The 128,473-nt window shown below is 41.2% G+C and overlaps 3 protein-coding genes across 3 annotated transcripts; 1 reads left to right on the top strand and 2 right to left on the bottom strand.

Moving 5' to 3' along the window:
* Nucleotides 1–11,809: 11,809 nt before the first annotated feature.
* On the bottom strand, nucleotides 11,810–54,990 carry GLP2R (glucagon like peptide 2 receptor). The gene is made up of 13 exons (XM_059828339.1): nucleotides 54,886–54,990; nucleotides 48,274–48,382; nucleotides 42,371–42,475; nucleotides 39,747–39,872; nucleotides 37,170–37,272; nucleotides 36,768–36,924; nucleotides 35,680–35,839; nucleotides 30,212–30,272; nucleotides 28,871–28,940; nucleotides 22,712–22,800; nucleotides 20,958–21,096; nucleotides 14,336–14,377; nucleotides 11,810–12,148 (listed from the first exon to the last, which is right to left on the bottom strand). Exons 1-13 carry the CDS (start codon nucleotides 54,988–54,990, stop codon nucleotides 11,810–11,812), a joined length of 1,605 nt encoding a protein of 534 aa, XP_059684322.1.
* A 4,023-nt stretch (nucleotides 54,991–59,013) lies between these two features.
* On the top strand, nucleotides 59,014–72,018 carry GSG1L2 (GSG1 like 2). The gene is made up of 5 exons (XM_009810074.2): nucleotides 59,014–59,329; nucleotides 60,877–60,924; nucleotides 63,332–63,484; nucleotides 66,777–66,888; nucleotides 71,763–72,018. Exons 1-5 carry the CDS (start codon nucleotides 59,020–59,022, stop codon nucleotides 72,016–72,018), a joined length of 879 nt encoding a protein of 292 aa, XP_009808376.1. The 5' UTR covers nucleotides 59,014–59,019.
* A 6,712-nt stretch (nucleotides 72,019–78,730) lies between these two features.
* On the bottom strand, nucleotides 78,731–88,371 carry DHRS7C (dehydrogenase/reductase 7C). Its single transcript, XM_009810073.2, has 7 exons — nucleotides 88,255–88,371; nucleotides 87,632–87,787; nucleotides 83,539–83,651; nucleotides 81,917–82,127; nucleotides 81,250–81,342; nucleotides 79,574–79,729; nucleotides 78,731–79,055 (listed from the first exon to the last, which is right to left on the bottom strand). Exons 2-7 carry the CDS (start codon nucleotides 87,783–87,785, stop codon nucleotides 78,847–78,849), a joined length of 936 nt encoding a protein of 311 aa, XP_009808375.1. The 5' UTR covers nucleotides 87,786–87,787; nucleotides 88,255–88,371; the 3' UTR covers nucleotides 78,731–78,846.
* Nucleotides 88,372–128,473: the final 40,102 nt, after the last annotated feature.

Below are 128,473 nucleotides of genomic sequence, written 5' to 3'. Positions count from 1 at the left end.
AAGTCTATTTAAAAGGGAGGAAAGTTGCTGGATAGAGCTGCGGTTAATGTGGAAACGTGGGAGTCAGGTCAGAACACCCTCTTCGCTGCCCACAATTCTCAGGAATCTTTGGTGTAGGCTCACATTATCATGAAAATGCCTGCAAATGTGTTACAGCTGTATGCTTAAGAATATAATTAACTGTCTGTTTGCTGTGATGCTTACATATATTGAAGGAAGATGTGTAGTCAATGCCTTTTTTTGTCCTTTGTTGCTTTATGCTTTTCCTCAGTCATCTTTATTGCCAAAACAAATTCATTTCTTACCTCCCAAGTCTACGAAAAGTAAAAATTTTGGTTAGGCCAAAGGTTTGAGCCCCTGGTGAACCCTGCTCAGGGACATTCTTCCCCAACAGTGGCAGCACTGTATTTAAACAGCACTTGACAGATTTTTTTTTCTCCCATAAGCTGATTTTGGAACTCATATAAACTTCCTGTAAGATTATGTAGAAAACAGCTGCACAGCACAGTGATGTACGATATGAAGCATCTCCTTCTGCTTCCCACTAATCTGCACCTCTCCAGGTTAATTTGTTGTCTTAGTTCTTGCATAGGAAGAGACAGCTACTCGCCTTCTGTAGTCAACCCACAATCTGACTTGCTATTGTGTTCCTTCCCTCCTACCCCAATAATTTGTTTTTCAGGGTCACCAGTTCTCATCCCAAAATTCTCCTCTTGTGTGCCTGACCTAGCTCTGCTTTGTCCTCTCCAGGTGGGACGAACAGAACTACACCAGGTATTTAAGATGTAGGCCCCTGAGGATAACATAATGCTGAGTGGCTATGTCTTTCCTAATAATGCGTAGCACTTTTTTATTTATGTTGCTTTTTCTCCTGACAGTTCCTGTGCTCTGCAATTCCTTGCTTCAGAGTTAATAGAAACTTCAGCTAATGACTATAAGAAAACAGTGCTTTGAATTTGTTGCATAGAAATTGTTCTGCAATGCTTACAGATACTATTATCTAAAACAGTAACATTGAAATTTGGAGAAAGATCTGTATCTTCTAAAATCTTAAAAGAAAACAAAAAAAAAAAAAAAAAAACCCAAGAAAACGTCTACTGACTTGGTCCAGGAAAGAAGGCTTAGAGAAGCAGTTTTGGCACAAGCTAGTAGTAAAAGCAAGGTGGTTACAACAGTGAAGTAAGACACTAAATCCTCTCTACCATCCATGTGTGAAGCTATCAGAGAAGTAACCACTGAAGTGTTGACTCTAGGCAATGGCTCCAGCACAATGATGCTCTTGTCAGAGTAAATGCTCTCCTTGTACCGCTATTGCCTCTGCTGGTTTTGGTCTGTATCTTTTTAACCATTACGCCTACCTGTTGCTCTCCCAACAAAGACATTACTCCACCTTACCCTCTGAACTACCCTTGGCCACAGGCAATCATTTCTTCACCATTTCTTCAGGCCCCTCAGTTCCTACCTCGACCATGCACACTCCTCTATTTCATTGTCTCATTTTAGAGTCAACCCCTTCACATTCTGCAACTCTGCCTCCAGTAAGTGATTCTCCTTTTGGCCTCCATATTTCTTCCTGCTTTCTCTCCCACCATACGTCACTTAGTGTCATCGAATGGCATCTTCTCATCCAGCCAACTCTCCAGCCATCTCTTCTCCCACCTGAATTGCTGATGCAATTCATGATGGTTATGCCCTGATTTCCTTGAGCTGCCGTCTCCCTCTCCACTCTGCACCCTTTCCCTCTAAATGCTTTTTTATCCTGCAACATCCATTCTTGTTCCTGGGAGAGTTCAAGTCCATAAAACCTCTCCACAAATCCACTTTCTTAATTTCCACCAGACTTTATCAGCCTTATCTACAACTGCTGCTGTTTTTATGCTGGCTTTCACTCCAGCCCTTATAGGACTGCCCTTCTTTGTGCAGAGCTGCACCAGCAGCCCCAGGCAGAACAGTATGCTTTCCTGGACACCTCAGGTGCTGGGTTCTCCACATGTAATATGCTCCAGGGGGCATAATATTCTGACCATACCCAGGTTAGCAGATAAATGGACAGATATAGAGATAGACAGCTAGACAGATCAGTCAATGATTGATCAATTGATCTCCTCTGTTACCTTTTTCAAATAAAGTTCAACAAAATCCACCCGTCTCCTTCCCTGATCTCTTGTCTTTCCTGTTTCCTTCCTCTGTCACATTGAACTCTTGTCTCCTCAAAGAGGTGGAGATTTTTCTTTTGCTTGTTTTTCATTTGTTCTCTTCCACTCTCCCTGACATTGAGGCACATCAGCTCCATTCTTTCTTCCTCCTCCCTGTTACTTTGGCTTTTGCTTCTGCTCTTTATTGCTTCCAAATGTCACATGACTTAAAAAAAGAGAAAAAAAACCCTGCACCCCAAAGCTGCTTCACTCAAAGTACATTCTTCTTCACATGGAGCTCCAGCCTCATTCTTCCAGCCATAGACTAAAACATAATGATGGTTTCGATTACCAGAATCTTACCTCCTGCTCACCCCTAGACCTCTGTCTCTCCCATGAATTTTACCTGGACCTCATCTTTGCTCTGTGCTTCTATCTGGAAGCTGCTGACTGCCTGTTTCTTGATCACAACTGGTCCTGATCTCTTGTGGCTCTTTGCTCTCTCTGCTCACTGCCTTACATTTAGTCTCTCTCATCTGTAATATCTCTATTTTCCTCTGTCAGCTTTCACAGGTTCCTCTTACACCTTATCTCCCTCTTTCTATTATTTCTTCTGCTCAGACTGTTCCATTTCTGCATTTTATTAGTGGCTCATTCCCTATCCCTTTCCTCTGTTGGTCTGTCATTAGGCAACCTCTTGCATAGTTCACCATCGCATTAATACAGAAAAGTCTCGACAATGAAGCTGTCCCTTCTAGACCCATGTTACTACTGACAACACTGTCCTTGCACACCCCTCATTACTCATCCCATTGACTCAAGACCTTTGTCTGTCCTGTATTTGTACAGCTCAATACGTTGCTCTGTGGTTTGCAGCGGCAGTGGACCACATCTGAGCTTCTCACTGCCTGCCCCACACACCTGATTGTCCAAGGAGCATAATCAAGAGATGCTGTTTCAGGTTGCAAGGCTCCTTGTACTGCAAAAGGTGTCAAGAAGGGGCCTCCCAGAGGTTACAAAGGCTGCCTCAGTACTGAGGGGTCAATGTGCTGTAGCACATCCTAAGGTCCTTGACTTTCAGGCCTCTCCAGACCCCTAGACTGGATTCTTGGCTGGAGAACACCATGATTCCCTTTCAACTCAGAGAACAGGGCTTCCTTCTGCTTAAGCAAGTGTGGGAGGAGTTGAGATGACTGATGTATGGCCAGGTGTCTCCTTAGAATCATGGAATTATTTAGGTTGGAAAAGACCCTTAAGATCATGGAGTCCAACTGTAAACCTAACACTACCAAGTCCACCACTAAACCATGTCCCTAAGCGCCTCATCCACATGTCTTTTAAATACCTCCAAGGATGGTGACTCAACCACTTCCCTAGGCAGCCTGGTCCAGTGCTGGATAACCCTTTTGGTGAAGAAATTTTTCCTAATATCCAATCTAAACCTCCCCTGGTGCAACTTGACGCCATTTCCTCTAGTCCTATAACTTTCTACTTGGGAAAAGAGACCAACACCCGCCTAGTTTCAGGTAGTTGTAGAGAGCGATAAGGTCTCCCCTCAGCCTCCACTTCTCCAGACTAAAAACCCAGTTCCCTCAGCCGCTCCTCATCAGACTTATTCTCTAGACCCTTCACCAGCTTCGTTCGTCTTCTTTGGATGCCCTGCAGCATCCCAATGTCCTTTCTTGTAGTGAGGGGCCCAAAACTGAACACAGTATTCGAGGTGCAGCCTCACCAGCGCCGAGTACAGAGGCACGATCACCTCCCTACTCCTGCTGGCCACACTATTTCTGATACAGGCCAGGATGCCATTGGCCTTCTTGGCCACCTGGGCACACTGCTGGCTCATATTCAGCCGGCTGTCAATCAACACCCCCAGGTCCTTTTCCACCAGGCAACTTTCCAGCCACTTGTTCCCAAGCCTGTAGCGTTGCATGGGGTTGTTGTGACCCAAGTGCAGGACCCGGCACTTGGCCTTGCTGAACCTCATACAATTGGCCTCGGCCCATTGATCCAGCCTGTCCAGATCCCTCTGCAGAGCCTTTCTACCCTCAAGGAGATCAATACTCCCACCCAACTTGGTGTCATCTGCAAACTTACTGAGGGTGCACCCAATCCCCTTGTCCAGATCATTGATAAAGATATTAAACACAACTGGCCCCAATACTGACCCACCAACTGGACTTAACTCCATTCACCACAACCCTTTGGGCCCGGCCATCCAGCCGGTTTTTAACCCAGCGAAGACTGTACCTACCCACCCAGGCCATGAGCAGTCAGTTTCTCCAGGAGAATGCTGTGGGAAACAGTGTTCAAGGCTTTACTAAAGTCCAGGTAGTCAACATCCACAGCTTTTCCCTCATCCACTGAGTGGGTCATGTGGTCATAGAAGGAGATCAGGTTAGTCAAGCAGGACCTGTCTTTCACCCATGCTGATGGCCTGATCACCTGGTGCTCCTGTATGTGCCATGTGATGGCACTCAGAATGATCTGCTCCATAACCTCCGCCGGCACCGAGGTCAGACTGACAGGCCTGTAGTTCTCCAGATCCTCCTTCCATCCCTTTTTGTAGGAGGGCATCACATTTGCTAATGTCCAGTCTGCTGAGACCTCCCTGGTTAGCCAGGACTGCTGCTAGATGATGGAAAGTGGCTTGGTGAGCACTTCTGTCAGCTCCCTCAGTACCCTCGGGTAGATCCCATCTTTGATACACCTAGTGCTCTCCAGACTCTTCAGGAGTCTGCACACCTCTGCAGGTTCATGCTCTGCTTCCAAACATTGACCTAGGTGTCCTGGAGACATCCAACAGAATTCTGGCACTAGGCACAGGCATGCGCCTGAGCAATTCCTAACTCACAGCATGGCATTGGAGGTGCCTTCACCCAACAGGGCTTCAAAGCACAGAGTGCCCTTTCAGTGCACAAGTTTGCCCTTGGGCTGTAGAGAGGGAGAGGTGGGAAGCCACATCTCTTACTGTGAGTTTCAAAGCAACTACAATGCATCTTAATGTGTTGACTAAGAGGAGAATTAAGGCAGTTACTCTTTGTGATTTTTTTTCTGTGGCAGAATTTTGAGTTCAGTGATACTCAAAAGTCCGAAAATGGGGGAAAATCATTTAGGCTACACAACTCCTTGGTGCTCCTTCCCATCCTATACAGCTATTCTAGGGATCAGAGCTAAGGGTCTTGCTTTGCAGTGTTCAGAGCATGCAGCTGCCAATAGACCTGTTGAGACACCTCTCAGATTTTCGTTTGTCTATCTCCCCAAATCCTTAAAGCTTAAGGCTTTACGTACATTAGTTATTCCTTATAAGGTACAAATAAAAAGACTTGTGCTATGTCCTTCCTGCTGCCTTACTGCTCCCCATAGCTGTAACCCTGAGCCATTACCAACACATGTCCCCTTTCCTGCCTTTAAGGATGCTGCTGGAAGAATGTTAATACAAATGCAACAAACCACCTAAAGCAGGGAATTGGTCTGGAAATAACGAGATTTAGAGAAAAAATAATTTATAAATCAAAGTATTATATTTTTGCCTGTCTATGGACTTTTATATTTATTGTCTGAGTCTTTGACATTTTGGATTTAAGTAATAAATAACAAAGATTACCCCATTACTCCCTTGCTTTGAACACGCAGTCATTACCCTCACCTTTGTTTCACGAAGGGGAAATTGAAATACATGGAGCTGACACGAGTTTTCCAAAGCTACTCAGCAAGGTAGAAGTTTTCTTGTGTAAAATTTAAACAACCTGAGTTCCAGTCCTCTGTTCATCATGTCCCTGAAATTCAAATGTGAGTGTGCTTAAACCACATACCAGCAGCTCTAAGTGGAAATGCCATTTGCCTCCTCTCACCCCTAAACTCTGGCTACCTGCTGGAGATGGCGTTGTGAGACAAAGGAGGCTGGAAAAAGCTGAAGAATCAGCCCTAGTGCAATTTTTTTTGTTGCTTTCTTTAGTTCTAGTGGGTGTTTAGCACCTTCTTTGTTAAGCCTCACTGTCTATCTGAAGAGAGGACTCTGCAGTAGGGCAGACTGCTATCCCAAAGCATTACAGAGAGCCAGACCTAAGCACCAGCCCTTAAACACAAAGGAGGAGAGAGGAAGCCAGATGCACTTGGTCAGCCTCCTCATCTCTGCTGTTGATGTGGCCCATGTGGTTTCTGTGCTTAGGGGTACACATCACATGGAGTCAGCTCTCCACATTCAAGCAGGCCCAAACTCCCTGAAAATCATGCCATTTTCTGGCAGTCATATGGTCCTCCAGGCAGGGAAACTGTGACACTGTGAAGAAAGGACCCATGTAGAACATGGTAGAATCAAGCCTGATTTTGGCATCTGAGTAGACAGACATGGCGCGCTGGGTAGACAGGACGCTCACTTAGCCCCAGGGGGACTTGGACACATGTGTGGAAGAGGGTAGCCTCTGTGAGAGGGTGAACAGCCCAGGACAGCTGCTCGGCAGTGTCTGCAGAGATGCTGCTGAGCTTAAAATCAGAGCTGACTCCAGAGAAGGCAAAGAAACAAGCTGAACAGCAAACAGGGAGAGCAGTGAGAATTTGGCTGTGATGGGAGAGGGAATAATCATTACAATGTGATGATCATGATACAGAAGGAAACTGAGCCTTCAAGCCTTTGAGGCCTGGTTATGTGGCAGCTCCAATTTAATTTCCTGGAGCTAATTGCAATGACAGTTTTCAAGAACCTGCTTCTCACTTTAGTTCTGTGTGTCTCCAGGAATGACTGCAAAGATACCTAAACACAACATGACATTTAGCACAGCAGAGGGTTTGTGAGATTTGGAATGGCAGGCTGAAAAGAAATAATTAAAAATCCAGAATTGTGGTTGCTATGAAAGCTGAAAAAGATGATGCCAGTAAAATATTCTTGATTTAAAAAAAAAAAAAGTACTAATGTCATGAAGAATTTTACAGATCACAGAGTTCCTCTTACTGGGAGCTGAGACTGATGGGAAGAAGTAAGAAAATTCCAGAAGCAAATGAAAGGAAGAAGCTGTATCCTGAAAGGCAGGACAGTTCCTACAAAAGTGAGGCACGTACGCAGCCTGCCTAACAACCTGGTACCCTGGCCAAATAATAAGCCAATATAGCAATCGTAGATAGGAATGCTGGGGTAGCTAGGAAAGTGAGAAGTGCTATGGGAGACCCAAAGATGGTGACAGCTGGTGAACTGCAGACACTACAGGTCCCTAAATGCAGCTTCTGCCATCAGGCTGTTGTGCAAGTGCCAGTAGAGAAGCTTTGACTGTTGCAATGGGGACTGTCAGCAACATGAGATGCTGGTGCTAGAGGGATATCAGAGAAGTGGACCAAAAGACAACAGCTTGCCAAACACAGATGTAGTCAAGCGGGAGTGCAGGTGAAGAAGCTGACATCAGCCTGGGGAGACGGGATTATGCCCAGGAAGTTGTGGCCTACAGCCTCCTGAGGAGATATGTCATGGTTTGGCATTTCTCACCCTGCTGCTGTCCCACACACTCAAGGTTGTCTTCAATTTCCACTGAAGACTGAGCACTCACAAAGATCAATACTGCTGAAGAAGGTGTATGCCTGCTGGTAGGACTTCTCCCTCCAGTTCTGGTATCAGGCACAGGTGTATGGGATGTCCAAATAGACCCAGAGGTGCAGCATCACCTTTTTCATCTCCTGTACTTGAGGCTGGAGGTGTAGGGATACCGTTACTATGCCATAGTTTGGTCAGTAGCTAAGATAGACCTCCTCCTATCCCAACCTCAACATCCTAGAGGGAAGATGACTGTAGTTTAAGAACAAGTTGTCATAGGATGCTTTGTTCATTTATTTTATTAAAGTTGTCTTTTCTCTCTTTAAAAAAAAAGTGATAGTTATATTATTTCATTTTTGCACTGGAACAAGGCAGAACATAAGCACTGGAGTGTCTCCTAGACATCCAACATTCCCAAGCTTGTCTTTTTCATAGGATTCAATGAGGTGGCACATGTGTGACTCTTTGCCTTATTCACTTCTATTTGGTGCCTTGGGAAGTGAGCACATCAAACATGACAGAACTGGTACATGTCTCTTAATCTATCACATTTATTCCATATTTAAAAAAATACAAACCAGTATTATTGATTCCAAGGTATAACTGACAGAGAGCTCTCCAGACTAGAGTGTTTGTGCTTTACTATATGAGCCTTTGAGGCACAGACCCTGGTATGTAGAAGCAATATATTTAAACAAAGAATGTAAGTACACATTTATAATTAGCGTATAGTTGACATCTCTGGCCATAGAAGGAGCCGTTGTGTCTGGAAGGTTGTGCTTTATGTGTAGTAAAACATAAAAATTTATAGCATGTCTCACAGCAGATTATTAAGATTGCGTAAGCCTTATTCATACAAATCAGATCAGTTATCACACTACATCTAATGGGAAAGCTCTGTGGAACCCCACAAGCTATTTTGGGCTTGAAATTAAATTTTTTGTCATACGAGTTTCGATGGAAAGCAAAATCCTGGGCAAAGACAACTTCAAAGCTGTGGGATTCAGGTTTTAGTATGGGTTTTCTCTGATGTCCTGAGTAAGAATATCCCACCTTGTCTGTCTTAATGGACTGATGCAGCAGAGACCAAACTCGCCAGGGCCATGGGAGGATGGGCTCTCTCACTGAGAGGGAAGAAGCCTTCAGCTCACACCAGTCTTTCTTATAAGGCAAAGGCAGTGGAAATCTGGGTAGTAAAGGTGAGCAATTGATTGATAAAGAGAAAAATCCTGTTACTAGGTCTACACAAGCATAAAACACTGGGCAAACATTAAAGTTTTTGTTGTCTGATAATTAATCTACATGCAAATTGGATAAGTAATTTACACAAAATATCACTTGCAAACAAGCACCAATTTGGGTCGATCTGTCTCCTCCACCTCTTGTTTCATCACAGCAACATCATATTTCTTGTCCTTTCTCCCAATTGTTTCTGTCTCTCCAGTCTGTGCACTCGCAGGAACCCTGGCAAGTCGTCTGGCTTCTGTCTCACATCCCAGGGACCTGCTGCAGCTTTTCTTATCAGCTCCTCCAGCTGCAGTGTCCCTCCTGCAGTCCTGGGGCTCCGCAAGGGCGGAAGCAAAATCCCAGGAGGATACCTAGCTGTAGACCTTCACCCTCCTAGGAGGAGAGTCAGCTATTTTTACTGACTCTACTAACATGTTTGAATTGTTGAGTCTGCTGCTGTCTTCTAGACTGCTTAATATTTTATTTAGAACTGAGGAACTCATAATATTTCTGTAAAGATACATTGTGTGTGTGGCCATCCAGGTTTAACAGCTTCTGTACTTTAGTGATGTAATAAATAATGCTATATTTTTATGATGAAACTTGCTGATTTATCTACTTACAAACATTCTTTCTGAAGGAATCCACGTGAGGATTGTTTTTATCAGGCCTCCAGGGTCTGCTTATATAAAAAAAGTTGTTTTTTATAAACTGAAAGAGGCAAAAAGACCATACACATAACAGAGAGGGAAAAATGCACCTAGCAGGGACTGTTGTTGAGAGCAGAGAAAACTGGTTTCTTGACCATTTGAAAAACTTTAAACTGCAATTAAAAAGTAAACTATTTTACTAAGATACTGTAAAATCTTAAAATTTTCACATTTTTAGCACCGAAGAAAAACGTATTCTAAATCACTTCAAGCTTTTTAATGTCTAAACAACAGCTCTAGAAGAAATCAGTCTTTTTTAAATTGGAGAAGACACTGTCAGCAATTATGTAGTGTCTGGCGCTTGTAATGGGTGATGGAGAAATCCACTGCAGTAAAATGCTATATAAGCAGAGTGCACATTCTGGTAAAAAGCCTTTTAAAACTACAGAAATATTTTTAAATGGATCGAATATTTACATTTTATTAATACTTTACTGAAATATACAACCTTGTATTGATTAAATAGGTTAAGTTCTTAACACTGATAGAACTGTAAAAGAAATGCTTTTTGAAAAGTACCAGAAATGTGATAGCTCAAATCTGTTCTTGACCTAGTGCTAGTCAATGAATTCATCTGTTCTTTGCAAGAAAACAGTGTATCATAACTGGTAAAACTTACACGTCTAAACATTTGTAGACTGATACATAATTTTTAAAAGTTATATAAGCTGCATAAAATTAGTCTGCTCAAACAACACATTGAAGATATAGGCAACCTATCTCACAAAAGTGCCATTTGCAGTTGTAAAACTGGCAGCAGGGGTCTAAGGACAAAACCACCCCACAGGGAGATGTAGAAGCAGGGAAAGCCAGAAGGGCAGACACAGTGTTGGCACTTGGTGAAGAGAAGATGAATGAATAGAGCCCAAGAGCAGCCTTGAAAATTATTTATCTGACATACAGTGTTTTCACAGAATCACAGACTGGTTGAGATTGGAAGGGACCTCTGGAGGTCACCTGGGCCAACCCCCCTGCTCAAGCAGCAGCACCTAGAGCCAGTTGCCCAGGATATGTTTTATTACATTTGCAGGCATTTAGGTTAAAATAGAGTGCTTGCCAGTAAAGTACAGGAAAAATTCATAACAAATGCTATGTAACTAGCTGCAGGCTAGATAGTTAGTGTGTGCCGGGGGTATACGTTTATATTGTAGACAAATATCACCTGCTAATCTTTCTGTTGCCTTTTTCTTTTTTGCTTTCAGTATGCCAATTGGTTCATGTTCGCAAGTTTGGAAACTGGCTCATAGAATATTAACAAACTTAATTGAATTTCTTAGGTCTCTGGGTGAGCTGTATGTGACAATTAAAAATTTGTCATGGTTCTTGTTAAATCCTGGATGAAGGAGTTGACAATATTCTTTTGGTGCTGTCACAATCCCATGTCATTATCCATTTCGGGTCCCCTGGGAGGAACATGGAAGCAGCACTTACCACTGGTCTATTTTGCCATTTGGGCCACAGGTAGGGCAAACCTACAGATGCATCAAAATATGGGGCTTGTGTGAAAAAATAGTGAAAACAAAAATGAGCAAACAAAAATTGTATCAAAGCATTTCATTTAGGCACTTTCAAAAGAAAACATTTTGATCTTTCATTTCATAATGACATTTCCAGCACTAAACTTTAAGTGAAGATGCTCAAAAATGCAAGCAAAAACTTGTTTCTTCCTAGGCTTTTTTTTTTTTTTTTTTTTTAATATATATAAATCCTTTCATTTTGCTTAAACAAAATGTGTCTGGTTTGGCCTGAAACTGCTTTTTGAGATGGGGGATTATTTTGGTCTGTGGAGAGAAGACTCTTCTACACATGTATCTCTATTTATGAAACACACCTATGAAAGAGAAAAACTCTATTACGTGAGTAGAATGGCAGTCAAGCATGAATGAAGCTGTGGAGACACAATGTGTGTGTCCAGAGTCTACTCATTTCCAGAGTACATCTTGCTCTCTGGTGTACAGCTCTTTCAGCATCTGTTATCTTCCAGATGGGTCTAGCCAAAGCATTTTTTGATCCAGCAAACCTCTTCTACCCCAGTCATGCAGGTTAGCAACATTCAGATCAACATTTTTTCTCAGATTAAGAAAACTGGGACAATTGGGATATTAACTGCTTCCTCATTGCATTGCACATCCCAGAGATCCATACAGTCTGGAGGTGAGAGCAGATCTTTCAAAATACTGTGGCTGTTGGAAGGAGCTGTCCTAGTGGACAGCTTTCTAAATCTCGCTTTCTTCGAAGACTTCCTCAGTTGTCTCCGCAGTGGTGATTTCTCCTTCGCTGCTGTCTGACATGCTTGCCCGTGGATGAGACGGGAGAGCACAGCCTGGCTCTGGGCTGAGATCTGTCCTCTGCTTCACTAGCACTTGCTGGAGCTGCATGCCCCAGGACTCTCTTGCCTCCAGGCACAAGTGGTGTTTGCTGCTGAGGTGCTGGTTTTTTCGTTTCTGTGAACATTTCCTGAGGTATTTTATGTTTTCCCCAAGAAAGCAGAGTTTACAGCCAAAGGGATCTACCAGTAGGAAGCGGGACCACTGCTTCTGGAGCTCTGCTTTCACCTGGGGGGAGAAGAAAACAGTCTGTTCACAGTGATGTCTTGTTCCCACCTGGCAGTCCACCAACCCAAATGCTAGTTCTAAAAGGAGAGGGGCTGAGGAAGCGCTGAGCTTCCTGCCCCTTTGGGGTGCACCTCGCACCTGGCGAGGTCCTTGTAGGGTAGAAATGGACTTGTTTGCTAAGTCAGTCTTATGAGGCCACCCTCTTCACTCTAACTTAGGAAAGCTTTTCCTAGCCCCTGAGTCTCTGATACACTCTGATCCTAATGCATGAGTGGGGGAGAGCTTAAGTGACTTTCATATTTACAGCCTGATGAAGTGAGGAGGAGGAAAGCCCATGGGCTGTGGACATGAGAACCACGTAGCTTTGCCGGAGTGTTGTGCTTGGATATCTGGTTTGTTTCATTAGAGCTTTTTATCTGGCTTCCTGCCTTAAATCTTCAGCACTGAGTGTCCCACTGCCTGCATCACCCGAGCCAGTGCTGCAGATGGAGGGCAGGCTCCAGGCCCCTACAGACGAGCAGGACATGCCCTTGCTCTAACCAGCAGGCTCTTTGGCCTGAGAACTCAGCTGGACCAGGAGGTAGAATGCCAGAAGAGAAACTTTTAACTGCTGATGAGAGATGCTAGCAGTTCCATGCCCTGCACAAATGTTAGACAAGTACTCCTGCATTGCAGGGAAGTGCCAACTCTCTTTTTTATTTAAGTAGTTTCAAAATTGCTCCAGGCTTCCTTGTTAAATATTAGGAACATATGGCCTACCTTTTGTATAAAGGTGTCCAAATGTGTGTAAAGGTGTATAAGAAGGTGTCCAAATTCATGTACCTGTGTCAGTGTAGTGTGTACCATGCCAGCTGGCTGTGCCAGGCTCTTAAGTGCTACTGACGCTGGATAGGTGTCTGTTTATTGCAAGTAGTGGAGGTCTGCACCCAGACCAAATATAAGGGAAGTACAGACAGTGAGATTCAACTTAGAAAACATCTAAAATCAAGTGAGATTAATTCCACAGACCATGCAGCATCATTTTCTGAGGTAGCTTGTAGCAAGTCACTGTGATAAGGCAAAGGCAGCATGCAGCTGTGACGGTGGTGAAGGCACTGGGTTGTATGGGCAGGAGCAGAGCCAGTAGATCAAGAGAAGTGATTGTTCTTTACTCAGTAACTGTTGGACTACCACTGAATACTGCATCTAATTTTGGGCCCCCAGTACAAGAATTATGTTGATAAGCTTGAACTTATCAGCAGAGATCAGGGCTGGAGCACTTGCCCTATGAGGAGAGGCTGAGTGGATGGGGCTCATTCATGCTGAAGGCCTAAATACTGCCTATGAAGAGATGATGGAGGAGATGGAGTCAGGCACCCTACAGAGGTGTTTGGTGGGTACACAAGAGACAGTGATCATAAATTGGAATAAATAGGGGAAGTTCTAACAGAATATATGGAAAACATGTTTCCTCCTGAATACAGAGAAGCACTGGAACAGAGGACCACGGAGGTGGTGGAACCTCTGTCTTTGGGAGGGGGTTTCAAAGCTCAGCTGGACAAAACCCTGAGCAACCTGGTGTGAATTCAGTCTTCACCCCGTATTGGGCAGGAGGTTAGCTTTCTCTGCTGTCATCTCCTTGCATAAGAGTCATCACCGATCTGCCTAAATCCTGGCATGGAGCAAATTGAAACCCCAGCTGTCCCCTGAGGCATAGCAGGAGACAACTTCAGACAAGGAATCCCTTCGCATCAAGTTTAGGGATGTCCTGAGCAGTGCATGCATGAAATTTTTTTTTCAACATGTTGCTGCCTAAGATATTAAAGTACCCCAAATTTGGTCACTTCACATGGACTTTAGGGGTAACCTAAGAGAGGGTTTAGCCTGGCCAAACATGAAGTCTCGGATTCCAGCTGATTAAAGGAGTGTGGTTTAAGCGGCTGACCATAAGACTCTACTGATATTTCAGACACCCCAGGATATCCATAGCTCCACACTGCTATAGCCACTTAGGCTTCAGAGGAAATACTTTGTGTTTGAGTCCCAAACCTGTGAGAGGTTCTCTTCATGCAAAACAATTATACCAGTTCAAAAGAATGCATGCATGCTCTCGAATACGCAGAGATACTCAGTGTGTTCATCCTTCTTGGTGTCATTAATATACTTTACTAATCAACTAAAACCTTTTCTCATAGCATTGTCTCTTACCTCTCCGTTAGCAAAGCAATATAAAACTGCTACAAAAAAACCCTGTAAGAGAAAGAGAGTAAGAGGAAAAAGTTAGAGTGTACAGGAAATACCTGAAGTTTTAGTTTAAAGATGACATTAGCATTAAAGCCATAAGTATAAACAATACTTCTTAATTTTCAAAAAGGAAACTAGTTGCCTGTGTTTACTTATTATTGAAGTACCCATTAACTTGTTTTCGTATGGTGCCTTAGCAAATGTAGGGCACATTTGGTGCAGATGCTGAAGAACAGAGACTATACAACCCAGTTTGATCTTCCATGTTATCTTCATTTTGCTACCGCATAATATGTCTTTTTCAAATTACTGCTGTTATACTGTGACTGCTGCTATTTCTAAACATGGCAAAACAAAAAAATGCAGCTTGGGGTCTCATATTATGCACGTACTTGTTTGAATTTGTGAATGAGACTACTGAGAGAGATCTCATTTAGGTGCTTTTTAAGAATTAGTGATATATTAAGTGATTAGTGCTAGTTTAAGCCTCAAGTGTAATAAGTGTTATGGCTATTTTGAAATGCCATTTTTTCTTTGAAATTGATTTAAATAATCAACTTTTTAAAAAAATTAAATCCTAGAGATAAAACTTGTCTTAAACCAACCCCAAAATTACTCTTTCCATTTTCCTCCTCTCTGTCTGTATTTCATCTCAGATCAAAACAGCTTACATGCATGCATCTCAGCCTAACAGTCTGGCACAGATATGCAGATTTATTACCATTGCTTCAGGAAATGCACTTCTTTTGGTTTGTCTAAACACATCTGTGACACAAGTTCTGATGAAGAGAATAAATACTGTTGACTCTCAGCCCCAAGGCGAAGTTCATATCTCAAGTAAAAAGGTGCCATAACCATATATAATACAGCTGACATAATTCAATTGTTTTCACACTCATACTTTTCCAGAAAGGTTTCTGTTTTTCTCAGAGAAAAACTTAAAAAGAAATTCACATACACAGCAGCTTTGATATTTTTTATTATACCTGGCATTAACCAATAGCGTTTTGAGCCTACTGGAATAAACTGTCCAGGGAAGTGGTGGAGTCACCATCCCTGGAGGTGTTCAAGGAATGTGTGGTCGAGGCATTGTGGGACATGGTTTAATGGGCATGGTGGTGTTTGTTGGTTGATGGTTGGACTTGATGATCTTAGAGGTCTTTTCTAACCTTAGTGATTCTGTGATTCTGTGATTCTGTGTGAATCCTGAAAGGTCTGGAGCCATTAATTCCTTAAGCATATGCACAGTAAGTATGAAAAAGAACAGTTTATCTGGCACACCACTGGAAATGGGGTCAGGAGAAATAGTAATCACAGTTGCTTTCTCCATTTACTTTATTTCTACTATATTTCATGTTTCACCTGGGTTATGGTAGCAAGATATAGGTAATTTTGACATGTCATTTATCAATGTAACTTTTAAATAATCCTCTGCATCTGAATTAATTCACAGAAATAAGCAAAAAAAAAATCACAAAATATTGTGATCATTAGCATTTATAATAGATGATTTTTTACTATGGGGATAAATTTTAGAATAGTAGTTATAGAAGACTCAGAAACCATGGAGAGAGGTTCTGATGGATAAATAAAAATTTAATAGCTTAAAAAGCAGCTTTTTATGCAGAACTGCTTCTGTACCTAGAGATAGTTCTCTTTTTTGGGTAGAAAGCCTATGAAAATGTCTCTACTGGATGGTTTTTTTGTGTTCTGAGCATGAGCTCTAAATTTGGCCTCACAGGCACCACAAGCAGAAATACGATCTAAACTACATGGTGCTGTTGAGTTCTGTGACTGCTAAGTCTGATGATACCCACTGCCAGAAATGTAGAAACTCACCAGATTAGGAGAGGACTTTGTGAATACTAGTGGCACCTCTGTGTTGAATGTAAGTTTGTAAATCCCTATGTGAATTTAGCTCATTGCTGCTGCAAGATCAAAACATGCAGTGACAGGCAGAAGCACTGTAAAATCATACCAGAAGGTGGAAAATTCAGTTGATTATTCATGTTTGATATTAATTTTATATCCTGATTTCTTTAATGCTTCTTCTTATTAATTATTTTTGCAATACATGGAACTTCATACTTAGAAATCTTTCCCATATGCCATGACTTCTAAGGCATAAAGTTTTTAAATTATTGTTGTGAGGGAAAAGAAGAATCAGAAACTCAGAAGAAATGTTCATTAGCATAAAACCAATAGGAAAGGACAGATGTCTGTGTAAGTCTCACAATTGTTCTTCAGTTCTATTGACAATGGCAACATGATAAATTACTCATTAAATAACTGGGTTTTATCCACCAGAAACCAGTATTTTTTCCTGTGGCTAATGGTTTGCATGCACCAGTGGAGCCAAGATGTTTAGATAACTCCACTTTCTAAAGCAAAGAAGCATCATGTCTACAGCAGAACTCGTATTTAGAATTTAATATTGTGCTCCTTGAAAATGTTTGAGTTAAAACCTCCAGATGAGATCCCAAAGGTAATTGTTTTTCTATAACAAAACAGTTTAACTGCTTTTTAAAACTACTGAGAAGATTTACAGACTAAACAAATGTAATTGTGTACAGTTTATGTGCTTTTTTGCTAATCCCTTCACAAATAATGCTGTAGCTAAAAAAGAGAATCTGCAATAAACAGTCTAATATCTTTGGGTATTTTGAAAAGAAGTTTTGCTTCTAAAGCGTGCCATGTAGCTGAGCGCGTGCATGTTCCTCTAAAAGGAATGAAGTTTGTGTTTTCTAGTAGGGATGAGTAAGCTATCTTCTATATCAGATTTCTTTGTACAAGCCAGTAAATAAAATTTTTACTTAAAATTATTCTGTGTTTCTTAAAATAACATCTAGTCACTGCAAACTCTCCAAGTAAGGATATGTCTAACCGATGAACATGTACTTCAACACTGTGTCAGCAGGCTCCCTGAGGGTGGTGGCTCTGCATGAACTCCCTTCTGCCTGCCTGGATATTTTTCCCCTCAAGCTGTAGTGGAAATTTTTCACTAGAGCCTCAATAACAGTATCAAAGCACTGATGCATATATATGCCAGAGCACTGGTGCATACATACAGGTTAAAAACAAGGATCATTATAAATTGTGGAAAAAGTGCAATAATGTTTTGATGACTTCATGTCTCAGACTGTAGAAGAGGGCAGACATATGTCAAAGCAGCAAGCCAGTGAGTAGTAAAGATTTCTAGCCAGAGATATTGCTGGGTACCTCATTAAAGAAAGGAGACCTGGGAGCTGCTGTCCTGTCTCACCAAGACGGTCAAGGCAGGAGGATAAGGGTAAAGAACAACTTTGCTAAGTAAAACGGGAGTACCGCCTAAAAAAGTCATTACTCAGTAACTCTGCAGAACACAGATTGAAGCAGACAGCAGTGCTTTGTGCCTGCAGAATGACTGGCATGTCCAGTTCTTAGCCTTTGTAAACTGGAGAGTAAATAGTTACAGTGAAACACATGTATACCTGTGCATAAGCGGGTATCAGAGAATCACCATTTAGTTTCAAAAACAGCTCGCTGTGGAATTTGAACTATTTAGGATTGACCACTGTAACGGCATGTGGGTCCTTACACCTTCATGCTTGCAGCCAAGATACAAGGGCGCAGAGCTGCCAGAGCTACATTCTCATTCCTTCACTACCTCAAGTTTCTGCCTACTTACACGCTCTGAAGGCAGGGTGACTGAAGAGCAGTCAAGTGCATGAACATCTCTAAAACGCTCCGTTGACTGTATAGGTGAGAAACTTCTTTTCCACCTGCAGATGTTAGTCCGTCTATGTGTTCCACTGATGTGAGAGCTCTGACAAATTTTCTCTTAGCTCTAGAAGTTTGTTCATGAGTACAGGACTTTTTGTGAATAGGAGGCCGTAGTGTCAGTTTGCAGATATGGTGAATGAATACATATCTCAGGGAAATGGAGCCCAAACTTTGAATGAGGACAGACATTCCCATAGTTATGATTTTTGGGGGGATAGAAAAGCTTGATACACAGACATTTCAAATGGAGCATTACAGGAATGAACCTTGTTTGTTATTCTTTTGCCTGAAGAATTGTTGGTACTTCCTGAAATGCCTAGTTCTTTCAGAAAACAGCAAGAAAGCTCTTTCTCTGCTCAGGAAGGTTAAATTGCTACTTGATTTACCCTGTGTGCCTTCTGAGAGAACTGGATATATGGCAACGCCATTAAAAAGAGACTATCTCAAAATCTTAGTCAGAATTTATGAATGGCATCCAAGAAGGACTTGAACTTTATGGATTCTTCTTTTATAGTTATTTGTAACCAAAATGGGAAGAGTGCTCCTGTTGGTCAAGCTGAAATGATTATTAGGAGGAAAAACAGCCAGATTTAAATCTCAGGAAGCATGGGAGGAAAATCTAGAGGTGATCTTTTTATTGCTGGGAGAAAATAGCAAAAGTCCTTTAACCAGTAGGAACATGGCAAATATAAGCATTTAAGGGTTAGGAAACTATATTCAGCAGGGAGTTAAATTCTGTGACCCAAGGTTGAATAGTCAGGCCTACACAAGTGCAATTTTTCTCAAGTGTCAAGTTAAGTGCTAAGCTCCTGTATATAGTGAATGGGGTGGAGGATGGGGCACTGGGCACCTACACTGGGACTCACAATAGCCCAGTAACTGGAAGCTGGGATGCAAAGCAACCAAGAAAAAAATGACAAAGCAGAAAATGCAACTGCTTCGGTTATTCCTTGCATGGACTTAGACACCTGTGTTAAGGATCCAGCTATAGTCAGTGGGCCAATGAGCTTTTCTTCAAAGGAGAAGAAGCTGGCTGTTGTGATAGATCCCATATTTTGCTCAATAACCTGGAAGTACGAGAAATACCTAGTGCCTCACCACAGGCACAGCCATGCCCTAGAGTAGTCACCCACCTACCAGCCTCTCTGGGTGGAGGCACATCTACACCTTCTTTTGAATCAAGGCAGGTTAATATCGATTACTGCCATGTCTCACGAGGCCGTGAGTGGAAGTAAAGAATGAGTATGGCAAGTGCTGAGATGTTCTGCTCCTTGCTCCTGTGATTACTTTAATTTTCTCTTACCTTTTTAAATCTATACCTATTTAATGTAAATGGTATCAACACTCAGGGGCAAGTGCTGAGGCCTCAAATTGTCCCTTTCCCAGCTAGCTGCTCTAACCACTAAGCCACAGATTCAGATTCTCTTTCACACTCCTTCCTCTCAGTTCATTTTGCATCTTTGGTTGCTGGCCTACACAGCTTTGTTTGGGCAGGAGGAAACAATGCTGCACAAGACTTATTGGGCATGTTCCTGGAACAGGTTAAATCATCTCCTAGCAGAGGCTGTGTTGTCTCCATTTCCCAGAGGAGTGCACTAATCAGGGGTCTAGTGTGCAAAAGTGGAAATTTACTGGTGCCTGTTCACTGAATTCATGGTGCGTTTCTATGTTTCACTTCTGATGCATTAAGTGCTTTGCTAAATTTATACTTAAACCCATGAACGAGATAGAAGCCCCAAACGGAGGTCCTCAAAAGGGCATCTCAGATGACATCTTCAATTCCTATATGTGAACTATGGAGGCCTGAAGTATATAGGTGCCTGAAGTAGGTAGGTGTGGTTTTGACATAAAAAATGTTTTTTTCTCTAGGCTTGCATAGAAGTACCTCTGTTACAACTTCTGAACAGCACACAACTGAGGTGAGTCATGGTCCTGACAAGGTTCTGGTACAAGATGTGTCTTCAATGCACTTGCTTGAGAGCATTAGTCTGGTAAGCATAGCCAAAGCATGGCTTCTAGGCTGGAACCACACACAAAGCAGTTCCTGCTTATCCTTCACATGCTTCTCCTCAGAGCAAAAATTTTAACTCTGCTCGTTGTTCTCACAGTATTCAGATCCACATCTCCTTTCATCAAACTGCCCCAAATGCCATGTAGTCTACATTCAACTCCTTTTGGAATAAGTCCTAAAAGGTAAGAACTGCCCCACAGGCCCACTGTGTCAGTGATGTGTCACTCATGAACTGACTGCCCCCAACTACCCAAGCTAAAGTGAAGCTGATCCTTGTATTTCCTGGTACAAAGAGTCTTGACTGGTTTTTGTTTGTACAGTGGCATGACAGCAAGGTCATTGTGGTGTGTTTGAAGTACACTGGACATGTACTATGCACTGAAAATGATGAGTCCAGAACCAACTCTCTCCTCAGTGTGACTGCAAAGTCAACAGATCACCTGAAATTCTTGTTAAAAAAAGCCATCCAGTGCTTTTTAGGAATTAACTTACATGAAATGTATTTTAAATAGACCACTTTAATCCTGTTTTCAGAACAAGGATCTGTGATGAACTGTCACACATTACCAGAGAACACAGGACACACTGGTTCTGAAGATGTCAGACTCCTTTTTTGGTCTTTGGGACTACTATATTTTGAATATGCAGTTTGTGAATTTTTTATCTTGCCACTGTAGCACTGTATTTAGAGACATCATGGGTTGGAGCATAATATTAAATAAGAATACTGTATATCTGTGGTATCTATAAGTGAGCAACATATATATGTGGAACTATGATCCCTAAAAACAGTACTTGCAAAACAGTACTTACATGAAATGAGCTCATTGTCAGCTGAATGAAAAGTTTTATATGCCTTGAAAGTCCTTCCACCTGTTCATCAGTGATGAAGATAAATACAAATTCATGGATCCCCAACAATGGAATCAGCACAAGTGTAGATCTTGCCAATCTTGAAAAGAAAATGTTTGATTATAGTATTTTTTCAACATCCTTGATGCAAAAATAAAAAATTCAGCTACAAAGACATTATTCCAGAAATATTGCCTCAATATTCTGAATCTGGAATGGTATTAGTAATTCTGTGATTTTGAGGACAAATTCCCAGATACAAATTTTGGAGCACACTATCATAAAAGTTTCTACAGGAGGGAATCTTAGCTTTGGTCTTAAGGTGAAAAATTAGGGACAAGAAATTGAACAGGAAGGCCACTATCATCAAATTTATGCTGCTAGGTAACAGAAAAATATTTACATAGCTAAATATGAGTGATCTGTTTACAGGGTTCTTAGACCTTCCTGTCTCTGCTGAAATCTCTATGAAGCTGCATAGAAAGTTTGTGCGGTACTGTCAGCAGTCATCACTTTTTTTAAAAAATGCAACCAGAATAATTTTTATGGAAGAGAATCTTCTTTAACAAGTCTGGGAATGTGTTTGATTGGATGAAAGAAGAGACCTCAAAAGAAAATGAGTTCTGAGGAAGAATTGCAATGTGAGGAATAGCTTGAATCTTTGAAAGTTTAGCAAAATTATAAGCAGTAGAAAAGAGAATATAACGCAAAACATTAGGCAATGTTAAATACAGGCACTGCTGTCTGTGACTATCATCACAACAATCTTTCTGTAGCAATCTGGAGAATATAGCTGAGATCTTTTGGACCTTGAATGTTGAAGGAAAATGAAAATACGCTTCTTGCTATGAATTTAATACTGGAATTTAATAGGAAGTTAGCAGTGGAATTTCCATCCCTCCTGCCCCTGCCCATTCCTGTTAGACAATAAAATAATTCATCTTAGTAAGGCAGGAGTGTAGTAGCAGACAGGGATTCACAATGCTTTGATTAAAGATACTAAAAACTGGACAGAACTGGGATGTGGAAAGCAGTTAACAAATCCTCAGGTTTCCATCAATTTAAGTGCAGTTTTCACTGCATCCTTAGTTCCTTGCAGAGCAGCCTGCCCTTGCTGTTCCCACAAAGTGGGAAGATGTTTGTGCAAAGTCCAACTTGAGGACTTTACATAAGACATAATGTACCACTGAGACTCTGGCCAAAAGAGCCCACACCAGGGCCTGCAAGAGTGCAGGCTAAGGATAATATTCTCATTTGTGTTTACAAGAAAACTAGGGACATTCTTGAGTCAACAGTGTCTGCGTCTGTGAAAAAAGGTAGATCAGAAATGTTAATGTCACTTAGGAATGTCCCACAAACCTTCTACACCTCCTTTTCTTTTGAGGGCCTTTTGTCACACTCAAGGAAAAAATGTGTCACAACAACAGAGGCCACAGGTGTACAGTGAGGATACCTGAGAGCAGAGATCTTACTGCATTGCAAAGTCCTTGAGAAAATGCCCATAATAATCATCACAGAGGCACTGACCTGCCTCTCAGATAAGAAAATGTTTGTGGAGCCTTTTACCCCAGATGGCTTTCCTATATCATACTCTGAATATCTGTTACAGCTGGTGATGGTAGGTAAATGTATAATCTGCAAGGGCAAACTGGAAACCTTCTGATGTTGTGAGAAAAAAAAAAAGGGCTGGGACTTCTTTGTTATGTATTGCGTACCTGTATTTGTAGTCGTGAAAGCTCATTTGCTGAGCTTTTAGTTTGGAAATCAGCATCCTGAGAATTTTTAAGAAGATGCCAAAGTTAACCTTGAAAGAAAATACATACGGTTACTTACAATAAATGCTATGACACTACTCATCTAGCTATTAAAGAAATGTAAAATTGATATTAAACACTTGTAAAACCTGTCACTGAATAACAGAAATGCAGTTGTGATCAGGTCGGAACAGAAATGGGTTATTAAGACAGCTGCAGCAGAGAGCACAGGGCAGCAGTGACAGACTCTGTTGGTATCAACTCTCTCCAAATGAGGCAGTTAACAGAGTTTATATACCTTTAGGTCATACAACTGTTCACCAGGATGTGGTAAAAACCAGCAGTGATTGCAGTTCTTCAGATAAAGAGGCTCTAGACAGCCAGGAATCCCTGGTATTCTTTTATGAATGATTCACTCCTTTGTTAATTAGATTGTGCTGACTTGGCCAAGATCAATTGCAAATATTTCTTTTCTAATGAGGCCTGCATATACCTATAAGGCATCAACTATTTCACTTCCACAAACCAAAAGCTCTATGCAAATACATTATTAAGGTTGCAAAGTTGAGAAATCTAGCATTGCCTTATTCAGTCTGATTTATGTATGTGTTATGATACATGATCTCCCAGTACAAAATTTACATTTTAATTTTAACACAGAACCCTGCTTCCTCATTTTTGGGATGGACAATTATTCAGGACTACTTTTCTTGTCTTCTTTTGATGTGTAGGTATTACTGCTGGAACCCTAGTTCTTGTTCTGTGTAAAGAATTGAACACTTTTCACACTGTTCTCCCCAAATGTGAACAGATGTATCTTTAAAACATCACAGGGTGATAAGTGGATATTATTCTCTTTTTTTTTAAAAAAAAAAAGACAACTAAAGCATAAATAGATGGGGGTCCAAAGTGTAGGATCTCACCAGTTAGAGGTGCTTTGGTTTGATTTTGCAGAGAAATTAGCATCAACATTATGTTACTGATAGCTGCAACTGGAAGAGCTCAACCCTTACCCCATAGGCTGTTTGGACATTCAGAAAGCAAAAGCCAGTAGTAGCCACTTGTGATATTTTGCCTAGCATTGTGTATGAACTTAGGGGCAGAGACAGAGTTGGAAAGCAATTTTCTGAGGCAGCGTTGAACTACCTTAAGCTCAGGATCATCCTTCTTCCTCCTCTTGTAATTCACACATCTCTATTACTAAAGTGCATGTCTTGCAGACTGTGCTCTCCTGTTTTATTCTGCAGCAATAGTTCATCTTGTGGGCATCTCTTTGGACAAGTTAGGAGAGATATAGATGTGTACATGTACAAGAGGGGGTGAGTTACCTTTAAATGGATGAGTCTACTTCTGGTCTTTCCTAACCTTTAGAATTTGACTTCTCCTTTTACTATAATTTTTGGGGTTTACAAAGAATTCATCATAGTCAACACTGTAAGGTTCTTCAAAAGTAGAGCTAGCGATCATTTTCCATCCAAACTTACTTTTGTCTGGAAAATTGGGTTTATTCTAAAAATGGTTTTCCGTTATGAACTTCTGCTTTTCACAGAAAACACTAAAACTTCATGGAAAATGACTGCCATAAGATTGAAATATTTTTACTCTCAATGTTTCATAGAAAAGACAGAATTTTCACTAGAACATGGAAGCAAAATCACAAAATCACAGAATGGTTAAGGTTGGTAAGGACCTCTGGAGGTCATCTTGTCCAACCCTCCTGCTCAAGCAGGGCCACCTAGAGCAGGGTTTTCCAGGACGATGTCCACATATGGCTTTTGAATATCTCCAAGGATGGAGACTCCACAACATCTCCAGCCAACCTGTGCCAGTGCTTGGTCACCCTCACAGTGAAAAAACATTTCCTGATATTCAGAGGATACCTCTTGTTGCAGTTTCTGCCCTTTGCCTCTGGTCCTGTCACTGGGCACCACTGAAAAGAACCTGGCTTCATCCTCTTTGCACCTCCTCTTCAGGTATTTATATACCTTGGTGAGATGCCCCTGAGCTTTCTCTTCTCTAGGCTGAACACTCTCAGCCTTTCCTCATGGGATAGATGTTCCAGTCTCTTAATCATCCTTATGGCCCTTTGCTGGTGTCTCCCCAGTATGTCCATGTTTCTCTTGTACTGGGGAGCCCAGAACTGGACACAGCACTCTAGGTGTGGTCTCATCAGTGCTGAGCAGAAGGGAAGGATCACCTCCCTCGACCTGCTGGCAATGTTTTGCCTATGGCAGCCCAGGATAACATTCACCTTCTTTGTCCCATAAGGGCACATTGTTGGCTCATGGTCAACTTGGTGTCTGCGAGGACCACCATGTCCTTTTCTGCAAAGCCACTTTCCAGCTGGGCAGACCCCAGCATATAGTGGTGCATGGGGTTGTACCTCCGCAGCTGCAGGACTTTGCACTGCTCCATGTTGAACTTCGTGAGGTTCCTGTCAACTCATTTCTCCAGCCTGGAAAGGTCCCTCTGGATGGCAGCACAACCCTCTGGCATCTCAGTCACTCCTTCCAGTTTGGTGTCATCTGCAAACTTGCTGAGGGTACAGTCTGCCCCATTGTCCAGATCATCAGTGAAGATGTTCAATAGGATTGGACCCAGTACTGGGTACACTGCTACTTTCTGGCCTCTAGTTAGACTTTGTGCCACCTCCTGGGCCTGGCCATTCAACCAGTTTTCAAACCACCTCACTGTCTGCTCATCCAACCCATACATTGAATTGGTCATTACAATGGCTATGCCATGGTCCTTGCATCAGCGCTTTTGAAGGTCTCGGCAGGGTGATCCTATCAAAAGTACTGATATTATAAAAATTAGCTCCTACCCCACATTAAAAAAGTAAAACTATTTAGCAGCAACTTGGGATTATAGCTAGAAACAGTCATTTCAATATAAAATCTAAAACACTAGCTATGTGCAAGAATTCTAATACTTTATTTCTTACCTAATGTGGGACAAAAAAACCAAAATGGCACATGGAGTTTTTAAGATCAGTGTTAAGAACTACATCTGTCCTAGTCTCTTCCGGTTTTCCACCCCCATACTCAGATAATGACTTCCTTTCTGAAGTACTCTGAAATTTCTGGATGGCAATAATATATATAAAAGTGAGGTGCCATCATTCTTTTCCAGGCTGACTATAAATGAATAGAGTTGCTCAGGAAATAGCAACATACAAGCCAGCATGGTGCTTTCCCTATGATTCTTTTCATTTTATTTTAAACAAAACAAGACTGTGGAATAAGGTCCAATACTATCAAAAAAAAGGAAATACTAACTTTGCATTTCTGATGTTTCACAAGAAAAAGATTAGGAACGTTTGGCCTGTACACCAACTTATGCACTATGAAGACAAGGTCCAGCTGCAGTACCTGGCTGTTATAATCCATGCACAACCACCATTAGGAAGTGCTGACACCCATTTTGCCATTGGATTTTAGATAAGTTTGCTGAATTATATTAAAGAACAGGATATTGAGAACATCCTGTCTGGTTATTACATGATCTGGCCCTGGGTTTCTAACCCTTTCATTTCTGCCCACTGTGTATTTGTCTTGCCTTCATACTCTGTCTGTCCCTCTATGCAATTTATCTTGCTGAGCATCCTCTTAATTCCTCTTCACCACTCTTTGCTCCTTCTTCCCCATTTCTAGTCACATTTCATGTTCCATTCTCCTGCAGTCTGATATCATCCCTTTTGCTTAACCTTTCAATTTCGGTTCTCATTGATTCCTTTCCTGCCTCTCCCATGGTATCAGTGGTGGAGTGATGCCGACATTGATCAAGCCACAGAAGTTGAACCCCACGTTCAACTCCACTGCTGCCACCATCATGTACACTGGCAAACCAGATTCTGTGCTATCAGGTCTGCACATATGTTTCCTGTTTGCCTTAAAAGTAATTTCCAAGTAAGGGTCACTCAGTGTGATTCTGAGGAACAGTCACAGACAGAATGTCCTACAACCTAACAGCAACAGGATGTCTTAGTGACATTTATTCAGAAAGTTTATGGCTCCTTCTAAAATGAGCACTGGTATCAAAATATACAGGTAAGAAGTAATGGGCGAAGATACGTGAGTTCTGTCACCACTTCAAGGACTCAATACTACAAAACTCAACAGACAGGCAATTAGGTTTAAGAAAGTCACCCCAGGAAGAAGCTGAGCCTGGTCCTCTATACACATTTTTGGGAAGTGAAACAGCTTCAGTTGTCCTCTAGCTGCTGCTTGTTCTTCTGTAAGAAGATGTCCATAAAGTCTGATAGTGCTGTATCTTTTACGCTTTTTCTGTATTTTCTAATACTTAATGACTATAAGCACTGGTAATGATCAGAGGCTACATGCTTAGAATAAATTAAACTACCGGGGCTATCTGAATCTGTGAAGTAGCACCAAAGCAGAAGATCCCAAAATGTAATATAAAAAAGCAGGGATTAAAAATTATGTTAGAGGAATAACATATATGTGTATCTATGTATTTATGTGTAAATCTTTTTGTCAACTTTAGTTAGATGGATTTTTGAACAAAAGTTTATCCCTTCTGCCACTCTATGTCCACCTTGATATTTCTGTGCATTGGTCTGTAGTAGGAAACTATATCTTAGTTTTTCTGAAATATCGAAGGACAAAAATGGCACTAATTACAATGAAAAATGAAGGGAAAAAAACCCAGGAGAAAGTATTTCCCCCTAGTTTTGGGTGATGATGACAGGAGCTCTACAAGTAGTGACATGAATATCTGAATTAAGGTTAGAAAGTTATCTTTAGAAATTTCTTTATATCTAGTTTGAACTTTGTATGTTATAGCTCTTGTCTATTTTCTACCTTCCTTTTGCTGTACCCTCCTGGCCCCATATGCCCCCATTGTAATTGCTGCTGAAGACAGCAACTGGATCCCCTCTTAGCCTTCTCTTCTTAAGTCTGAACAAACCCAGTTTCCGTCTTTCTTAATGCTCTCTTGTGGCTTTTGCCTCCTCTCATGTCTCAGGCATTTTTGCTTTCTTTTCTGTCTCTTCTTTCTACTGCAATTTTTTTTTTTGATAGAGGGTCCTTCATTGTCCTTCTAATTATTATCTTTTTTTGATGGCTGTTAAGTGTGTTTCTCTATTTCACAGCTCAGTCCCAACTATGCCCACTTTCTCTCTCACACAGTTCTCTCCAACTTAGCAGAAGCAAAACAAAGTCCGTTATTTCTTCTCTAAAATTTTAATTTCCACATCTTTTCTCCAGTGTGACAGAAACCAATACCCTCCTTTCCAATTGACACATTGAATGCATCAATGCCTCAATATTACACTTTGAGCAGTCCTTCTTTTATTCCCCGTACACATTTGTATCAGTAAAGTACCTCTCTACAACATTTGCTATCTGTCTGGCTAACCAAATCACTTATTCCTCTAATCCTTTTATGCCTTGCTGACTTCGTGACAATATAAGGTATTCTGGACACACACCAAAGTCCCATCTATCAAAGTTCTGTGTTCATAATCATGTCCTCATGAGTTGTTTTGATCATGCTGTTTCCATTGCTTCATTATCACCGCATTTCAGGTATACAGTTTTTTGCATTTGTTTAAGAAAAAAAATCATAACTCAGTCTTGTCATGCTATGCTTCATATTTTTCATTAGGTGAATGTTTTCTCCCCATGATCATCAGTACTTCTGTTGCTACTTCTCTGCATCCTTGCTATCGTAAGATCTTCCTCTATAGAGAATTTGGAGCTTTCTAGTGGTACTCACCACATGGTAGCACTCTCCTAAGTAAACTTCTCACTGAGAAAATGAGGTTAAAAATATGAAAAGTAAAAAATACGAGAAGTAAAAAATACGAGAATTAAAAAATATGAGAAGCAAAAGGCTCCATCTTTGATATAAGTGGAGCTGTGCAGAATTCACTGCACAGATGAACAGCAGTGTTTTGAGAGGTTGACATTCAAATCTTCGTTGTTTGTAGATAGACAGAAAGGAAGCTATGCACATCCATGCACAGTAAGAAACCTCATTTACAATTTTTTCTGTCTCATCTTTTCTAATCCAAGAATTGGATTATACTTGGAGAAAGGGTCACAGAAGACAATCACATTTGTGCATGATATTAGGAACAGAAGAAATAATTCTTACTGCAACAGAAAACAACATTGGTCCTCGGATAATCCACCAGATTCCCATGTGTTCATTTGTTCCCCAGCACCTGAAGAATAATTTGAAGTATAATTACATTATTTTCATAGAAAAAAATTAGAAAGCTTACATTACCTATGTATATATTTCAAAAGGAAGTTGACAAAGCTCAACTTTTTCAGGTGGCACTCAGGAGAAATGGAGTAAAACTAGGAAGAGTCTCACCAACAACTATAATTGTATTTATTCTGAAGATCTTTCCACCAGAATGCTGAGAGGGGTTTCCCTACACTTCAGACTTCAGAACTATGTGGCAAACTCAGTCTTTGGATCCACACAACAACTCTATATGGCACCAAACCTTTATAATGGAATTCATCCTGATCAAATTTATCTATCTGAAACTGGAAATGGTTAAACTATGAATTGTGACCATGGTTCTTGACCTGCTAAAAGGTATGCATACTGTTTCCTTGAAGCTGTCTCCTTTTCTCCTGATCTAACCTTCTAATTTGTCCTATGCACATGTTTCTTTTGCTAATTACCCCGAAATTCTGTAGGATCTTGGCTTGTTTTTTACAGTCTATATAAGATCTAACTCTATGAGACTGTCATTGTGATTTGGATCGTGATGTTGTTGCTTAATAACTATGTTGGTGTCCCAAACAAAACTTTCTAGGAACCGTGAATAAAAAAGGGGAACAAAAGAAATCATACATAAACCCCAAAGTCTATGTGATACCATTACCAGCTTCACTGAAGACCAGAAGAAAGACTTCCAGAAGACCAGACGTTTTCCAAAGTGGAAAACTGATGCTTACTAGTGCAAATTACTCTTACTGATTCATTCACTGAATACTGAACACATTCATTTAATATCAGCTTTTAGTGAATATCAGTTTTTGTCATTATCATCCATAACAAATATTTTTTTTTTCAAAATGGCATTGAATACTAATTAAGCTTGAAACGTAGATGGTCTCCAAGGAAAGCACTGGTCTCCTTTTCTTAGTAAGATGCTGTCTGTGAAGATGTTTGTGCTGACAATTTGCTTCATGTACATGGATGAACATTGGATGATGCAATAGCTTTCATTTCAGGAACAGTGAATGTCCATTCTACTTCTTGATCTACGCATAAGTAAATCTGAGAATTCCTAGAAGTAGTTTAATGTAAAAGTACTAAAATAAGCCTAGAAAATGTAACAAGTATTAATAGGTGCTGTATAATCTTAATATAATCTAATAGTCGATACTTGTGTCAACTACTGCCAAGGGCTTCCAGAAAAATTAAGCAAACAGAAAGCCAGTATTCTAAGGCACATTTTATTTAGTAACCTACCCTGTGTTCTCCAGTTTTGATCTGCTTATTCCCCAAGGGCCCACAAACAGGATAGGAACAACTGAAAAGAAAAGGAGTCAATTACAGCCAAGCTTGCAGAATGGTTCATACAGAACACAGATATGTTACAGTAGTGCGTAGTGCAGAGACATATGCTTTTCAGTCTTCTATTTAGAATTGTACAAAAATCAACCTGATCTTGGCTTTCCCCATTTGTAGTTCAAATACAAAATGAAATTTCATTATATAGTTGAATCTTGCATTTTCAGACTGATATGTACATATATATATACACATATACACTGCTGACCTCTCCAAATCTTCTAAATTCCTGACCCTGAGAATTCAAAATAATTTGTACTTAAGGCCTCACAAACTACCTAAGGCACCAGTTGTTAACATTTTTTATTTGTTGAACCTTAAAAAGTTTTCAGTGGAGGCATGGAACTCTGTCTAATTAATTAAAACAACTGACAAAAGCTTGTTTTCCTGGCTTACCTTTCCTGGACCATGGTCCCCATTCCCCTATTGTTGTCCCCCCTCCTGGAAAGGAGACTGCAGACTGAAAAAAAACCCCTGAAATGAAGGATTACTGCACTGTTCCAGTGGTCTACAAATGTGCAGGCACAAGCTTCAATCACAAGCACAAGGCACATTGATCTACCAAAGGTGGGTGTTCAACTGGATCCTCAGCCCAATGACTCACAGGAGATTTTCTGGTGGATGTGGCAGAAAGGAAAGATGTGGGTCACTGGGGCCAGAACAGGATCTATTCAGGATTCTGGGACACTAGCTAAGGTCATGGGGAGAGCTGGAGTGTGGCAATACAGAGAAAGGGCCAGAAGGAAACTACTCTCAGAGATAATAGAACTTTGAGGGGGTAAAATGGAGAAAGAGATAGAAAGGGTCTCGCTTGGGTGGGAGATGGCATTGGTGCAACAAGTGGGTCTGAGAAAACAATCAGGGCATGGGCCACTTGGGAAGGGAGCTACGCGTCCAGGGGAATATGAGGTTGTCCCGTGGGGAAAGATAATACCCAGTTGGATGAGGTGATGTTATCAAGTGCGGTTCCTGGTCAGGAGCTGAGTGTGTCTCAGTAGGTGCAAGCATGGTTTGCCCCTGCTGGCTCAGCAGCAGCAGTACTACAAATGTCTGTAAGATAGGTGCCAGATGTCCCATCTTAGTAGTAATTCTAATAAATATAAATAAGAAATTAAGCTAAGAAATAAGAAATTAAGGAAAGGCCTTTAGGAAATCAGTGAATGTGATACAGGTATGAGAGCAATGGAGGGGGACCGATAGGGAGATGACCATTATTATTTATACTCTTACAGTAGTGAGCAAATTTCTTAACAGACTTGTCCTATTGCAGTTTGAACAAGGAATAAAATGATTAGTCCCTGTTCCAATGAGCTGGTGATCAAAGCAATAAATGGATTTAGAGAGGTGGGAAGAGTGAGGAAGCAATGAGACAACACTAACCAATGTGAAAGACAGTGGTCTTGGTGTGTCAGCAGCCTGTATGCTAATACAGCCATATAAATATAGCACAAAGGGTCTTTAAAGATGAATGTGAGAGGGAACAGAGAAATCAAGGCATGGATGGTGAGAATGATCCTCTAAAGTGTAAGGTGCAGCAGAGGAGAAAGCCCAGAGGCTTGACAATGGACAATTAAGTGTGGTGTTATGTTTTGACAGAAACTTTTAATAGATAAGGAAGGATGGGAATGAGTGTGAAAGTGAAGGAAAGTAGTTAATGTCTGATGAGGAAGAAGCAAAAGAGGAAAAGGAGAGATGCCAAAAATGGGAAAACATGTTCAAAACAGCAAGCCAGAAAACAGCAACATAGTGGATGAATACAGGTAAAGCCAGAGAAAAGGATGCTGTAGGAAATAAGACAATTTCCAATGTGACTATATATATAGATGCATGAAAGGATTAAGGTAATATCCCATTTCTCTTAAACATTGAAATAATTCACTCTTCAAAGGTACTTGTCTTCTTCCTTTGGTCCTAGAGAGAATCTTGATATTAGTTACCTAAATTTAATCTTATTAGATAAAATGAATTCCCTTCTCCATCAGGTAGACTAAACTAAAGATTTAAGTACTACCTGATTCTAAGAACCCACAGGAAGTCTGATATGAAAACACCACACAGAGCACTCAATGAACACAGCATAAATCATACTGGGGGAGCAGAGGAGCGACAGAATATGGGAGACAGCATGAGGATGAAAAAAAATAAGAATTCTGTTTTAATCATATGGAGCTTGACTTCGTAGTTAGATAATGAGGAAAGTTTTAAATTTTTTAATATTAACTACTTGATTTCCCTGTAGACATAAGGAAATTCATCGGGAATACTTGGGACTCATCACTGACTGTGCAGAGAAGGGTATAGGAATGTATTTTATCTTCTTTTTTAATCAAGATCCTTTCCCTGAGAAATTAGACTTGTTTTGGGACAAGACCAATTTTCTGAGACAATTCTAACCAGCAAATTTATATCTAGGTACCAAAATACAATATTTCAATATTCCAGTTTCTGTTTTGTGCTTGTCCTGACAAAACATTATCCTCCACAGAGATGTCGTAATATGAACCAAGATTTAGTCACCAAATCTGAGCTGTAATGTACTGCTGTATATGTACATGTCCTTCCCAGCTTAAATGTGTGAGTGGATTTGGTGAAAAAAAGATTTCATATGTGGGATTTCACATCTGCCTCGGAACGTGGAAGAACTGCATTTGAGTATCTAGTGTTGACTTTGAGGTACCGTGTTCTAAATAATCTATGACTAGTTTGTTTAGGCTTTCCTTATCTCTTCATCATAGGTATTAAATACCGATTTCCATCAATTTGTTTACTATGTTAACTTAATGAAGTTAAACTTCAACTTAACTTTAAGATCAATACTTCTGCTTCAGATGTGAAAAAAAACGGTTTTTTCCAAGTATACAATAAAACATGCCTTTCCCGGTTGTACGTGCTTCCTCAATTAAAAGCCATGGTATTTCCTGGAGCTCCTTTCTGATCTGATGTCAAAATGTCAGGTTATGCTGTACAAGAAAGTAGTTTTGATTTGAACAATAGTTCAACCTTTTTGTTTTAAACATGAGAAATGAAACTTTCCCAAGGTTACATCACTTACTTTGAATGTATGGACTGACATTTCTGAAAACATGTGTGTTCCCATTGCAAACACCTCTGTTTAATACTTGTTCTGTACTCTCAGCTCTTTCCATGTTACTAAATTATTGTCATGTTGATCACTAGTGAAGGCTCTGCATCTATCGTCAGGGCCTCAGAACTCCCCAGTTTCTCACAAGCCTAGACTAAAACAACCTGAATTTCTTAACTTCTGGAGATATGCTAGTTTTCATCTGGTCTGTAAAGAACTAAGAGGTGTGAGATGCTGAATAGTTTGTTAGAATTCTTCTATTGTTAGAGGAAGCTAAATAAAATCTTATTTTGGATTTAAAACTGCAAAACAAGAATAAAAGAGCATAGGTGTTCTTTTTGTTAACAAAAGGAAAAAAAAATGGCACAATGTCAAGTATGAATTTTACATTCACTTGTAACTAACTGATTTAATACTCCAAAATTAAATGTGCCACTGCCAAAATTATCAGGTCTGAGTACTTTTTTATTGATCTCTGATAACGAGATTACACAATGCACAAAGTGAAGCAATCTTCAGAACAATGCATACAATACGATCATCTCATGTGTATTTAAAACCTGCTTCAAATGCTACGAGAGACAAAAGTCAGATGTCTTTTAATCTTTCCAGTAGTAGTAAACACAAGTCATTTCTATAAAAGAGAGTTAAGTTTTCTGTGTTCTTTAATGGATCTTTATTCTTTCAGACCAGATAGTTTTGACCTAAATTATCTTGTATACTTCAACAGGGTTTTATATCATGCTTTTAAAACTTTTTTGCTCAGGTGTCCCCCTGTGTGGTATTTTAAATGCTGAAGTCCTGTTTTGGATCTTGCTTTAAGCATTGGCATTTTTTGACAGCAATGATTCTTTGTTAATAAATTAATACAGTCATATTAGAAAAGCATGAAAAGGTCTTATCTAAAATTCAATTAATTCTAGGACTTTCTCCAGTAGGTCATTTTTTTAGATCCTATCCTGTTCCCATTTCAAAATTCAAGAGGTAAGGTAGATGTCAAAGCGAAGTTAAATAAACTGTCTTCATTACCTGTGATTGTTACAGAGACAGCCTAGTACAACTTTTAGACAACTGAAACTGAATGAGAGGAATTACTGTCAAATTGACAGGGAGTTTGCCACAGCCTTGATAACAATAACCAAAAATTTCCTTTAAACATGTAGATGTTGTGGCATTGCAACTGTAATGATTGTAATTTCAATCTTAGCTGCCATTTGCTTCAGCTGTTTATGTTTGAGTTTAAACACCTCTTTAAAATCAAACCTCTTTATCCTCAGTAGATAATTTTAGCAAGCAGTACAGCACAGCAAATATGGAGTAATTTATTTACAACTACGTAATCATCCACCACAATCAAATCCCTCTAAAAAATCACTTTCCCTTTTTTATTAAGTGGGCTATACACTACAGTCCTACTGTCCTGGATACACACTTTTACATTTGACTACATAGTTCAATAGACATAGACATGGTGATAGTGAACCAGCTTGTAAAACCATACATTGATAAAAATTTTACAGTGAGAAGTTCTTATGGCCATCCATCCTATCGTCCTCCTTAACTCAGGCCACTGGATTTCAATCAATAACTCTCGCAACAAACCTGCATATTGCCTAAGAGTACATTTTTTATCTTCATTTAAAACCTTTAAAGGCCTGAAAGTTGTACAGGTAGTTTTTTGATGATTATTGGGAATTGGGAAAACTTGATTTTTCTCCTTTGTCCAGGCAAGATACAGAATTATGCTCTTTGAGTAAACAGCAAACGTAATTGTCAGATTACAAAACATAATTTACACAAAACTGTTCAAATGCTTGTAACTAACTTTACATTGTGTTTATTCCATGAAAAATGCCTGAAATATAAGACCTCTAACTTAAAGCACACTGTAGAACCTTAAGATGAACTAGGAAGGTGAACATATAAAAGAAAATTGTTAATGTTTAGACATCTTTGCTATGCAGGTGCTCTATTACAAAGGAAAATGAAGTTGCTGATGGTACTATAATATTCAGTGATGACAGAAAATACAGCCAAATATAGTCAAATTTGTTCTTGTTCTGTCCACTAGGCTACCGTTTTCTTCTGAAAGAATTCACCCATTTCCTGAATCTGCAGGTCAAACTGAACTGCAACAAATGTATCACTGCTGGTATACCTTATTGACAAGCGCTGACTTCAAAACAAAAAAGAGTTCAGACTTTCTTTCTTCATTACAAAGTATCCACCACTGACTCAAAAAAGTACCACAGAATCAAGAACTTGGAAATTGTTAGGTACTTACCCCATCCTATCACAACATACGTTTGTAGCAGTCGTCTTTCAGAGAGTACAACAGTTATCAATAACGTATGCAGATAAATTCCTTCTACTAATAGCCAAAAATAATTTGCCCCAATAAAGTAATGCATGAAAAACTGGGCAGTCCTGCAAATGATTACAATCTGTAGAAATGAGAGACCGGGAATCATTGTTAATACATAAAAGCTCTGACAAATCCTGGTTTTCTTGTTACTTCAGCAACCATTTTAAAACTAGCCCATGTTTGTGATACAACTGTGGTTCAGTCACATATTTCACAAGACTCTCCTTGCTGCTTGGGAGAGGCTGGAGGGGAATGCAACAATTTAAAGGCTTTGTCAGAGAGTTTGAGTGGAGGTGAAAAGTAGGAAAATACAATGACAGTGTAGGCTGGGGTATGTGTTCTTTGTCATGATCTGCATATCAGAATTTTTACTGATGAGCTATTAAAATAATAGTCACCATCAACATCCTGCAGGTAATTTTGCTTATTGACATGGGCAAACTATATTCATACAACATCATACAAGTGTAATTTCTCTGCAGTGGTTGCGAATGGGAGCTGTTGTTATTCCATTATCTAAAAAAGTGTAAGAAAATTAGCACATTTTCTTAGTACAGAAAAACCTTTAAACTATTTTTTCTCTCTTAGTGTTCTTTCACAGCAAATACATTGTTTGAGAACTTTGTCTTAAAAGCAATGTTTGTGTGCATTGCACTGTGCTATGCATACCAAGACTGAATAAATATAGTGTTACGTAAGTGCCAAATGAATGTGTAGATTTCTTCCTAAAAACTACAGGTGTAAGCTGTTTTGCTTAATTGCATGTTTCTAAATATAACTATAGATTAATTTATTGTTTCTATACAAGGCTTCATATAAAACCAATCTAAAATATATAAAATCAGAATTTTCTTGATCACCCAAAGCTTTATCAGCAAAATTTCAGCATTCAAAGCTCAACTAACAAACACGTCAAAACTTGCTGCCGTATGGCAAACTTCCTAAACTGTAACTGTTATGGCCACTAGCAGCACACGTTGACTACTAGCAGTGAACTAACAAGTTACCTCAGGACTGAGGTATACTATCCATCCAGTTTCATCATTTGGTTTTTTGGAGTAAATCTTGTAGTATACAGTGTCTTTTATAAGAACTGCTGTGGCGCGCAAGATGAAAGATGCAAATAAATTCATATGGATGTAGTTTCTTGTGCAGTGAAGTTTTCTGTGGGAGAAAAAAAATAATGTATGAATCCTCTGGAATATATTTAATTTGCAGAAATAAAAAAAATACTGTTGTATTGATATTGTTGTCATCAATGGATTTTGCTTAGGAATTGCTTTTATAATGCTTATTAGGAAAATGCAAGTTATTTATATCAGAAGCTAAGCAATAAATTCAAGTACCTGAAAATTAAAACTTGCATACTGGGGTCTGTACCTTTAAAATGCATGTAAATTTGTACTAACCTGAGTAAAGAAAGTATAAGGAGAGCTAATACAAGTGAGATGAGAGAAAAATAATATCCTATAGTGTACAACAGCTGTAATGTGGTAAGTAATTTATGTTCTTCTTCCTAGGAACAAAGAAGAAAAATGTGTTACACAGACAGGCAGGTGGGCAGAGCACGAACACAGCTCAGAAACTTGAGTCCAACTTCTTTGTGTTGCAAGGTAGCCAGGGGAAGTTTCTGATGCCTGCCCCCTGCGCTGCCTCATGAAATCGTTGCATGACAAAGACACTTGAAGACAGCCTTTGTTTCTTTTTAAATTTGAAGGTATTCATGGTCTCATTTCCGGATAGCTCCTGCATAAACACCATTTGTAGTCTGATTTACAGCTAGTCATTTCCATGATTATATGCACAAAATGGATCCTGGTGTTTTAATAACTGCAGAGATCAACTCTCCACCTGTACACACAAGTGTTATTACTCCATGTGTGGCCTGGGGACACAGTTACAGATCAGTTGTGGCTGTACAGTTTTGAGAGTCAGCTCTGTATAGAGTCATTGAAATAGATGGATTCTGCCATGAGTTCAAAGAAAAAAACCAAAATTATTAAATTAGAGTTGTCTAGAATGTCTTTAAATGATGAATAAGACCTCAGAGGAGGAAGGGGGGCACTCATACTTTCTTTCCACTTTGCTTCATTTAACATTTCTTCTTGCTAAGTTTTTCCATTTAGCTGCTTATGTCTACCTCTGATCTCTTCATATTGCTTTTCTAGCTCAAGAAAAGCTTCTCTGCAAAGGGGACACAGAGATACAGCATATGTGACTTTCATAATCCAAATTTGGCCTGCAAAGATTTTCTTGGAACCTGTGTCTTTTCCTCAGTGATTTTGCTGTTTTCTTTGTGAATTGCCCTACTGCTCAGCACCAGGGATTTTAGCACTGTCTTCCTGCCAGGAGCTGTCTCTAATCAATGTATGCTAATGAGTACTCTCTGGATAGCAGGGGTGAGCTGTGCCTGCTGGCAGAAGCTCTCTTGGAGAGGGTGAAAGTGCCCAGGGACAGCAGTGTGTGTGCAGGAGATTCCCATAGTACAGCCATTAGTCACTCTGCTCCATGAAAACATTCAAACAGGCATGAACCTAATAAAAAGCATGAGTTATCATCTTGGCTGTGACAATTTTGCAACACCAAAGCAAATGAAATCAAGCTGATTACTCCAATGTGTGCGGATGCTAGCTCTGGGTTATTCCTAACATCTTGGGGCTTTCCACTAAATATAACAAACAGGTACAAAAAGCACATTTGGTGTTGGTAGGAAAGCCGGGTAAAGCTTTCAGGCAAATTGTCTGCTGTCACACAAGTTGAATTAATGTGTCTCCCACCCACAAGCTGGAGATCCAGAATGGTCAACAAACCATGGAAAACTCTCAGAGTGCTTACGACTATTTATCACACTTGTATAAATAAATTGTAATTTTGGGAGTTCATGTACTCACTATATAAAGAGTTTAGTAAAAACTTGGTAGTGCATGGGGATCCTGAATTAATAGTGTTTAATAAAGTAATCAATAAAGTAATGTTACTCAATAAACTAATAAACAGTAACAGTGCTTACGCAATAAAGTACTAAAAAGTAAAAAATAATCAACAGTAACAGTGCTTACCTAGGAGACTTAATTTTGACATCAGCTAAGCTGAACTCTATGGCAAAGGAAGTCACAAGAAGCTGAAACCAGATAAGCTGCATGCTTTACTGTTATCGGAAACTCTGCTGCATTCGTTGCAAGTCATTGCTGAGTTGTGTAAGCATGCAACAAGATCAGACCCCCGTTTCACTGCTTGAACTGTCCTTTACCTTAAACCTAACTCGGGTGGTGGAAGTGAGCATGCTCGGCTGTAAACTGCCTTCTTGCAGAGAACAGGAGCCAGGCTTCTTTGCAGATGCAGAGTGAGAGTGTGATTCCCAGCTTCACAAACCAGAGCTGATCAGTAATTGTTTTCATTTTATCTTCAGTACAAAGAGCTGAGCACTGTCGAGGTGGGAGTATCTAGTTTGCTCTTTATTCAGCTTGGGAGAGCCATTCCCCCCTGCTGACGAAGCCCAACGCTTGGTCTACACGCTGTATCAGACCGGGAAGGATGGCATTTCCATTATGATGAATCCTCCAGTCTGTGGCAAGCTAAATTTGAAAGAACTAGTTAATGGCTCATTAAATGCTAAAAGGCTCAGGAAGCGGCAGGAAATGAAGCTGTCTGGCCTTGGCAGACTGCAGCGATTTGGGGATGACGATGGGATGCTTTGAACTTAAGTCATTTGCTTGTCAAATTGCAGTCTTTTTAAATTTTATTAGGAGAAATTCAGCATATGTGAACACTGGACTGTGAACATAAAATAATTTGTGGCATCTAAAGCAGGAATCCCCCTCCTTAATCTTTCCTCCATAGCTGCTTCTAAATAACATAACAGGTTTCCATTTGGTAATCTAAATGAAATCTGAACATCTTTTGCAGGTATTCAATGGAAATGTTTTATCAGTTACTCAAGAATGGATTAAGAAGATTAAAGTATTAAACCATAGTATAAAACATACTTACTTTTTTTTTTAAATTATTTTTCTCAGAACATTCTGAACTATCACGCCAAATGTCTGTGGAATTTTCCTTCGTTTGCCAAGTCCCTTCATCCAAGCAGACTCTGTATACATTTCCTACACTTCCTGAAAGTAAACAGAGGTTTAGTCTGAAAGGTCAAAATAAAGTTTTCATTTTTCATACACGCTTTAAAGTTTTCTCCCTTACACTGCAGCAATAGACAGAACCCCATGCTCACTCAAAAAAGGAGTAGAAAACCACTTTTCTTTCATGTTTCACAATATATTTTTCATAGTTACATAGGACAAAGTAGGAAGGTAATGTAGCAGAAATAAATTCCCAGAATGTAGCTTGTATTTACAAAAAATAGATAGTTATTACATCCAAAAGAAAAGCCTACATCTCACTTTATTCCTTTTTCCTCATAAGTTCCATCAAGCATGGGTAGCACATTGCCCAGACTGTGCAGTCAAAGTTGTAGGAGGAAGAGTATGGTTTGGTTAGGGAGTGATCTTTCTCTGAAACACCTGTGGCTGCTGTTTTATTTACGTGCTTTGGGGTCTGATCAGCAGGTGGTACGAACTGGTGAAGCTTTCTTAGCTTTCACTGACTTGTCCTAGTTAATACTAGTTAAGAATTTGCCCATAACATCAGAAGAATGCTATGGGGACCCTGGTTGATGTTTGTTTGATGTTGTCCTCAACAGCTGTCTTCCATTTATTTCTAGTCAGACCTGAGCTTTTTAATTTAGTTTTTAATTAGAAAGTGTTTAAGGGTTGCAGCAACAAGCAGACTATCTCGTTTCACTCAGGATAACTGGAACTGAGAGAACGGCATTGGGAGCAGAGTTCACTGTGATGGAGCAGGAGCTCTGTGTGGAGACTAGACACTGAAAAAGATATGAAATGTGATCAGAAATATCATTTCTAGACTATCCTAATTTTTCAGTGTTCAGGCTTGGCAATGATGACAAACCACAATGAATTTACCTCAAGCTTCCAAGCATTTCTTGTCCAAGTCCATTGGTGTCCCAGAACAGACACAGCTATGCCTTGGAAATGGGACCAGCAATGGAAATGGGGACCACAAGCAACCCTAACCCCAGTCCTGCAAAATCTCTAGGACAAACAGACAGCTGGGCTGTCTCTAATGCTTCTTTTCCTAAGGTGCTGTGGCATGGATGAGAATGCCAGATGATGCTGTAACACAGCAGCCCCATTGTGTTCCCCACTGTGAACACAATTAAAAGCTTCATAACCTGGTGAAAAGTTTTACATCTTGCTTTTGTAGAAATTTAGACAGAAAAAGAGAAAAAAAGTCTCCATTACATGAAAGGAAGGAAGATGCTTTTACATTTATTATGAAGAGCTGAATTTGTTCTAAATGGTTGGCAGAAGCAGTTGTTTGGGAGACTAGACAGTCGTTGGGCCTCTTTCTGTTCAGCAGCACAAAAAAGTCCAAATGATGACATTACACAACAAACCATGTGTGGGGTGGGCTGGAGAAAGCTACCATAAGGATCCCGTAGTAGTCTCCCATAAACTAAAGGACTCAGACACAATTAGTCCTTCCAAGTGGTATTAGAAATGAAGCTAAGAAAGCCACATGCAGCTAAGAAAGGCTGCGTAGCAGGATTCAGAAATGCTAGGCTGCGGTGGTAGGAATGTCCTTTCATTTCTTTAGGAGAAAGGGAATGTTGTTTGTGGAAGAATGGCTTAGTAACAAGGGACACGATCTGATTCCCATGAGCAACCCAGTCTCTGATGAGAGGGAAGGCTCAGAGGAAACCGTTAACTGTCCTTGAAAGCCTGTTGTGATAAGAGACAGTGGAATGGTAAACAAGAAGAAGGAGCTACATCCACGAAGAGGAGAAGTGCTCCTGTGCGTGCACAAGAGCACTGTACCAATCACACTCGCTGCCCTGGCGCGTGAACAGAGGCTGTAAGCCAATTATACAACTGTTGCGGACACGTGTTCTTGGCATCTGTCTATATATACTCTGTAAGCTTGAATAAAGGGGAGAACGACTATACTCATATTGAGATTTCATCGTTACTCCGGGTGGTTATCCCTCTCCAACAGTTGTTTGCTTTTAGACAGTTTTGCTCCTGCAGATGTTATTCTTTTACCCTTCCTGAGAGCCTCCCTGCCCCACTCCCTCCAGGAAAAGGCTGCTTGGAAAGCTTGTTTTTCACCACACCACTTGCTGGTGGTGCAGTATGTCTTACTGGAGGGCTGACTGCTTGCACTGCTGCTTTGTTTGGCTATTCCAATTTTCTGGGAGAGAGCTTCATGTCTGGGGCCAGTGGGGACCCCAGAAGTTGAACCTCAGAAGCTGAACCCCAAATCTGTCACTGCTAATAAAGTACGGTTACACAATCTTGAAAATGTTGCTTTATAGCAGACAATATGGAGCTGTAACAAGCACAGATGGATAAAAAGGGTAAATAATTAAACATTGACAATGATTTTGTGCCTCAATTCAGAAAAGAGGTGAAAAGAGGTGAGACGAGAAATCCCTCAGACACTTTAAAGGACACTGGGACAAGAGAGACCAGCACCATCTGTCCTTTAGATGGATTCCCAGCATAAACTCGAAGAGAAGTTACCACTTTCACATTACCATTTTCCAACCACGGCAAATATGAAGGACAAGGAACAGAGACATTTCCTGGGGGTGAGTAAGGCCAGCAAACAAACTGATCAAATGTCCCATTACAATGTATTCCTGGGGAGAGAAGCAAATAGAAGTTTTACAAAAAGTTGTTCCGACAATAGACAATCATGAAAGCCATTGTAAACTGTTCCAGGTAACTTGCAGGCTACTCCAGAGTATTTATAAGCTGTAGCAGATAAACTTTGTGCATTCACTGTGCAATGCCCAGTGCACAGTGCAGAAATGGCTGCTACCCTTCTTCCCTGAATCTACACAATAGCAGCAGGTTTTACATGCTTCATTATGAGATAAGGGTATTACGCAAAATCATCCTGAGACCTCTGTTGTCCAAATGTAACAGATACCAGCCATGCTCTCACAGTTTTTAGTACATGCTGCAGACTTTTTGCTGGTAGATAAAGATATTCCACCTTTCATGACCTCTGTGACACCGGTTCTCAGTTCAGACTCCTGCCAGCTTCTTGGATAGTAATAACCTCTATGGGCAATAGAGGTTAGGGAGCTGGTAGTATCTCAGATTAATTCAGTTTTAAGCTTCACAAGCATCACATCACTCACAGGACTTAAGGTTAAGATAAAACATTTGATAATGCAGAATTGAAATGGTGCAATCAGGTTACAGTAAGATAAAATAAAAGGCATTAATAAGCTGCACCAGTCTCTTGGTTAGTTTCTATCTTTCTTCTAGGATAACCTGAAGTTCTCCTCTCTTAACTTTAATGCTTTTGCCCCAAAGCTAGAAGAGTATATCTTCTTTGTTTTCCATAATACTTAGCAATACTTTGAGAAACTTGTGTGGGAAGAAAAATACAGGGAGCAACAAAGATAGCTGTGTGCTATCTCACTAGTATCTTTTTGGGATGCTTTTGCTAAAATACAGAGACAGTATGGGCATTCTTAGTAATTCCCTTGTACCTTTGAGGCTGAACATCTGTGGCCCCATCTGCCTTATGACACATGTAGTTGTTAACATTCATAGCTGAATTTTTATTGTTCCTTTCCCCTATATCTGATCAAGGTTTGTTCAAGTTTCAATTGGGTAGGCTGCCAAGAGAAAAATAGTTTTTTCTCCGTTCATGAAAACTGGAGTTGTGAGTCCCTATGGTTCTCCTGATTGCCTGCTACAAACTACTGCCCTCTAATATCTTGCCATGTGTCACTGCTTTTGGCCTCCTGGGTCATCTGGCTTAGTTGTAATTGCCACCAAACCCCACCATTCTCTGCCTTCCCACCATAATACACTCGTCTTTTGCATCATGCTAAGGGTTTCTGCACACCAGGTTTTCACCACAGATCACTGATCTCTAGCTTCTCACTACTGTTTCTCTTTCTTTCTTGTCACAGTAGTTGTAAGCTATCCTGAAGGTATACTGGCTGGGCTGATCTGTGCTTTGCTTCCCTTGCTTACCAGAAAAACCTTTGTCCTTTCTGCAATACTCATCACTTTGCCTTCTTGCATCTCTGAGTGTGGTCACGTAGTCTATAATCTATGGTAGCTTCTTTGTCTGACCTTTCTGTGTTTTCTCCTTCCTTATTTCCCACAGTTATCATACTGGCTATACATGCTGTTCTGATGACCCCTCTGTCACAAATACACCTTTCTTTCTGAGAAAGTCTGCTTAACATTTCTACTGCGTATCTTCACTAGTACTTTTCTGACTTCTGGTCATTCACATTTGAAACCTTGAAGCCAGATAAAGATTTACACAACATAGAAGGACAACATAATTAGATTGTTGGCATCTAGCAACAAGTACTATTTTATCATCACATAAAAATCTAGCATGATGAAGCAGATAATGAAGAACTAGATAACTGAGTGCTTCAGCTGAGTGACACCCTGACCTTTCCTGCATGTGCTCTTGGTACAGTAACTCTCCTACAGGGTAACATCCTGCATGGTAACCAGAACAGTTGATTGCTTGCTTCCAAGGGAACAAATCCAAAACCTGCCTACCTGGATTTTTTGGGGACCTGAGACAGCCCAGATGCATCACACTGCTGGCAGACATTTCATTATGTGCTCAGATTGACACTGTGTTGTACTAGAAGCACAACAGTTTTGACAGAGGTAACTGCCTGGTTTTCCTGCCTTGAACTGCCTAGGACTCAGAAATGATGTGCCATCATGTAAGTCCCTAAACTATGGAGATTCCCAGATTCTAAGTTCTCAGCATCGAAATGCATACTGGCAGAACTGGCTTTAAACATTGTTGATGGTTTTCCCCTTTTGCATATTAATGGCTAGAAGAATACTCTGGAACATTATTCATATAATCTTTATTACCCTCTTCTAAGTTGGTGGAAGCTGAATCCAGAACCTCCATGTTGGCAGAGAGTGGAAAGCACAAGTTCCACACCCCAGATTACTTCTGTTTTCATCCAGTGCCTGCCCATAAAAAATACATAAACGTCACAGACAACTGGGACTGGAAGTCCTATTTTCCCCCAGCTGTCACTGCTGGATTCATAGTGGGTCAACCTGAACAAGGGTTATCCTATCTCATTCAGCACCACTAATGGCCCAGTGGTTAGCATGCTTTCCTGAAATACCATAGAATCATAAAACAGCCCAGGCTGGTAGGGACTTCAAAAGATCATCCGGTCCAATCTTTCATCGGAAAGGGAGCCTGGATGAGATTATCAAGCACCTTGTCCAATTGCATCTTGAAAACCTCCAGTGATGGTGACTCCACCAAATCCCCGAGGAGGTTGTTACAGTGAATGATTGTTCTCACTGTAAAAAATATCTTTCTTATATCAAGGTGAAACCTCTCCTGGTACAACTTGTAGTTATTGTCCCTTGTCTTCTCCATGTAGCTCTTTGTGAAGAGAGAGCCTCCATCCTTTTTGTAGCCACCTTTTACTTTGATGAGGTTCCCCCTGCACCTTCTGTTCTCTAGGGTGAAAAGACCTAACTCCTTCAGTCTTTCCTCATAGGGCAGGTTCTCCAGCCCTTTGGTCATCTCCATGGCCCTCCTTTGGACCCTCTCCAGTCTGTCTGCATCTTTCTTGAATTGTGAGGACCAGAACTGGTCACAGTACTCCACATGCAGCCTGACAAGTGCTGAGTGGAGTGGGATGATCACTACTCTATCTCTGTTAGTAATGCCCCTGCAGATGTAGTCCAGGATTTGATTTGCTTTTGCTGCGGCAGTGGTCCACTGCTGGCTTACGCTCAGCTTGTTGTCCACCAGGACTCCCAGGTCCCTTTCAGCAAGGTTGCTCCCCAGCCACACAGATCCTAGCCTGTACTGGGCTCTTCGGTTATGTCTTTGTTAAACTTCATACAGTTCTTGCTAGCCCATTCTTCCAGCCTGTCCATGTCTGTCTGTAAGATGGCTCTGCCTTTTGACATGTCCACCTCACCACCCAATTTGGCATCATCAGCAAACTTAGTGGGGTGCTTTCAATGCCATTGTGTCCAGATCATTTATGAAGATCTTGAACAGTGTGGGGTCCGGTATCAATCCATGGGGGACCCCACTTGTGACAGGCTGCCAGCCTGAGTCAAAACCATTTTTCACCACTGTTTAAGTGTGGCCTGTTAGCCAGTTTGGTACCCATCTCGCAACCCTCCATCCAATCTGTAGCTTGCCAGCTTGTCCAAGAGAAGGCTGTGGGAAGCAGTGTTGAATGCTTTGCTGAAGTCCAGGTAAACAACATCCACTGCTCTCCCCATATCAACAGCAGATGTTATCTTGTTGTAGAAAGTGATCAGGTTAGTTAGGCATGATTTGCTTTTGGTAAATCCATGCTGGCTTTTCCCAATCACCTGCTTCATTTGGTTAGTAACAGTTTTCAGGAGGACTCGTTTCATTATTTTCCCAGGAATTAAAGTAAGGCTAATAGGTCTGTAGTCTTCTGGGTCCTCCTTTATTGGTGACTAGTTTCCCTGCCCTGTTTAGTAATGAGCCTATGTCTTCTCTGTGGATCTGCTCACTTATTTTGTTGTTCTTGACATCTTTGGACAATTTCAGTTCTAGGTGAGCCTTAGCTCCTGACTACATCTCTGCATGCCCTGGCAAAGTTCTGGTAGTCCTTGGTGGGTATTTGGCTGCTTTTCCATAGCTGGTATGCTTCTTTTTTACTTTTAAGTACACCCAAAAGCTCAGGAAGAATTAGTGGGCATTTCCTGCCCCACATATGCTATAAAAGCTGAATCAAGTTCTTGGTGGAGATGGGGGTCAGAAATGAGAATGGGGTCTTGCTTTGTTTCCCCAGCTGTTACAGCTTCACAACATAAACTAAGGGAATTAGCTCATGCTTTTGCAGCTGCCAGGAGCTGCAGCTGCCTATGGAGCTGGTCAGTGATGAAGGCTGGAGAGCATGAGGATTCATTACTTTAGCATGCTGCCATATCCAAGAACTGCTCATTTTCAGCAACTCCTAATTCAGTTGAAAGAAGAGAAAGGCTGTTATTGAATGTGATCACTAAAAATAGTTTCCTTCACTCACAGGGTATATCTTTCTTTTTGATTTTCAAAGCCATGTGAAAGTTAGAGATTTCAGTATTTTGGGAAAAGTTTAAGGAACTTTAAAACATAAAATATTACACAATTTAGGCTTGAAAACCTCTCTTTTTTTTCTTTTTTTTTCTGCTGTTTTAAATTCCCAGGCCAATGCTTTAGACTGATTTCCAACTTCTAAATGCATTTTGAATGATGAAAAATACATGCATTGATCTTAATCAGACCATATACTCTGGCCAAAAAAGTTGCACACTACAATGTCATAAATGCAGCTTCCTGCCACTGGCAAAGTGAGTCAGAGCTCATAACATCATCCTGGAGTCTCCCTGTGCAGTTGATGGGGTGAGGTAACCACCAAGCAAGATGACCATGAAAGTAGCACTTGCACACAGGAGCAGAGACCTGCCTATAGCCAGCGACTACAAAACATAGGGCACAGTTTCACTCTTAATCTTTCCTTGGTGAATGCAGTCATCTCTCTCCCAGCTACTTCTCCAACTACTCAAAGCCTGTGCCATCCTCTCCTGAAGACAGACATCTAGCTGAGCAGAGTTTATACTTTTAATAGTGAAATAATGTCAGATTATAAGCTCCCCTTTTGCCAAACAGCATAAAACTTAGAGCACTCAACCACAGGTAGGAGGTGTGAACTCAGTTCCTCTCTCTGCCACTTTTCAGGAGAAGACACTGTCCTCTGAAGCTATGCTGCTCTTCATCCAAGAATCCAAAAGCCATGGAGGCAGGAGAATAAATAAGGGACTTTAACCTAATGGTTATAAGTGCCAGGAGAATAGGGGGCAACCTGGTCTCTGTGTCTTAACTTCCTAACCTAATGACTGTATCACAAACTGCATAAGCAGTACTGTGAGAAGAGAGCAGCTCCCCAGTTTTGACTAGGCAGAAACCAGACTCTCTATTGCCTCGTGTGTTTTAGGTTCTTGTCTGCCATGTCTCAATTTCTAAAGTATAGAAATGGGAGACATCTTCTTTTCCCTGGTGTCTGTCTGTTGTCTTGTGGTTAGCGTAAGTTCCAGGAATATGGGTTTGACTTCTTCTTCTATTGGTTCTTACCAATAATGGGTAGCAGTTATCCTTGACCAGGCACTCAGTGCCACACCATAGTGGTAGCCCAGCACGAGCTCTTCAATGGTTAATTTCTGTATATGATCTGGTTTTATATATAGGAACCTATTAAGTTTCAGGACAAAGAAAGCCATTAACTTCATGATTCCATGTTTGCATGTCTACTTACAGCTGATTGTTCTACACTGAGAAGTTATAAACAGACACATACCTCTGCAAAGCAAGAAAAAGAACATCTGCATATTCATCAATGTTACTTAACACGTTGCTTTATTGTGCTGTTTGTTTCCTTACCAGTATCTACAGTTGATTCCTGCAGCATTTTCAAGCATTCTTGTTTATATTTGTTCCATCCAGTAGTGGTTTTTTCCAGCACAGATCCTTTGGCTTGTGAGTGAAAATGCTGGACATGAGGAAATTCAGTTAGAACCTTGTGGTTTTTCAGTGGCAATTTTCCTTCCATTATAAGAAATTTAAAAGGACAGGAGAGAAGAGGATAGAGGAGAGGAGAATGGAGGAATGATAGGTAAGCAGGGAGGTAAAGACAGACCTCTTCCTTCTCCAGGAAAGCATTAGTGAAATTTCTGCGGTTGCTGTCTTTGCCTGAGCAAGAAATGTATTGCCATGGTGCTATTACCATGGAAAGCTATTTAACTTGTGTAAAATCCTTTTAAAAAATCCACACAGATATTTAATTGCTAGGACCTGTGAGGGTGCACCAAAAACATTGGCATTTCATTCCTCCACTGTAGAAAATGGGTGCTTATCTTCACAAGTTTTACAGTCTTTTCAGGATTTTTACAGTCAATTTATGCCAAGGTCAGCTAATACTGCTCATGTATTTATGTTTCTGCTAGATTAATTTATGAATCTGATGATAATTTTGAGGGCTGTTTATTTTTAGAGAATTTTAAAGATAATCAAGCACAGCTGGTTGAGTAGCACAGTAAAAAATTAAATAAAAGGGTAATGAATAAGCAATACTATTTAGCTACTAACATCTTTTCTCCAGTGCATTCTGTACTCCTACCCAGCACTTCAAAGACCACGTTTTTCTCCAACAGCTGCAACTGTGCCATAGACGTCTTTCTTTTTCTCTCTTTTTTTGAGAAAACACAATTGTAAATCTTCGTTGTACTTGCCCATCTGCACCAACTATGTTGCCCTTTTTGCCTGGATAGGGCCCAGTTTTGCTGTCCTCTTGTGTCCATAGGGGAGAAGAGTCTTTGCCCCCAAGATTTCTCACATAGTGAAACGGAGCATTATTTTTTTCCATGCCAAAGTTTTCTCCATATAAAACGTCTCACACAGATGGATTTTTATGTCCTGAGCTTTTGTAGGTACAGTTATTTTTTTGTTTGTTTCGCTTTAGATATTTTCAAAGCTGGTTTTGCCTAGGCCTTACTGTTATAGTGACAACCCCAGAGGAGATCAAGAATTCCTTTAAATTCTGAAAAGCTGGGTTTCTGGAGAGAACATGATCTGAAACAATTGCATTGATGTGATCTGTTTAGAGAGAATAAAAATAAAAGCACTTCAAGAACAAGCTCTCTTTTACTAGTGTAGCCTTGAAGACAGGCTCAACTTTGGATTTAGTCAGTTTAATGATAGCAGATTCTGCAGAATGTCTGGAAATCAACCATCCTGTGATTACAAGAGCTGCCTGCTCCTCTTGGCTGCTCCTACGCTGCGGTCTCCTGGCTCCTTGCTCTGCCCACTCACCCTGTGCTGTGTTCTGGAAGCTTCTCTCCCCAAACGTGTTTAGCTGCTCCCAAAAGCAAGAACAATCCACCCTCAATCCACAGGGTGCTACTGGACCTATCACCAGCTCTCTTCTTTTCACGGTGAAGCTAGGCTGAGGACACAAATGAAGCAAGAAAGTGTGTCGGTGTCTAAATGGCACTTGCTCTGATGGACAAAATCTAGCAGGTTTTATGGGAGAGGATTGCTGCATTATAAGGCATGGATGGCACTGCGGCCACAGAAACACACAGAAGAAACACAGAGGTTGAGGGGGTTGTCAGTGGTGTTTGAAAAGGGACTGAGGGAAGAGGCTTAGGAGCCCTGATTGGGCATGCTGACCTTGGGTCACTCCCCTGGCACTGGGAGGCAGATAAGCAGAAAGGAAAGAGACCTAGGTGTTAGCATGAAAGGGCGAGACCAGGGATGTAGATCCCTGCTGGTAACATAGAGAAGACAATTACATTTGTCTCCACTCATAAAATTATTCTTAATATAAAACCTGCTCTGCTGTTAAAAAAAAAAAAAAATTCCCAGCTATAGACAGATTTTAATATAATTTTATATATAGTGACTGATGTGTTTAGGATGTGGTGGACATCTGTGGCATACACCTTATCAATGTAAGGGTTGCAATTGTCCCGAGGGGACTCTCATATTTTAGCTTGCTCTCTGTAAATATCCGTCTTTCTGACACATCTTTATCACACAACACTGACTGCAGAGGCCTTTAAGAGGCTGATAATTACTGTTTAGGAAAGGAATGGCTAAAAATAGAAGAGTTAAATGCAAAACTGCTTGGTGACGTGTTAGATTTGGGCTGCTGAAGGAATGCCCAATTAGGAGCAAAGCAGTAGAAAAAGGATAATGTTAGATACTGTTCAGTATTAATGTGATGACTTGATAATTATTTATCCAGGGAAAAAACATCAGCCTAAGCAGACTCTGTGTAATATGCCAGCTGGTTTCCTGAAACCAGGGCTTTGAGAGGCCAGAGGTGGGCAAGTAGTCAAAGAAGACTGTCACTATAAGTCACCAACAATGCAAAATTCACTACTGGTTGAAACTGTTACCAGTTGTAATGACCAAATGTTGGAGAGCAAACTAAATATAAGTTTTCTAAGAAGCAACAATCCTTATACCAAAGGATGCTTTTCAGCTCTCCAGGGAAAATCAATTTCTTTTTGTCTGGACTAGACCCTTTTTGGAAAGTGCCTTTCACATATGTGTGGTTGTCCTGAGCTCGTCTGAGCTTGGTGATGTGCCAAGGGCTGAGATGAATAACAAGGAAAATGTATGGCTGTGAACTTCACCTGTATCTTTTCTTTGAACCCATGTTTGTTGGAAAAATAAAGAAGTTCATATTTATTTACTTTCAAAAGAAGAACAGTGGAGAATATGAGCTAGCTGTTATCTGAGACCACCCTTTTATCATGATTTTGCTGTGTAAAATGTTGCCTGTCCAATCTCTCAGCTAATTTCCAGACACCCTACTTTAAATTCCAGGGAGCAGAAAGACTATAATTACTCTTCCTCTGATGGGCTTGCAAGATAAGGAGAGAATATTTACAGCAGCCATGAGAAAGGAATGCATATTTCCAAAATAAAAAGCATCTTGACATTTCCCTCATGTAGGCCTCAAAATGCTGGGAGCCAGGGGAGATTCTTCAGACACTCCCGGGTCAGTGAACCTCATTTGAGGAGGCAAAGACATGGAGATGACGCATTTATGGAAAAGACTGCTTGATTTAAGGGATAACACTTCAGTTTCTAATAAACAAATGCATTAAACAGCCAAGGAAATAGAAGGAAAGCCTCACAGAGGCTACCTGGCTGCTTGTTTTGTTCCATTCCTGGAGACAAGGTTGACACACAGTCATGAAGAAGCTCACTCAAGAAGAGGCATAAATGACATAAATGACAGTTTATGAGGCATAAATGACAGTTTTACGTCACTTCCATATGTAATTGTCAGTTTCTGCAAAGCTGCAGGCAGAATCAGATAGCCAATACCTGGTCACTATTGATGTAAATATCTGTGAGATGCTTGGTTTTCCACCATAAGTCTTTCTGATGAAAAAAACAAATCAAGTCTGTATAAAAACAGACTTGCATCTGGCAAAAAAGTTAAAAGCTGACTTCAAAAGTTAATTTGAAATGTAGTTAGAAGAACATATAAAATAATTTAAATTTTTAATTAAAAATGTGCAGATGATTGGGAATTAACAGAGGAGTGGGCAATGACCAGTTAATAAAGGCCATTTAGATCACAGAGAAACATGAACCCCTCTGCAGAGCATGCGCTGTGCTAGACCTAACGTAACATTTTATTCCTAGAAGCCACAGCTGGAGGATGTATGTCAGGACTTTTTGAGAATTTATATTTAGTTGTAGAAATGAAGTCACACGAGCCACTTGTAGACAATGTTGCAGTACAGGAGACTACTGACATTTCTGGAGTTGCACATACAAGGGAGGATGTTGAAAAGGAGCACAAGACAGTATTAATGAGTAGTATTTGTCCCTGGTGCAAGTCTACCTGGATAGTATGACTATCATCTCTGATGGTCATACCTCAAAAGAGATGCGATAAATTTGCAAGTTGTAAGGAAAGTGCTCGAGTGGCCTTAATCATTAAACTAAAAGACTAAGATATCCCCATAGATTTATCTTATCAAAGAAATGATAAACAAATATTCACTAGCAAACCATGATGAATTGAATGGCAGCAACTTGTGAACTGATCATCAGCTAGTTATACAGTGACTACCAGAAGTAGCTAAAAAAAGCAAACTTGCTGTTCGTACGTGACTATTCAGTCTGCAGTGGTCTCCATTCTCTCTGGGGAAAATCTATAAGGACATATGTATAAAGGCTGAAGAATGCTGGCAGTGCCTTGGAATGAGGAAAATCAGCTTGCTTTCCCTTCTTGGCTTGAAAGGGATTGATGCAGGTGCCCCAGAAAGAAGACTTCAGTGTTTTCTGTAGTGGGACATCCTGTTAAGGCTCTTCTGCATTAAATGCACTAGAGAGCTATTCACTGTCCAGTGAGAAGGCAAACTATGTGGGCTGGGAATAAGGCACTAGCCTTAAGAGGGAAGGGGAAATTAAGGAAGTGGGACACCTTGATATTGCATGTTTGTTTAGCTAAGTGAAAAGGATTCAACAAAAAAATCAAAGACACAGGCTTGCCTCTGTATCTTACATCCACGACACCATTCTTCTTCAGAGGAGTGCGCATGTTGTCTCAGAAAGAGGAGGGTCTGCAGTCTGGGTCAATGTGAGGAGCACAGCAATCACTGCTGAGATCAAAGGGGTTTTTCCTGCTTTTGCCACACGTGGGAGAAGGCCCAGTCATGTAGGTATGTTCTGAGAAGAACTGACAAATTGCTCTCTGCATCTGGAAGGGTCTTTCAATTCATTTTGTTTGCTCAGAGCCCACAAGCTGCACCAAGATGAGATCACTGTTTAAAAATATGTTGGATGCAGCAGATAACACTGCCTGAAGCTCTCGCTTAGGAAGTGAATTACAATAATAAACCTCCAAGGTTGCAAACAGACTGGTTTAAATTTATTTTTTTCATAACTAACCACAGTATAGTCAGGATTTCATCCATTTAATTTCTTATACTAAGCTAATGGTAAAATGAAATGTTTCTGTTTATTCAGACTATGCTATTAGGGGCAGAAAAAACCTCCAATTTAGGTACAAACTAGAAATAAAAGCTTAACTATTTACTTATTTTTTCAGCCATGATCCTGGTTTATTCTGATTGATATTTTTCATATCTGTATAGGTGTTTGCTAAAAAATACGGATATAGTGATTTATGATTGTTATTTCTTTAAATTTTTCATTTTTATTAAATAAAATCTAAAGAAATATATTTCTTTAAACAAGTTACATGAATCACTATGACAAAGTAATTCACTGTGATTTATACTTTTGTAAAGTTTTGATCTCATGGAAGTAATTGGGAGACTTTCTATTAGCATCGATGGAACCAGTGCTTTGGTCATGGTGTCCCACAGATTTAAGGTGTTTCACAAACCTGAGAGTTGTTTCAGCTCTATCTTCATTTGTGCAAGAGAAGCTCTAGATTTGAATTATACAAAGGCATTAGGAATATTTTCTATTTTTAAAAAAAACAGAATATGTGTCCCCTGGTAACTTTTTCATCATAAAAATGCTGGGAACACCATTATGGTCTCTACAGCATGTACACTTGCAAACCCACTTCCTTAGTAATCCAGCTAAATGGACACGAGTGGATAGAAATACCTTACTACTTTCAGTTTAAAGTAACCCTGTCAATTACACTTATTCTCATGTACATTTCTTTCATAGAAATGTACCCTAAATCTATATATTAATTTTATTCAGATGAATTCACATTTACTATGTCTTAGTAATTTTTTAAAAAGTTATTGAAATCAAGGTTGATATTAATAAATAAATAATACTGATTAAAAATATATGTGAAAATTTCCTTGAAGTGAATTACACTGTCATTACGTTGTCATTAAATATCTAAACCTCTTCCAAATTATAAGACAATATACATGAAGAAGTAAGCATTCACATTTTTTTATGGATTTAGAAAAATAAGAATTGTTTAGTAGATCTCTACAAGAACTAAAAGTAGAAATCGCATACAGATTTACAAGCCTTCTGTAAGACGCAGAGGTGCAGAATGAAACCACTAACACCAGACTTCAGAAATGTAGATTCAATGCTCATCCCTTGTACAAGTCTAAAATGCTAAAACACAGTGCTAGAAACAAGGCAAGTCTGTTTTTAGAACAGGGTAAAAACAGTGGAAAATAAACACGATTCGCAATAGTAGGAAAATTGAAAAATAAATATAATTCAATGCTGATCAATATCAGTATGAAAAGAGATTATATAAGTGGATGTAAACACAATTTATTCACTGTATGAACAAGCATTAATAGAAGGAAATTGTAATAAATTACCTAGTCAAAGTGAGTTCTAATACAAGTCTACAGCTTCTCAGTCAACGTTTTTCATGACCAACTTTTAATAAACATAAATTGTTATGTCAGAACTATTTTTGAAACAAAGATGCTGTTTGTGAAGATTTAAATGTTATGTGATAGGAATCCACTTTTATACTGTCCATTATTAATTATTGAATCAGCTTACCTGTTTCACTAGAAACAGTATCATGACAGAGCTGGCAGGTGCGGGAGATATTCTGGACCAGAGTCCCATGCTGGAACAGAGACCAAAAAGTGTCACCATGCTCATTCTAATAAATTTGTCCCCAATATGCTGCTATTTCACTCTACTATAGATCAATTGTATCACTCTGTCCTGTGAAAAAAAAAAAGTAAAAATGTCTTCTTTTATGAGTGCAACTGTTTCATGAATCTTCTTACAAATAAGTGAGGAAGTCTACTAAAGTGTCTAGGCTTGCTAGACTCCAACTACGTTTTGTTTTTTCTGATTAAGGCAGAGAGAATTTACTCTAAACTTCACAGAAACTCTGCTTACTGTAGTTTGTCCTTTAGCCAATAAGAAGTCAGAAAGCTATTAAAACATTAAAGGGCTGATCCTTTTCCCTTGAAACTCCATGGGAATTTTGCCAGTGGTTTTGCAAGAATGGAATCCAGCTCCATAAATACATATTTATATACACCTCATGAAACCATTAAGACACCCTAGAACACAGAAAAACTTTGTGTAGGAGACTTGCTGAATCTAGCTGGCTGTTAGGAAACAGCTCAGTAATTGCTGTTTTTCTCCTTTCTGACCATATTTTGTCAAATATGCACAGTCAGTGATGGATTGGGGAGAATCTAAATGTACAAAAATGATGTTACCAGCAGTTAAAGTTTTACTACAATTCTTGTGACATTCAGTGCTTTTTTCGCAGTTTCAGCTGTGAGGTTGGAGAAACTGCAAATGAATTTCAGCTTAAATTTTCAAAAAATTGTTTACAGCTTTTCTAGTTGCAGTGAAAAGCCTGAAAACATTAATAAATCTATGTGTTATACAGGCTTAGGAAATAAAACCATTTATAATATAATAATTTCAGGGCCTAGCTTATGATTGTCATGCTTTGAGTGGGCAATATGGAGAGTCAAGATGTTGCCTCCTCAATTTCCAAGAGAAATAAAACTTGTGGCTATTCGTACCGGAGGATGGCTGGTGCCCTTCCCAGAACTAATGGGCATCCTGAGCAGCTAAGCTGGAGAACAGGCAGAGGTGCAACACTAGGACTGTGGAGGCCAGCAGCAGCCTAGTTCTCAATGCCAGACATAGGCTAAACCCAAACTGTGTGGCAGATACACTCCGCAGCACACCCCATCACCCTGGCCAGCAGTGTGACCTGACTCCCTTTCTACTCACGTGCAAAAACTTTATTCTGGAGGAATCCAGGAGGTAGAAGGGCATGATGTATAACCGTGTCTCATCTTTACATAAAGTCTGGCTGTGGTAAAACAGAGTACTGGGACATAGTGCTCTGGGGACAAGTATTTCAGGGTGGAAATGCATCCAGCCCACTCTAGAGGCCTGGCAGTAAGGGCACTGGCTGCTCTGCATTGCTGTGCCTCCTGGGTGGATGTGTCAGTATACATATTCCTCCGTGCCATACCTCAGGACAAGTCTGGGGACCAGGGAGAAGCACTGCAAGGCCCCTGTAGCAACTGCTCAGCTGTGTATTTCTACAAGCGATAAAAGCACATTTTCTAATGGCCGTATAAGTAAAATCAGCTCTGTAGCAAGTTAAAATCAGGACACCTGAATAGTGCTCTGGCATTGCAGCTGTTCTGAGATCACCATAAGAAATGTCCTAGTGCTCAAGAAACGCTGAGATCTGCCTAGACCCTAGATGAGCAGATCCACAGGATCTCCTGCGGTATACCCTCACTGTTGCTCAGTAGGATGCAAGTCCTCTCATCTTCTCCACTGATAGCTGGCACCCAGCAGCTGAGGCTCTGTTTTCAGTTTTTGACTTCTACAAGTTGTTAGTTTTTACCTGCTTACTTTTAAAAATCATCTGAAATTTATACTTGAGCCAGCTCTGTGGTCCCTTTCTAGAGTTAACGCTACCCAGGAGTAGGTCAGTGCAGGAGACCCACATTAAGGTATCCCCATACTGTAATTACACTAATAAGTTGTAGCACTAGGTAGTAAAGATAGAATGCAGACCTGAAGTTTGAATTTCTGAGTTACTGTTCAGAGTTTTTACAGAACAACAGAGTTTTACAGAGTTTTTAGAACAACATAAATCAGGAAGGTCACAATGCTGAATGGCAGCCACAGCTGCCCACCCTCATTCGTTCTCAACTTTACTCCAACAAAATGAATGTCACTGAATGTGACGCTTTGTTTAAAGTAAGGTCCAGCTAATCTATTTGCTCCACTTTTGTTTTCTTTCTTTTTTCAAAGTATGACAGATCTAACCAATAAATGCTCATGCGATACATTTCTCTTATTATATAGCGCATTCTTACATGGCAAAGTGATTTAAAAGTTTGTGGTACCAACATTGAAAGGGCATAAGCAGAAAACTGGTTCAGTGAAAAATCTCAGATGGCAGTTGTCAACCAGAAGATAACAATTGACAGAGCTTTTTCTGAAGTCTCCAGAGACTGATTCATAGTCTAGCACAAGCTCTGTTTAGGCGAAGAAGACAACAATGCTATGACATTTATGCTGTTTAAATTTTATAATGTCCATAGAACTGTAAAGTTTGTACATATTGAAGAGGTGTCAGTGTTATTCCTAAGTGAACTCAACCGCCTTGAGTCAGTGGTTTCACAGGCCTCAAAATACGTTTGAATACAGCCATATGCAGATTAGTCCTGGGAATAGGAATATAGATAAGTGTTTAATTCTTAAAAGGATTTCCCTCCCTCCTTCCCTTCCACTGATCCTGTTCTCAGACTTGCTGGGCAGTTGGTAAATCTGTCCAGAAACAGTGTCAATGCATAGAGGCTTCAAGGAGAGTTCATGAGTGCTACATCCTTGTGAAAAAATACAGTAACACAAAGCTGTAGGAAAAAGTAACTCCTAGGTCAATCTACAGTCTGCTTTTCTGGGTTGTGAGATTTACTCTGCCTTTTTAGGCCAGATACCTGCTTGGTCTTTCACTCTGTTGTTGGCCAGCTCTTCTAGGCGAGACCTTCGTAACAGTCTAAAGCAGGCATTTATCCTGTTTCTTTGAGTTTCGTGTTGGGACTTGTCTAGCCACATGCTTCTCCAACCCTGACATCTTCTGGGTGGAGAGCTGTCTTAAAAATCAGAATGATTTTCATTAAAAGATACATATGTGACTTCAGTGTCTCTCCTGTGGCATCACTCTCCCTTAGGACTTGTGTTTTGACCTTACACTTATAAAACGAAGCAATCATTTACTAACACTCCTGCTCCTTCTGGTTCTTTGCATCACTTATTTGCGTTATCAAACAGGCAGAAAAAGCAACATATAACATGTCAAGTTGGGAGATGTTTCATAGGTGAAGGAAAAAAAATGCTATTTCACAGAGACAACAGATGGTCAGACAAAATGAGGATAATTCAGCTTTTTCTCTACTGTTTCAGCTAACTTGGGCAAGACTTCTATTATGTGTTCATGGAGACAGACTGGACAGTGCCCAGAACCCATCAATAGCAAAGTCATGTAATTTATGACTTTCATTTGCCACTGGTGGAACTTCAAACAGATGCAATCACCTTCCCAGTGGTCTTGGGAAGTGCTGTAATGCTGTGAAATGCTCTAACTTAGCAACTGGTTTTGTCTCCTAAGAATTTCTTTATAGTAAGATTCACAACTGTATTCAATTTAATCAGTGTTCAGTGTAACAGGAGCATTTGGAACCACAAGATTTTATTTATTTCTTAGCTGAGAAATGGAGGGGTTCCATCAGTCTGACTCCACCTGCTGATCAAGGTAAATATGCATATTTTGTTTGTATAAATGAAACTTTTCTGATCGCATACTGGGGTACTTCGAATGCTTCTGTGATCTGTGTATCTTTACTCCTGTGATTCATGGGGCAAACTATAATTTACTGTCCTACCTCCTTGTATTTCTTTCACAAGACATTACTGCCAAACAACACTGTCCTATATCCTTAATCTCTCCTCCCACATGATTTCTGGTCATGCCCATATCTCTGTTTCCTGTCTTAACTACTAAGCTGGTACAATTTTCTGAGAGGAATGAAGAATGGAGTGGTAAATACAGGCAGGTGTTTCACCAGGCAGATATATACATAGCTTTGTAAAAGGTTGTTTCTAGAATAATTGATATTGCAGTCCCAGAGGATGCCAGTTTCAGTCCCAGCTGCAGACAGACGGCCGAGAGCCTCAGCAGCATTTTCTCTCAGTTTTCTCTCTTTAGTCTTCTCTATTACAGCACTGAGTAGCAGTTACTGGTGTGAAGGGATGAGAAAAGTTGCCAAACCTTTCTGTACAGGACAGAGCAAAGGGGATCACTGCATCCGCTTTAATAGCCCTGATGTGAACAAGAGCAATGCTGTGCAGTATATTTGGGACACAGGAGATGACAAGTTCGTTGACCGAAAGTTTCATGCTGGGATTTGGTATTCTTGTGAAGAAATTATAAATGAAGAAGGTGAGTAAAACCATGTAAATTTACTTAAGAAAGTAATCAGATTTTTTCCTACTTATTTGGTGTCACCTTCCTCTTTGCTGCAATAGCGTGTATGTATTTTAAAGGAAAAAATATCCTTAAAAAGTTGCTTTTCTCTGGGAAGGGGGATCTTAGAAGGTACTATGTAGTTAATTCCTAAAAATTCCTAATTCCTAAAAATTCCTAATAAATTCTGCAAAGAACTTGAGTGACAGGTTGTAGTACAGATGGATTTTTTTTTTCTACTAAGCAGAGCAGCAAGTTAAGTTACATTACAGGAAAGTGGTTTATTTTTCTGATGTTGTTAGTCCCTTCGGCAAAAATGAACATATTTGTCTTAATTGATTGCTTACGATCCCCTATGGCAACATAAAAAGTACAATGTGATTTTTTTGTTGTTTTAAAAATCATTTGAGCAATTAAATCTGTGAGATCTAAGTTATTTCATGGATTTCCTCTTAAGCGCAGGTATTCCTACTTTCTTACTGCGATCTCACCTTTCATATATCAAAGCAGAAGATTATTTTCACCCTGCTAAGACATAATTTGGAGACTTACTAGTCATGAGTGGTGGCATTTAATTCAGTTTTACTTTGTATATGTAAATGTCAGTAGAAAGAAATTAGCTTGCCGTTAAAGAAAGCTTCTAGTTAATTTTGGATCTTTGTATAAGGAAATTACTTAGCTGGTTCAAGAAATAGGGCATTTATTATAAATCCAGTTCAACACTAAGTTTTTCCCCTTATTGTCCTGATGAGTTTACAAATGACAACTGGAACAAAACTTCAGAGAAATCAAATCAGCTGTCATCTGTGCTATTAAATGCAAATATTTTCAGTCACTTGTCCTGAAAGTCCAGTTCTACCAGAAGGTCTTGTAAGTTATGCAGTTTTAAGGGGGTAAATGTTGAAGATCAGAGCAAAATAGATCTCAAAAAGACATCTTCCAGGTGGTGATTGCTATGGGTACCGGGGTTGTTTAATTTGTGCATCTGCTACGGCAGTTCTTGTTTTCCAACTTGGTGCAGTTAGTAGCTGAAAAAAACCACTGTATTCTCAGAGCAGAGCAGAATTAATTCCAAGAGCTTTGGTCACAGCATCTGTGTGGGGGTCAGGAGGTCACATGGGTTTGAAAATCAAAGCTTACAGAAAGAAATTGGAATCAAGCTTAGAAGACATTTGTGTGAGCAGCAGCCTTGTTGCTGTAAGGAGAGCAGGTCTTTCTTCACAGGGAAGATGGTTTATAGGCTGCCAGTCTTTCAAAGGAATTGATCATTTTCTCATTCTGGCTTTCACAGCTACAAGCTTTTGGAAAGCAATTCATAGCCTTTCTCTAAGTCTTCCAGACTCTGGTTCTTCCTTGAAAAATCTGGAAGAATTCTTTAGCTAAGTCGCAGGAGTAGGTTGATGTACCAGGGACTCTCTATGTACAAATATACATCAGAAATAGTTTGTCTTGATCATCTCAGTTTGTGCTTTTATGATATAGCTTGCATTTTCTACTTTCTAGTAATCTATTTTTTTTTTTAGGTGAGAAATGTAGAAGCTTCATCAGTCTGACTCCAGCTGCTGATCGAGGTAGATATGCATATTTTGTTTGTGTAAATAAAGCTTTCCTGATCACATTTACCAATATAAATATTCTGTATTTTGATTTCAAAAATTCTTGCTTTAATCCCACACAGTTTTTTGTCCTTTATTTAGTTTTTCAACTTCAAAATAAGTCCACATGACTTAAAATATGAATCTATGTCTTTTGAAAACACTCCATTTAAATAGAAATGTTTTTTAAAATTACTTTGAATATGGGTACTGGAAGTCAAGATTTGTAAGTTTTTGACACCTCTCTCCTCCTACCTCCATATTCAGAGTCAGGATTTTTGTGTCTTGCACCATGCGGCCTGGAGAGGGCAAAGGGACAGGCAGTGTGTGAACAAGGGCAGGCAGTATGCTGAGGGGACTTTGGGGAGACGTGTTGTGGGCCAAACCAATCTTGATGGCAGTCTGAATCCCCTCCCTGTACCTTACACAGAGCTGTAAGGAGACATTGCCATTCTCCTGAAAGCAGAGTGTTGCCCTCTTTCTTTCAAAGAATGGTTCATGTTGCTATAAAATGTACCTGCAGATGCTGTTAAGCAACCCTTTCCAATGTAAACCCTATCACTGATGTGGTTAGACCAGTCACTTTGCAAGTGGCTGATCCAGGAAAAAAAAAAGGCTTCTTTCTTCCCCAGAGGGTTGAAATTGCATGTCCAGGATACTGGGACAGGACTACTTTCCTGGATACATAGTTTTAGCCTTCCGGGGAAGATGAAAGACTCACTATCTGAAGGCTAGTCCTCCTTCCCTCTATTGCAGCTTGTCACTGTGCACAAATAATTCAAGATTTTTATAGCATGAGAAAAAGTTATAAACAAGATGTGGTTCTTAGTCACACAGACACGGACCTCAGAAAGGAGGGGTGGGTTATGGGCCCTGCCCTGAGAGCTCCTCACACGTGAAACCACTGGTGGACATAGTGCTGAAACTAACTCTGTGAACAGCATCAGGAAATGCCACAGGCACCTGCAGGTCAGATCAGGACACCTAAGACAGCATAGAGGTACCTGATATCCACACTGAGAAGCTATCTCTGGGTAGTGAAATCCTGTGTGGCAATAGACTCCTGCCCTGCACTGAAGGGTGTTCTGCATGTGCATATGGCTGCTGTGTGCACAAAACTCAGGATGCATCAGACTCACTCCTCCTGAATTTATCATCCCTGGGCATCATACACAGGGATTATTACAGTTGTTCTGGGCATTTGTTTACGATGGCTCAGTTATCAAAAATGTTAAAATGCAAGCTCTCATAGCTGGAGCAGCCAATACTGTTGGGCAACATTAACATCTGGATTTCCTGAAAAAAATCAGAATTTTTTACTGAAACAAAGATGTTCTGGAGAAATAAACCTTGCCCAGGAACCCCCATGCATAGCCTGGGCCAAGAATTTAATGTCTAAATGTCCTTTGAATCAGAGAAGTCCCACAGACACTGTCAAAGACCGCAGTAGGGGTTATTTACCGCACAAACATTGTTTACTGCCATATGTAGTGTTTAGTAATCAATTACATGTCTTAGCAATGTTTCTATTTTTAAGTTATAATTGTTAGTATATACTTTCACATGAAATCACTATTTTAATCTACAACCAGGTGTCTCAGGACACATTTTTTTGTTTTTAATAAGGTTTGGGAAGGTTGTTGGCCAGTTCTTGCTAAGATCTGAACACAAGAAGACCTCCTGCTCCTGACTGTGGGACATTAGCATGCTAATAGGAAAACAGCAGGCTGAGAAACTTTCATGGGAAGATTAAGTTCTTGCATAAGATGTAATTAACAGATATCCAGAAAGAGATGAATTAGCAGACAAGCAGAGAAATGAATCTCAGTGAAACCTGGAGAGCATCTGGGCTCATGAAGGCTTCTCTGTCCAAAAAATCAAGATCCTGTTTGGTAGAAAATTAAGCCCATGGGGAAGATTTTAATTAATGACTAGATCCTCAGGCCATGTGGCTGTCTGCATGGCCTTGCAGTTTGTTAGCTGGGTAACATGGTCTTCTGTTTTGGTACACTTCTCTCTGGACTCAGCATCTGTGATGCCAACAGCTAAATAATTAGATAGTAATTCTTTTAATATTAACTTTGGTTCTTCGTAATTTTAGGGTAGCTACTGAGTATAAAAGCATACTACCCCACCTTGTATTGTAAGCTTCTTAAGTGTATAGCAGGAAAGTGCAAGTGCTTTTTCACTAAATGGCCAAATCAGTAGAGAGAGTTATAATTTAGGGTGGCCTTGAAGTCTTTTTAAAGATGTTCTAACAACATCCTCACAGCCTTTGAGCTTTTGTTTAATGTTGTGTAAAAAATATAAATTAAGAAGAAAGAAATGGTGAAAATACTAAATGACTGCTTATAATATCAGTGCTATTGATTTGGTTTTCCAGGGGTTTTATGGCTGTCTATTGTAGCAGAGCTTCTGTACATCATTTTGCTTCTGACTGGAGCCATTCTTATGTCAGTAGAAATGTGTTACTACAGTACTGTCATTGATGGACTAAAGATCAACGCCTTTTCTGCAGTAGTCACCGTATTGGCAGGTACAGTTAAGGATCTTGATTTAATACATCCAAAAAATGCAACAATGATAGACTTCCACCTGAAAATGAATAACAGTGTTCAAGTTTCAAAAGTATTACAATACCTACGGAGACACTAACAGTACAAGATGCAGCAAAATTTTATGGAAAATATTATTTTCAATTAATTATTTCTTAATGTGATTATTTTTATATTTTATATTTATATTTTTTATTATTTTTAACTCCATTATTTTAATTTTCTAATTGGTTGTTTGTCAAAGATAAAAAAGTAACATATTCTTAAAAAAAAAGTAACATCTTCTTCCAAATAACTCGATTTTTTAATTTCCAACATGCTAAGTATAAAATTAGCAATAACCAAATTAAAATAGCACTTTTAAGGGGGAATAAAATGTAATTGGATAATTGTTAGTAGAGAATTGTCATTAAAATTGTCTTTCATTTTCTGCATATTACTTCTTAATCCAGTGCTATTTAATCATAGGATCCTAGGCAAATTCAGTTCGGAAGCAACTTTAGAGGGTCCCTAGTCCAGCCTGAGGAATCTGGTCTGAATTCAGTGTTGACTGTGTGTTGAGCTGGAGGAGGTTGGACCAGAGACTTCTGAAGGTGTCTTCCAGCCTGAAGTACTCTGTGATTCTGTCTATACTATAGAATTGTTACTGAGGAAGGTTGCAGTAAAAACAATTATGGGTAACATGAACAGTGTTTCACAGAGTTACTGATTTTAGAGCCACAAACAATCGTGCTGTTTATTTACTATAATTTCTTGTGGAACACATGCCACTGTGCTTCATATGGTCAGGATTGTTTAAAGTGCAAAATGATTTATACTTGGTGAAAGCGTATCTTATAGAATGGCATCCAATGCAAGAGCAGATGATCCCTTCCTCTTTGCAGTTAACTTTTACACGTTTGAAGATTGCTATCTCAGCTCTCTGTAGTCCAGAGAACAAGTCCCCAAACTTTGCTGCCTATGAACTCTGAGAACCTGCTGGAATATCTCCTTTCTTCTGAATGACTTTCCTGAAAGGTGTCCAACTAGTTAAAAATCTCTATTATCACCAGTTCTACTAATTGCTCAAAAAAGCCGCATTTCTCCTGTATCTCATGAAACCTCATGATTCACTGTCACGTCTATTTCCAAAGAAAGAGTAGTGAGCTTATTCAACTCTTGAGGCAGTTTTGCCCACTATTAGCAACTTTCTGCTCTCCCAATAATCATAAATCTTCACTTCTATTAATATTCTTTTTGGTTTGGGCATGTACAGTATTAAGCAGGCTTACACAGCAAGCAGCAAAATTTCCCTGGACATTCTGTTTAATTCTGCTGGTAAAATTTCTTGAAATATTAAAAAGTTGAAAAGCATCTGTCTTAGCTGTTAAATTTTTTGTATATATAAACCGAATCTAGTTGCTCTAATCCGTAATGAGGATACAATTTCTTGTAAAAACATGCTCTAGATTCTAGCAGACAAATGCAAATTAAAATTCAGCTACTGGAAAATGTAGCTGCATAATTCTAGCTATATGGAAAACACACAATTAAAAAAACAGTTACAGTATTTAACTGTTGAACAAAACACATTAAAGCTAGTGTTTGATTTCTCAGTTCCCTCAGTCTTTAGCTCAGACTGAATAAAATCCTAAAATGTATGTTCTAACTTGTGCAGAACATGGTGAATTAAAAGAAGAATCACAGTGTGAAATTTTCTGACCATAGGTATGTAGGTTTATAATGTCCCACATGCAGCTCTTGACTCTACAGAAATTATTATTCTAATTTGTGAGTGTCATCTCTTAAATACATCTGCACTGCTAGTTAACTCCACTGCTATGAAATACACATTATTGATACCACTGTCCTGTTTCCCTCAGTGGCCTTTGATGAAGGTGAACGTTGACAGGTACCCATATATGACTATGCTTGCCTTTTATATCTATATTAGTGAAACTTTCACCATTCCTCAGGCACCAAACTGCCCTGATGCCACTGCTGAAATGTTAAGCCTGACTCAGAATTTAACTCTGGTACAAGAGCTAAGAGGAACGCTCCAGCACTGGAGCTCATGTTCCACTGCAGTTTTATGCACTTCTAGGCAGCCAGAGTGGAGGATTCAGGACAGACTCAAAAACGGCTATGACATACCACCTCTCTGGTGAGAGATGGACAACTGATCTCCCTTCTCTAATAGCCACATTGACAGTCAAACAACTTTCTCCAAACAGCTTATTAAGGAATGTACCATCACGGTGCCAGCCGACTACCGAATGCTTTGTTTCACAGCACGAAGCTTCTTGGCTCTGTGCTACATAAAAGGGCTCTCCTAATTGCTTATTGATGGTGTTTCAGGCAAAACCAGTATTTCAGGTAAGACCATTTCCCAGTGATTACTGAAGCCAGGTTACTGTCAGCCCTGACTTGTTATGCCCGAGGACATGCATCCCAGACTGAGAGCTACTGTGTGCTAGCTAGCTGGTTTTGTAAGAATCCATTAAACAAACATACTTTATGAACACCTAACAAATTGGGTCTTGTGAGTTTTGTGGAGACGGCCTGCTTTGAGAAGCTAATGCGTTTTAGACAGTGGGACAGTTGATACTGTGAAGTTATTTAGAAATTTGTAAATGAAGCTGGAAACAGAAAAAAAGATCTTCACATGGAAGTTCACTACTGGAAGATAAAATGCTAAGGGAAAACAGATATCCTTAGGATTAGGCAGCAGCCTAGTAGCAATTTTGAAAATTAAATGATTAAATATAAACCCCTTTCATAATCTAGACTTTCAGTGCTTTTTAATAGACATTAAGTGTTTGTTCAATTTTTCATTCACCTACATAACGTTGATGAATCTGTCTGCATTTCGGAAGATCTTTCCACTGAACAATAGGAAACTGTGGGAAACGTGTCCTGTGCAATGCAACTGAATGATATTTTGCTGCAATGGCTGATCCCTGCTCAGGGTTGAATTACTAAGAAGCTTTCAGAGGATGAGAACCAATCAACTTATTGCCTTTTAAAATCTATGGGCTGCATATCCCATTGCTTCCCCGGATTCCTCTGGCATAAAGAGTAGGTGTCAAAGGACTGTATTAGTGATTGTATTGGCAAATATATGACACATAAATACGCTTAGATTATAACGTCCAGTATTTTTGAGTGATTTATAGAATTTAGATACTTCATAAAATATTCTTCAGGAGCTCAAAGGACAACTGGAAAAAGGTGACAAGGAAGTATGTCCTCAATTTACATTTTCTAATGTTCTTATGATATTATATTTTTTAGGTCTTCTGGGCATGGTTGCTCACATGATGTACACAACTGTATTTCAAATGACTGTAAATCTTGGTCCTGAAGACTGGAGACCTCACACATGGGATTATGGCTGGTCCTATTGGTACCTATTGGTTTATATTTGGCTCTTCCATTACATTTCAGTCACTTCACTCTATGTTCAAGGAATGTATACCTAATTTATAAGGAATGGGTTTACCTTATTTCACTCCTGGGGATGCAGTTCGGTAACCACCTGTTTTTCTCCAAATTCAGTTGTCTTAGATCATTGCATAGAACGTATAAGCTCGTGAGCTTTGTATTTGTCATCCTTTAGACTGTACAGAGACCTCCAATGGCTCTGCATGAAGCGGAAGTTCTTCTCCATACACATCAGACCCAGATTTAGTACCCTAATGTCCCAGGACAGCTTCCTTGCATAAGTTGTTTAAAACTCTTCCAGCTTTAGCCATTTAGGCTGAATTTTTCCTTATCAGATATATGCTTCAGGTTATTGTATCTGGAACATTTCATACAAGATGGTTCAAATTTTTGAAAAGAGGCTTAGATAAAATCACATTATTTTGGCCCTGTAAATAATTGCAACATATCCTCTGAGGAGTTCTAGTTAATTTATTAAGAAAGAGGGTTGTTCAGAGGATTTTTGCTACAAGGATGTGTCTTTGAAAAGCCATCAAATCTGATCAATAGCAAGCATTTGAACGTTCAGGTGCTGGAAACTGCTGCTGTTTCCCCAACTGTGACTGAGAAAAAGAATAGAAACAGCTGTATTGTGTTAAATCAAAAGTAAATCAGGACCAATATTTTGGGTCAGTAGCTGACTGAGCTCAGGCTGATTGTCTCCTTCATACAGGCTCTGAGAGCTGAGATCACAGCTCATTGTCACTCATTCTTGTTGCTCTTTCTACTTTTATTGTACCACTATTGAACAAGAGCTTATAGCTGCATGCAGTCTTTACGATGCACGCTTGCTAGGGATTTTTGCAGTGAAATAGGGGTTTCTTTTATCTTTTGTTCTTTCACCTTCCTAATAACAAAATCTCATTTGAAGGTCACTGTACATTGCTTTGTGTTTTTCCAGGACTCTGTTTCCCAAGAAGCAGCAGCAGTTTGAAGCTATTGTTATATGTGTATAAATGGAGATGTTTCTCTAGTGTTTTCAGAGCACTGAATGATGGGCCTGGTCAGTACTCCCAAGCTGGAGATTAGCCAGATCCTGACAAGTGGTGTATCTTATCCTGTTTGTCCAGCAGATGAGGTGGCCCAGCACCCGAATGTCACCCACTTGCTCTAAGTGGAAAGGGTGATCCCCCTTCTCTCAGGAAGAACTGGTCTGAGAAGGTCCAATACCAAGTATCCAGACAATGTCCAGGGGCTACTTGGATACCCTCAATGGGTATCATAAGAGCTGTGCAGGATCCTCAAACAGTACCTTCTTCCCTCCTTTCAGACTTAGATACTTTTTGCTTCTTTGACTCTCACTGCTTCATTGATTCATGTTTTTGTTCATGCAATAATAATTTGGTTTCCCTGGTTTAGGGCTTTCATCTCTTTTCTGGGAGGTGTCTCTATTTCTTTCATGAATGGGATTAGGCCTGGTTTTACTCTAAAATCAGTAAGAAGAGTGGTCAGTGGAAAGAGGGGGAGTGTTCCTTCGTTACTTCCCCCTTCCTATGGGAGTGGAAACAGAAAACTGCAGACTGGTACTGAGAAAAACACCCAAATCACTGTCACTATTGCTGTTACTGACACAACTCCATTGATGTCGCTATGGCCACCATCATCATGTTCATCACTGATGTCTTCACTGCTGCCACTACAGCCAGCCTTCTCCTGAGCACCTGGACTAATGACTTTCGCCATAAAGCATGCCTCAGGAATTGAGGATTTCATGGCTGCCCTCTAACGATTCAGTGCAGCCTGGGCCACTGAATACCCAAGGAAATGCTTCTACCAATGCAAGATTTCCCAAGCCATCAATACCTGCATACAGGAAGACATTGAGGAGGATGGTCTGTGTAGTGCCTTTTTTCTAATCAATTTTATGCCCCATTTTTCTATCAAGATTCACTTTCTTCTTTCCTTTTCTCAGCTTAAATGACAGCTGCATCACCCTGTTTGATAGTAATCTAAAAATAAAGCAAGCCATACGTACAGGTGCCTCACACCCTTCTCCCAGCTGTCTCCTTTGGTTTCTTTCCTCTTACCTCCTTTCATATATACTGTTGTCTTGCTTCTGATAACCTACATTTGCACCTCCCTTCCTGTTGTATGAACCCTCATTTTCAGCCTCCCTTAGCTGCTTTCCCATTGACTGCATGTGAGAATCTCATCTGATGGTAAAAGAGGAAGGATGCTGAAGCTATTTTTCTTTTACAAGAGGAAAGAGAACAGATGCTGAAAAAAGGGGCATTAATGATTATAATTGACACTCCCTTTCTAATTACCTCAGCATTCACTTGTGGTCAACAGTGTCACCAAGACCATGACAGGAACATGGGCAGGCAGAGGCACAGGCAAAGACTTTGCTACTTTTTCTTTGGGACTTAAAATTATCTGCTTAGTAGCCAAAGAAAACAAAGAATTGGGCCCATGGCAGCAGCTTTTCATCCCCATCACCAGACCTAGTAGAGCAGCTAGTCCTGCAGGAACTACTGAGCTTCTGTCATGGATCTTCTACCTGCCACAGTTCCCCCTCTGTCTTCACATCCACCTGCTGTGGCCACGGTTGGTTTTTCTTCCACCTGACCCAGGAAGCATGAAGACCTTTCTTCTTCCTTTACAGTGCTGGAATTGCTAATGATGGGTAGACTCACTCTGTGGCATCCCTGAACATCTCTTCAATAAATCCCTCCATATTTCTCTTTTCTCTTCTTCAGCAGCTTTCCTGGAGGTTGAAAGATGTTTCTATTATTGGTGAAGCTCTCACTCTCCTTATGTTTCTCAGATTGAGGCATCCTCACATCAAGACAAAACTTTTTCTCTCTAAATACCTGCCCTGTAGTAAATTCCCGTAACACACCTCATATGAGATACTCCATGCAGTAAAAGGAAAACCCATAGTCCAGCTGAGCTTCTATTGGCATTTCTTTTATGCAGGTGAATGACTGGTTGCTTTAGGTTGCTTCCCTGTTGAGTCGATTTGTTTGATTTCCCCTTTCGTCTTTTGTCTCTGGGCGGAAATAAAACTGAATGCTCTCATTCTTGAAGCTGAATTTATCTGCAGTCACACTGCCCTTTATTTTCTGACTCTCTCAGTGACAATACTTCGCTCACTTCCCTCCTCAGTTCTCTCTAGTCAGATGGGAGACTCCCCATTTTTTCCAAATCATTTATGGAAAAGCAAAATTTCTGGCAAAAACTTTCAAGAATCACACTGATATCCTTCTTGTATTGTCAAAGGAAACATTTTATTTCTGTCCTTTGCTTTTTCTCTTTTAACACAGTATTGGTCTACAAGAAAACCTGCTCATAACAGATTAATTTCTTTCAGTCTTTGCTAAGAAGCCTTTACAGAAGCTTTCTTGAAATCAGTTTCTTACTCTTATGTCATTGAGTCCTTCAAAGGGCTTCAACAGATGGATTAGGAAAGACACCTTCAACAAAAGCTGTGCTTCATAATACTAGTTAGTTCTATCAATTTGTCTACTAATGCTACTATGCTTCAGTTATTCAGCCAAAAATGCCTACTACGTGACTCAGGACTATTGCAGACCTGCCACTTTTATCTCATTCCAGAAGCTGAATTTTCAATTATTCTCTATCATGGTTGGCTTAATACACAGGTTATATAACACCATAGGTAGGCCTGCTGTCCCATTCTTACTCTATTTGCATGGGGATATAAATCTATCTGCTTCTGGTGATTTGCCCCTATTCTTGCTATCTCTTTGTTATAAGACCTCTTCTGTGGCTCCCCACATTTGAAAGTTAGTCAGGGTGTAGTTTGACTGACTTTAGGAGCAAAGATAGCTGAAGCTCTCCCCTTCTTCCTGTTTTAGGAGCCCTTCGCATCTACGTGCCATATTTCACCACCCTCAAATTCTGTCAACACATCTGGTTTTCTGATCACCCTGGAAACCAATCCTGGCTAAAAATAATGCTTAAAAAAAAAAAAAAAAGGAGTTATTTAAAAACCTAACTGAGTTTGTTGAACTACAGCAGGGATGTGGGAACAAACAGCCTTGAGGGAGAGGAGAGATAAGCAAGAGTTTCTTAAACTGATTTCTCCATCAAAACACACATTTCGTTAGATAAATGTGACTTTGTCATGTTAAGAAAGGCTCTGATGAGTAAGTTCCTGCACTGTGAACTCCAATTCATTCCACTGTGGCCATATTTTTAAATACTACTTTTACACTGCATTGCCCACTCAGTACTCTGGAAGTTTCACACATTTTTAGTAAATTGTACCTCAACATCATTTTTTAGTTCTGTCTTCTTATGGTTTTACTTTTAGTATTTCAGAGCTGATGTCCTTTTCCCTCTGTTTAGTCATGACCTGTATTTTCTCAGGAATGCATTTCAGTGCTCTGAGCCTGCTTTAATCAGCTATTTAATTATGCCTTCTCTTTTCTTTTTAACCCTTTTGGATGACTGGCACACATTTTTCTCAGTGTCACCTGTGAGATTTGTAGTCTCAATAACTGAACTTTTAAATTTTTTATGCATCCTCATTTTTTTGTAATTCCTCTTTCTGATATTAAGCTCTAAGTAGAGTAAACAGAGAAACTGGAGGTAGGGTTTCACTAAACAGGAATGTTAAATGTGAATATTATAACCAATATGTAGAGGCCAACTATGTAAGTCAGGTATGTGGATGGTCATTACCCAAGATTCTTTCTTCCTCCCCCACCATGCTCCTTCTTCCATAATATACACCGATATAATAACATATGCAGTATTTTCAAAAATAAAATTGAAGGACTTGGATATGAAAATGTTCTGCTAATTTCTGATAAACCTTTTTGTTTATAGCCTCGCATGGGCTTCCTTCGCTTGCTGTATGGCTGCAGCTGTCACCACTATTAACAAATATACAAAAACTATTCTGGAATTCAAGCACAAAAGAAAAACGCTGGAAAGGAGTTTAAAGATTAAATACAAGTTTCCTGATCATACAGCTCAAGAGAAACCTTGCAATGTCTATGTGAACTCTTTTCACAACAGTACAGAGGACTCTGCACACCCAATAAAAGGCTTGCGTCATCTGGCCACTATTTCAGTTCTGTAAATTTGAACCGTATCTCAAGGCATCCTGTAAATCATAATACTAGATCAGAATGAAACAGTATTAATTAATAAAAATGTGTATTTGTGTAGCATTAGTTATTTTTCTTAATAAAGAAATTATATTTCCATGGATGTTTCAAGGAAGTATTAGTATTGGAAAAGTAGATTCAGGTGTCTCAGTTCAGAAAAAGACAGTGACACAGTTCCTCTACTGCTCTGATTTTTAAGCAGTCTCTAATGCTAATATAAAGTATGTGAGTTCATTAGAATTTCAGAGCATTATGGATTTCCACCCTAATTGTTTATTGAAAAGATTTTCAAAAATCCCATCCCAAAACCAAAACCCACAAAGAGCAGGGCAGCAAATAAGGCAGCCCACATGTGGTGTATGGGTTGAATAATTTGTTTGTTATTAAAGGTACAATCTCTCCAGGAAAATCTGTGTATTACAGCTTATGATTCAAGAGTTTCACCGTATGCATAGTGGTAGGATTTGCTGTGAAAGAAAGGCTAAGAGACGGAAGAGGCTTTTGATGGAAATACTACTCATTTAAAATGGCTAGGAAGGCAAACAGAAATCTGGAAGATACAGCACACAACTCACCTATGAAATTCTCTAGGTATCATTCTGACAACAGAAAGAATCACAATTTGATTTGTGATTATTATACATGACAAGTAATCTACAATCACGTTAAAGATGGGAAAGTAGAAATGATTATGATCCTCAAAGATCAAGAATATGCAGCTGCTCCACTCTGAGGATCAATGTGGAGCTTCCCCATGGAACTGAGCCATGTGTGCCTGCTCTGTTGGACATCAGTTTTTCTTCGTTGTTGTACGAGCCTGCTAGGAAACGCACTTGTGAATGCTGGGTGGCAGCAGCCTTACACAGTATACCGAGCAGCTCTGGGCCTAGGAAAAATCACTGTATACTTTTTTCAGGCAAAACAATCCTAATCTAAATACCGTTTGAACTTGATATGCCAGCACGATCCATAATAGGTCAGTTTATGGCCAGTGGTAAGGTGGAGCTGGTAATAGAGTAGCACAATTAAAAATAACCAGCTCAGAAGGAAACCATGGGTAAAAGGGGAAAATTGAGAGACAATAAGGTCAGATAACAAAGCAACACATAAGTCAGTCTCCTCAGAAGGGAGGTGGTGGGTGGTGGGAAGCCCACCAAGGGGTGGCAGGCACCTGTGCCCAGACTCCATCTGCTGTGTACCTGGCCCTTGGGAGTCCTGTGACCTCAGGACAGACAGTTTGTGGGCAGGATGCAGGCAGGGGGCTCAGACACTCCTTGGACTGTTGCCGCCTGCTGGTGCTTGCAGTTTGTGCAACAGTTCTGGGCTCTGCTTCTAGTTCTGGGAGCAAGTTCAAGGCTCCTCAGATCCAGGTAGCAGGTGGGAAAAACTGACTCCCGATCAGGGAGTTTCAAGCACTCATGCAACTAATGCTAGGGACAGAGCTATATGACTGCTGGACTGCAAGCCTAGAGCCCAGAGCATCACTCTTCAAAGCAGCAGAAACTCTGCTGAAGGCAGTGTGTGAGCGGTCAGCATTGGTGGTGACATGTCAGTGGGCATTGCCCCCAGCACCAACTGGAGCAACTGTCCCAGGCACAGCAGAGGTCTTGGCCCAGACTGGGCTCCTGAGGAAGGATGCCACAGACTCTGGGTCTGGGGCTGCAGGGAGCGCCTGGGACCACTTGCTGAAGCTGGAGCAGGTGAAGGCAGCATCCTTACCTGTAGAAGGTGTGCTGTGACTGAGAAGCTCTAGTGAAGTTAAGGAGCTGTGGGAGAAGGTGAGAAGGCTGCATAGCACAAGGGATGATAAAAAAGAGATTGACAAGATCTTCATAGAGATGCTGCAAAGATGAGAGCCTGAACCCCTATAATGCACAGAAGGAAAAGCAGCCAGAGTCCGTGCTCACTGGAGACTCCCAGGACCAGGAACACTGGATGCTGTGGCTTCTGGCAAGAGGAGGATGACTCTTTCTCCACTGGCAGATCTGCAACTGCAGAATAGTTTTGGTCCCTGGCAGCAGGCAAGAGGCTGCAAGCTCTGTCTGGGGAGCATTTAGAGCCAGCTGAGCCTGAAACATGCAGCAGAACCAGGGGAGTATGACAAGTGACAGTAGTGGGAGACTATCTATGTCCTTCAGGGGTTGGAGGCCACTATCTAGAGACCTGACTTGCTATCCAGGGATGTTTGCTGTTCGTTGGGGGCTTAGATCTGAGGTGTTTCAGGGAGACTGCTGAAGTGGGTCCAGCCCTCAGACTATGATTCCATGCTGATTATCCATGTGGACACCAATGATACTATCGGGGAGACTTTCAGCATGTCAAGAGTGACTATATGACTCTGGGAGGGTGAAGGTGTAGGACATGAGGGCCCAGATGGCGTTCTCATTTATCCTGCATGGACAAGGCTTGGGAGTAGAGCATGGATCCTGTGGGTTCACAGTTGATTGTGCACAGCTGGTCCTGGAGACAGGGTTTTGGCTTTGACAACTGTAGGTCTTTCTCAGAGGATGAGGAACTGCTGGGGAGAAACAGGGTCCACTTGGTAAAGCTGGACAAAAGCATCTTTGTGATCAGTCTGGCCAACCTGTTAAGAAATACTTTAAACTAGGAATCATGGAGGAGGGAGATTTTGACATGAGGTAGAAGTCAACAGTGATGGAAAGCAAAAGGAAAAAATGAGACCTCAGGAATGATAGAACAAGGTAAAGAAAAGCCCACCTCAAATGCAAACCATCTGGGAAACAAGAGGGGGGAACTAGATCTCCACATGCAGTCGAAGAGCTGCAATGTATTGGAATAAGAGATGTGGTTGCACAATTGGGCTGCTGTGACTGCTGAAGATTAACTCCATGGAGAAGGACTTGGGGATCCTGTTGAACTGAGACCATAGCAAGCTGACAATGTGGCTGGCAGAAAGCAACCCAACAGCATCTTGTACTGTATTAACAGGATCATACCCAGTAGATCCAGGGAAGTGATTATTCCTCGCCACTTACCATACATTAGATCACATCTAGAGTACTGTATCCAGTTTTGGGCTCCACAACACAGGAAACACAGGAACAAAGTGGATTAAGTTCAGCAGATGGCCACCAAGATGATGAGAGGGCTGGAACACATGGGATATGAGAGGACACTGAGGCTTTTTCTGCCTGCAGAGTAGACTTCAGAGGGACCTGAAGCCCTCCAATATCTACAATGTCTAGCAGTCTTCCAGTTTCTACAAGAAGGTTATTTATTACATGGAGCCAGGCTTTTCACGCTGGTGCATAGTAGGAGAATCAGAGACACTGTGCATAGGTTCAGATAAGAGAGGCTAGGACTGGATGTAAAGAGAAACTTTCTCATCATGAGGACTGTCAAGCAGTGAAACATGCTGTCAGATAAATCACAGGTTACAGGCACCTGTTTCTTTCCACTGCTTAAGAAGGGGATCTGGGAGGTTAGCTCTGGGTAGGCTATATCTAGGACAGATGTCTAAAATTAGACAAGTGTCTCCTCAGTTTTAAGACTTTCCAGTTTTAGCATTCTTTTAAATTCTACCTTCAAGGGCCCTTGTGTCCAACAATGTCAATTTTCTTGGCCAACACTGAGAAATAGTTGATTTCAGCACAAGAAATGTAAATATAAAACAGTGAAACTGCAGTTCACATTAAAAGAAAATTATGTGTCCTTTAGGCATGTGAGAAGCTTAAAAAGAATTACAAGAGCTGTAGTTGAATATCTTTCTCCTACGACTTCTACAACTAAGTCTGCAGACCTAGTTTTGTCCTCACTTATGAAAGTTAGTATTATTAAGGAATCGACACAGATCTAAATATGGCTGAGTGAGGCTCACAGAAAATATCTGTTAATAAAATCATAATATTTCTTTTTATTATCATAATATTTTTATAAGCAACATATATCCACGGGTATTTAGACAGTGAGACAGACATGGACAAATGAAATAGAAAACTTCAGATTAAATAATAGATTTCCTCAGAGAAAAAAATATTACTTCAGAAATACCAGTGGGGAAGCCTTGGTCTCAATATGAGAAAAATCCACAGAATTATAGAAAAGTGTGACCCATTTAAAAGATCACCTAATCCTTCTTTTCCTCTAGGCTGGATAAACTAAAGCTACATTGCTTTTTTACAGATGTTTCATTAATCTTTTCTTTAAAGCTTCCAAAGACAGGCATTCTAAAATTTCTGTGGCAATTTATCCTTCGTGCTTAGCTGTTCTTAGCAGAAAATTTGTTCCCTGTTAATCTCCTTTGCAGTAATTTTAGCACATTGTCCTACTATAGCAGAAATGGAGAACAGTTTAGTTCCATCCTCTTGGCAGTACATTTTAGGTACTTGAAAATTGTTTAGATATAACGTTCTTACTTTCTAGATTAAAATACATCTGTTCTTTAAAAATTTCTTGATAGATCACAGGTGTTATTTTACCTTTGTCACTCTCACTGCTTTTCACTGTGGTTTCTTAAACTGTTCCACATTTTTAAACTGAAATACTCAAAATCAATGAAGAATTTCTGCTGATACCTAGAAAGTGCAAAATGGAGCAGAAGGATTATTCAGCTTATTTTAACATGCAATCCACTTGCTTTTACAACAAAGCAAGACGATGCTGATTCATGTTTAGCTGTGATGTCTTATGATTCTCTGATCCTTTTCTGATTAAATTACCCAGTTATTCCATATCTTCTTTTTGCGGAGCTGTGAAGGGCTTGGCTGTTGCTGCAGTACAGACACAAGTATAACTGAGACCACAGCAAAAGCCCATTTGTTTGAGGGAGTAGAGTTCTGGTGAGGAGCAAGAAAATTTTGGACTAAGTAGATGTTTGACTTCACAGATAAGGTATAGTCATTCAAACAACAATAAAAGCCCAGTGCTACACCAGAAAATAGATGGAGCTCCAGCAGGTACTGCAGGAACCTGCTACTTCTCACTAGTTGTGAACTACTTCCCTGAGTGAGGTAGATGCATTCATGTTTCTTGAAGCCAGAGCAATTGAATTAGAGATACAAGAAAAGGTTAATGTCCCTGCAAGATGATAACCATGTATTTCCTTGCATTGAGAATTCTTTTCCGTGTTTGGGGATTCTTACTGATAGACAAAGGTAGATAAGTGCAACTGGTGTTGAAAGTTATATGAGCAACAGGACTTGTAGCAGCAAGTGCAGTTTGGCTGCATGCTTTCTGAGCAGGTATTTCCTTTGTAGGTATTCTGCAAACAAGGCATTTTGACAGTATCTCCAAAAAAGCAGGTGGTCATGATCTCTGTGAGTACTGATGACACAAGAAAGGCCATGGGAGGGTTTGGGAGACAGAATTTAAGCTCTTGGATGTAAAACTTAAGTTCAGGATACACTTGGATGAGCTTTATTTATATTCTGGTTCATCTCACAGGATGAGACAAAAAGGGGGCAAGTCATCAGCATGAACTGGGAAAATGTGATAGGGAAGAGAAGCCTAGAATGACTAGGAGTGAGAGAACTTTGGGAATACATGGAATTTACTCAATTTACTCAATTGACATGAGAAATGGCCATGCTTACGTTTGACATGATGATTAATTACCACACATAGCAGAGTGGAGAAGGGAACTCAATGCTCAGTAGCAGTCAGAAAACTATCTCGAAACCAGGAATTTGCATAAGACATGCAAAAGAAGAAAAGAAGTGAAAAACCCAGGAAGCATCTGTATGTCTGTCTGTGAATCCAGATTGTTTATCTATCTTGAATGCTGTGTGCAGCTGTGGCCTGTCCATCTTAAAAAAAAAAGAAAACAAAACATAAGGTAAACCAAGAAAAGGTATAAAGAAGAACAAGAAAAATAATCTGGACTTCTCACAAAGACAGAGTGAATAGATACCAGGGCTCTCCAACTCGGAAAACAGGTAACTGCCTGGAAAGCATGATGCGCATGGATGACTGGGAGTGAATGAATTGGGTACTGTTATTTTTTGTCTCTCACAGTAAAAGAAATAGGAGATATCAGAGAATATAATCTGACACCAGGCTTAAAGTAAACAAAAGGAAGTATTTTCTAATATATTATTAGTTCCTTTTCTCAGGGATGGAATGTTTCAAATAGGAATTTGAAAAATTTGTGTGAAAAATTGATAGTTTAACGAGATGCAGAGACAGATTCTGTTTCAAACTGTGTAGCAGATTGACACAGAACCTGGAAGAGTATAATACAGGGAGAGTCTCCCATATTTTTGTCCCATTCTTATAATCTATCTTTTAAGCATGTACTCCAGGGTCCTGTCATGGATGAGATATTGAACTAGATGAGCCCTTATTTGGGCTCACCATTTGCATATCCTGCAAGTAGTTCCAAAAAACATATATGAGGAACACTGATCCAGGCTCTAACCCCATTTTCCACTGATTTTTACTCATCTGTCTCCCATACCTCTCTACTTCTCTATCCCTTTGTTCCTGTAAGTTCCTATCAGTCCTAGCACTGACAGACTATTCTGATAAGTTGCTGAAAACTTTGATCTAGCTATTTAGATTGGGAATCACTCTTATAACAGTGATAGAGTTCCTAGTAGTGTTTTTCCCATACTGTTCTAATGCAAACAATGACATCTTGTCATATTCACTAAATCCAGAAGAGTAGAAGTCCCACAGACGAATGTGTGTCGATGGTAGTGAATCACTAAGTGAGACGTTGACTGGTTCATGTTTAATAAAGCCTCCTGCTTTATTCTACTCATAGTGAGAAGCAGAAATCATTGACATTTGAAATATAAACTTTTCTTCAGGACAAAAGCAGGGAAAAGAACTGAACAAAATCAATTTTCCTCTTCTGTCTTCAGCTTTTCCCTAATCTCTGAGGCAACAATAGCAAAAAACAGCTCAGGGAAGAAGGTGCGAATGTAAACTGCTGCTCTGGGGATAGGGTTGGCCATAAGTACCTCCTGCTTCTTACTGCTCACTGTGCGCAAGACTTCCTCTGCCACCTCCACTGGGTGCACACCATATGCCACCTTTCTGAAAAAGACTACAAATCAGAGAGGAGTGAGAGCTACAGACAGACAGACAGACAGGTAGACAGACACATCTGAGGAAATGGTGGTGAAAAGATACACAGCTAATGCATCAGTCAAATTAGTTAAATTCCTACACACTTTCAATCCCTTACCACTTCCCTTCCCCTCACCAATATGTCCCTAAGATCTTTTTACAATTTTGAAGTAAAATCCTCACAGTCCCTAAGAGAAGGAGGAACCTGAGTGCAGTGGAATTGTCCCTTGGGACCTTTCATGCTCTGCTTTACCTCCATTCCTCATGCCCTGGTGTATTTATTTTCTCACATAATGTTGTCTCTTTCCATGTTCCTTCTCTTTTCACCAGGCTCATCTGATATCTCCAATCTCTCTTTTAGTTTGCTCCCCTAACCTGTTCATACTTTCTGTAATTTCCGTTTTTTTCCCTATGCTCCTTTCTTGTCCCTGGGAAAAGCCTCCATACTTCTATATGGGCCTCATGTACCGTCTCTCCTGATGCATCAAACCTTACATTTCCAGATAGATGCCTCCCAGTTGCCAGGTGCTGGTTGGCGATGGTATGAACAGATGAAGGTTGGATTCACAGTACTGACAGAAATATCGAATTCTTCCATTTCAGCTCTAAGACAATCAAAAAAGCCCACAGCAGCGTGCTTAGAAGCAGCATCTAAAAGAAAAAAAAAACAACCCCACATATGGATGTTTGGATATATGAATGCATGGATATAGATGTATGATAGAGCTCCAAAAAACATGAATGTTTGGCAAATTGTGCATGGAATAATTAGCTGAAAGGCAAAAGAACAGTGAATTATTTCACTTAGTGAAATTATTATATGGCATATTTAAAACAGAAGTACTAATATTTTGTAAACTAATTAGGCCTTTGCCCTGCAGCAGCAATCCAAGATGCTTTTGATATTAAAGTTAATTTTAAAGTAACTGAATGCTAAAAATTTTTTAACTATTCTTAGTGCCTTTTTATTGAGAATGCTATTAAAGAAGGGTAATAGTATGTGAACCTTGACCTATGTATTAAGTGCACCTTGTATTTGACTTGGTTTGCAGTGAAAATCAACGTGTGCATAATATAATTAAAAAATGGCAGGTGGGCTCCAGGAATGGGAAGAAGCTTCTCCATTCTTTTGCTTTGAAATTCTTTCTTCTCTCATCTTCATTTCATGCAACATATATATGGGTAGAGATATTGTAAAAACTATCTCTGTTAGCTCTTCTGCTACTCATGATTTTATACACACACAATGTATCTTGACACAATTGGCTGTTTCCTAGATGGAAACCATTCCAGATGTCCCATCAATGTGTCGTTTCTTTTCTGAGCCTTTTTGTAGTTCTCATACTTCTTTTGAGATGGGGGACCAGAATTGCACACAACGTTCAAGATGTGGGCACTGCATAGATTTATACAAAGTCATGAAGACAGCATTTAATTTTTTTTCTCTGCTGCTTTCCTTACAGTTTCTGTCACTGTATTTTGCTTTCATGGAACTATAAGTCACAATCCTGAGGTCTTGCAGACCTTATAATTCAGAGCCCATCATTCACTCTGACCTCCTGTCACAGTGAAATATGTCTGTTTACATCTATCCTATATTTTCTGTCCACTAACTTTGCATTTTATTAAATCAAAGACCTTTCATCATAATTCAGGAGAGCTTAGTTTCTTTAGGAGCTTCGGATGAAAGACCTTCTTGAAAATTTTCTGGAAAGCCAAGTGGATACAATTACTACACCTCCTTTTAAACTCTCGCACATAAATCCATTAAGTGCATGAGTCTTCCTTTTCAAAGCAGTAACTAGTATCTACCACTATGTTATATTTATACACTACTTCATTTTTCATCACTGCTAATATGCAGAGTAGACTTATGTTAGACCTACAAGTTTGCTGTTTCCTGAATGTCTCCTAAGATCATAAAAAAAACTTGCTGTCACGTTTGACATCCTCTTGTCCTCAAGTACCTTAGACAGTAGTTATACTTCAAAGAGAGTATTTTAACAATTTCTTCTTGAGTTCCACTTCTTTGAAAATTTTTCAGCCAAATACTGTATTAATAGGTTACTGAATTAGGATGCAAATTAGCATTTTTAATAACCTATTATCAGTGCCATGGAATACTCACAATTTATGCATTAGGAAGTACATTTTTGCTATGTATAACTTACAAGCTGCACGAAATGGGATTCCTATTTTTCCTTGGATACTATTAATTAGAACAATTTGGCCAGTTCTTCTTGAGATCATGTTGGGAAGAATAGCTGAAAAAAAGAAGAAATAAAAGAAAGAGCCACATAAGTAAAAGAGCTCAATGTATTTAGTGAAAAGAAGTGACAGAAGTGTAGACAGCACAACTTCAATGAAGGTTGTCTCAATATTGCAATCAAAAGTATCACAAAATCCACTAGCTGGAAATTGAGTATCTTCTAGACTTCACTTGAATTCTACATGCAGATTTGGGTGCAGTATTATCACGTTTAATTGTCAGTCTGTCTGTATCCTTACAAAGGTTTTCAAAACAATTGTCTTTGTAACAAAGGCAGCAAGCACGTAAATAAAGGAGTCACCATATGCAAAATACAGTAAGCAGACATTTTAAAAAATGTCTGTCTTTCAAACACCTACTTATCTACTTCTTAACTAATCTATTTCCAAACCCAGGCACTCTGGTTTTGATCTACTTCACCTCAATTTCAGTCCATTGATTTTCACAGAATTGTTTTTGATTATAATGAAGAAGGCAAAAATAAATGCAAATGAAACAGTGCAATAACAATGACTTGGATCTCGAGCTTTAAGCAGCAACAGCAAAACAGAAAATAAAAATCAAAATACCTTTGGTTAATGTTACAGGTCCAAAATAGTTGGCATCCATTATCTTTTTATCAAGTTCCAATGAAATGCTCTGCACTGCTCCTTTCACCTTCATACTTGCATTGTTGATCAGTATATCGACACAGCCATAGCAATTCAGGATTTCCTTAGCTACATCTTGAATGCAGTTTATGTTGGAGATATCCAGAAGTATGAGCTTTGGTGCATATGTCTAATAAAGAAAAGACTTATTTCAAGGATACCTGTTATATAAAAATATATTTCTATTTACTTGTCTTGTAAATTAATTTACCTTGATATCTGAAGAAAGTGTTTTTACCATTCTCACAAACCCTTTGATTTGTTCTTTTAACCCACTCTAGAAAGAAGGTAGTTCAGCAATGGGTATTCATAGACTCTGAAATTCAGATGAAGCATAAGACCATGGGAAGGGTAAGCTGGACTAGCTCTACCCTCTTGAGTTTTGTCTCTCTTGTAATCAGTGGAGACAGAAAATAGACACAGGGGGTAACTCCTACTATTCCAAGTTATGGTCTTTCTGTAAGCAGCCCTCTGGAGGACGCTGCTGACCTCAGAGTAAAGGATATAGTGCTTTGGTAGATAATTTACATATATATGGGAGGCAGTTGGAAGGTAGGACTGGTTTGTTCAGCTATAGGTTATCCAAATAGAGTTTACATTTGCACAGTTTCTGGAAAGATGTAGATTTTATCAGCTATGGGACAGAGGAATGAACTCTGAGTACCTTCTCTTACTATATTACTACAATGATGTAGTGCAGATCCCTTAGTCATACTTAATATTTTTTTCCTAGTTCAGTCTGTGCAGACTAACATGAACACACTGCTTTTATGGTTATTTATGCAGATGAATGAAGCTCCCTGCAAAAAAAGGGTCAAATGCAAATATTTGTTGGTCTGGTGAGCAATGGCTGTAGAATTTGTGTGAAGCCTTCAGGAACACCTGTGTCCTGAAATGAGTCAGCTCTCTGTTGATCACAGAAGGAAAGCCTTCCCGTGAGCATCAAAGAAACGCCTTCCAAAGAACTAGCAGCAGGGGCAGCCTTGCATGTCTACTTACCTGGTGACCCAGTGGTAATGACGAAAGGGCACGCTTCTTCATATGCTCCCATGCCCTTCCAGCTGGGATGCCTCCCAAAGTAGTGGAGAAACTCAAAATTAATTCAATCTTTAGACACATCTTCCACTCCTTGAGCACTCATTATGTGAAAAATGGATGATAGTTCCTGTGGTTAAATGAAGCACTTTGGATCCCTTTCATCCAAATTAATAGGCAAATTCCTCTGCCTAGCATTTCTAGTTTGGTGGCTTGTTCAAAATGCAGGACCACCCAGTTGCTTTACAGTAATTACCTTGGAATAGCTCAAGAGAGCAGGATTTCTGACTTACACTTTTGGCATCATGCTCTGAAGACCTTCAGAGGTGATTCTCTCTCTCTCTCTGGACTGTGTTGGGTGTGTTATCTGGGTGACCAAAATCACCGTTAACAGTGAATCATGTTTCATGTACCTTGTTTTACTGAACTTAAAAGCACTTTGTGTACCTGAACAAGGTGTTTACCTCAAGTTGTGACTTTTCAAAGCAGAGTGAGGAAATACCTACCATACTGGGGTCTGCCACACTAATTAAAGCGTCATACAAAGCTTCTAACTTTTCCCATGTCCTGCCACACAACACAAGCCTTGCTCCTCCTGTGTGAAACACCCGAGAACATTCTAGGAGAGAAATACATTCAAAGAAATAGTAACAATAACAACAATTTGATTTTGTTTATTTTGTTTGAAATGGGATGCTGGTTTTGCTAACGATGTTGAATCTATTCTTTAAAATGCATTAATTTTGAAAGAATAAATATATATGAGAAAAAAAAGCACTAAATGGCAATAATATATATATGAGTAATAAATTAAAATTTAATGTAATGGTATAATGCACAATTAATGGTACAGCACAACGGTACTCTTTAGTCATGGGATTTAATAAAAAATTAATTAAGAAAAGAACAATATGCCAGTTAATGGATGATGGGTTTGAGTTAGAAAAATTATTCTGATTATCTTTCTTCCTTAACTCTCTCCACCTACAGACACAGCTGCTATCAAGAAAAATATATACAAAAATACATGCTTAAGGTTGTTACAATACAAACCGCATCTTTTGTAAACCTTCATGTATACTGCAGTATAAAGAAGAAAACAACCAACCACAATAAATAGTAAAACTATCTACTTTCATGAAACTCTTGGCAACATGAAATTCACCTACAGCTTTGAGAAAGAGCAATACAGAGAAACTTACCATCCACTGTGCCAAAGATGGAGCACCAATGAGAGAGGCTTTTCTTCTACAGACCCTTCTCTCCATATGTAATCCATCCCAAGACCTTTATCTCCTGAGTATTAGGCCTTCCTAGTAGTCAGCAAAGGCATCAGGGACCAGCTGGAGCTACCTCTGGTTCAGCTACATTCCCTGAAGCCTTCCTGAGAAGGCCAATGGGAAGTTTCTGGGTATGCTGGGCTGGCACTGCTTTTTCTCCATATATTCAGGGATATTCTGAGCTAGGGGTTTACCCCAGTTTAAGCTAGGTCTCTGGGGAGGATTCTTCTCCCTTTCTTATGCAAGTGAACTATGATTGTACTTTTCTGAAAGTGGGGATTCATATAACAAGAGGAACTGACCGTCAGTGTTACCCATCATCCCACCTCAGCACTGGCTACAAGACTGCAGCCAACTCATTAGTTTAGGTCTTCATGGGAGTATATGATCAGCTCAATCCAGATTATGAAATACCAGGGTGAAGCATCTTGACAGAGTGTGTCTGGCTTATTTTCTTCTCTAGATGGTGTTAAGGGAGAACATATTCCTCACTGTCCTGTCAGTTTGACCAAAGAAAGGTGTTTAAAAACATGGAGCATAGCTATTTCATGGGCATCTTTCAGGTATTCATTTTCAGTTATATCCCTCTGGCTGTGTTAGGCTGCTACAGGATGCATGTTCTATTCTAGCTCAGCTGAACTGAAACTGTGGCTCTCAGTCCAGGAATCTATCAAGGTTGTCCTCCTGACCAGGAAAAGTAAACAATTGGCTGCCTTTTCTTTCTTGGAATAGATAACGTCTTGCAGATAGGCCTGAGGATGCGACTGATGATGTGCCCACTGAGCCCCAAACCAGAGCTATGGTTTGGGTGCAGCCAAATAATTAGTTGACAGTGCTGGTAGGATTGGAAATCAAGAATTATTTTTCCTCTCATGTTTTTTTTTCCTGATTAGGTCTTCCAAAAAACTCTTGGCCTTGGAGCCCTCATAGTTGGTCCCTAAACCAAATCTGTATGACAGTTACATATTCATCATGGAAAGAACAGGAACATAGTCTTACAATTACTCTTAGGCCTTTCCAGCCTGTTTGATTTGGTTTAGCTCCTATGGCCTTTGTTAAATGGGCAACAGTAGAACCCTAGTCCTATAGCTGTCTGTCCTCCAAAAAGCATTTTCTTCAGATTTCAATACCCACAGGCAAACCCAGTTATATTAATATGTCCATCTTCTTAGATTTCTTGAATGCCCATATTAGACTCTTAATATCTGTATGGAAGCACTTCTGGATCCAGTCTTCTGTTTTTGTAAACCTGTGCAGCTGGAGACTTTTATTTATGTAATCTTTTTCATTATTTACAACAGTAATTTTATGAATGTCTTTCATTTTCTTTTTCTAGCATAGAAAGATTTCTGATTTAAAGCCCAAAAGATTATTTGCCAGTACTAGGACAACTACACCAGTATTGTTCTTATAAATGTAACAGCTAGGGCAACCTTGTGAATAAAATGTGACTACTGTGTGAACAGCAATAAAAGAGAAAAAGGGAAACCAATGACATTGTCTTCTAGAACTATCTTGGACTTTTCTGAGTTATAATACTGAGAAGAAACAGGAATCAGGTTTAAATAACAACCACCAACTATTGCAAACATCTTCAATCATCATAGTTCTTGTTTCTTTTTTAACTTTGATGAATGTCTTCTTTAGTCCAGAAATTCTGGCATGTGGGAAAAAGAATCTCGTTGTTGCTTAAGAGCTTAAATATGCAGCAGCTGGCCAGACAGCTGGTATTTTAAAGCTCTAGATGAATGGCCATCACATATGTATGAGTGGAGTGCACAGTTAATTCTGCATGATTTGGAATCATTCAAGTCTGAAAATAACATCTCAGTATCACCCTTGGGGATACTGGCAGTAGATATGTTTAGGATAATAAAATAAAATTGCTTTGAGTTGCCTCCTTTTTCATCTATGTGAAAAAGGGTGCTGGGAGGGGGGAGGTGATTGCCTTTGTAGCCTCAAGAGACAGGCAGCAGCTAGTCACAAAAAAAAAAAAAAATGAAGAAAGCTTAATGAGGAAATTGAACTTCGGAAAATCTTCCCCAGGGGTCATGCAATGCTGGAGCAAGATACCTGGAGAAATGTTCAATAAATGTTCTTTATCCTTGGGCTTGAAGCCACACCCCACCAGATCTAGCACTGGTGATGCTCCTGCTCCAAGCAGGACTTTTGTCTAGAAACCTCCAAGCATTCTTTGATTCTATGAGACACCGAATCTCAGCTGGAGAACTCTAAATCATGCCTCTCCAAACAAAAATATTGAAATATAACCAACTGGAGAAAACGCATGCTAATATTATCTTCAACTGAAACTGAAGTGTGTCAGGGAAAGGGAAAGATCAGGTGGGATGTGGGGGTCAGAATTATTCCATACTTTGTCCTAACAAGCTCTGATAAAGAGCACTCCTTGCCAGTGTAGTGTGTGTCACTATTGCAGGTCTCTGCTCTGTTCTGCTAAGGAATAATTCTGCAAGACAATTCTCTTTCCCCATCTATTTTCTGCTTGAGAGTGCAAGGTTTCCAATATACAGCAAGTCTTCATTGAAAATGCCAAAATGTAGCCTCAAGCTATGTTTGCCTTATCAGGCACTTGCATCTACTGCCGCTCAAGCGGTGCCTAGAGCAGGACTGTACTTAAGCAATATATGACCCAGTACCTTTAATCTGGCAGCACCATGTAGGCAGGAAATATGAGCCAAGAAGAAGTATATGCTAAGTGGCTGGCCACCCAGGCAATCAGATTATATAAATAGATAAATTCTCACATACCCTTTCCTTCCGTCCACTGAACTCACCATTACACACATCCAGGCAGCCCAGCTGGAGGTGCTGGAGGATGTCAAGGGAAGGGGAGTAACATGGGTGATAGAGGGGGCAGAGATAAGAACTGGGACAGAGGGGTGTTATTTACAGGGAGCAGGAAATGTTGAAGGGCTGAAAAGGAACATGTAAAGCGTAAGACGACACCTGTTTATACCTTTTGCTGCTACCCTGCAGTGACAGCCTATGTAATAAAATCTCATAGTAGCAACATGCTAAAAATAGCACTCTTAATGTGCTTACAAAACCTCTTGTTCTATTGAAATAAATAAATACAAAGCTCTGCAGTTCCTAAAAGTTTACCAGCAGTTCCTGTGGCTGAAAGTAAAAATGTACATTTAAAAATCATAGGATTTGATTAAAAATATATTTCTTAACTTCTGCTTCATCCAGGCAGTTACGAATACATACAAGGTAATGTATGCACATTTTATTACCTAGCGGGTGGTTCTCTGGCTGTTTCTGTTCTCTGACATTGAGAAGAAATGAGACAACTCACCCTTGCCCAGTCCAGAGATGGCATCCGTGATCACCACCACCTTGTTTTGCACAGCTGACTTGGACAATAGCCACCTGACTGACTGGTAAATATAAATAATTCCACTGATCCCTAAGAGAAGCAATGGCAGAGCAAGTACAGCAAGAATACCCATCTCTGCGGGAAACAAAAAACCATATGAGAGTAACAGTAATCACAATATGCATTCATTATTTTTCAAATTATTCTTATGTAAACCCCCAACATTTTCATATATAGAAAATCCAGTAATCAGCATGCCAAAGGCTTGAAATAGTGGGAAGCTGTTTTTCCAATCAATGGCTTAATATTATTATTTAATAAACAGGTTAATATTGTTTGTTTGTCTATTTTCCTCATCGTTGCATGGTCTAACCAAATCTGGATTCCTTTTATTCAAAATTACTCTATGTTGGCAAAAACATAACAGAATTTTAGTACAAATACTGCCTTGAGGCAAAACATAGGCTAAAATATAACACTGAACTTTTAATTATGTTGCTATTATAGGAAAACAGATAAAAAGCTCTTAATCCTAATTTCAGATAAAACACTTAATAGAACTGTTTTCTGTTCCAAAAGACAGATAAAATACAATCACTTACTATGGCTATGAAGACTCCAGGTACAGATAAAACATTCTTTTGTATTTTTGTAAATTTTTTAATTACAGGTTTAATTAAAGTCCTTTAGCAATTTCATAGAGCATTGCATTTGTTGAGGCTGCTTGCCCTGAATGAGAATGGCTATGTATAGCCATGTGACAGAGATACTTGAAAAGTAAATATAGCATCTACAGTGTGATCCGCATGCCTGACCTATCTAGCCCAACAGGCTGGACAGTCACTTAAAAGCTCTTAGTACAGTATCAATTCAACTGTACAAAGAAACATCTATCTTTCTATCTTGCCTTTGGTTGCAGTTGTTCATAGGACTGTCTCAATTTGTTGTCATTGGCCTTCAATTAACTTTACACATAAAAACATTTGTTTAAACTCCATGGTAACAATGGGTCTTCAAAAACAAGCAAAAAGAACCATAAAGAAGTTGCCACTTGAAATAATGACTGTTCGGCAACATGAATGATGTATGCAAGTGTCAGGAAAAGCTCTTTGAGCAGGCTGGCTTGGGAGCCAGTGCATCACACAGAGCTGCTGTAGGCAGCTGAGTGGTGGAACACAGACCAGGCTGGCATACTGTGCTTCCAGGTGCCAGAGGCTGCTTTCCACTCTTGGTATCTGCAAGGCAGATGTGCCTCTTTCCCAGCAATTTCAGGACCACATCAACTTTAGGCAGGTGATCTAACTTTTACATTTCCTGCAGAGAGACATTATCTCTTAACCTCACAATCACAGTTATGGGTTGCCCTTTGGGGTTCTACGGAAAAGAATGGTTTACTATAAATCACTCCAGTTTTGCTGTTTCAAAAAATTGTATCACAGTCTTAAAATTGTAAGTTTTGGCAACCAGATTCAGTACTCCTGTTCATGCAGTCTAAAGGGTCATCTAAATTCTATGTTCTAATTTTCATGTCCAGTGAGAGAATGACAGGTCTACAAATGATAGAGAATCATTGATATTGGAGTGTTGTAATAACTTCATGGTTTGGTCTGCAGGTACCAGGGAAGTGTTAGCTTTCAATGAGTGGGAAAAGATAGGTTATTCAAGAAGGTGTAGGAGGGGACTTTTAGACATGGTTTGTAAACCTAACTTGTTCTAGAAGCTAATGACATCGGTAATCAAGATGCATATTCCTACCTGTGAAAGTTGAAGTTGCCTGACAAAGAACCCATGATTTAAGATTTCCAAACCACAGAATTGTATAATGTGCCAATGTTTGAAACATTGTGTGCACTTCTAGCTAAAAACACTCCATAGTGAATGACAGATATGAATAAATACCTGTTTTCCAATGCAAATGGTCGTGGTGTGCTGAAATTTACATCAGTTTCCACAGGAGAATGTAAAAACATTGTCACATGAGCTGAGAAATGCCAAGCCACCTGCAGAAGCAGAGAGGAAATCTGATTTTTCCATCACCCTTAAAGCCCCATCTATCTTCATTTACTTTCAAAGCATCAGCTTTAAATAAACAGATATGCATTTCCCTATCAGTAAATAAGCTTGTTTGTTCCTTTTATGGAGCAGGATGTATTGTTCATTTAATTTATTCAGGGTTCTGGAAACATTTTTCTGTGAAGAGGAAACATCAAAAAAAAGCACACACTAAAGAGAGAGGGTTTATAGGCATTCCAAGTGATTTGTTTGCTTTGTTCCCAAATGAATCGGAATAATGGTACAAATAATGTAAAAGCAAGAATCAGAACAAGTCAATTGAAAGCACTAGACAATCAACAATGTGTAAGATTGTAATGATAAAACATGTCTATTAATAATAACGAACAATTGTAAAGGAAGACTGCCTGAGTCATCTGGAAAAATACAGGCATACAGTGACTGCAATAACCAAAACATCCATATCTTTCCAAACACACAAATCTCTCAGCCGGGTGAAGTACCAGAGAACTGTGTTCTGCACTGCCACCTACAGAGCACAATTGGAAACACCAGAGAAACAAGAATAATTATAAATTGTTTAAGAGGGTAGATCCCCTAAAAAGGGTAAGTCATCTATAGGGCAACTTGAATAAAAGTGAGGCCCTCACTCCCCCTCAGCCGGCTCTGAAAGTCTCTATATTCCCAATGCCTTTGCCCAGAGCTGAGCTCCAGGAACTGTGCCAGGTGACACCAGAGCAAACAATGTGTGTCCAAAGCTGAAACTTGATGGAGATCTAGGCCTTGATTCCTTGAAGTGCTAGACCCAGGACTCTGTCTAAGAGCATGAACATGCACTTGCATACATTTACATTACTTACTTTTCACATTATTCAGAAGTGCTGGACATAGCGTTGGGTGGGTGGGTGGGGCTTCTTCGATGTTCTGTTTGTGGTTTTGTTAGGTTTTGTTTGTTTCTTTCAGGAAACAAGAGTTTAACCCACTATAGAAAAAGCAATGATTAGGGGCACTGATGGTTAAAGCATTCATCCAGGAAGAAGAAACCAAGATTTCAAATCCATGTCTGCCCCAAAAATATGATCCTAGTTTTACAGATCTCATTTCTGGGGGATGTGAACTCCCTAAGCATGGGCATATTCTCATCCACAGCATAGCTCTTTATTTTAAACAGTGACTGCCTAATATCTAAGAATACAATTCTCCCTTTGAGTAGAAACGGAAAGGCATATGGATTTTCATATACTTTGAGAGGACGTGTGTCTCCAGCACTCAAAGCCAGAGACTTTTTTAATACTAGCAGTAGCCAGGTTAAGTGCTTTGGTTCTGTGTTTCTTACGCTCCTGATAAAGGAACATGTAGGCTGTAGTGAATCCTGTGTTCCCCATTTGTCTCAGCCACGTGACATTGTAGGACATTTGCTATGACTGTATTATTTTCACAGTTAGATGAATTTTACCTTTATTTTTAAATCAGCCATTGTTTTTGTTTCCTTCCATTCGTACTTTATTGATTTTCCTTGTATTTTCTTTTGATAGCTTTGAGATCACTGAGCATATTGACAGTACAGCTTCTACTTAAAGATACTTTTGGCATTTGCTAGAATTCCTATGTTTATACCTGTGTCATAACCATCTGTGAATGGTCCCCACTATTCATAGACCTGTTGTTGACTTGCATGATTAGCCCATCATATATTTGTAATACTACTGTGAATATTTTCAAGCCTTGGAAAGCACAGAAATTCTTGCTTGAAAAAGCAGTCAGTACCATGTTTGGTCCTGGCAGCAGCAGATACATACAGTATTTCCATTCTCAATGTAAAAAAAAAATCAATCTTAACGATTTTGGACTAAAAAACTGCTCTTTGGAAAGTCCTGTGATCATAATACAAGAACCAGAAACCTTTGAATCAGAAACACAGTGTCAACAGAAGAACGTCTAGTTCAAGTCAAACACACTGCCTGCTCAAGGTCAAAACCACTCCTCAGTCAATGCAATTATTTATTTGATGTTCTCTTCCCACACATCCACAGCAGTGGTGTGCCACAGTATGTAGGTATGATCCTTTCTACATACTCTGAAAGGTAAGCATCCCGTTAAAAAAACTACAAGGAAAGTTGGTGTTCATCTCAGTAATAGAGACATATGAGCACATAGTCAATCTGTCCTCCTTTCTCCTGAGGGAGACTATTGGGTTGACCAATGGGTTTCCCTCCAGTTTCCTGGTGGGCTTGGATCTGCAGTCAGCTTCATTACCATCCGTAGGCATCTGCACTCCTACTGTTGGAAGGTCTCATCTTTTCTCTTTACCTGATTACATACATTATTCCCCATTTTTTTCTACTTCTGAATCCACCTTTTTGTAGCCATATCTCCCTTTCTCTTCTCAAACTCCTTCCAAAAAACCAATCCACTCTGGATTACTTCTTGCTCATTGGTCCCGGTTCTGCGACATCTGAATCCAAATCACATGGTTCTGATCTAGTTACCTAGGCAATCTCAGCCTGGTAACGTGTTACTTATATGATTAGTGAGTGCCCTACCAAGACTCTGCACCTCCAAATTACCTTAAAATTATCCCATTTATAACAGTTGCATATCAGTTATCTTATACGCTCCTTGAAAATAATAATTGTACTTCAGCTTTCATTCCTTTGCCTAGTTTCAGTTGAGCACAAGGAGTTTTGTGTCCTATCTGCAGACAGTCTGCACACTAGAGCTAGAGAATACATTTTTCACACTCTGATGTGACCAGATAGCATCCTTGCCCTGGAACTGTCTCAGTCACTGTTGTGGTTCCCTGCATCGGCTTTGGCTGGTTATAAGGCCTGGCGCTCCTGAAGGATTTTTTGCTCACAGACTCCCTCTTACGGATTTAAGGAAAGAGATCAGTTCTCACTGTGCAGAATTGGTCATAACCAGTCAGATGGCATTTTTGGTCTACTATTATCAGCAGGAGACTTTAAAAATTTTTCATGGTGTTCAAATTCTGGTCTCTCTCGTAACCTACCAGCACCTATGGAAAACCTGTAGATTGTCAGTATAGTGTTTTTCCATGGTATAACCAAGTCTCCATTCCTTCAAGGATTTCAGCGCTCTGTGCCTCTTCCTTGTTTTTATTTTTTTTTCTTCCCAAACTCTATGAAAAAAGATGATCTTAATTTACTCTTCCTTTCTCCTCCATGTCTTTTAAAAACCTTTTTGATCTTGGCTAGAAGATTAGGACATGGTCTTTGCTACTGTGCTCCAGACTGGACATGTGTCACACTGTGCTTTCAACTCTCTGTCTAGGGACTGTTTAATTCAGTTCCACACTATATCAAATAAATGTAGGAACCCGTATATGTGAGGCTTATGTGAACTTGGAAGTTAGTTGGTTTTTAACCAGCATATGGTTTATTGAAGGATGGCAAGAGGCAGACTCTGTTTACCTTCACAGACGATGTCGTCTCATGCTGTAAAAAAGCACCTGTTGGTCTCAGCATCTGGAATATCCTCCCTAGAAAATCTTCTGGAAAGTAAGTTCAGTTTTCAGAACAAGCCACAGTTTGTAACATTTGCAGCTGGGGATATTTAAGAAAAATGCAGAATGCTGACATCAGCCAGAAGGTCTCTAATGGTGCTTTAGAGAGTTCAACGCTGAACAAGGTCTAAGAATTGTATTTATTTATTTCAAAATGACAGAGAGTATTAGCCAATGGAATAACTAATCTGGTACAAACCACAGCTCTGTGTAGTTTGTATTGAGAGTAGCTGATAAAATCAGAGGGAAGAAAAGTGTGGAGGTCAGGAAGAAAACACTCACTAGGACACATTCATGATCACATCCATGCCAGTCCTGGGTGATCAGCCTGTCAAGCCAAAAGGTCCTTGGAGAAGTGAGTTCTTGCAGCAAATGATATTCTACAGCACTGACTCTGCACATATAGCAAAAAAAATTACCCCACTGATCTAATCATTACAGAAAAATGCTTGCCCCTGGCCCTCTTGGCCTGTGGCCAGCAGTGCCAGCCCTGGTGGTGGTTTCTACCTCCGCAGCTAGGAACCACTTAGGGATCTTGTTGTATGTTCTCAAACCTGCTTTACCCCTTTCTTCAGTGGTTTGCAACTCCACACTAAATTAAAATTTACCTTATGTGGCACATTTAAAAACGCTTGTTACTTTGCTGTGTTCTCCTTGTTTGCTGGTAGAAGCAGTTTTGCCACACTTGGAGGTCTGCATTTCCTTAACTGACTAGTGCTGAATTGTTTAGAGCCCGGAGGTGTCCAGTGTTCACCCCTGCTCCTTTTCTGATGCCATATGTATAATCCTCTATGCTACATATCAGCTCTCTGCTTTGAGGCCTGTATTCCTACACCAGGAGCTAGAGCAGAGTACAGGCACATGCTCTCTATCAGCCTTTATTCTATATATTCTGCACATAGAATATAATTTATGTATATATTCTATATCTTATTTATTCAGAATAAAGGCCTGTATCTCTACACTGCATCATGGTGCTGGAGTCATCAATTTTTAATTCTACACAGAGTAACGACTTGTTACTGGCAGCTGCATAAAAATATGTCTATACCCTAAAAAGCTTCAGCAGAACTAAAATAAATCAGGCATAGAGACCTGGTCATTACAAAAATTTCTGTTACAGCGATCCAAAAAAAAAAGAAAGATCCCAGGAGGCAAGGCAACTTCAGACAATGCCAGACAAGGCTTAGTCCTGATGTCTTGCTAAGGCTGAACAGAGCTGTGGGCTCTTACTCTGATGCCGATGCTGTATTCCCTGGCAGCGTGGTTATTCAGTATTTTGTCTCTGTTGGTGCCTGGGTTTAGAAACCGGTGTACTGTTTGTAGCCATTAGCCAGTATGGACAGTAATATCTGATTAGGTTTTGGAATGAGCGTTTCTCTGTGCCAGGAACAGTGAGTACAGGTATGGGAAAAGCTTTTTGCAATGTGGTGGGTGACAGAGTTAGCTTAGGGAGATGCAGGCAGGTGTACATGGCCTGGAGTTCAGCAGCACTAGGAGAGGTGTACATGAACATACAGATCAGCACACAGAGTGGAGAGTCAGTAAACAAATTAGCTAAACCATTGACTATGATTTTTCTGCAGTAATGATACACAGCTCCATACAGATGCTGCTGTGTGCCTTGGGCTTTAATAGATGAAATTTCTTGAAAAGTTTTTTAATTATTGTACTTAAAGACACGTTCCTAATGTGCCTCAGTGGATATTATTAGAAGCACATGTGAGGTCAGGACAGAAGTGTTCAAGAAGCCACTAAGTGTTGAGAACTTTTCAGTGATGAACTCCGGCAGCAATTCTTTCCTTCCCCTGCAGCTTCCCATAAAGAAAAGTCACCGCATGTGTGATGGAGAGAAAGAGACTTCACTGTAAGGTTCAAATTAACAATTTATTTGAACTTCACTCACAGGTCCAATACATCACTATTGCAGGGTTTTATGGATACAATGGAGGAATGCACTATTGCAATTAAATACACTATTTACAAGTGCACTAGATATTAATACCTTAAAAGAGTGCACTAATCACGATCTTAAAGCATGCCAAATACCATACATATTTTTCTTCATCACTTACCCTCTCTCTCAGGTAAGGCCTCTTAATCCCTGGGAAGTTACCTTGTACAGCGTCCTGGACAAGGGGAAAGAATCTCCTACAGGCCAGCTGTATCCTTGGAAAAAGACTCCCCTTTTTTCTGCCCAAACCTGACGATTTTTATTCCCTGATTTGATGGGTGGGGGCAGGATTATGTGTGAATTTTTATCTCTGGTGCCTTGATAGCTCCTCAGTCTGTATGGCTAATTTAGTGCTGCCTAGCACACAAAGTTACTGAATAGCAGTGCAATGGCACTCAGGGCATTTTGTTTGTTAAAGGATCATTCGGGTTTGGGTTCTTTTCATGATGCAGTATTCAGGCAATCCTGGGATGAGCTGTTTCCACAGCTCCCCCCAGGTCATCTCTGCATAGATAAGGATCTGTTAAGGTGAGACAAAGCTGAATCGAATCACAACTCCCTGCATCTCGCCTTTGTGCTCCAAAACTGGTTTAGCTGGGTGATGCCATACACAATGGTCAGAGAATCAGCAAAAGAGGGAGGACATGGCATTTCAGAAAAGCCTTTAAATGTGTTCCTGTTCTTAGGTCAAATTAAAAATTCTCAATTAGGAATAAAAATGCTTTTCCATCCAAAAATACTTTTGTGATGCAGTTAACTTCAATTAATTAAAGCAATTGCTTTAACCCAAGAACAGGTCTCTGAGCTAGATCAGGTAACAACCCCCTTGGAGATGCCTTTCTCTCCACTGACTAGAAGAGGAACTGAGAATGACCAGCTGAGGTTTAGACCTCTGCATTTGGGCTTAAGGTCCTGGTTACTTTCACTTATCCTGGCCCTGTGCTTCTCCTTAAGACAACAGTTAAGAAAACAATGAAATGAAGCTTGTGTTATATTTCTTGTGAGGTTTTGAGTTGTTTTTTCCAATCCGCCCAATGCAAATGTAATACCCAGAGAGTTCCTGTAAAACAAGTATCTTTTAAACAGCACTGTGGCATCTTCTGCAGGTCTCAGTCCATGCCAAAGACGACTTGAATGCTTTCTTCATTTCCTGGTGTCTGTAAAGGTCTCATCCAGCTATGGAAAGAATTTCAAATACAGAACAATGGGAAGGGATATTTGAGATAGTGCTGATATTTGTGAATTATCTAGGCATACACTGAAGAACTCATTGTGGGCTAGAATGCTTGACATATGCAAATGTTCTGTAGGAAAAAAATATCCTTAGACAAGTGTACTTTTGTCCGTGTGTAGAATTATTTCCAGTTCCATCAGGCTGATAGGAAGAGAAAAACTCACCAGGAACCCAGAAGATAGAAACTGTGTGGAAATGAATCAGCAAAAGCAAGTATGCCCTGCAATATGCATAGTTGTTAGGATTTTTGAGGAATGAAGGTGAAAACTCACACAAAATACATCTATGATGTGCTATTGAACAGATGTTGAAATGAGTCAGCAACAGGCCTAATCTTCATAATTCCATGGGAGTGAAGAAAAAACATGGGAAAGTTACTACAGTATTTGATATATAAAAGGCATAGGAAAAAAATAGATAGCTATAAATAAGTTCTCAAGGAAGATATGAGAAATTTTCCTTAAACTTCAAGATACTGCCTTGCACAGGATTAACTGTGTGCCTATAACTGGGATGTGTTATTACCAGCCAAGTACATGTCAGAATTAGACTAAGATCCCCTTGGCTGGGAGAAAGAACTCTTCACAACTTCAAAAGTTTCCGCATAGTTATCAGAAATATGGCCATATTCAAGCTGGCAAACATAAGTAAGCCTTGAAATACAAAGAATTGTTTAGAACTGAAATAATTATTTAAACTTGGGTTAATAGAAATGATGGAATTAATCCATTCCGGGGAAAGACATCTTATTCATAGGGTATTCATCAGGATAGTAGAAGTATACCAGTAACAGGGAAATAGATCTTGAAATTGCCCAAAATAATAGTAAGAACTCACCATGAGTGAAAATGTTCTGTGTATGCAGCCTACACAAAATCAGCAAACTACAAACATTTTTCAGAAAAGTTAGAATTATCACTGGTTTCCCAAAAAATGGGAAGATGTTACCATGAACTTTAAAGTATTGTAGTGCTTGACATACAGGAAATGAGTTAAAAGAATTAAGTTCCAGAATTAAATGTGCCTCATAAAGCTTAGAGTTAAACAGAGTTGTCCCCATCCTACAGAAAGAATTCACTGTAACAATAAATACTCTGTAATAGGTATCCATCATAATAAATGAACACAGGACTAAATCATTAAAATGTGGCTGTATCTTACATTGTGCTGAATTCCCAAAAAATATTAATAGATACACACCATAAACTAACAGTTATCATGTTACCTTTTGCCAGGAATTATTGGAATGCATTAGAAAAATGGCAACTATTTAGAACTGCCCAGAATTCTTCATGACTGGTGGAAAAATGTTCTTGTAAATGCAATAGCTTCCCAGTATCTGGACATATGGAAAGAATTGTGAGAATAAATCTGTAATAAACAAAATAGCCCTGAAGTAGTGACAATACTGAGATACCCTGGCATGTGCAAAACATGACATATTGAAAGTAATGTAAAGGGAAAAAAGAGAGAAAAAATTATGGCTAATGTTAAAGAAAATTAGTTACAGCTCTCTAGGAATTACTGAAAGATCTGATATCAAACTGTAAAGCTATTGTATTTCATGATTATTTACTACATACTAATAGAAAGATTGCCGGATTTCCCCTGGATGTCTGGGTATCACAGATTTTAAAAATCTCAGAACAGTTGAGGTTGGAAGGGATCTCTGGAGGTCACCTGCTCCAACCCCTCTGCTTAAGCAGAGGCACCTAAAGCCAGTTGCCCAGGACCGTGTCCAGATGGCTTTTGAATATCTCCAAGGATGGAGACTCCACAACCTCTCCAGGCAACCTGTGCCTCTGCTCAGTAACCCTCACAGTGAAAAAGCATTTCCTGATACTCAGAGGAAACCTGTTTCAGTTTGTGCCTCTGGTCCTGTCACTGGGCACCTCTGAAAAGAGCCTGGCTCCTTCTGTTTGCACCCTCCCTTCAGTTATTTATATACATTGACAAGATTCCCCCCGAGCCTTTTCTTCTCCAGGCTGAACAGTCCCAGCTCCCTCAGCCTTTCCTCGTAGGAGAGATGTTCTAGTCCCTTAGCCATCTTGCTGGCCCTTTGCTGAACTCTCTCCAGTATGACCATGTCTCTCTTGTACTGGGGAGCCCAGAACTGATTAAGTACTCCAGGTGTGACCTCACTAGTGTTGAGCAGAGGGGAAGGATCACCTCCCTCGGCCTTCTGGCAACAGGATACAGTTAGCCTAGGGTAGAGCTAAAAGCTTTGCAAGATTTGACAAAGTGCTGTCATACTGAACTAGCAAAACATAAGTATGTTTTTAAATGAATACAACCACTCTAAGAAAAGGAAAAGTATTCACAAAAGCTTCAGAAGCTTTTAAATATTTTGCATTTATCAAGGGGCCTGGGAAAAATTGAGAAAAAATATGCCTCAGAAGATGCAGCATTCTTTAAGAATGATGAGCAGAATTCAGTTGAAAATGAAAAGATATACAGGCTTTCATAACAGAGAATTAGAATAAAGCAAACATATACTCTTTCTTTTTGTTTTTCAGAATTACCCAGAACTCTACATGAGTGATCAACATATCTTTCTGTAAATCTGGAAGATTTCAGTCTTAGATGTTTTTAAAGATTGTTGGGCTAACTCAATAAATATTCTTGGAGTAAGCAGAGTTGTTTACAGTTCTATAAAACTAAGTACTAAAATTTCAAAGAATTCAGACCAAGCTGCTACCGGGTACATTACAGGAATTATTATAATAAATTAGAAAAAAAAGTTACTCATAGTTTACCATAAAATTCTAGCAGCTGAATTGTGTGAAATATTACTGCAATAAACCTCCAAAGGTTGAATGTCTTTCATTTTAGTTTATAATAATCAGAATTTCACTGGATGTATAGGAAGAACTCACAACTGTAAGACACTTTTGGTGCCCCATCTGTATATCTGTATAGACAGATGTGAAACTAATGGCAATGTCTTTCACTCAGGAAAAATGAGGAGAGCACTTGTTAAAGGCATAATCTGTCAGGCCTGGGCAAAAAACACATGCTTTTTTAATATGTTTGCCTAGAGTAGACTGGATAAAATCCTATTCTTGTTCTGTCAAAAAGCTGTTGTTCATAAACATGCAGGAGACTGCCTGGTTGTCTTCTCCTGACTGTGCCTGGGGGTTTGAACCACTCCTGCGGAGGGAGAGGAGTTTGTTGATTTCCCCAAAACAACTTGGCAAGGCACATCATGGGAGTGAAGGGGCAGGACTGTGCAGACAGGAGTTAAGGGGAGAGCAGGCAGGAGAGCTGCAGAGTGATTGCAACTGGGAGACTGCAGGAAGAACGAAGGGCTTATTTGAAGGAGAGAGCAGATTTGCAGCCAAACCACAGACAAGTGAAAAAGAATGTTTCTAGTGATGACTGAATAAAGTTTGCTCAAGCATGCAAGTTGGTGTATTGGCTCCAAGACAGGTGACAGAGGAATGATTTTCAGACATTTTTATTTTAATCTGTCTGCCTCAGATATGAGTTTTATCCATTTAAAGTGTTGTTCTGTTCTAGTTTCTGTTTTCATAAAAATGTACCTTTTAAGAGCAAAGACCCTTCAGCATCTTTTTGTATACTCTTTTGAAACAAAAGGTGGGGCAGCTCCAGCTCAGGTCTCTAACCAATTGGAGTCCTAAGGCGGTATGATAGGAAAAACACATGATGGCCAAGGAGTTACTCTGTCTGACAACTAATAAACAGTGCATGGCTTTGAATCCCATCTTTGCCAAAGATATTTTTCTGTCTCAAAACACAACTAGAAGTCTTTAGGAGTGATTACATGTAGTAAGTACAGGCTTACTTACTTACTAACTACATGTAGTAGTCTCAGGCTTTTCACCATCTCAGTCACACAGTTGAGACTGAACATGTGCAATGTGGCACAGGAATAATGACTCAGCATTCAGGGCCAGGATGCCATACCATGCCATTACTTCCAGAAGCAGGATCTGAGCACCAAGGCTGAGGCCAACTGCAGTTCTAGCTATCCCTTAGAAAATCATGCAAGTCCTCTGCAACGGTTTTGTTCCTTCTCTCCTCAATCCCAACTCCATATCCCTTTGAAACTTCTGTAGATACAGACATAACCTGGAGAGGGACAGGCCAGCAAGTGTCCTTGCTGAGAGCCCTGCCACTGCAGGCTGCCCCTCTGGCTGGTGCACAGCTGGTTCCAGAATGCAGCCAACAGCTACAGGGGTCCTTTTGTTACAGATACTCTGATTTTTAAATAATCAAGATTTGATCATATAGAAAGGTTAAGTTTGATTAATAAATAAAATAATAAAATACAAATGCATGTTAGGATTGTTAAGTTTAAAACAATAACCGTAGGAACCTCACCAGGTAGTCACTGTTCCGTATTAAGGAACTAATCGTAATGAGATGGAACAATGAAGAATCGAATAGAGAAGTTTTGTTTGAGTCCCGTAACAATGTGACCTGATATGCACCAATGATGCTGCTTGGAAAATTCCTTACCTTTCCCATATTGATTCGAATATCAAGAATGCCAATCAACAGATATTAATAAAAATAACCATTGATTATTTTAAGTATGGATATTGATAGAATGGTATACTCAAGAGAGCTATTAATGAAAAATTAAATTATGTATTTTAAGTGATGGTAGCTAGGTATGATTTATCTATGATTTAATCATTAACTATTGAACAATGTAGCATTCTGAATAGGTAGGGTTTGCTTGTCAAGAGAATGATAAGTTGTAGGCCTCGTCACTAAACTGGGGAAAACTTAGGAAGATTCCAAGAATGGAATTTTGCAACTAAGCTGAGCATGCACAAAGATGGGGTTCAACTAGAGGACACCATGAGGAAGACTATGGACGACCACCAGAGGACCTTAGATGACCACCTGTGTACGTGGAGGTGCATGCGTCACGAGCATTTACATATATTAGTAAGTTCTCGGAAATTGTATGAATATGTTAATTGTTTCTTGGAAATATGATGAATACGTATACTTTGATTGTATATAACTTTTGTAGTGGAAAAACTAAGCACGCACACTAGGTGGAGTGATCCCCCGTGCGTCCAGCGCTGCAATAAAGAAGTGCCTGCTCACCTACATACATTGTGTAGATGAGTTTTCATATTACAGATTTGTAACACTTTACCCAGGAAACTTGTCCCATAGAAGTGAGAAGGGAGAATAGGAAGAGGTACCTCCTAAAGATTAGTGGGATAACCATGGGATGAAGGTATAAAAACTCAACGTCCCATGATCACACTGTGCTCCAGTGAGGGGTCCTGGTAATTCTGGCACTGTTGGCCCCAAGACAAAGAGGAACAGAAGAGGAATGTGCACAGCTGCAGACAATAGGGTGGATACCAGGGAGCATGTGAAAACCAATTGCAACTATAATTACTATCAAAACATCTTCTGTAATAGTACCCTGTACTTTGTTTTTCTTTCTTTTTCTGTAATGGTTAGATTGGGATTTATAGTGATTCTTGGGGAAGACTTTTCCCATTTCAGTTATACCAACAATGAAGCCTTGGCCTCATATGTAAGATATGTTTCCCTTTGTGCCTATAAGAGGATTGTTTAGAGTAACCCTTCCAGGATGTCTTCCACAGGTTGTGTTTGCTCAGCCTGACAGCCCTCTCTGAGGAGGTGACCAACTGTGTGCACGAGGGGAGAGAGGTGGATCTTCTTTGCCTTGACTCCAGCAAGGCCTTCAGCAGAGATTACTATGGGATCTTATAGCCATATTGGTGAGGTGGGGACTGTGGACGTGGCCTAACTTCAAGCCAGGCCACAGACATCTGTGTGAACTTGTTCACCCCAATGCCCCATAAGTGGCAGGGGCTGTCACTGCTGACGAGAGTGGCCAGTCCCTCTGCTGAGCCAGCTGTGTGGGGCTAAGAACAGAGCTGCAAACTGGTTCCACATAAGCAGTGGGCATGGCAATTCCTACAGCATGGCTTGCAGGATTTCCCAAGCGCAGAACTGCTGGGAGAGGGGGATGCTGTTGCCCCCTTACACAGAGTCCACCAGGTGCAGCCCCTTCCCTGGTTTGTCCTCGTTAGGTTCTGGTGGCATCTGTTCCATCCCTTCCCTCTGACTGTGTGGAGCAGCCAGCTGAGATCCACATGAGGCCCATGGGATACTGGAGGTCCAGCACAGGCATTGCACACTGCTCCCTGGTCAGCCATCAAACCACTCCGCAGTGTAGGGTTCACCAAGTGGGAAGCACCATTCTGAAGCCTCATCGGCAGTTAACTAGAGCAAATCTTACGTCAGCCCATGCTTAGGGTCCCCCTTAGGTATGTTCTTCATCTATTTTTGAAATCTGAGGCTGATATCAAATCATGTCTCTGATGTCTTCTGAGGGCATGTGAGATCAAGTCTTTCCTCTCAGGGTGTCCTAATGGCTCATTTGTCATCCACCAAATTGCATTTTGGATGTCTCTGGAGATCCAACACTATCCGCTGTACAGAGAAGCCATCTTAGGTCACCCCAGTCCCAGCTGCTGCCCAGGGACCCCTGACTGTGGTTAGCTCCTTACCCAGACTGCAGCTCTGTGGTCACTGGGGTTTAGTCCCTGTCTCTGCTGGCTGCTCAGGTTTCCTCTGTGATTGGTTCTTGCCTCTGAACTCTGCTAAGGGCGCACCTATGGACAAAACCCGTCTCTTTGTCTCTGCTGCCTTAACAGGGTCAATTCTCTGATGCACACTGACTTTCTGGAGGCATGGTATGTCAAATCTCCTTTCACCGTAGGGGGTGGTGGGGTCATCCTAGGTGAAACTACACTCCCACATGCTGTCAGTGGTGTCAAATCCTGCATCTGCAGGGGTCATCTGAAGGCAACTACTGACATAATCTCACACCCTCCTGGGGAGCTACAGGGTATCGGTCAGCCCAGGATTGCTGTGCTGGGGTTGCTGGAGGTTAGACCCTCCCAATTAGCAGCATGCAAGTGATAAAGCAAGCCCAAGTGCATTGGTCAGGGGATCTCCAAAATCAAATCCTGCCTCTGAACCTTGCCTGAGGTCAGCTGAAGTTTCAAAGCTCTTTGAGACTCTACTCCAGGCTCACTGGAATGTGAAGGCAGGCCCTGAAGCAGCTGATGGCTCATGAACGTTAGGTGAATTGAAAGCTCAGTTCCTGGGAAACGTTGCAAGTGCAAGACAAGGTATCAACTGAGGCTTTCAAAGTAGAGGAGAAATAGATAAATACACAAACATGCACACATATAATTATATACACACATACATACACACATAGAATCATAGAATATCTCAGGTTGGAGGTGTATGGGATCACCTGGCTAAACCTGTTTCGGAGCACAAAGGCGAGATGCAGGGAGTTGTGATTCGACTCAGCTTTGTCTCACCTTGACAAATCCTTATCTATGCAGAGACGACCTGGGGGGAGCTGCGGAAACGGCTCAGCCCGGGGTTGTCTAAACACTGCGAAACCCGAATGGAGCCTGAATGATCCCTTAACAAACAAAATGCCCTGAGTACCATTCCACCACTATTCAGTAGCTTTGTGTGCTAGACATCACTAAATTACCATATAGACTAAGGAGCCGAGCCATCAAGGCACCAGAGATAAACATTCCTGTATAAGCCTGCCCCCACCCATCAAATCAGGGAATAAAAACCGTAAGGTTTGGACAGAAAAATGGGGAGAGTCGCTTTTCCAAGGATACAGCTGGCCTGTAGGAGATTCTTTCCCCCTTGTCCAGGACGCTGTACAAGGTAACTTCCCAGGGATTGAGAGGCCTTACCTGAGAGAGAGGGTAAGTGATTAAGAAACATACGTATGGTATTTGGCATGCTTTAAGATCGTGATTAGTGCACTCTTTTTTGTAAGGTATTAATATCTAGCGCGCTTGTGAATTGTGTATTTAATTGCAATAGTGCATTCCTCCATTGTATCCATAAAAGAACCTGCAACAGTGGCGTATTGGACCTGTGAGTGAAGTTCAAATAAATTGTTAATTTGAACCTGACAGTGAAGTCTTTCTCTCCGTCACATTAATTGGCGTAGTTGGCAGGATACAATGGAAGAACTATTGCAGAAACATGGTTGTAAACCCGCTCCCGGGGATAGGGAGAAGGCTAAGAGGTTGTGGAAAAGCAAGGAGAAAGTGGTGGAATGGGTAGAACAATGTAAAAAGGAACAAAAGAAAAAAAACGGAAAAGGTAAAGGTATCCTGTGTACTGTTTTTGGAGTATGTTTAACCTGTGCACAGGAGGAGGCACGGAAATCCGAGACGGCTAAGAAAATGGGTACAGCCGACCCGGAGGAAACTGCATTAATTGACTGTAGGAAAAAACTCTGTGAATTGCAAACTGAAGCAGAGGCTACCAAAGCTGCTTTAGAGGCAGAATGAAGGGAAAAAGAGGCCTTAAGGGCTCATGAAGGACAATTGGAAGTTGAGAACGTGTTTTTGAAAGATGAATTAATTGCTGAAAGAGAAAGGAATCGGAGGTTACAGGAAAAATTAGATCTGTTATTGTCAAATGCTCCGACTCCCTCTCCCTCCCAAGTCAGGAATTTAGTTATGTGTGCCGATCCTGATACTTGGGACGGGGACATCTGGGGTGACCCAGATGACGAGCCCAAGCAGGCAGGCAATATTGAAATTCGACCCCTCATTAAAACGGAGGTGCAGTCAAATGATAGAAATAATCGAACATATACTACAACACGTATCACTCCGTGGTCCGGACCCGAGCTTGCGCAAATGCAAGAAAAATTTTCACGCAAGCCAGGGGAAAGTGCAACTGAATATTTATGGAATGTTTCACTAAAAGGAGGAGATCGAATCTTGCTGAGTGAGGAGGAAGCTAGGGGATATTGGGGTCCTGGTGTATTCCTTGATAGGGGTCCCGTGGGGAACCAACCCTTAACGCTTAGAGTCGCCCACTGGGCAGGCGGGATGGATTCTAGAGAGCGAGGCGAACCGCTGGCTATTAAAACTGCTGGGTTATCCGGGCTGGCTGAATCAGTGCAAAAGGCCGCCTGTATACAAGCCATGTATGAGCGCGGTGAGCAGGGCATTCCCCTTGCCACTCCAGTGGATCCGGTCCACCTTAAACCGCTGATTAGAGGTCTCCCTGAATCTCTGAAAATGTATGTGCAAAACCTAAAGGAAAAGATTGCACAGGCAATTGATCATAACACTCGCAATCCTCATCAGCGACCGCAGCCCATTTTAACATGGGGGGAACTACTACAAGAAACAGTGATTTACGGTAGAGAGATGGGCTGGTTAGAGGAAGGTTCAACTTTACAGCGCCGGGTCCGGCAGGCACGGTTTGTCGGGCAGAATAATCCCCGCCCCCCTCGACAAACCAATTCTCGTTTCGACACTGAGCGTAACGAATTGTGGAGGAAGGCCTTGGCATTAGGAATACCCCGATCAATGTTACATGGGCAGTCCACAGAGAATATTCGTATAATGGTAAACCTGGTGGAGCAGCCTACTAGCAAAGCTACAGAGCGTACTGATGTTGTTAAAACACAAAACCCTTCTGCTCCCGCGAATCCTTTTTTAGATTTGAGGAAGGATTTGATAAATCTAAAAAACTAGAAAGCGCGGGGGGTATTTCAGGCCGACCTACCCGCGCAATATCTAACTTAGAATGGCCTAACCATGTCAGTGACCCACATATTATTTTAGCTACAGGCCCCAGACAAATTCCTGTAAATTTTTTAATCGACACTGGAGCTCAAATAAGTGTTATCACAGAAAAACCAGCAAGAAGGTTAGGATTAGTCCCCACCCGGAAGAAAATAAATGTAATAGGTGTGACTGGAGCCCCTGAAATCAGACCAATTGGTACAGTCTGTGTTTGGCTTCCAGGAGAAAACCGCATGACTAAAATAAAAGCAGTCATCGGTCCTTACCGTAATAACATTTTGGGATTTGATGTATTAGCAAACAAAGTCTGGAAACTGCCAGACGGGACGGTGTGGAGCTTTGGAGCTCCACCATGTGAGGTCCGGTTACTGGAGACAGCTGTTAGACTGCCTCCTTCCCAGGTGACGAACGTTCATCAGCATCCTCTACCAGCTGCAGCCAAATCGGGGATCAGGGAAGTAATTAAAGACCTGGAAGCCCGTGGTATTACAATCAGGACACACTCGCCCTGTACTTCTCCAGTATGGCCAGTACGTAAAGCGGACGGTAGATGCCGACTCACAGTTGACTGCAGGAGGCTCAATAACAATGCCATGCCTCTCACGGCCGCTGTCCCTAACCTTGCTGATCTCGTCACCCAGATTCAAGCTAAACATCATACAGGGATGTCCACATTAGACGTTAAGGACATGTTTTTTATGATTCCTCTTCAGGAGGAAGATAAACCCCAATTTGCATTCACATGGGAGGGAGTGCAATATACTTTTAATCGGCTCCCACAAGGATACAGGCATTCTCCCACTATTGCCCATAATGCACTAGCAAAAATATTGAAGGAGATAAAGGTACCAGATGGGGTAAGCATGTACCAATACATTGATGACATTTTAATAGGTGGAGATAATGAAGAAGCAGTCAGAGAAGTGTCTAGTAAGGTTTGGGACACACTGACTTCATTGGAATTAGAAATCCCTCCCACTAAATGTCAGGGACCAAGTCAAGAGGTTAAATTTTTAGGAGTTTGGTGGTCAGGAGGAGCCGTGGCTATACCAGCCGATATCCTGAAAAAAATAGAAGCTGGTAAAACTCCAGAAAACAAAAGGGAGCTACAACAGATACTTGGGACTTTAGGTTATTGGTGGAAACATGTCCCTGGATTTTCTATAATTGCTAGGCCCCTGTATAATTTGATTAAGAAAAATGCCCCGTGGCAGTGGACCCTTCAGCATGAGGAAGCCTTGAATTTGCTGATTCATGAGCTTCGCATATATCAGACTTTAGGCCCTATACACCAGACAGACCCTATACAGATTGAGTGGGGGTTCAGTGAACATGGTTCCCATTGTAATTTATACCAACGGGGACCAGAAGGCCCTGATAGACCCTTGGAATTCTCTTCTCATTCATTCAGTGATACTGAGCAGAGATATACTGATTGGGAAAAAGGTATGTTATCACTAGTGCGGGCAGTAAAAAAGGCTGAGCGGATTCGCACAAGCCAAGATATGGTTGTCCAGGGTCCTTTCCTTCTCCTGGAATCAGTCAGGAAAGGGACTCCTCCCCCTGAGGGAATTGCCCAAAAACCCACTGTCCAGAAATGGTACTCCTATTTGGAAGGTATTGGTCAGTTAGTTACTATTACTGAAGGGCCAGTAAAAATATCTAAATTACAAAAGGACGTTAATGCTGACCTTTCTATGTTGGTCAAACCTAACAAGCCATCACCTATTTTAGAAGCACCCCCTTTTACAGCTGAGTCAGATCAGTCAGGAGTATGGTTTACAGATGCTTCTGCAGTTCGGAAGACCCAAATGTGGCAATATACAGCGGTGGCTTTAGAGATAAAAACAGGAAGAACTGAGATTGAGAAAGGAGAAGGTAGTGCCCAAATCGGGGAGCTAAGGGCTGTGTTATTAGCTGTGAAACATGGAGCTCAAACTGTATATACTGACTCATATGCAGTGTTCAAAGGGGCAACAGAATGGATAGGGCATGGGGAAAATAATGATTGGCAAGTCAATCGGGTCCCAGTGTGGAGAACAGAGGACTGGAAGCAGCTACTGGAAATGGGAAAGGAAAAGACACTACCAATAGGGTGGGTAAAAGCCCATGATAAAGCCATAACCGAAGTTGCTCAATGGAACAATAAAGTTGACTATCTCACCCGCATACATACATTAGACGCTGACGAGAGTACGGATGCACAGGAGTGGGTAAGATTAAGGGAATGGCTACATGAAAGGCGGGGCCACACTGGGAAAGCTGATCTGTATAAGGAATGCCAAGCCAGAGGGTGGCCTGCTACACTGGCTGACTGTGAAAAGACAGTAACACACTGTCCACAGTGTCGCCTGCGATTAAAAATGAATCATCCGAATCAAGCCCCACCTTTACATATTAGGGCAGGGAAAACACTCTGGCAAACTTGGCAAATTGATTACATTGGGCCACTTAAAACTTCTAATCATTATAGATATATCCTAGTAGGTGTAGAGGTGGTGTCCGGATTGACCCAAGCAACCGCAACCGTGACAGCATCTGGAGAATGGACTGTTCGAGTGTTAAAGGAATGGTTCAGTATTTTACCAATGCCTTCTGTCATACAGAGTGATAATGGTTCACATTTCACAGCAGCTATTGTCCAGGAATGGGCAAGGGGAGAAGGTATTGACTGGGTCTTCCATACCCCTTACTACCCTCAGGCAAATGGAATAGTAGAACGGATCAATGGATTAATTAAAAGATTCGCAAAGGTCCATGTATCCAACTGGAACCTGAGACTATCTGAAGCAGTTCATACTGTTAATAATAGATGGGGTGAAAATGGAAATGCAAAGATAAAAGCGTTTTGTCCTACTGGAAATTTAATCTCCAAGGAACCACACAACATTGGCAAATTCCCCATACAATTGCATTCTGGTCAACCAGTAATGGTCAAATTACCTCAAATTGGGGTTGTACCCCTGATATTGACTAAGCCAAGGGGATCATATGCATGGGAAGCAAAAGATAACTCTGACCACATACATCGAATAAGTAGTGGAAGGATCATACCAGATTTCTAACTGACTCGTTGTCGATCATATATACGGTCGAGAAGCACTTTTTCATTTATTTGCAGGTGCATCCCAACAAAAGGAGGGACGAGGAGTACGACGGGGTGGGGACCTAAGAAGCATCGACCCAAAATATGAACTCTACCTAACTGGAATGGACGAGCTGTGCAGAACTTGAATGTGGACCAGAAGTTTTTATTTGTTTGTTTGTTTTCTGATTTTTGCATGTTGATTTGATAAGGATAATTGTTTGTTAACCTAAGTTTTAAATAGTAGGTGCTATGTCATGGCTATGATTGTAAGGCCTTTTGTGATAATACTCATTAGCTCTTTAATAACCATAGGTATAAGTAGACAATCGAGGATATGGAACAGACAGCCTCGGGCTTTTAAACAACATGTTGATGGTTCCCCAATTATAAATCACACTGAACCAAACAATGTGATCTATAAGATGATACAAGGTTTTGCTCGTATGCTTAATTTTTCTCATGTGACAACCTGTTTACCTTTACCACATACCCCCACTCAGGGGATCCCCATAACAGCTCTCCCTGTGGATATAGGTAAGAATTTAGATTGGCTCTGGAATCAAAATAAGTCTATTATTTGGGGTGAATTTGAATGGAAGTGGCCATTTAACAATACATTAGATCGAACTTCTGTTTGGAGTCTAAATTGTTCCTATGCTCCCCTGTGTCGGGACAATAAGACTGTGGGCTGTAGAGGCAAACAACCACAATTTTTCCAACAGCCGTGTTCCAAACACCCTTGGGCAGATACACGGTATGGGGATAAGCCATACTGGGGAGAACGTTTAGTTCTCAGATATGTGGAACCGGTAAACACCCAGTGGTGCTTTGAGTTTCCATCAACACCCAGTAATTCATGTACGTGGTTCAGTGTAATGCAGGGACCACCTGCTGATTGTTTATGGTCTCATGTCCATGAGGAGAGGAGAGATGACAAGAAGGATTGCTATCCCTGGCGGTCTCGACAAACGGCCTCAACACAACCCAGTGTAAAAAGTCCTCTGTGGAATTGCAAAAATATTATAAATTGTACCACCGGAAGGGATCTGGAAAACAGTTGGTTGTGGTTAATCCCTTCATTACGGCATTTGATTAGTGTTGCCTGCTTGTGTCAAAATTACACAAAGCCATATCCTCCAGTAATGGGGTGTAACACCAGTATAAACTATAAAGATTTAAAATACCATAAGAAATCCTCCTGTCAGATCCCTCAAGCCATGGGCAATTGCGATGACTCACCTATATATGCTCCACATCAATTAACTTGGATATGCTCAGATGGGACTATTACAGATATGTTAAACCCTATTCATCCCGGTCTGCAATGTACTTTGGGAGTACCATCATTATGTCCTTCCTACTACTCTGAAAAATTTATTTCTCAAGGACTGTGGCATTCCAAACGAAGTACAGATGTTACTGATTGGACTGTATCCCAGCAATTGGCAGTATGGGCTGAAGGATTCTTTGGGTTAGGAATAGGTAACCTTAGAACTAGAATTATGTTGTTCAATTTAACTGCACAGGTGGAAACATTAGCAGGCCTTACTAAGGACAATTTTGAATTGCTCAATACCCAAGTGCAAGCAGTCTCGAGAGTTGCACTTCAAAATCGACTTGTGCTGGATCTGATATTACTCAAAGAACAAGGGGTGTGTGGACACTTGAAGGCGAACCATGAACAAGAAGAATGCTGTGTTACAATTCCTAATGTATCACTACCTCTGTGGGAAAACCTCCAGAAGATGAAGAAAATAGCGGAAGTCACACATCAGCTGCAGGACCAAATAAAGTACACTTGGTTGGGAAATATCTTTGGTAAAATAGGATGGGTATTTACAGGATGGATTACTAACTTGTTGCAAACATTGATTGTTATCATAGTTTGTATTATTGTAGTATGCATTGCTGTTAGTTGTGTTAAAAGAATTATTGTAAAATCTATCTCTCAGGTAAAGGTTCACCTAGAAACTGGGGAATACCTGGCTCTACTTAAAGACTCAGATGAAAATTATACAGATACATTGGCCAATGATAACATATCGGTGGTGGAATTGTGACTCAGGTCACGGGGTGGAATGTATGGGATCACCTGGCTAAACCTGTTTCGGAGCACAAAGGCGAGATGCAGGGAGTTGTGATTCGACTCAGCTTTGTCTCACCTTGACAAATCCTTATCTATGCAGAGACGACCTGGGGGGAGCTGCGGAAACGGCTCAGCCCGGGGTTGTCTAAACACTGCGAAACCCGAATGGAGCCTGAATGATCCCTTAACAAACAAAATGCCCTGAGTACCATTCCACCACTATTCAGTAGCTTTGTGTGCTAGACATCACTAAATTACCATATAGACTAAGGAGCCGAGCCATCAAGGCACCAGAGATAAACATTCCTGTATAAGCCTGCCCCCACCCATCAAATCAGGGAATAAAAACCGTAAGGTTTGGACAGAAAAATGGGGAGAGTCGCTTTTCCAAAGATACAGCTGGCCTGTAGGAGATTCTTTCCCCCTTGTCCAGGACGCTGTACAAGGTAACTTCCCAGGGATTGAGAGGCCTTACCTGAGAGAGAGGGTAAGTGATTAAGAAACATACGTATGGTATTTGGCATGCTTTAAGATCGTGATTAGTGCACTCTTTTTTGTAAGGTATTAATATCTAGCGCGCTTGTGAATTGTGTATTTAATTGCAATAGTGCATTCCTCCATTGTATCCATAAAAGAACCTGCAACAGTGGCGTATTGGACCTGTGAGTGGAGTTCAAATAAATTGTTAATTTGAACCTGACAGTGAAGTCTTTCTCTCCGTCACAGGAGGGGACCCATGAAGATCATACATATATACAGACATATATATAAAAGACAAAAAAACTAGCCTGACAACAAAGACATAAATTTTCTCTGTTTTAAACTGAGAAAATCATGCTTCTACTCGATTACTTTGAATAAATTAGGATAATTTTTTTTAAAAGTAAGAAGAAAACAGACAAGCCAGCACCAAACTTTTGTTCCTTTGTGCTGAACCCAGATTCATGCAGTTACCCAGCAGCAGCAGGGCTCCAGACCTATCTTCAGATTTCTGTTTTGCAACCTTGTGAAGGAAAAACTAAAGCAGCATCACCACTGAATTTTCTAGCTTTTTAAAAACTGTAAAAAACTTTGCAATGAATGCTACTGCCCAGGATGGCTGATGGGATGAAATGAGATGAAAGGTTAGTGGGTAAGAGCCATGTTCAGCTAAACAAGAAAAATTTGCTGCATTAAAAGGATGGTAAACAGAACTCACATTTTTTAAAGCTCTGAGGGCACACGGAGCTCAGTTAGGCAAGTATTCAGAGGGACTCTTCAGCAGAAGTGATACCAGCATATAGGCTAATGTAACTACTGGTATCAATGGAGCTACAGCTACACAGCATTGACAGCATAGTAACCACCAGGGTGTAGCTGTTGTTATGTTGTGTTTTGAGTGAGTATTTACAGCCCATTTTTCATATTGTTTCCTGTTCACTTTCCGTGCAATAATGCCTCTTTTGGCCACTTGCCACAGATTATGTGTAATAATTGCTGTTAACTCAGGTTGTGTTGTGTCCTTTCATCTTAACTGCTCCTTCTGCTTATTAGCTCGTAATTTAATTTTTATTTAGTTTATATTTTTGTTTATACTCTTCTTTAACAGTATTCCTGCTAGTTGTTCATTTTGCTCTAGCAAAGAAGTACTTTGAATATTTTATACACTGTTTTATTTGTTCATTTCTGGTTGAGACAGTAGGATTCTTTTCTGTTGTTCGTTATTCATTAACATTGTTGCTGTTCATTAACACATTACTTACTGGTCATGTATGGCACTTCTTGCTGTGCTTTCTTTGGCCAATGCTTACTTTGCTCTTCTTCATTTTTTGTCTTCCTTGAAACAGTTCATTGCTTTTTTATAATTTTCCGTTTCATTTTTTTGAGTGACTATCTTTGTTCATGTGCTGTCTGGTTTCTCACATTATCTCTGTTTTCCTTTTTTTTCTGTTATTACCCAGTTTGGTGTAATTTATTTTGCCACCCATTTATTGCTCATTTTGCTCTTAATTGGCTGTTCCTGTTATTTCAACACAAATTTTTAATCCTTCTGCTTTTATAATTGCTAGTAGGAATTTGTTTAGTACTTCTTGTTCTTTCTTGCTTTTTTTGTTCATGTGGCTGGCCAATTACTCATTGATCTTCAGTGTTGTCTTCTTTGAAGTTCAGAAGTTTGTTATAGGCTTCAATTTTTTTTTTCTTTTTACTTGTTTTGGGAAAACTGTTGTTATTCTAGCCTACCACTCACTGTGGATCTTGTTTGCTGTATTTGTTCAATATTTTTTTCATGTCTCAGCTAATGGGTTTGCTTTTTGCTCATTTTCTTTGATGCTGTTAGACTGGGGTTTCTCATCTCTTCCTTCTTCATTATTTGAGATACTATTCAGGTATTGATTTTATGAAAATCAGTAAAAAAAATTTATGAGGTGGATAATTTTTTTTGTTTCTGATTAATATTTACTTTCATGTATACTGCTTCTTTTTGTTGGTTTTGCTGTTATCTCAGTTCTTCTCCTGTCTTTCCTTTCCAGCAGATTATTGTTCTATGTCTTCCCCATGCATTAGTTCTTTTTTTCCCCTGATTTATGTTCATGGACATTTTTTCAGTTATCAGAGATCAGTTTTAATTTTGTGTTTCATACAGCCATAGAAAGACTCAATTTGGAAGAGACCTGTTAAAGATGTCTCGTGCATTAGTTTCCTTTTTTTAAATCCACAGATATTGTATGTACGTATTTGCCCATTTGAAAACCCCACTATTGTGCTGTAACATGTAAGCTGAGTATGCAATATTGCTTTTTCTTTATTTTTATACATTTTTGGAAAACTTACTCTCTACCTGTCCCTCTTTATACAAAACTTCTCTTTAAAAAACATTTGACAGCTACTCATGCAACAGAAAAAAAAAAGAAGAAAGATTTACGTAGACTTTTTTTGGTCATGCAGGAAGAAAAAAAAAAATTCTTCTATTTTATCTAGAAAGAAAACTGACACAGGCCCAAAACATAGTGACAGAGATATTGTGTATTTTTTATTATTTATTTCTGTCTAAAAATAAAGTAACAACCATTATGTCTGTATTTCCACCAAAATGCAGCAAGCCATTACTTCAACTTTTTTTTTTAATGCTTTCAGTTTTCCTCATTTAGTTTCACATCTATATTTATGAAACCCATACACACACTTGCCCTTCAGTGTGAACATTTGACAACTCTTGAAGAAAGGGTGACAAATAAAGAGGAGAACAGAATTTGCCATGGGTTGTATTCAGAAAGTGAGATTGTTACCTCCCACACCTTGGACAATGACTGTTAGCAGATTTATGGTAACCCCCTCCTCAGCAACTACATTTCTGATTTTTTTCCTTCTTCAGGCACATGGACTCCCAAATTAGATAGCTGAACAAGCAGGTAAAAGAAAACATAGGAAACTATTTAAGAAAGATGTCAGACCAATACCAGGAAAATCTACAGCTGTTTTTCAGCATCATCATGTGGTAACAGATATAGAAATACAGAACAACAAAAAATTATAAGGGATCAACACAGTCCACTTTTAACCTTTTATATGTGTCCTCAAAATCAAATAAGCACTGCAGCTAGAACTTGTCTGAAATCCCACTGAAATTTATAAGATTTTAAAAATGTTGAGTATTTTATTAAAAAAAATGCTCCAGTTATAGAATGTGAAAACAACACTTTCATAAACAAGTGGCCGAGAAATATTTTCCATGTTAAATAACATTAACACAAATTTAAAAAAGTCAAGAAAATGGACAGAAGTCTCATGTGACAAAAAGTTTAAAACTTCTAAAGTTTTGATAGATATCAAAAACCTTGCTCAACAATTTGAAACAGAAATTAACTTTTAAAAGTCCATACATTTCAGCAAAGCAGAATTAATTTTCATAACAGCACATGCATACAACTGTTCTCAATACGTAATACCCAACAGAATATTGCACTGGCTTTACTGCAAAGCTGTTGGTTATTCACCTGCCACCAGATGGGCTTACTGCACCATGGGACACATCTAAGGTACATCACCTGTGAAATAATTGCTCTTTGGCTTCGCCAGTACACAGTGCAGAGCACTATACCTGCTACAGGTTTGTGGGAAAGGCTGGTCAGCTGTCCTCTATCTGCTGGAGAGAAGCTCTCCCCATCAAGATGCAAAGTATTCCCTGCAAGGGCAAAAATACTTGACTTGAATATTTTAAATATTCATTGGTTTAGACAATGAAATGGTATTTCAAATAAATCTGGCAAACTAGGAGCTTTTATGGATTTAGAAGTTGAGGAACCTCTTATCACAGTTTTACAACTCATACAACCCATTTACAACCCCTAGTAGCTACATATACTTCTGAACCAAAAAACCCCAAACTCAACAACTCAGTCAACAAGGACTGATCTTAACTGAATTAACAGTGCAATATCACAGGGGGAGGAAAAAGCTTCTGAAACTTCTCCCTTTTTTATTCGTAAGTAGATCAAGGACTGAAAATGTAAGAAAATTGTATATGTCCTATTTGGATCCTTATATATTTCATATCATTATAATTTCCTAGCCTTCACCACAGTTCTAAAAACCGCTAGGCTATGTTACATCGAAATAATATACTTCTCCTCCTCCCCCCCAAGTATTTAATTTAGGAACCCACTACAGAAATTTATTTTAAGAAGGGAGAAAGCAGTCCAAGGAAACTACTGGAGTCCGTTGAAGACAACTTCCTAGTACAGGTGATGGAGAGCCTGACCAGATGAGAGGCACTGCTGGACCTGTTGCTCACTAATGCAGAAGAACTTACTGGAGAGGTCAAGACTGGAGGCAGCCTGGGCTGCAGTGATCATGCCCTGGTACAATTCTCAATCTTGAGGGGTACTGGATGGGTAAAAAGTCGAGTCAGGACCCTAAACCTCAGAAAGGCAAACTTTTGTTGGTTCAGGGCACTAGTGCATGGGATACCTTGGGAAACTGCCCTCAGAGATGAAGGAGCAAATGAGAGCTGGGAGATATTTAAAGATATTTTTCTTAGGGTGCAAGAGCTCTCAATCCCAATGTGCAAGGAGTCAGGCAGGGGAGGCAGGAGGCCAGCTTGGCTAAGACCTCTTAGCCAAACTCAAACACAAAACCAAAATGCATAGGCAGTGGAGGCAGGGGTACACATCCTGGGAAGATTATAGGCATATGGCTCGGGAGTGCAGGGAGGGGATCAGGAAAGCCAAGACACAGCTGGAGCTGAACTTGGCTAGGGATGTAAAAAATAACAAGAAGGGTTTCTTCAGGTATGTAGGACAACAAAGGAAGATGAAAGAAAATGCACCCCCCACAATGAGTGAAACAGGAGACCTGGCTACAACCGACATGGAGAAGGCTGAGGTACTCAACAACTTCTTTTCTTTGGTCTTCACCAGCAAGTGCTCTAGCCGCACTGCCCAAATCACAGAATCCAAAAGCAGGGTGTCACGTTAAAAGGAATGTAGTTTCGAAATTTGTCTGTCAGAATCCCAGGACTTTCACTGATTCATTTATCATAGCACTAGCAAAGGACTTGCACTGAGCAGATGCACAAAAACTCAAAATTAGTTATTTTATTGAAAGCAACAGAAACAGATTTGAGATTGCCATTGATAAATTCACTAACTAAAATAGTGCTACTAATTAAGGTTAATATTGCTAGCAAACTTGATAGTAATACAAGAACCCGGCGATATCTTTCATCCAAAGGGCGAGAGGCGCAGTGCTTACCCAGAGAGGCGTCCCTGCCTGGGGTGGAGGAAGAGAACGCAGCCCATCGACTGGTCTGTCAGGTATCGAGGTTCTTCTCTCCCACCTTAACAATCATTTTCTCTGTCTTTTATCCCCAAAACTATGAGGTTCCCCCCCCATATGTGACGTGTAGCATGATTTGGGTGGAGAGACGAGTGCTATAGTCATATATGTTTAGCATGACCTCTATAATCTTCATTAGCATACGCAGGGGTGTGAGTTGTAATATGCATTTCACCGGTAATGAGGCAAAGGTCAGTTATCGGACACGAAGCCTTTTCAAAGAAACAAAGGACCTCTCACATTCCTGTTATTTTACTGTCTTTGCTGACCATAAGCAGGCCTGTCCTGCCTCCACAGGGCCCCCTCCTTATCTGCATCCTGTGTTAGCCAGGCGAGTCTCCACTCCCACGGGTCACACAAGAGATAGCAAGTGCAGTCTTAATGGTTCTTTGTGCACAGGAATCCCACCTCATTATCCAAATTCCACACATATAACGAACTGGGAAAGCACCCAGGAATCCACCCTCAGGGAGGGGAGTTGAGTAAATTTGCTCTTAGGCAGTGTGCTGTTGCTAAAGCATATTTTTGCGTCTTCCTCTGTCCTACCCATAGTGCTTTGCTGTAGGGGTTCATTGGGAAAAGGGGTCAGTGAGGTGGGAAACAGTCATATTTCCTGAAGCTGAGCAAGAAATCTTGCACTTAAATGGCAGCTAGGAACACTTCACTTGGACCTTAGGGGACTGTCCTTCTGGGAAAACCAAGGAAGCAGTAGGTGAGATTGCTGTGGAGGGCTGCAGTGGGACTAAGTGAGTTCTTGATCACTCCAGCCTTGTCTGTGGTCACTGGAACCAGAGGAGCATTTGCTCTGATGGGACAGGGCAGGTGACTGGGAAAGCTGTTAGCTGGCTCACCTTGGACACTGTTTCTTGTCTGTCTCCGTTTCAATGTGGTTTAGAGTGCCAGTCATCTGACCCAGTGGAGGTGCTTCCTTTATGATGAGAAAAGTGTTTCTGTGACTGCATTGACTAGACTTGCTATGAGTATACAGGGAACATTGATGCTCAGTGTCCCCAGTGACAACCCCCTTGCTGAAATCAGAGTCAGCTAGAGAAAGTTGCCTGGGGCCATGTTCAAGTGTATATTGAATATCTCTAAGGATGGTGACTCCACAACATGTCTGTGCAACCTGTTTCAGGGTTTTGCCACTCTTACAGTAAAAACATTTTTTTTTCTTATGTTTTAGGGGAATCTTCTGTATGTCAGTTTTTGCCCATTCTCTCTTGCCCTTTGATTAGTCACTACTGCAAAGAGTCTGGCTCTTTCTTCTTTGCTCTCCCAAACGAGGTATTTAAATACATTGGTAACATGCCCTGTGAGCCTTCTCTTTTCAAGGCTAAACAATCTCAGATCTCTGAGCCTTTTCTTGTATGACAATTGTTCCAATCCCTTAGTCATGTTTATGGCCCCGCTCTGGACTTGCTCCAGGATGACCATATCTTTCTTGTACTGGGGAGCAAAGAACTGCACAGGCACTCCAGATGAGGTCTCACCAATGTTGCATAGAAAGGAAGGCTCACCTTTCATGACCTCCTGTCAATGCTTTTCCTAATGCAGCCCAGGATGTTGTTGGCCTTTGTTGCTGCAAGGACACATTGCTGGAAAATGTCCACCAGGAACTCCAGCTCCTTTTCTGCAAAGCTGCTTTCGAGGTAGCCTGCCCTTTGCATGTAATGGTGCATGGGTTTATTTCTGCCCAGGTGCAGGACTTCATCTTTCCATTTGATGAAGTTCCTGTCAGCTGGTTCCTCCAGCCTGTCAGCTGGCCCTTGTCCCAGACTTTCCCACTGATCTCATGAGCCTGGGACTCCTGAGGAAAAATCTTACCAACAAAGACCAAGACAAAGGCTGCATTCAGCATCTTAGGCTTCTCCATGTCCTTTTTCACCAGGTCCTCTACCCCATTCAGCAGAAGGCCCACATTTTATTCAGTCTTCCTTTTGCTGCTGACATACCTTTAGAAGCCCTTTTGCTGGCCATCATGTCCCTCACCAGATTCACGTTCAGGTGGGCTTTAGCTTCCCTACCCCATAGCTGCACAGTCAGACAATGTCTCTACATTCCTCTACATTCGAAGCCACCGAGGCGAAGGGCTCCGGAGCAGAGGATCGCGACGGGGGACCCTTCCTAGGGCGGCTAACGGCGAAGGCGAAAGCTCAGGGAGAGAGTGGGTGCCCCAGCCCGCCCCCACACCGCCCCCCCGAGCCGGCAGCGCGAGCTGCTGACGAGCTGCTGACGAGCGGGAGCTCTGACTCAGCGTGGGCGGGGACTAGAGCGGCGGCGTTCCAACGCCCTCGGGTACAAGAGCAGCCCCCAGGGAGCGCGAGCGACCCGGAGCGCGGCGAACAGGGCGTGGCGCGTCAGTTCGCGCAGGGTAGGCGAGCGGGCAGGGCGCAGTCCTGCCCTCCTGGCTCTGAAGGCTCTCTTGACGAGTGGTCACTGCCCCCCCAGAAGAGGCCCAGCCATGGTCTCCACTCGGCCGAAAGCCATCGCCAGAAGGAATGTGGCGACCCAGACGGAGCTCCCGCCCAGGCACGTGGCTGTCCAGGTCTCCGGCTGCCAGGAGTGCCTGAGCCTGTTGCTGGCGCCGGAGGACCAGAGAGACAACGCCTGCGTGCGGTGCGACCAGGTGAACGATCTGCTCAGCCTGGTGGCAGAGCTGAAGGAGGAGGTGGAGAGGCTGAGGAGCATCAGGGAGTGCGAGAGGGAGATAGACTGGTGGAGCCATGCCCTACCGTCCCTGAGGCAAAGGCAGAGGACGGATGCTCCACGAGAAGCAGAGGCCCCCTTACCCTCTTGCCACCGGGCAGAAGGAGGGGACCTAGGAGGCGAAGGGGAATGGAAAAAGGTCCCTGCTCGGGGCCGCAGGCGAATCCCCTCCCGGCCTCCCTCACCCTCACCTTCTCAGCTGCCCCTACATAACAGATATGGGGCTCTGGAACTTGAGGGCCAGGCTAACGAGGACGTGGACGAAAGTCCATCTGCGGGGCTGCCTAGGGCGAGACAGCCTGCCCCACGCATCACAACCACCTCTACCAAGGCAAAAAGGAGGGTGGTTGTTGTAGGTGATTCCCTCCTGAGGGGAACGGAGGGCCCAATATGCCGGCCTGACCCGACCCACAGGGAGGTCTGCTGCCTCCCTGGGGCCCGGGTGAGGGAGGTCATGAGGAAACTCCCCAGTCTGGTACGGCCCACCGATTACTACCCGCTGGTAGTTTTGCAGGTTGGCAGCGAGGAGATAGAGCAAAGAAGCGTGAAAGGGATGAAGAAGGACTTTAAGGCGCTGGGGAGACTGATTGATGGATCGGGTGCGCAGGTGGTGTTTTCTGCAATCCCTTCAGTGGCGGGGAGGAACACTGAAAGGAATAAGAAAGCAAACATGGTCAACGCGTGGCTCAGAGACTGGTGCCACCAGAGGAATTTTGGATTCTTTGACCATGGGGTGGTCTACACAGCACCGGGCCTGCTGAGTGCAGGCGGTGTCCAGCTGTCCCCAAGGGGGAAAAGAATCCTTGCCCGTAAGTTGGCAAACCTCATCAGGAGGGCTTTAAACTAGACTCGAAGGGGGAAGGGGATGAAGCCAGGCTACCCAGAGGTGAGCCTAGGGGTGGCATGCCATTGCCGGGGGCAAGACCGATAGCCCAGCTCAAGTGCATCTACTCCAATGCACGCAGCATGGGCGGCAAACAGGAGGAGCTGGAAGCCATCGTGCGGCGGGGCAGCTATGACGTGGTCGCCATCACAGAAACATGGTGGGACGACTCGCATGGCTGGAGTGCTGCGATGGAGGGCTATAAGCTCTTCAGGAGAGACAGGCAAGGAAGGAGAGGCGGTGGGGTGGCTCTGTACGTCAAGGAGTGCTTTGATTGTATAGAGCTGGATGATTGTCATGACGGGGTTGAATGCTTATGGGCAAGGATGAGGGGGAAGGCCAACAAGCCGGATATCCTGCTGGGGGTCTGTTATAGACCACCCGACCAGGGCGTAGAAGCTGATGAAGTGTTCTTCAAGCGACTGGCAGAAGTCTCGCACTCGCAAGCCCTTGCTCTTGTGGGGGACTTCAACTTACCGGATGTCTGCTGGAAGTACAACACAGCTAAGAGAAAACAGTCCCGGAGGTTCCTCGAGTGTGTCGAAGATAACTTCCTGACGCAGCTGGTAAGCGAGCCTACAAGGGGAGGTGCCCTGCTTGACCTGCTGTTTACGAACAGAGAGGGTCTGGTGGGTGAAGTGAAGGTCGGAGGCCGTCTTGGGCTTAGCGACCATGATATGATAGAGTTTTCAATATTTAGCCAAGTAAGGAGGCGGGTGAGCAATACCGTTACCATGGACTTCCGGAGGGCAGACTTTGCCCTGTTCAGGACACTGGTCGGGAGGGTCCCTTGGGAGACAGTCCTGAAGGGCAAAGGGGCCCAGGAAGGCTGGACCCTCTTCAAGAAGGAAATCTTGAAGGCGCAGGAGCAGGCAGTGCCCATGTGCCGTAAGAAGAGCCGGCGGGGAAGACGGCCGGCCTGGCTCAACAAGGAGCTTATGCTGAGGCTCGGGGAAAAAAAGAGAATTTACCACCTCTGGAAAAAGGGGCAGGCAACTGAAGAAGAATACAAGGACCTCGTTAGGTCATGCAGGGAGGGAATTAGGAAGGCGAAAGCCCAGCTAGAAGTCAACCTGGCCACGGTCGTGAGGGACAACAAAAAAAGCTTCTATAAATACATTAACAACAAAAAGAGGGCCAAGGAGAATCTCCATCCTTTACTGGATGCGGCGGGGAACATTGTCACGAAGGATGAGGAAAAGGCTGAGGTACTTAATGCCTTCTTTGCCTCAGTCTTTAACAGCCACACCGGGTATCCTCAGGGTATCCGTCCCCCTGAGCTGGATGACAGGGATGGAGGGCAAAATAGGCTCCCCATGATCCAGGAGGAAGCAGTTAACGACCTGCTATGCCACCTGGACACTCATAAGTCTATGGGGCCTGATGGCATCCACCCAAGGGTGCTGCGGGAGCTGGCGGAGGAGCTTGCCAAGCCGCTCTCCATCATTTATCATCAGTCCTGGTCAACGGGGGAGGTCCCGGATGACTGGAGGCTTGCCAACGTGACGCCCATCTACAAGAAGGGTCGGAAGGAGGATCCGGGGAACTACAGGCCTGTCAGCCTGACCTCGGTGCCGGGGAAGGTTATGGAGAGGCTCATCTTGAGGGCGCTCACGGGACACGTGCAGGTTACCCAAGGGATCAGGCCAAGCCAGCACGGGTTCATGAAAGGCAGGTCCTGCTTGACCAACCTGATCTCCTTCTATGACCAGGTGACCCGCCTAGTGGATGAGGGGAAGGCTGTTGATGTTGTCTACCTGGACTTCAGCAAAGCCTTTGACACTGTTCCCCACAGTATTCTCCTAGAGAAGCTGGCGGCCCGTGGTTTAGAGAGGTACACTCTTCGCTGGGTAAAAAACTGGCTGGATGGCCGAGCCCAGAGGGTTGTGGTGAATGGGGTGAAATCCAGCTGGCGGCCGGTCACAAGCGGAGTCCCCCAGGGCTCGGTTTTGGGACTGGTCTTGTTTAATGTCTTCATTGATGATCTGGATGAGGGGATAGAGTGCTCCCTCAGCAAGTTTGCAGACGACACCAAGTTGGGAGGGAGTGTTGATCTGCTTGAGGGTAGGAAGGCTCTGCAGAGGGATCTGGACAGGCTGGATCGATGGGCTGAGGCCAACCGGATGAAGTTCAATAAGGCCAAGTGCCGGGTTCTACACTTCGGCCACAACAACCCCAGGCAACGCTACAGGCTTGGGGATGAGTGGCTGGAAAGTTCCCCTGCAGAAAAGGACCTGGGGGTGTTGATCGACAGCCGGCTGAATATGAGCCAGCAGTGTGCCCAGGTGGCCAAGAAGGCCAACGGCATCCTGGCTTGTATCAGAAATGGTGTGGCCAGCAGGAGCAGGGAGGTGATCATGCCTCTGTACTCGGCTCTGGTGAGGCCGCACCTCGAATACTGTGTTCAGTTTTGGGCCCCTCACTACAAGAAGGACATTCAGGTGCTGGAGCGTGTCCAGAGAAGGGCGACGAAGCTGGTGAGGGGTCTGGAACACAAGTCTTATGAGGAGCGGCTGAGGGAGCTGGGGTTGTTTAGCCTGGAGAAGAGGAGGCTGAGGGGAGACCTTATCGCTCTCTACAACTACCTGAAAGGGGGTTGCAGAGAGGTGGGTGTTGGTCTCTTCTCCCAAGTGACTAGTGACAGGACTAGAGGAAATGGCCTCAAGTTGCGACAGGGGAGGTTCAGGCTATACATTAGGAAAAAGTTCTTCACTGAGAGAGTGGTGAAACACTGGAATAGGCTGCCCAGGGAGGTGGTAGAGTCACCCTCCCTGGAGGTATTCAAGGAGCGTGTGGATGTGGCATTGTGGGATGTAGCTTGATGGACATGGTGCTGTGTGGTGTTGGGTGGGTTGTGGCTTGTTATTGTTGTTGTGTGGCGTGGGTTTTGTGGTGTTTTTTTTTTTTGTGGTTTTTTTTTTTTTTTGTGGGTTTTTTGATGTTGTGTGGTTTTTTTTTTTTTTTTTTTTTTTTCCAGGTTGGACTCGATGATCTTACAGGTCTTTTCCAACCGTACTGATTCTGTGATTCTGTGATTCCTCCTGGGTCACCTGATACTGCTTTCCATTGTATGCCTCTCTTTCATATTTTAATTTTGTTGGCTCCTCACAGGATTATGATTCTTCTATTTCCCATCTTCCCCGCTCTTGGGATCCTGAATTCCGTCAGCTCATCATCACTGCAGTTATGCTTACTTAAGAAATAATAAATATCTATCACTAACAGAAGCTGTCTGGTATAGCCAAGTCTAAATTTCAACATAGCTTATTCTCATTTTTTACATGCAGTTGACAAAAGGTGAGCTTAAAGTGGGTGTAAGTCTCTTTCCTCTCTCTTATTGTCTCTGCTCTTGGGTTGGTATTGATTTTAATGAGGGTATGTCTAAATAATCCCTTCAGCCCTTGCCTGACTGTCTAAAAGAGGAACAGGGCGTGCTGCAGGTGTGCAAACTTACACATTGCTGAACTTGTTCAAAGCGAAGCAGCTCTGAACTACTAATGTCCTGTGTGGCTTTCAGCATCAGCAGCAGTCTCCTCTGGTTCAAATCCTCTCATCATTCATGAAGAACAGTACATTGCACCCTGGATCAGGAATGCAGTGCTGTCTTTCCAGGAGCTTTACTAAGTCGTGCGGATGGCTGCAGTTACAGAACAGTCAAAACTATTAGAAATAGATTTTTCTGTATTTTTTTGATTCACCTACCTTGTGCTCTGTCAGGGTTTTCACATACAGTTCCATTCAGGGTACTATAAAAATATAGTAATACTGTACTACTTATATATCATAGAAATAATTACATAAAGATGACTGTCAGGGTCCTGAGTACACTCATGGGCACAATTGCCCTGGCTAGCATCACCTGGGCCTTCCACCCACACCCCCTGCCCATGGCATAGCACAAAAGACTGTCCTTACCTTTAGAAACAGACCTGTAATTTTCAAAGAGCAGCTTTTAAGCTAATAGTTAACAGCTGGTTTGTCTTTCCTTGGATCATGGTTAAATCTTGCCTTTCTCTTCCTCTCTAGTAACTGAGTTAAGACTCCTTTTCTTGTGTCTCCAGTTGAACAGAAAGTTATTAACTGTGGACAGCAAAAGTAGTATTTCCCTAAAAGTAATGGGGGAAGAAAAGGGAGGGAAGTTTCATAAAACAGTCATCTTTGAAGCCCCGGAAATAAGATTTATATCCTGTAAGAATCTGCTTACAGGGAATCATTGTAGAGCAGGAGGTGTCAGTAGAGCTGGGGGGGAATCAGTGAGAGCAACCCATGTTCAAAGGGCAGCAATGGAGACCGTGATGACTAACTGAGCAGCTGGCTGGTGCCAGTGGGGAGCAGGTAAGAAGAAGTGGTGGGCCCAAGGGTGTAGATTAGGCGTGGGCAAGAAACTGGCAGGAGGCATAGCCAGAACAGCTGACCTGAACTGATGAAAGGGATATTCCATACCTTATTATGTCATGCTTTGCAAGAAAACTCAAGGAAAGGAGGAAGAAGGGGGATGTTTGTGGTTATGTTATTTGTCTTCCCAAGAAACCTTTATGCATGCTGAAGATCTGCTTTCCAGGAAGTGGCTAAATATCTGCTTGCTGATGGGAAGGAGTGAATACATTACATTTTTTTGCTTTGTTTGCACGTGCCACTTTTTCTTCACCTGTTAAACGCTTATTATATTGACGAACAAGTCTTCTTGTCTTCCTTCTATTTTCTCTCTGTCCTGCAGAAGAGGGGAGAGAGCGAGTGGCTGTGTGGGTGTTTGGCTGTTGGCTGGGGCCAACCCACCACAGGAATCTGACCACCACTCAGGATTTCAGATGTGAAGCACTCCTGATGCAGCTCAGGTTGGGGGGCTGAGGCCGACCTCAAGGCTGACTTGAGAAAAACAAGTCCCTGCAGAGACATGGAAGAGCTCAGAGCACAGCCAAGCCGCTGCAGGATGCCTGTCTGCCTGAAGGGCAGAGAATGAAGGAGACTCAGATCCCCAGGCCATTTCACAGTGGGCCTCTGCTTACCTCCAGCCTCTGTGGTTCACACATTTTCCTGCCATGCAAGGTGTTTTGTGACTTCTTCAAGTGAAGAAAGGTCAAACTGTTCTCTGAAAATTGCATAGCCATTGCTCTATAGACTTGGCTTTCTTGACTTCTTCCAAGTGGGGGCACCCATCCCGCTTGGGAAGTGGAGAAGTTGTGAGAGGGAAAGCCACTGAGCATCAGAGAGGGATAAGAGACTGCTGAGTGCTTGCTTGAAAGTCATCCCAAACCAAGCTGGTTTTTTGCGTAAGGACATTCATGCCACAGACCTCACACACACCCTTATATTGTGCTGCAGAGGGTTGTTCAGGTCAGCAATCCAGATGGCCATGCCTGTTTTTTTCCTGGGTCAGGGATAGAGTGGCACATTCAGGACTTTTTAATTGCAAGATGGCACCTGGCCATTCTCTTGTTGCATGAATAGAGTTGCGGCAAATGCTCTCAGGCATACACTGGACCTGTGACTCAATGCCCACATTCTTACTGAAGTACATTTTTTTTCTGCCAACATTATCAAAAATTGCAGTGTCTGGAAGTGCCTTTTGTTGGACCCATGGAATGTGGTCAGAGCTCTTGTTGCCCTAAGTACTTGTTAAATGAGAAAATTTATCTAATCCACTTTCTCTCGCCAGGCAGGTGCCAGTTGATGTTTACGATGGTTTATTCCTCAGTTAAAGGAGGTAGAGTTCTCTGGATTGCTTTCTTCAAGAGAAGGCTGTGTACGTCTTCCGTGGAGCTGTCCTATGCGAATGACAAACTCATGTTTTGCAAGCACTGATTACTGAAAATATGCACTGTGGTGCTATTATGTTCAAAAAAGTCTAATGGGGAAAAAGGAAACACCTTATATGTAAAGCCAAGCATTTATTCTTAGTAAACTTAAAATCAAGTCTAATCAAAGGTTTCTTATTAGTCCAGATCAAATTATTAGGGCATGGTGCGTCAGAAGGGCGTGGCGCGTCAGTTTGCACAGGCAGGGTGTGCAGGGAAGGCATGCGGGCAGGGCACAGTCCTCCCTTCCTGGCTCTAGAGGCTCTCTTGATGAATGGTCATTGCCCTCCCAGAAAAGGCCCAGCTATGGTCTCCACCCAGCCGAAAGCCGTTGCCAGAAGGAATGTGGCGACCCAGATGGAGCTCCCGCTCAAGCACACGGCTGTCCAGGTCTCTGGCTGCCAGGAGTGCCTGAGCCTGTCGCTCGTACTGGGGGTCGGGAGAGACAACGCCTGTGTGCGGTGCGACCAGGTGAACAACCTGCTCAGCCTGGTGGCAGAGCTGAAAGAGGAAGTGGAGAGGCTGAGGAGTATCAGGGAGTGCAAGAGGGAGATAGACTGGTGGAGCCATGCCCTACCGTCCCTGAGGCAAAGGCAGAGGATGGAGGCTCCACGAGAAGCAGAGGATCCCTTTTGCTCTTGCCACCGGGCAGAAGGAGGGGACCTAGGAGGCGAAGGGGAATGGAAAAAGGTCCCTGCTCGGGGCAGCAGGCGAATCCCCTCCCGGCCTCCCTCACCTTCCCAGCTTCCCCTCCACAACAGATATGGGGCTCTGGAACTTGAGGGCCAGGATAACAAGGATATGGGTGAAAGTCCTTCCAGGGGGCTGCCTAGGGCAAGTCAGTCTGCCCCACGCATCACAACCACCTCTACGAAGACAAAAAGGAGGGTAATTGTCGCTGGCGATTCCCTTCTGAGGGGAACAGAGGGTCCAATGTGCCAACCAGACCCAACCCACAGGGAAGTCTGCTGCCTCCCTGGGGCCCGGGTGAGAGAGGTCACTAGGAAACTCCCTGGTCTGGTATGGCCCACTGATTGTTATCCACTGTTGGTTTTGCAGGTTGGCAGCGATGAGGTTATACAAATTAGCCTAAAAGAGATCAAGAGGGACTTCAGAGCACTGAGGAGACTGGTTGAGGGATCGGGAGCACAGGTGGTGTTTTCCTCAATCCCTTCAGTGGCGGGGAGGAACACTGAAAGGAACAGGAAAGCGAACCTGGTTAACACGTGGCTCAGAGGCTGGTGCCATCGGAGGAATTTTGGTTTTTTTGACCATGGGGTGGTCTACACAGCACCGGGCCTGCTGGCGGCAGATGGAGTTCAACTATTGTCAAGGAGGAAAAGGATTCTCGCTCATGAGCTGGCGAGCCTCATCGAGAGGGCTTTAAACTAGATTTGAGGGGGAAAGGGATGAAACCAGGCTACCTAGAGATGAGCCTAGGGGTGGCGTGCCCATGTTGGGGGCAAAATCCATAGCCCAGCTCAAGTGCATCTACTCCAATGCACGCAGCATGGGCAGCAAACAGGAGGAGCTGGAAGCCATTGTGCAGCAGGATAGCTATGATGTAGTCGCCGTCACAGAAACATGGTGGGATGACTCGCATGACTGGAGTGCTGCGATGGAGGGCTATAAGCTCTTCAGGAGGGATAGGCAAAGAAGGAGAGGCGGTGGGCTGGCTCTGTATGTTAGGGAGTGTTTTGACTGTATAGATCTCAACGATTGTGATGACAAGGTTGAGTGCTTATGGGTAAGGATGAGGGGGAAGGCTAACAAGGCAGATATCCTGCTGGGTGTCTGTTATAGACCACCCAACCAGGATGAAGAAGCCGACGAAGCGTTCTACAAACGACTGGCAGAAGTCTCACAATCGCAAGCCCTTGTTCTTGTGGGGGACTTCTAATTACTGGACGTCTGCTGGAAATATAACACAGCAGAGAGGAAACAGTCCCAGAGGTTCCTGGAGTGTGTGGAAGATAACTTCCTGACACAGATGGTAAGCGAGCCTACCAGGGGAGGTGCCCTGCTTGACCTGCTGTTTACAAACAGAGAGGGTCTGTTAGGAGAAGTGAAGGTTGGAGGCCGTCTTGGGCTTAGCGACCATG

The sequence above is a fragment of the Gavia stellata genome, chromosome 22 (genome assembly GCF_030936135.1).
Source record: "Gavia stellata isolate bGavSte3 chromosome 22, bGavSte3.hap2, whole genome shotgun sequence".
NCBI classification, from domain to species: Eukaryota; Metazoa; Chordata; class Aves; order Gaviiformes; family Gaviidae; genus Gavia; species Gavia stellata.
The sequence above is the reverse complement of the archived record's forward strand: the minus strand, read 5'-3'. Positions and strand labels throughout refer to the sequence as shown.

Bases quoted from the DNA above. Each gene is read 5' to 3' on its own strand.
- GLP2R (XM_059828339.1), bottom strand. From the start codon at position 54,990: ATGAGCATGGTGACACTTTTTGGTCTCTGTTCCAGCATGGGACTCTGG. The intron at 36,925-37,169 runs GTTAGTACAAAT...TTTCTCCCACAG, and splicing joins CTTATACTTTCTTTACTCAG to AAAACTTCACTGCACAAGAA. The intron at 12,149-14,335 runs GTAAGAGACAAT...TTCTCCCCCCAG, and splicing joins ATTGCTTTGCTAACGGAGAG to GTGAAAGCAGAGCTCCAGAA.
- GSG1L2 (XM_009810074.2), top strand. From the start codon at position 59,020: ATGCCAGTTTCAGTCCCAGCTGCAGACAGACGGCCGAGAGCCTCAGCA. The intron at 59,330-60,876 runs GTGAGTAAAACC...TTTTTTTTTTAG, and splicing joins AGAAATTATAAATGAAGAAG to GTGAGAAATGTAGAAGCTTC. The intron at 63,485-66,776 runs GTACAGTTAAGG...TATATTTTTTAG, and splicing joins AGTAGTCACCGTATTGGCAG to GTCTTCTGGGCATGGTTGCT.
- DHRS7C (XM_009810073.2), bottom strand. From the start codon at position 87,785: ATGGGTATTCTTGCTGTACTTGCTCTGCCATTGCTTCTCTTAGGGATC. The intron at 83,652-87,631 runs GTGAGTTGTCTC...TTTCTCTCCTAG, and splicing joins CATCTCTGGACTGGGCAAGG to AATGTTCTCGGGTGTTTCAC. The intron at 79,730-81,249 runs GTAAGTTATACA...TTTTTCTTTTAG, and splicing joins AATCCCATTTCGTGCAGCTT to ATGCTGCTTCTAAGCACGCT.